The 144,179-nt window shown below is 36.0% G+C and overlaps 2 protein-coding genes across 2 annotated transcripts; both read right to left on the minus strand.

The window, feature by feature from the left end:
- Positions 1 to 34,942: 34,942 nt before the first annotated feature.
- LOC145678784 (angiotensin-converting enzyme-like) lies at positions 34,943 to 110,509 on the minus strand. Its single transcript, XM_081749287.1, has 14 exons — positions 110,226 to 110,509; positions 92,966 to 93,193; positions 90,373 to 90,531; positions 86,971 to 87,064; positions 72,350 to 72,493; positions 71,524 to 71,715; positions 59,177 to 59,274; positions 57,803 to 57,972; positions 56,651 to 56,775; positions 52,993 to 53,239; positions 47,892 to 47,990; positions 42,368 to 42,508; positions 36,590 to 36,756; positions 34,943 to 35,160 (listed from the first exon to the last, which is right to left on the minus strand). Exons 2-14 carry the CDS (start codon positions 93,167 to 93,169, stop codon positions 35,144 to 35,146), a joined length of 1,857 nt encoding a protein of 618 aa, XP_081605413.1. The 5' UTR covers positions 93,170 to 93,193; positions 110,226 to 110,509; the 3' UTR covers positions 34,943 to 35,143.
- Positions 99,183 to 100,133, minus strand: LOC145679587 (E3 SUMO-protein ligase KIAA1586-like). Its single transcript, XM_081750164.1, has one exon. It carries the CDS (start codon positions 100,131 to 100,133, stop codon positions 99,183 to 99,185), a length of 951 nt encoding a protein of 316 aa, XP_081606290.1.
- Positions 110,510 to 144,179: the final 33,670 nt, after the last annotated feature.

A 144,179-nucleotide genomic window follows, 5' to 3' on the forward strand; every position in this document is an offset into this window, starting at 1 on the left:
TAGGAACCAAGAACAACTTTGCTTTGAAGAATCTTTAAGATATATATAATATATATATATTATTTTGGTTCGCACACGTTGAACAGTACAGCAACTAGACGACCGTACATACATCGGGACGAATAGATCAAAAATAACGTTTCTCTTTATGTGAAAAATGTCTTAATCGATTAAAATCTCGAATTTGATTTTGCCCTCCGCGCTAATCTAGTGGCTAGCTCTCATGACTTTGATGTATGTTGTCGGGTTTGACTCGCAGTGGGAGAGCATAGTAATAACCAGTGTGGTAATTATTAAAGGGAGGAAAAGGTGGGAAATTGGCAGGCACCTCTGAACACTTACCCGGAACCTTATTCCCTTTATGCTTTCTATGGTGGAACTTGGTAATGACATCAAGCCTTCAGGTGTAATTACAAAAAGTAAATTTATAAACAAATAAGAAATCATCAGTTTTTCAACTTACTATTAAGGAATCTATATCGAAGTGGAATCTACTCCGAGAAGACAGAGTACAAAGTTTCTGTACAATGAGTATCCGAAACGCTGAAAAGTAACATCTCCTGAACAGTGAACAGATTGAGGTGTATTACGGTCTCTCAAATTTAGTTTTGTGTTTCGTTGAAAATTATTTTACAGCGAACAATGGATATAAGACAGTTTTTTTTTTTTTACGCGCAAAGTAGATCATGAGGAAAAGCCGGGGGGGGGGGGCGGAATCTAGCAAACGTGAAGAAAATCATGACTCGGAATTCTCTAAAAATACGCCAGAAGTTCCATTTAATTCAATGACAGTGATGTTCTCGTACTAAAATTATGCAGCTCGACGTAATTCAAAAACTGGCAAACGAAAGTGGTTAAGTACAGTTGAGGGCAATAGTGGAGAAGTATACATTAGAATAACTGATTTTTCAAGTCTTTTGTGAGAGAAATACTGTGAACTGAGAAGTCATAACCTTTTCCATATTGTACAGGGGTATTTTCCTGCGAATAGAAGTTTCTTTTGGAATGCGTTCAGAAATTAACACTTGCAAGAATACTCTCTTAGTACAAGTATATTTTAGGCACACACTGACTCCTCGAAGTGTTTCAATTTTCACACTGATAATAACCTTCAATATTCCTTTGTTCTCACCCATTTAAACGCCATAGAAGAGCCACAGACTTAAGAAGCAGATTTCATTTTTACTTATTCTTTTTAATTTTAATACCTTTACAACGTACGAGAATCGTTCAAATCAATCCGGACTTTCTAAAAAATAAATAAATAAATAAAAATAAAAAAGAAATAGAAGAATAAACTTCAAGGAGATAAACTACATTAATTTTTTCCATAGGCTATAGCCCTCTGCTACAATTGCAGATTTATTTCAGTTTTTAACTATATTTGGAACGATTCAACATACAAAGATTTAACTTTTGAGCTTAGCATCTCTTACAGCAGCACGACTATACGAAACGTGGACCTACAAATTAAGGTGGGATCCGAACCCCATGAGCTCCTACCGGGAATCGAACCCATGTATTCCACGCAAAAGGTGCGTATGCTAGCCCGATAGCCACGAGAGTTCGTATATAATTACATATTTAAAGATTTGCCAGTAAGTATAACTGAACCATTCTGGAATTGTCTGCTTAATTTTACCATCATTGTGGAAAAGCTAACCTCCGAGGAGTTCTTTTAGGGATCCAAACAGATGGAAATCACTTGGCACTAAATTCGGAATATAAGGGGAATGTAGTAACAGCTCGCAGCCGATTTTCATCAGTGACGGGCGAAAGTGGAAAGCTGTTGCTTGTACTCACTTTTCAGAACAGCAAATGTTCATAAACATAAAGTATTCTGCTTAGTGTGCCCAACGAAAGATAACACAACTTTGTAATTATGCGGTGATTGTCAATGATATTCTCTTCAACACGTTAAACATTTTCAGCAATAACTGTGGTGGGCTAGGATCCGCATTGACCAGGATCCTCAATAACAGATTTACAACCATCCTTTTGAAGCTTTCACAACATTCAAATTTCTTACTGCGGCTGAATCTCTCATGACCATGTTGTGACTAAAGTCTTCTGTTAATTTCAGCTGATTTTATGTCCAACGATACTAAAAACTTCATTGCTAGACTCTAATTCATATACATGTTCACACTGTTATCCGTCATCTAAAATAACGGTCTGTGGATTCACAAGCGAAATAAATACCGCTTACCAGTAGCAGGACACAGTTGCTAGTAATTCGATTTTAAACCTTTACGCGGATTGACATGAACGGTCCTCGTATGGATGAAATAAGGTAGAGGTTTAGCAAGAAATATTATGTACAGTGGCGTATTTACGATTTTGTTTCGGGGGGGCTTTGCTTACTTTATTCCTCGAATTTTGAAAGTTCTGCAAGATATTTAATTTACATTTTAAAATAGTAAATAATATTTCGGGGGGTCTTAAGCCCGGATGCCCCCTTAAATACGCCACTAATTACACACACACAATATATATATATATATATATATATATATAGAGAGAGAGAGAGAGAGAGAGAGAGATTTATGTGTGGGGGGGGAAAGGAACTGATTAATAGTGTACATATCAATAATAAATTACATTTAAAATTGATCACTATAAGCTAAAGGAAGAAAGCCTACTTAATACAGTGAAACCTCCCGTAACAGATACCTTCCAATAGCGAAAATATTCATAATATGGACTCCTGACACAAATATAAATGTTATTATTATGGGAGAGGACCTTCCCTTTCATATATGTATGTATGTATGTATTTCACCCTAACGTGGCACAGGAAAACGCTTTCTGCAATCTGGGGAAAAAATCAACTGATCCAGAAATTACAAGCAAATTCCAACCACAAACTAGTATTCGCAGGATTAATAAGGCAGATGGTTATTGCAGACTTTTCCCCAAGAAATATATATATATCTATATATATCTGAGTGATTAATTTTGTCTACGTTTTACAGAATTTAATTTACTTTCATTTTTAAACACGAATTAAGGGACTTACATAGAGGTATGACTTTGTACTTGTAAATAAAATAATCACACAAGAATTTTCGTAGTACACGCCCAGTGTCGTAACTAGGAGGACAAACGAGGCTTGTGCCCCGGACGCCAGATAAGGAAGGCGCAAAATTCGGCAAATGTTTGGGGAAGTGTTTTGGTTTGGTTAGTCAGGAGGCGTTGAGGTGAGTTCTTGCCCCGGGAGACAACTAGCGTAGTTTCGTTGCCTGTATAACCCAAAGATACTTTTATTTATTTATATATGAAGATTTCCCATCATTCCCAAAGTAATTTGAACATTGACAGCATTCACCACCGGTGCTTGGAATCCTTGATTCGATCCCACCTCACGAAATGTGAAATTTGTTTTGAACAAACACCATATGTGTGGGTTTTCTCGAGGTTCTCCCATTTCCTCTCACTTTCTTCATAACACCATTTCATTCATTTCTCATCACAACCGTCTCCTTTAGCCAAACCGGCATAAACATGGGACGTAAAACTTAAAGATTTCATTTCTTTTTTTTCAAACGAACTTATACTGCATAAATATAAGTATGCACAAAGTCAGTATTTTGATTTGAAGTACTATAATAATAATAATAATAATAATAATAATAATAATAATAATAATAATAATAATAATAATAATAATAATAATAATAATAATAATAATAATAATAATAATGCAGAAATCAGTCTGAGGCATTTTAGTCTCAAAATTTTCTGTTCAGCAGGTCAAATTTGGTATTCCAATTTCTCAAGCAATTCAGTTTCTCTCAAGACTCGTTTCTGCTAATATATATATATAGATATATAGATATATAGATATATAGATAGATATAGATATAGATATATATATATATAGATATAGATATAGATATAGATAGATATATAGATATAAAATCTTAGCAAGGCAAAATTTAAGAACTAACTACAGTAGTTTAACATCCAACTAGTTAAGGTTGACAGGTAATAGATCTAAAATATCACTAGACCACAATGGAAAAAGCGCTAGAAGTTGTTAAATAACTTTGCGACTAGAAACTAAATTTCTCCATCTGACCTGGACTACACACGAAACCATCTGGGACGACCTCAAAACCAGGACTGTCCCAGTGTAGAAGGCCGAGTTCCTTCGCCTTCATCTGCATATCAAAATGCAGATGAGGGGCACATTTACATATCATTATTTAAATATATTAATTTGTGGTAAAATTAATTGCTTTAAAATTAGCGTGCATATTAAATATTGTCTTGTTATTATAAATATAAATGGGTAAACACCGAGCGTAATACGGAAGTATTAATACAATATTGTTGTATAGTGTATTTAATTATGTATTTTACTTCCTTTATAGGCTAATTAACCTTTATTATTGCGTGCATCTCATTTACTGGGACATTGTATTGTATATATTACATATGGAAATGAAGTGAGATAGTTATTAAACTGTTCTACATTCAATTAATTAAAGAAGAAATCAAAGAATATACTATGGATTCATGCATAGTCACTTGAACTTTGGGTACAGAGCTACGTGGACAGAGAATTTTTTTTCTTGGCGACTCTTGGCTGCATCGAGAACTGCATGTGAGGTCCATGACAACTCACACTTGAAGAAATCACTAAATGAGCAAGAGAATATGACTCATTACATATAGGAAGGATCCTGTTCACTTCCTCGTGAAAAGCAATACTGGTTTGGATACATTGCTGACTGACGCTCAACATGCTTTGTTGAAAAAGTTGTAAAAATTTTAGCGTCAACATGATAGATTTTGAATTTGTAAAGGTGCGATTTCTACGCCTTTTAAAAGAATTTCTCGAGTAGCAAGCTCAAAGCGTCATTCCACCCCTCTTCACCAAAGTTCGTTACCCCGTCCGCTAGCGGACCTAAGAAATTTTCCCAGGATGCACAGCAGCTTTGAAAAATTGTATTTTATTTTGATTCATTTTATATGTAAAATATTAATATTAACGTATTACGCTCACTAGTTCTTGGAAAGACCGTTCTAAATTCATGACTATTTTTGTCAACGTGTTTCCCTTCGTTCAAGACATTTGGCTCTTGTATTTTTCAAAATTAATAGTAACATAAGATGTTTTCTTCTCTCTCTCTCTTGCGAACATGGCTACGGGTGTTGGTAGCAGACAGTTTGAAGGGAAGCCAAAGGAAAAGAGACTTCCTTCTAATACCACGAGAGATGACAGTTATGTATAATAATATCAATGTATTCGGTGTATATTTTTCTTTATTTTTGTATATATCATGTGTTTCTATTATGCAAAGTGTTGGTTCTGAGTGAAAATAACTAATGTTTATGTGTATATGCTATGGACTTTTGTTTTGGTCAGAAGCTTTTCATAGTTACCGCCATCAAGCTGAGGGCAGCACCTCTCATAGGTGTCTGGCTAACTATGCAGTCAGAAGCAAGTTTCTGTGGTCTGTTTGCAGGAGACCACCCAGTAGCTGTTGCCTGCGGCATCAAACCCTTTGTGGGAAGATTCCGAGAAGAGCGAGTCCCGCTTTTTCTCGGAATTTCATAGTTTAATAGCCTTGTTCAGTGGCTGAACAGGGGAAGTTGTTTGATAGATCTGGAGGAGTACACCTCGAACGATCGTGTGTGAAGTCTTCAATACTTCTCAAGTACCTGGAAATGTGACCCAGGAAGGTGAGAGAATCGCTCCCCTGGATTCCTGTGTTTTATTATACATGTACCGACATGTATCGGGTACTTATTTGTTCTAGTGAACAGTGCTAATACCTATCTATTTGATTGTGAGTTACTTCAAGTGCATTCGAACAGTGTCAACCTTAAAAATTTGAAAACGACGTTATAATCAGTTACTACGTCTGAACATGATAGTTTACATCATTAACTTAACTATGGCTTTTTCACGATACTTTGATCAGCTGTACTAAGTAGCAGTTATTCTGGCTACACATTTTATTAGCAGTGCAGGGGCACCTGTTAAAAATTCCTAGTATGGAATGTGAATTTTATATTCAAATCTCTATCTGAGAGATTTCTGGCCTGTCACGCTATTACGGCAGTGCCATCCTTGGACTTTGAGAACAAGGAGTCAAGCAGTGGCTTGATTTTTTCTTTATTATGCTGACCTTCCTTACGTCAGCTCCAGCGTGGTTTTGACTATACAGCGAATCAGAATCGTCAGGAACATTTCTTTGTTTTTAGTGGAATGAGAATGTGGACACTTTTCCGTCAACTTTTCCGAATGAACAGTGCAGCAAATATATATATATTGGTCATTTTCTTTTATTTTATTTTCACGTATAAAGTGTGCATTACTATCTTATGTGATATTACCATCCTCCTCTCTGAAAGACAGTCAGAGACAGTGAACTTAAAATAAATGAGGAGCGCATATTAATGTAGTGTATCAGATCAATTAAGAGATCAAACGGATCTTCAGTATAAAATCATTATCATCATTTTTTTTCAGTGGAAAAATTGTGTGAAATTTCAATTAAGAGTGTGTGTGTGGTGCACCATAAATAAATAATAGAAATCCAATATAAGTGTATAGTAAAAATGGAAGTGTTAAGTGTGTCGATTTTCACCAATGGTCTACCAAGACAACAATAAACCTTCATCTATCCAAGGTATTTCTAGAGGTCTGTTTTTCCTGCATGGTGAGTACCTGATGCTAATTCCTATGTTTTGTTTTCAGAAGTGTGAGTCAAGGAAACATTTCTCCTTGTCTTAGTACATCTGACCATCTCCCTGAATGGGGCCCAGGGAGAATTACGCCCAAAGAACTAACATAACACAGTCATGAGTATAGAGAGTAATTAACAGGCTGCTACCTGTTTGTTTTGAAACTAGATTTGTTTTCTCTTTCTCTTTTAACCTATTGTTTATTTTGAAAACTCTCTATAAGTAGCTTCCAGACCATGACTGTAGTTCAAGAATACCCTGAGATCTTTGGTTCATTTATATTCATTTACATATCCTCTACCGACTATTAACCGTAGCAGTGGCGGCTTCTACAGGAGGTATCTTTTATCTCCAAACAGGGAATTATTTATGCTAATGCATTCAATTTGCATTTTATGTAAATTTTGGTATTATTTTGAATATCCCTAGCCACTCCACCTTAATTTTATCATTTTATTTGTGGTGGTGTTTCTCTGGTATGCTAAGTTTCGTCTCTAGCTACCTGCACCTCACACCAGTCTGACAAGAAATAAAGAAATCTTTCAGTTTAATATCCCGAGAGCATGTCCTTTAGGCTAAGAGAGACGAGGATTAAAGCAAGTAAAGGATGATGGAAGAATTGATGGACTGAGAAAGTGGGAGAACCCCCGAGAAAACCCACAGACACAAAGTTTTCCACCACGGCCCCTTACTTGGCCGGGGATCGAATCAGCGACCCCAGGTACCAGAGGTAATCTCTGTACCACTGAGCCACCATGCCACCCCAGGGACGTCTGGCAAACTTATGTAACGGACACCTCTCTTTCGCAGACAAATGGGAGTAATCATGGCCCATTGGTATCCTTTATAGACTGAAATAGTAATGTCGTCATTTCCTCCTCGTTACCATGGTGATCGCCATGTTTTTTTTCTTTTTTTAACAAATGCATGAGTCCAAAGGATACTGTTAAGTCTGCTGTTAATAATGACAGACAGTTAATTAGACAATTGAAAAATATTTTGAAGACAAAGTAAAGTTAGTAAGAAAAGGAACAGATTAAGAATATGGGGTCACTATTTAGAAAATTTACGAGTGAAATCCAGTAATTCATGAAGTAACTTCTAAGGAACCTTTTTCTACAAGGACCACGTCTCTACCTAAAGTGATAAGATAGAAATTCCGTAAGAAATGGCAGCGCCATTACCATGTAATGCATAATGAACAAAAGCAATTATACGCAGTGTAAAAACTCCCGTTTGTAAAAGCAAAGATACAGACTGACGAGCTGTCGGTACAATGAAAATAGAACAAATATACTATTTATATACAAGAAAAAATCACTGTCCAGTTTGAAAATAATGTTGGCGCATTCAGACTTCTTACACCCACGCTTTAAAATATGAATGCATATTTACATGGGATACAAAATAAAGAAACAAACAATCAAAACAAAAAAGGACACTAAGCTTGTAGCCATATTCATGCTGACAATTTTCAATCTGGATCAATTTCTGATCGGTTAAGTTTTAAACACTAATTCTGTAGGTTTACACATATGCAATGTAATGTGTGATACTGATGGTACTAAATAAAGATTTCCCAGAATTATTTAAATTTAATATCCAATAGTAAGGAACAAATACACAAAATCTGCGATATCAGGCGAAACATTTCGGTTTCAACGCTTGTCATATTTTATCACATTATTTACCAAATTGCTTGCTTTTTCTATCTTTTTGTAGTTTCATTCATTGGATTTTTTTTTACATATACATATGTTTCTTTTAATCTAATGTTTGTAATCCAGAAGTTAATACGTCACTGTTTTCGCTTTCTACTTAGGTTCTTAGGCCATGTTGTTTAGAAAATAAAACTGCGATCACCATGGCAACCAGAAAGATGTGACGTCACACTATTTCAGTCTATTCAGAAGTTTCACTGTATGCGAATTCTTTATATACCGAGTTGTATGAAGTCTTCTTCCGTTAACTTAAAGTGATAAAAAAAAGGAAAAAAACACTGACTTTTCTGGTATTTTTAAGTATGGTTTCAGTATATTTTAAAAACAGTGTATTAAGGTGGATCACCACCCGGAAGTCAGTACATATTTTATCTCATTACCTTAACTACTGACCAATCAAACATTACATATTATAAATATTGTACTATAAGATAAAGTTATGTTTCAGTTACAACACAACACTTATTCATTTGGTTGTGTCTTCTGATATCAAAAAAGGTAACAAATAAATGAAAATATTTGATTCGTTTTACAATGAGCACACAAGATGGCACTTGCTGTTAGATCTTATTAGAAGTGCTCGATTTTATGAAATTTTTATTTGAATGTGTAAAGTATTTTAAAGTAACGATCTTATTACGAAATAGATATATTGTTTGATCGTTTTTCGTGTTATGTTTCACATTTTATTTAAATATTAATTTACATTTAAGGAAATAGATTTTGAGAAGAAACTTGCGCAGAACGCCATTATGCGTTGTTGCCAAATTTGTACGTTTAATTCCTGGATTCTAGCGTTGCAGTTCGAGAAGCAGCACTTAGCTGTGAATTGCGGCAAGGGTCGAAAACTAATTTCTCCATTAAATATCCAAGCAAAATTCATGATTACTCTTTTATTATCTATCTGGCACCGTAATCACTCGACACTACCTGGCAACGCCGCACTATTCAAGCAGCGTTTAGCATAGCACCGAGAACACCTAGTGATCCATCTTAAATTTTTCATAATGTTATTTGAATAACTTACAATAACAACAAGAAACTCAACTAGCTATAATTAAACAAAATGCCATTAAAGTACTATTGTATATTTATTATTATTTTTTTAAAAGTATATTTCTACAATCCATGAACTGGTTTTAAAATAAAGACAAATTCCACAGTATTTCTTCTTCTTCTTCTTTGATTGAGCATATCACTAGTAAATCACTCCTGTTAATTGTTACAATTTTCGGTAGATTCTTGCAAGGGACGTCTTCAACCAAGCGAAAGTTCAACTACAATCTAAAACTAAAGAGGACAATTACTTATTAATGATTTTAAAATGACATAGTACTAAGTTACAAGTGTAAAAAATTATTCCGAAACCTTTGAGGCAGCTAAGATAAAATAATGAAACCAGTAGTGCTTATTTTGAATTAGACAGTAATCTTAATCAACTCAAGTGTAATTAAGGTTTAAGATAGTTTCGAATAGAGAAAAAATGAACAATATAGTACCACAAATCTACGGGTGTATGTGCCCTAGCCATAGTGCAAATCAACATTTCAAAATAATTTTAATTTAAAACTTGGCTACGGCGTTAATGATAATAATCCAAAAATTAAACAGGATGTTAACTAAACAGCTATTATTCGGGTTATAATTGGGTAAAAGAAAATTATTTGTGTCATTTACTTTGTAGGTATACTATGCTTAATTCAGGCTTGCCAATCATACGATAATTTACCATGATATACGATAATTTAAGCCTTGAAGCTATATGCGATAATGCCGTTGAGATAATACGTGAATAAACGATAATTTTAGAATGCAAACTTTTTTTTCGCAGTTTTTAAATATACAAATAAATTGTAACATGAGTAAAATAATTATAAAACACACACACACAAACTGAGATTTTTAAGAGTCGCTTCCTTTAAGGTTGGTTTAAAGGGACAAGTTTTGCCGATAGATGGCACTACAGTCTTCGTATCTCTCCCATATATTTTTTTACCTTTCACGAAAATTCACGATTTCTCTTACAAATTTCAACCTAGAGACTTCAAATTTTTAGAAAAGGAACTTCATAATCTATCGAAGGCAATAATCCGTGCCGATTTTTTTTATTTAGAATTTTTTTCATTGTTGAAATTGTTTGATTGTTGAAATGGTTATTTAAATCTTTAACAATGGAACTGTTTCAACAATGAAGAAAATTCTAATTAAAAAATCGGCACGGATTGTTCCCTTTGATAGGTTATGAAGTTCCTTCTCTAAAAATTTGAACTGTCTGGGATGAAATTTGTAAAAGAAATTATAAATTTTCGTGAAAGGTAAAAAAATACATAGGAGAGATACGAAGATCGTAGTGACATCTATCGGCAAAACTTGTCCCTTTACACTAACCTTAAAATAAATCAATAACGATTTGAGAATCGGCAAATGGCAACCCTGCATCTATGCTTTAAATTCAATATAGAAGGGGGTGGGAATATTATTGTTGTTTAGAGTAGTGATGAGCAAATGCAAGACCAAGACCAAGACCGGGGTGGTCTTGGTCTTGGTCTTGGTCTTAGTCTTGCACATCCAGTCTTGGTCTTGGTCTTGCACACCCAGTCTTGGTCTTGGTCTTGGTCTTGCATGCAAGAGTCTTGCAAGTCTTGCATTTAAGAAATCTCAAAATTTTCATAGGTAAATTTTACTATGGATATAAGGGATAATAAACTCTACAATGCACCAGTAGTAACGGAAATACAATGTATGTTTCTAAATGTAATATAATTTAACGTCGTGTAAGTATGATGATAGTGTACAAATAGGAGATGATCTTTCTTTTTTTTTAATGGGTGCTCACGCTTCACTACTTGTAAGATATGCCTAAATCCCAACGTTTCGTAATGTGTTTATATTTTTTTAACAGATCCAACACTACACTGGTTCCCAAACTGGGAAGGCTACCCTTGAGGCGCATGAAAGAAAATCAGACGGCACAGATTATTGAAATACCATGAATTGCAAATTAATTTTTACACTCTAAAGGCGTCAGATTTTTCTTTTCAGCCACGATTAGCTAATCCTTGTATTAAACAAACTTCCAATTAAATATTGAAACTTTGTTTTACTGATCCCAATATGTACTCTATGGGGCACATTACGCAAAAGCGATTAAAAAATTGCAGACTTTCGAAACATGGGCATGGAGAAAAAAGGAGAGAATTAGCTGTGTTGAACGAAAACGAATGAGAAGGTGTTAGAAATATTAGCACTAGGAGCAAAAAAGAATTTTAGATATTGTTTAGAGGAGGAAGAGGAACTGGTTAGGATATTGACTTAGGAGGAACTGTATTATGAGGGACGTGCTAGAGAGTATTGTGGAAGGAAAGAGATGGAGGGAGCGAAGCAGACTAGTTGAAGTAAGGTATTAAAACAGAAAATTGCTACGTCAAGACAAAGAGACTAGCTGAGGACCGCTGAACGTCGAACCTTGTCTCTTGAAACAAATAACCTGCCAATAATGGCAGAATAGCTATGATGATGATATGTTTAGCAATGTTGACCAAAAAAGAGAGAGAGAAAATTAAAATAATAATTACTATAATCAAACCTCTTAATATTTTAGAATAATTTGAGTGAAAACTGAAAACGACTCAACTGTCTATATCTTTTGTGTAAACTCAATTTATATAAATATTGTTTACCTGTATTAGAAATACAAAATAACGGTATCAAACTCCAAGTTATTCGAAGTCTCACTTGTGAATATGGATTACTAGCATTAAGTACCCACTTCGTTGGGTTAAACTAAAATAATAATAATAATAATAATAATAATAATAATAATAATAATAATAATAATAATAATAATAATAATAATAATAATAATAATAATAATAATTTCGTTAGTCAATCACTTTTTTACTATTAGTAAAGCGCTCTCTAATATCGGTCATTTTCGATTATTTTTATGTTTCTCTCTCCTCCCCCTCCCCAAGTTGCGGGGCTGAATTTGGATTTAAACGGCATCAGGTCTTCAATTATGTTTTGAAGTTATTAAATATGAATGTATTCCATGAAGTGGAATTAATAGATAATAGAATATATTTTAGTATAATGTATATATATATATATATATATATATATATATATATATATATATATATATATATATATATATATATATATATATATATATATATATATATTCAGATAGATAGATAGATAGATAGATATAGAGATAGCCATATTTTTGTATTATTAAAATTTAGTATGTTGTACAGTAATGTTTAATATAGTAATGAAACTTTGCAAAGGAAAACTAAAATATGTGTTTATCAGTTGCAATTCAATGTTCAGTCGTAAAATTTTACATGAAGTTATTATTTTGTTTATTTTTTCAATATAATATTGAGTTATATTAATTTTGTATTTCTATTAAAATGTGTAGTTTTATGTAATAAGGCCAGAGTTAAGCACAAACTAAGATGATATTTCGTGAATTATTATCTCAAATTGTATTGATAGAATTAATTAAAAACAGAGAGAAAGAAGTTGTTTAATGTAATTTCGTTTATGTATTATTATATGTTTAATGTTTATTTGCATATACAGGGTGTTTCAGAACAACATCGACAACGTTTGCGAGGTAATTCCTGACACCAAGGTAAGACAAAAACATGAAAAAATGAACGTTTAAGGTCCATACATCCAAAACTATGGTTCCTATCGTAGTCGAGTCAAGACTTCACTTAGGAACTAATGTGTGGACCATCCAAAAATGCATGTTTCAGAATTCTTCGTTACTCTTGTAACAATTTTTATAGAGGGAGTTTAGCTACGGCCATGTAGCTTGAAGCACTCATCAATTACATTTATAAAAATTATTGTGGAAGTACTGCAAGATTCTGAAACAGATATTTGGATAGGGCACATACTAGTTCCTAAATAAAGTCTTTACCCGACTACAGTAGGTCTCATAGTATTGAGGCTATGGACCTTTAAAGTTTATGTTTTCGGCATCCTATAATTCCGAAAAGAAGCATTTGTGCACCCCACGTTGGTCTATATTTTTCTCTTATCTTGGTGTCAGGAATCACCTCCCAAAAGTTGTCGGTGTTCTTTTGAAACACCCTGTATATGTAAAAGAATGCATTGTTTAGCAGTGTTCAAAATAATAATAATACTAATAGTTGAGTTAAGAATACAAGTGCCAAGAAAAAAAGAAACTCAAACTTTTAAATTATATAGCCCATTTGGCGTTTTCCGAATTTGTGCTCTACGTTTCGACTATTCCAGTTATCTTCGTCAAGACTTAACTTTTAGGAACATTGAAGAAGATTGTAATTTATAAATTTCCAGGATTCTAGTGATTCTTTGGAAAGATTCATCGTCCTGTCGGCCACCAATATAAGTGTGCAGCCCCGTCCTACAAAAAATCGCAATGTTTAAATCTCGTTCTTGTTCGGAATGAGGATATATTCTGGCGAACTACAGGATATTCTGTTTTGTATAATCTGTGGCTGGTCTTTTGTGAACATGTGTATTAGTATGAGTAGATCTTCCGGTGCCAAATCATGGCTAAGTAGGGAATGGAATTTCCCAACAAGGAGTGGGTTAAGTTAGAGTGGAAAAGAGAAACTCCTTCGTAAAGAGTAGTGCAACTGAATCTATAAACATCGTGATGTAGCTGCGAAAATTTAATAATTAACCAGCCATTCCCTGTATAGAGATTCTTCTAGTTTAGAACAAAATACATAATTAATAAGCTAGTGATATCTTATTGAAATAATGGATTGATAACCATGCATATCTGAATGTGTCGTTCGCGTTAAAAGTATTTTATTAGGCTAAAAGGACACAATATTCCTTCATTGATGTAACTATAAGTTCCACTGAAATAGAAAAACAAATAGTAAACTGCGCAGTCCAGGACAGTATAACAACAAGTAATCATAAAGTCATAACTTTTAACATAGAAGATACTATTCTTGAAACAAGAAGTGAAAATTATAAAATACAAAAAATAGACTGGAAACTGAAAAAATTTTCATCCACCACAAATTGACGACTACGATGATGTAGAAAAATTAGTAATAGATATAGAAAATAAAACAAAGATCTCTTTAGAGAAATCAATACTTGAAGCCAGATCAAAAAAAAGAAAACAACGACTTTTGGTCTCCAAATCCAGAAAGATTAAAGAAAATAACAAAAGCAAAAAGAAAGAGTTACCAATCCACATTAATTCTCATATTTAAGGGAATAAGATTAGAGAACTATAGGCTAGGAAAACAAAAATACACAGAAGAACTATTAACCGCCAAAAAGAAGAGATAGGAAAATTTTCTTAAAAATAATATAGAACTGGATCCATGGGGCTTCCCAACAAACTAATTATGCAGAAAATTAACAATATAACGCTGACAATACTAAAGAATGAAGATAATTCATTCACAAAAACAAGGGAGGAAACTATACTAAAACTGTCAAGTAAATTCTTCCCAAGAGATAATATAAATGAAGAAACAGATCAACAACAGAAATTAAGGGAAGATTATAATCAAATTATTCCAAAAGAAAATGAAGAACAAATAGACTTAATGACAAATGAAGAGATGGAACACATAATTAAGAAACTGTAATCAGGAAAGGTTCCAGGATTGGACGGAATAAAAAACGAAATTTACAAGAAGAAAAAAGAAATATGGATACCTTACTTAGTTAAACTATGTAACACTCTACTAAGGAAACGGAAGTTTTCGCTCTCTTGGAAGGAATCAAAGTTAATAATTCTAATGAATGGTAAGGATAGAGACCGAACAGATGTGAGTTCCTACAGACCGATATGCCTCCTCCGGAATATTTCAAAAATTTATATAAAAATAATAGCTTCCAGATTAGACAAATTTAGAAACATTGAAGAAGATAATCTGCAATGCGGCTTCAGAAGTGGAAAATCAACTGAGAACGCTCTCAATGTTTTCGTGGAGAAAATTATAGAGTGCAGGAGCGCGAAAAATGTATTAGCCTTGTTCGTAGATATAGAAGAGGCTTTCGACAATCTGTGGATTCCGTCGCTAGTAAGAAGACTAAAAGATCTAAAAATACCAGAATATTTAGTGAATACAATAAGAGATTATTTCCAAAATAGGAATAAAATAATAAAAGAAGAGAACGGAGTTATAATCATTAATACGCAAAAAGGGTGCCCACACGGATCAATTTTAGGCCCATTAATGTGGGATATTGAATTTTAGCCATGTTTGAAAGCATTAAATAAAAATAAATGTATATATCGGGTAATAGCCTTCGCAGATGATCTTGCAGTAATAACCTCAGCAAATACAAGAAGAGAAATCGAAGAGAACTCGAAAGAAATAATAAGGATGTTACAAGATTGGAGTTTACAGTGCAAACTAAAATTATCAAACAAACAACAACAAAAAAAAAATATGATTTTCGGAACAAAATTGGTAAGGGATCCAATTATCAAAATTGGAGAAGAAAAATTAGAATCATTTAATGAATTCAAATACCTTGGCATTCAAATTGATGTTAAATTAAATTTTGGACAACACATAAACTATATTATTAATAGAGGTCATAAGGTTACTAACAAAGTTATAAATATTGCAAGTAACAAATACAAGCTCCCACGAAAAGTAATAAAAATATATCATGCCTCAATTCTAGAGGCAACCATGAACTATGCTGCTAGCGTGTGGGCCCACAGATTGTTAGAAAATAACACGTTAAAACAGAAAGTAGAAAGACTTCAAAGAAATATAATGATCAGATTAAGCGGGGCTTTTGGTACTACTTCCTACAATCCGCTAGCTATACTGATGAGATTAAAACCGATGCATTTATTAGTAATTCAACGGGTGGCAACATACTGGCTCAAGAAATGGGATGAAAATAGAGTAAAGGACTTAATTGGCACAGAAGTGGATAACATACAAGATATAGAAAAAGGAATATTACAAAAGTGGCAAAGAGATTGAAGTAATTCAGAAAAGTCAAGAAAAGCATATAACTTAATCCCAAACATAAGGGAAAGACTTAAATGGCACCACTTTGATCCATCTGCTGACCTTGTCCACTTTCTCACGGGACATGGCCTCTATGGCTAATACCTTCAAAGATTTGGACTAAAAGAAGACGGAAACTGTGATTGCGGCGAATATGGCCCAGCGGAACATTACATAATGTGGTGCCCTCTACTTGAGGAGCGAATAAACGACAGGAATACCATAAGAACAAGAAGAATGGAAGATGTTGTCTCCGATGAAAGAGACTTTAAAGTGCTAAATAAAACAACTACTGATTTTTCCGAACGGAGTAAAAAAAACAATATGAGGAAAGGAATTTAGCAAACAGGAACCAATAAGGAATCAACAGATATGAAAGAGGAAGAAACTAAGTGTGTGAATTGTGTGTTTGTGTCTTTCTTTTCGGACCGGAGGATATCCTGGAACGCTGGTATTCCGCGTGCCCCGGAAGAAAACGCGTGAGTGAATGTGGGCTCGACACATCCCCGGCACAAACCGGAATGGAACTCCGTATGCTTCGGGTCGGAGTGAATTTTGAGTTTTGGTAGCGGGACGTTGTGTTTCATCAATAAACAAATATATAAGATCTCATGGAACTAAATAACTATACGAATCAATACGAAAGATAACGTGACCCTCCGTGACTCAGTTGTGTAGGCGCCATTTTCGATTCCGGTGCGACAGCGGTGGGACACAACTGACCAGGACCCACACTAAGTGCTCCGAGTGGGTCCTGGGTCCCAAGCCATTGCTCGAGGGATCGAGGATGTACAAAACAACCGAGGAACATAAATTAGAAACAAAATGATCATACAAGAGATAAACGAGGGATTAGAGAAAAATACGCGGCAGGGGAATGTAGTGAGTGTAATGAGTGTAATGAAATAGTGTCAAGTTGTGTTTGTCACACAGGAGTGAGATAGTGTGCTAGTGTTCAAACTATAAAAATTCAGTGTGGATAGTGCTTAATAGTGATAAGCGATGTGTGTGATTAGTGTCATAGTTGAAGAATGTGGTAAATTCTCGCACAGGAGAAATTCAAATTACATATACAGGTGAAAACCAAACCACATCATACAAGGAAAAGCTTGAACAAAACGGAACAAAAGAAGAAGAGGAAACAGTACATGGAAAGCTAAGTATAGATCAGGAGCAATGAATGATGAAAATGATAAGACTGACGTCAAGCTCAACTCGAGTCAGAATCAAAATAGATTAGCTAGATTATATAAAGGAAGACTAATCATTTTTAAATAATAATTAGTAGTTAGGATCTTGTTTTTTTCTCAAATTTTGTTTGTTTTCTTGTTCAACGTTGTGGTTTGGTAAATCCAACCTTGTCCTCGTCCTTGTCCTTGTCCCCGTTCCTGAAATAAATATGAATGATGAAATAAAGGTTGAAGAATGATATTGCAACGATGATAGCCCGTTTCGGTTCAAATCTTCAGGTGCCGAAACCGAAGAGGCGCGTCTAAGCAATAATAATAATAAAAAAGGGTCGCTAAGATCAATGGTGACACTTGAAATAGCGACGACTTTCAAATTCAACTACCATTGTATGCAGACGAGGTCACCTGGGGAGGGGGTTACAGAGACATGTAAAAATATTCCAAAATGAATGATATTAGTGTCAAATTCATAGTTCTTGCAGTCGCTGAGATGAGTGGTGATACTCCCACAGGCGTTGACTTCCAAATATAGCCCCCATCAGCTGGGGGCCAGAGTTTTTTTTTTTTAATTCGAACCAGGGGGTCTCATGGGGCGTTTATCGGGATATGTAAAAGTAGTAGAAAATGACAGATTTTTTTTCTTTCGTTGTTCAGTTTGTTTACATAGATATTTAATCTAACCCATGCGAAGAATGAGTATTTCAGCTAGTAGACTATAAAAGAAGTTCCAGAAGCAGTAATCTCGAAAGATTCTCATGTCCTTGTCCCTCCCTGAAATGAAATTCTGACTTATGAAGTCAGATATTTTGTGCTAGCTCCCTCTCTATAGAGCCCTCTGAATGTTTTCATTGCGTTGGTATTTATGAAGAAGTGATGGAGGAATCGAAGTAATTCCATTGTGTAAAACCCTGGAGATAGTGGAAGTGTGACCCACATAGTATTATTAGAGGAAATCTCCGCACTAATAACGCAATTAAATGATTCTATTGTCAGAAGTTCCCAAATTAATTACAGTAATTCAAACGCAAACCTAATTAACACGTATTTCTGGCATAACTAATGGGTGGACTTGTACGTAGCGGTTCCCCTAATCTTATATAGTATGGATATTCAGATATCTGAACTCTGTCCGCCTTATGCAGAGTCATTTTGAGGTATGATTAGCGACATATTAAAGCCCCGACTACTGCAGGAAGCATATGTTAGTCGAACTCTTTAGTATGACACTAATCACAAGTCAGGATGACTCTGGATAGGCCCCTGTATGTCTAAACATTTCGAGGTAAACAACTTTTTCTTTCTATACTTCTATCTTCCCCCACTTCGACATTATGATTTCGCAATCTGTGGATATTTTTGGTAAATGATCGTACAAGGAACACACAAGGAAGTCGTAGAAGAGGCTACATTCAAGGTTGCAGGTTACCATCAGTTCCTGTATCAAATACTATAATAATAATATAGTAATGAAATCTTGAAAGTAATTACAAGGCTGGAAAAAGGAAAATGAAATTTGTATTTTCTAGTTTTATATCCTACGTTGATGAGTTGCAGACTAAATCAGACACAATGTTTTTGAAAGTGAATCATTATGAAAAAAAAATTGTGGAATGAGAATGTAGGAACATATGGAAAAATTACGAACAAGGTTATGCCTATATCGCTGGAGAACATTTCCCACTTTCCAGGCACAACCTGAATTACTACTAAGGGTAAGACGGAACTTTCTTGTTTTTTTTTTTTTTTTTTTTTTTTTAAACATTTTTAACTCTTAATGATCAAATAACAGTAGTGATCTGTGGCGTTAACTACGTTTTATGGACCCCTGCAAGAGAAGACCCAGGGCACCCAACCTTAACAATTTTTTAAAACCATACTTCTCTGCATCTGTGAATCATGAGTTAACTGCATGCACCTGCCATCTACTAGACCTAAAATTCCAAAATGGAAACAACTTTGTTATACAAATCATTTATTCAATAAGCTTCAGAATGGAAGATGGATTTAGTTACTCCTTTGCAGTCAGTTACGTCAGTCTTCATGAAAAGTAGCAGGAATTCATTGTATGGTTTCGTTCTTGCTTTCCTATCAACAAAATCCTTTACTATCTCCCGCACATCCATATTTTCAGCTTCGTCCGCATTTATTGAAAGCAGTGCTAGATTACTTAATCTATTTTGGCCCATTATGCTTCTCACATAGTTTATTAATTCCGTTTATTTTGAGAACGACTTCTCCGCAGAACTGACAGACAGGGAGCATCAAAAACAACAAATACGCGGTAATAAGTTCTGAAAAGCTAGATGCTAGTGACATATTTCACAATTAGGTGAAACACAGAACTCTGAATACTTATCTGTTTCAGATTTCAACTGTTTCACAAAGCAAATTACTTCCATCGGAAACGAAGAACTAATATCACAACTGTAAGTATCTGTGTCTTTCTTAGAATTTCATTATCAGTGAGATTAATTATACTGGCAAGAAACAAAAAGGAAAATTTAGATACTGTATCACACAAAGATGTAAAACGGCAACGTGTGAAATTAGTTAAACTGTGAAATTAGTACGTCAAATAGTTAAATATAGATGTTAATTCTAAAGTTTGGTTCACTCTACTGAGACGACTATCTTTACACAACTCATCAAAATAAAGTTTAACCTTTTCGAATCATTTATATCTAAATGATGTCTGAACATTCTACTTTTCACATAGTTTAATTGCTTCTTCCTTCAGATATAGCAGAAAAAGGGGAGGATGGCAGAACATTGCCTACTAATAGTCTACAAAACTGAAAAGCATGTTGATTCGACCTGTTACAAGGCTAGGGTGAACGGCCCCCTTGGAAGTGTCCCTTCCCCGCGTTGCGAGGTTTCGCACCATAGTAATTATGCCCCTGGTAGTGATAGTAATTATGATGGATACTGACAGTGGCGTAACAATAGTCTTTGGCGCCCGTAGGCAGATCTCTAGTGACGCCTCCCTTAGCCATCGAATGGGCACCATGCATGACCATCTACAACTTGAGCGTACGAGCAGAAACGGTCATAAACCGAAAATTATCAGTGGGACGGTATTGAGAGTTTTTCTTTTTATATCCTTGTGGTATGTCTTTTAAAAGTAAACTGGACAGAGTGTCCTGTTCATTAAAAATATCTCATGTAAAATTCGGACTTTCTTGCAGTGGTAGTGTAAATAAATAGTAATGTATCAACCAGTATTACCAAAAGAATTTCAAATGACTATAACTATATAGTATGTTACGGTACGATTTTACATAATTATAAAATAAATAAATAAAATTTTGTGAAACCGCTTGTAAGCATTTCTTTCTCTATTTTCAGTTTCTTTTTAAATCGACAAATTGTATATAAAACTAGAGATGTTTCTCACTTTTGCTTCTCTAAATTCTTCTATCATATCAGAGATGTCCAATTCATGAGCAAAATTTTCACAGTTAAAGTGTATTATAGCCACCTAGTCCTAGCCTATATTTAACATTTTATTACATTGATATTAGAAAATACGTTCGAAAATTTATTTTTGGGTGCTCACTTGGGCACCCCCTGACGTTGGCGCCCCGGACAGTTACCCAGTTGGCCCGACCATTGGTGCTTGTGCTTGGTTCTGTGTAGCCGCGGTACGTGGCTATAGTACTATGCCTCATAATCATGGCAATACTTAACTCGTTTTAATCCAGATTTTATAGGTCATAGAATTTCTCATTATTGTTGCAGCCTGTTGCGCAGGGGAAGTTTATTTAAAATTAGTAAGCTCAGTATATGTAATATAGGACTGATTCGTATTAATAGAGGAGGATTCATTTCTTAATCATACAGTGATATAACCTCGACTAGTTTACAGTAATGCCAATAATTTGATACGAAAAAGTAATAAACTGGGAGTGAAGTGAGCAGGAATTTTTATTCTTGCCATGTTCAGAAAGGAAGATCGCGAAAACTTGGGGTTCTATTTAGGGCCTATATAATTTACTTTTTTTTAATTAAAATCGTGGGGCGTCCCTTAATATAACGAAACTCCCTGCGCCCGTAGTAATGCCTACCCTGCCTACCCTATTGCTACGCCACTGGATACTAAACATTATTTGCTGCCGATATACTATAATAATAGGAATACGTGATCCCTACAGTATCCGAGCGTCATTATTTGGAATAGTTTCTACTGTAGTTATTTTCTAACCAATAGATGGCAGGACGACTAGACCTTTAATTTAACGTAAATAATTTCAAACGAGAAAAAATAAAATAACATTTTTTTAAAGAAGAATATTAGCCTCAAATGCTTGTATATTCAACCGAAAATGAGTGTATTAAATGTAATATAAACTTGTAACTAATTACATAATTTATTTTGACGTCCACAGCAGTTAAAGTAAAATAAAGTTATATAAGACGGATAACATTTGAATGGCGAAGCCGATATTACCCAAATGTCTATTTGTATTATTTTTAGAGAGGGGTATTAGTTGTAGTTACCTTTGTGATTCCTAATTCTCCTCAAAATGTTAGCAAGAAGTGAAATTGATAGGCCTTATAAGTGCTGGGTCACTGATAGAGAAATGAAAAAAATAAATAAATATAATGTATTAAACACTTCATATTTTTGATAAGCAGTAAATTTATTCCGGCAAAATAAAAACTATTCTCTGCATAAAGATTTGCTCCAAAACAGGCTACGTATTCATCATCAAATATGTCTTTTTATTCATCTAGATATGATTCATCGGTTATTATATGTCTTATTTAATAATATTTTAGTTAACAAAAATTAAACTCTAAGATTTGATAATAATTCTGGGCTATGTACGTACCTGCTAGTGCCAAAACGAAAGGCTTGATTTGTGTGTACCTCAGAATCAGTTTCAACTTAATAGATGGCGTGATAATCACGCAGCGTATATCGTTAGGTTTTTGAAGAAGAAATCTGTTTTTCGCCGATTTTGTGGAAAACTATGCATGGGGAATTATGCTCACCAATATCATTTTGATCAATCAAGGAAACCTACTGATTCTTAAATGTTTCATCTTTCCTTTTTCTTAAATGCTAATAACATTATAAAATATCCAGCATTTACTCTACGATAATTTCATAAATACAAGATTTTCTTTTGCTTTTAAAGGCACCAAACAGTTACAAACAATTGAGCTGAATGAATAAAAGGAAGCAAATGCTTGTGCTGTACTTCAGGGTTTTGAATTAAATGCTGCAGTGTATAAATAAAAATTAATGATTTTGTTAAACCGGAAGGGAAGTCGCAGGGGCGGATCTAGGACGGACTTCTGGCAGGGCGTGGGTTGTAGTACTGCTACTTAGAGCTACTTTTAAGAGCTCCAAACTCTGGGATAGGTTTTATTTACAGTATATGTAAAATAGGAAAGTTTCCTCTTCTGGGAGGGAGGCTGTTGGCCCCGATATCTCCGCTGGATCCGCCCCTGGGAAGCAGTCACTTTCACTTGCAAACATGCACTGCACCCGTGATATAAATAAAACGAAGCAAAATGCTTCCAAAATTCGAAGCTCCGATGTTAGTAACTTCATATATGGGAGTAAGTGAATCTTCGTCACGTTATACGCTATAAAATACGTGTGACCACTGAGGGAAAAGATGACAAGGATGCTAATAGATGGGTTGACGTCTCCTCATACTAACTCGTACAATATCTCTCCTACGGACACAGTGTTATTTCTCCACTTCCTGTTCTGTTTCTGCCAGTCTTCTTTTCTAGTGTGCTATTCACTTTAATTTTCTTTACCACTATTCGGTTGCAATTATATTTCCAAAAGTTTCAACAGAAGTCTTCACAAACGCTTCCATTGTGGCTTTTTGCTTTCTTTCTTTCTTTCTTCGCGTTGGATATTTGTAACTGTGGTTTTTGTAAATACTCTGACCATAGGCCTACTTTGAGTTTTGATGCTAAGAACATTACCACGTCAGTTTCACACCTCTTTGTTACTTGTCAAATTCCTATTTTCTTTCCATGACTATGACTATCGCGTTGGACACTAACTTCAACTGCGCAAGCTGCTTCTTGCAGTGTGTATGCTATGTGCGGAGGCTAAGAAAGGCGGCACTTTTTGTGATTTAGTTTCAAAAAGAAACCGGAAAATTTCTCTTTCAGACTTTCTATGACTTTTCTGCCCCACATTGCCACTCTTCTTTACCTGCAGTCAGGGGCGCCCATCATAGGGCAAGGTGTGGCTCTCGCTCCTCCCTAAGAGGAAATTTTACTTGGGAATATCAAAAACCCAATAGAATTTTAACATTAGTTACTGCATAATTTGAAACTTTATTTGAAACGTTGCTTATACTTGCCCCCTCTTGGAAACCACAACATGGGCGCCCTTGCCTCCAGTGATTCTACAATTAACAAACTGCATTTACATCATCCAGTATTTGTGAGTCCTTTGTTCAGCCCGAGACTGGTAGTCTTCAATAGTTTCGAAGTTGGCATTGCATTTGTTGCCAGCATATGTAAGTTATGCAATCCACTATATTCCAAGTGTCATTTTGGTTGGCTACCTATTCCATCAAGTACCTGGAACTGGCAGGCAATAATCAATCTGGCAGGCAATAAAGAGATAACATAAACGAAAAAACAAATAGAATACCTTTTTTGTTTCCGTGTACAATGTTGCTTACATCTCGCTTTCTGTGTTAAACTTTTCACCCTGAGCCTCGGAGTTCAGTTTATAAAATTTAAACCATAAACGGACAATTTTGGATATGATGTTAGTTTGACATCATTATTTAAATACTCCTTCTTTCTTTACTAATATATCGTGTCACGGTTCTACGAAATAAAGAACTTATGGATACCATGAATTTTATTTACCTTAATAAATGTTATCATGATGAAGTTTTAGTTTATCAGTACAATTTAAATGATAATTTTGTAGAACTGTATCTACATGTCCCGAAAGTTGGCTAGGATAGTTTCAAATAACAGATATTTGATAATGTATACCAGTTGTGCTGGAAATGGCTGGAACTTCAACGTTTGTGCAATGCAAAAACTTTACTATTAAAAGAAGTAATGTCCTGACCAACTTCACATCAAGTTGACTGGGACACTTCCAAAATCAAACATATTCAAAAATATATTTAGAATCATGTGCAGACGCGACATGATTCTAAATAAATCAATGTCCCAAATGCAGACCAGTCTGACCATCTAGCAAAAATATTTCGTACTAACCTATGCAGAAAAAAAAAGTACTAGATCTGGGGAAAAAGTACTAAAATTTTATCTGGTCCTATTTTCACCCTATTTATGACATTTTACGATATCTTATTAGCAGGTTTCCGGCAGCTTCCCATCCCCTGTGGGTGGGGGAGTAACCCCCACATTCTTGAATCTCCAACTTTAATTTTTTTTTACAGTCAAAATTGGATACAAACCATGCAAACCAATATACACTCCCAATTTTGACTTTATACCCATAAACAAAATAGCCTGGTGGAATTTCTGCTTAATTGTCACATTAGAACTCACTGTAAAACCATTGAAGGAACACAAGTATGACAAATATAGAGGATATCGGGAGAAAATAGAGATATAAAATGGACTTATTCAGAGAATCGAGTTCTAATTCCTTAATAGTCTACTGTTTAAACGAATCACGAAATATGTAATATTGTTTACTATGGTCATTTATTAGTTGGAGGCGACCGGACAGTACATACCTATGTTCCACTTCCGCTCTTGTAAATACCACACAAGAAGTTATAATAATAATTATTATGAAAAAAGTAGAATGAAAATCACAAATAATCATTTCATTTGTTTACTTGGGACTTGGCTGCTGTGATTAATATTAAATTTCATTTGTTTTAATTACATTTAGAGTATGCTAGCGCTTAATTTTATTAACGACGAAATTAGGTAGACTAGCGAATGTCTTGGAAACTTGAAGACTTTGGGCTAGAAACCCGTCAATTCCAAAAAGTGCAAGTGTAAAGGAGATAGCTTCATAAGGGTTTCTCGTCATCCGATTTTCTTCAAACTTGGCACCTATATACTAGACCAAAAATAAATCGTCATGTACTTTTGTTTCTTTCGGAAAATAGGTTATGGGGGCAGAGGGCCCCTTTTTTTTTAAAAAAAAGGGTCCCCTTGATTAAAAGAACCAATCGTTTTTGCGAGAAAAGGTTTGCAGGGGCAATGCCCACTTCGAAATGACAAAGGACCCCGTACAATCTTTACGGAAATTGGATGTCAATGGAATTGCCTGTTGTAGATATTGTATTCCTAAGAAAAAGTCTCAATGGGCACAACCAAATCACTTACCGTTTGGCCACTACAGGGTCGCTTTTTTTGGAAACAGAAGGTAACGGTATTCTGGACTTCGGGGGAATTGCTTGAAACTGTGATATGTTGTAGGTATTGTGACCTAGATAGCAAAAATGACTTGCAACAAACTTGCAGCAGATTTGCAATTCAAGTCTGGCAAACTTGCAGCAGACTTGTGATGCAAATCTGCAAGTTTAATGCAAACTTCCTAGTTGACGCTCTTCGCACACTGCAGCACGCCTGCAGTGCAAGTGTATGGTAAGTTTGCAAAGCAAGTTTGTGCAAGGGGTTTACTTGCTCATGAAGTCTACTGCAAGTTTCCACTTGCGCTGCAAGTGCACAGGAAGTCGGCAGCAAGTTAGTGCAGGTTTGACGCTAGACTCTGCAAGCATATCACTTGCACTGCAAGTCTACAGCACGTTTGTAGTAAGTCTTCTGCGAGTATATACTTGCATTGCAAGTCTACAGCAGGTCTTCAGCAAGTGAGTGTAGTAAGTCTTCTGCAGGTATATACTTGCATTGCAAGTCTACTGCAAGTGAGTAAAAGCCAGCATAGCAAGCCTGCAGAAAGTACTTTACTGTATACGAACATACACACAGTCAGTAAGTACGCCAGAAATTTTTACTTGGGGGGGTGTTCAAAATAAAAGGTGGTGTGCTCTCAGAATAGTGATATAATTTTTAAACAAACTCAAACAAGAAAACAGTATATTTTGTTACGAAACTATTGCAATACTACTACTGTTACTACTACTACTACTACTATTACTACTACTACTAATAATAATAATAATAATATCAGCTCGTCGCAGTGGTAGGTTCAATAAAGTAAGTTCACACATTTGGGCATTTATTATTATTATTAAACTAAGTAATACAATGAAACCTCTCAAAACGGACATCGTTGGAACCGACTATTTGTCCGGAAATGAGAGGTGTCCCTAAAAGGAAGGGTTCTCTCTCATAACACCACACCACATATATTTATGGCATGGAAGAATAAGAAAATTTGTCCTCTTATGAAAATGCCCACTATTGAGAGATGCCCGTTAAGAGAGGTTTTACTGTATTAGGAATTAACCTCCACTATTTTACCCAGTAATTACATGTAAATTGATTACATACGAATTATTGTAATTGTTTTGCAAAATTCTGCTATTATTTCAATTTATTCACCCCCAGCAAGTTTTAGTGGGTGATTTTTTCCAAAATATTAATGCTCAAATCACATTCCCATGCTCAAATCACATTCGTTTAGTAATTAATACTATACATAGTTCCAATTTCATTATTTTAATATTCTAATCCTGTTGTTAACGTTAATTGTTGTAATATTATTTGATCTCTTAATCTCCGTTCCAGTCTTGGGAAGTAACGTAACGCAAGTAACGCGTTACTTTTTAAGTAACGTTTCCTAGTAACGCGTTACATTTTCTGCAAAGTAACTGTAACGGTAACGCGTTACAAATTTTAAAGTAACGTACCTAGTTTGCGTTACTTTTTTCGAATTACATTTCGGATGAGTAACTACAATATATGTATAGTTTTTTTTTTTTCGGAAACAAATGTTTCTTTCCTGTAAATGAATTTCTCAGAATGAAACAATCGAGCATGAACTACGTATGTCAGTGACCGACAGTCACCGACACACAGAGAAACAGATAAGTTTGTAGTGCCACTTGCTGTTTTTGGAAATGAGGACAGCCTCAGGGAAATCGCGTGTATTGATTGCAAGCACCCAGAAGATTTTGTCGTGGATTTTGATAGCTACAAATCAATATATTCAGTGAGTGAACTAGGAGTGCAATGATACCGGTAGTCTATTTTACTTTTATTGGTGTTTTTTTTATAAAGATGGAGAACAAAAATATTTTACCTTTCGAATTTTTGAAAGAATACTTTTTTTTTTCTTTTTTTTGAGAGCTGAGGATGATGGTGGACAGAGTTTAAAAGTAAAGTGTTGAAGTGCCCCGGCGGAAAATATTTATCAACATCTAGGCTGCCATAATTAACGATATACAGTAAGGGGTTAATATGAATAAACTGTGTTCTGATGAGCAGGCCTACTTTATTACTAAAAAATAGTTTGCTGATGTTATGTAATATTGGAGTTCTTTGAGATCAGTTTGCTTATCCTAGAGTCCCGTTGATTACAGAGTTTGAAACTAGCTTTAAAAAGCATGTATCGATTTTAAGAGTTACTGGCAAGTTTTGATTCACCCCCAGTTCATGTGTTCTCATTTTATTAGTTGTAGTGTAATGTTTCTCTATATTCTATTCTGTATTTTTAATTTTACATAACAACATTCTTATTATTATATAATTAGTTTAGCAGAATAATAGTAAGCAACCATTTTTTCTAATGCATAGGGATGAGCAAGAGTCAAGCTAAAACTCGACTCGACTCGAATTCAAGTCAAGTCAAAGGTAATATTTTCGAGTCGAGTTCCCAGCCGATTCAGTTTTTCGCGTCAAGTTTCGAGTCCAGTCGAGTTTGATAAATGGCTCATTTGTTTTAACTCGTTTTGAAATCATGGAGTAATTACACTGGAAAGCGAAAGCCATGAGAAATGTAAGCTAAACAGTAATATGGATTATTTTTAGTGTTGCTCACGAGAGGAGCCACTGCTCGCATCTCGTCTCGATAGCGAGACCACAAGAGATTTTTTATAACAAGCTCAGCTCGGCTCGGCTCAACTGAGAAGATGGCTCGAGCCGGCTCGCTTGAAATGAACCATCGGCTCGAGCTGGCTTGGTAGGGATGAGCCATCTGCTCGGTTCGGCTCAACTGAGCCGAGGGCTCCAGCCGAGTCGGTTGGGTGAGCTGTTGGCTCGGCTCACTTCTCGGTTCGGGTCGATAGTGAGCTGTGAGCCGAGCTGCTCGAGTTGTTGACAATTCTAAACCCGTGCCGAGCAGTTTTGAAGATATTTGGCCAGTAGTGCCTTATAACTTTTAACAGTGTTTGGCTCGAGCCCGAATACTCAACCTAGACCCTCAACTCAATTTCAGAAGCTCGTAAACAATGTCCTTGACTCCTAGACATCACGACTACCGAGGTTGGCAATGAACTAGTTTTTTTAGTATTCAAATACAAACCGCCTATCTTTCATGTTTATATACAGTGTTGTTATAATTAATAATAATAATAATAATAATAATAATAATAATAATAATAATAATAATAATAATAATAATAATAATAATAATAATAATAATAATAATAAGTTGTAACAGTAGTAGTGTATATTGTCTGTGTAATATACTTGAAGAATGTACTCGAAACTACACACCGAATTTGGCTCGATTTGACTCGAAGCTCGACCCCAATTCGAGTCGAGTTGGAGGAAATTTTTCGAACCGAGTTCTCGAGTCGAGCTCAAAGATGTCTGTTTCTAGTCGAATCGAGTTTCAAAGAAAACTCGCTCGTTACCATCCCTACGGGTAACGCAGTATGGCATTTTATCAATGTTACATTATATGAAAATGTTCATATATCAAGTAAAAATTTGTCCATGCATTTACATAAAGCGATTCAGAACGTGCAATAATAATAATAATGATAATAATAATAGACTAATAATAATAATAATAATAATAAGAAGAAGAAGAAGAAGAAGAAGAGTGGTAGTAATAGTAGTACGAAAAATTGAAGTAGTACTTTTTTCACATATTTAAAGTTTCGGACCTAAAAGTAACGCGTTAGTAACGCGTTACTTTCGAAGTAAAGTAACAGTTACTTTTTTGGGGCAAGTAACGCGTTACTAACGCGTTACATTTTAGGAGAAAGTAAAGTAACGCGTTACTTTCGAAGTAAAGTAACAGTTACTTTTTTGGGGCAAGTAACGCGTTACTAACGCGTTACAATTTAGGAGAAAGTAAAGTAACTTGTAACGCGTTACATTTTTACAAGTAACTTACCCAACACTGCTCCGTTCCTACCTCTTCCTGGCTACGTTATTCGGTCTGAATATCTTTCATAAGAAAATTATTCATTGATTTAGTTGTTTTCCAGAAATCCAGTTTTTTAATTTACACATATTTTGTTATCTTTCTGTTTTGTCTTCTTTAATATACCCTAATTTTAATAATCCCAGGGCTCATAGTAGTCTCTGGCCTCTCATAAATAATTGAAAAGTGACCAAAAATGGCCAAAAGCACACGAAAAAGTGAAGAAAATCTCATCATGACCTTTTTCCTTTGTCAATTTCTCCATCACCTCTCTCTTTGTTTGCTGTTTTGTTTCTTCTTTACTTCTTCTTTTTAAGCTTCCTCCTTTCTTAGGTTTTCAAAGTATGCTTTGTAGTTACGGTAAGCAGATTTAGCAGATGTAAAAGGCTTCTGAGTAAGAGAAACCAGTTCTGGCCTATTTCCGAATTTCTTCATCCCAGACATTATATTTAACTTCGCATTAAGAGTTCTCAAAAACGTGAAATAATTAAATTCATCACCTACTCTTAAGAAGATCATACAAGAAGCATAACACAAGACGAGCATAATGAACCACATAAACACACACACACAACGTTGAACGGAGCGTTAACTACTACGAGAGAAAACTAAAAGATTATTATGATAGAAGACAGAATAGACACAGAATGGTTTTCAACCCCTCCTTGAGAGCTTAAGCATCCACCAACCGTCCATTGTGCTTTAGAAAGAATAAAAGCTGAAGTGAGAATAAAGCTGACTGTTTCACATGTGGCAGTAAGTACTGAAACTTTCAGAAGAGTAATGAGTAACAAGTTTCTGCCTTTTTCCATTTGTTTTTATATTTTTCTTAGAAAACTGCCAATGTGAAACATAAATCACACGAAAAAGTCACTTTACCTCTCAAGAAAAGTAACTTTTAGTGACAAATTTGAAAAAAAGTAACTTTTAGTGACCAACTTGAAAAAAAGTAAATTTTAGTTTTAAAAAAGTGACTCGCTATGAACCCTGTTCTGCTCAATGAATTTACGTGAATAAAAATATACTTTACAAAAAATTAAGCTAGCGCCAAATACGTTCCTGCATAACACTAGACTCAGTCTAATATATATATATATATATATAATTCTTAATTCGACCGATCTCTTCATTTCTAAAAACGTTTTGACTACACCCTTCTAAGGTCCGTCCGTTGATACACCACTTGCAGAGCAGGCTCGAAACCGGCCACAGAGCTTTTGGGGGGGGCATGTATATGTTAGGAGGGGCCAAGTCATTAAAAAATATCTTACAAATATCTAAATTGTGCATTTTGTATTGAGGTCTGGAGGGGACATGAAAAATTTAGGGAGGGCCAGATCTTCCCTAGCTCCCCTTTGGTTGCGAGCCTGTTGCAGCTGAATCTGGTATAGGCTTATTACTATATTGTCACATTTTTCCTTTTTGAAGAGGAGGTAGGTGAATGACCGCTCAAGACATTGCCAATGTCAGTCATCTGCATCTGTCCATCAATCTCTTTTTTCGGAAACGACCGCGGAGCCCAGACGGGTAGGTATCAGCGGTCTGTTTTGTCAATTGTTTCAATCGAAACACCGCCCGAAACAATGAGGTCATGTGGTTCTCGAAGCCGTACATGAGAACGAGGTCGCTTCGTATTTTGAAATGAAATAAAATAAATAAGAATATTGCCTTCTTTCCTAAACGCTAAAACTTTTTTTTAACTTGATGTAATTAATAACCTATATGATACTGATTGATACAATTGGATTTGGGGAAGTATTCCTTTTTCCATCCAGGGGGGTGTAAACAAATTTGGAGGGGTGTTAGGGGGGTATTGGGGGGTGTAGATTACTCCCTGCACACAGTGTATTTTTCTCAACAACTTTGTCAAACAATACACGTTTAAAATATAAATTATCTCTAAATACTGGATACTTACGTAATTATCTTAATTATCCACTTGTTTTAATGATTCACACTCTTCGCAGCTACTACAAATGGCGCCCTGGCGGGGAGATTTCTAAGATTAGACTTTTGTGCCACCTGTTGGTAGAAACTAGAACTGACACACTTGCTACAAAGTTGCAGCAAGCCTCCGAGGCAAGTAAAATCTAGCAAGTGAAAATCAAATTACATTTGCGGGTAACTCTTTCAAAAAGCCTGCAGCAGGTGTACAGTGCACGGAAAGTCTAGCAAGTTAAAATCAAATATAGTGAAAGACTTGCTGCAAACCAACATGCTATTAGGGGACCCTGACGAAAAGTCTTAATGGGCACATCTACCACTCACTGACCGTTTGGCCACTACAAGGTCACTTCTTTTAAAGCAACCGAAGATAATGATGTTTTGAATTTCGTTGAAAATGACTGAAACTGTGATATGCTGTTAGATATTGTGATCCTGAGGAAAGGTCTTAATGTGCACAACCACTAATCACTGATGATTTGGCCACTACGAGGACACTTTTTTGAAATCAGCCGAACTGAATATAGTGATATTCTGGATTTTGGTCAAAATGACAGAAAACATGATATGTTGTAGATATTGTCATCCTGAGAAAAATTCTCAATGGACACAACCACAAATCACTAATCGTTTGGTGATTACAGGGCTACTTTCTTGAAAATAGCCGGATATATATAAAATCTTAGCAAGGCAAAATTTAAGAACTAACTACAGTAGTTTAACATCCAACTAGTTAAGGTTGCCAGATAGTAGATCTAAAATATCACTAGACCACAATGGAAAAAGCGCTAGAAGTTGTTAAATAACTTTGCGTCTAGAAACTAAATTTCTCCATCTGACCTGGACTACACACGAAACCAGCTGGGACGATCTCAAAACCAGGACTGTCCCAGTCTGAGAAGAAATAAATGAAATGTTTCAGTTTAATATCCCGAGAGTGTGTCCTTTAGGCTAAGAGAGATGATGATTAAAGCAAGTAAAGGATGATGGAAGAATTGGTGGACTGAGAAAGTGGAAGTACCCCCGAGAAAACCCACAGACACAATGTTTTCCACCACAAACTTACTTGGCCGGGGATCGAATCAGCGACCCCAGGTACCAGAGATAAGTTCTGTACCACTGAGCCACCATGCCACCCCACGGACGTCTGGCAAACTTATGTAACGGACACCTTTCTTTCGCAGACAAATGGGCGTAATCATGTCCCATTGGTATCCCTTATAGACTGAAATAATAATGTCATTTCCTCCTCGTTACCATGGTGATCGCCATGTTTTTTTTTTTTTTTTTTTTTTAACAAATGCATGAGTCCAAAGGAATACTGTTAAGTCTGCTGTTAATAATGACAGTTAATTAGACAATTGAAAAATATTTTGAAGACAAAGTAAAGTTAGTAAGAAAAGGAACAGATTGAGAATATGGGGTCACTATTTAGAAAATTTACGAGTGAAATCCAGTAATTCATGAAGTAACATCTAAGGAACCTTTTTCTACAAGGACCACATCTCTACATAAAGTGATAAGATAGAAATTTCATAAGAAATGGCAGCGCCATTACCATGTAATGCATAATGAACAAAAGCAATTATACGCAGTGTAAAAACTCCGGTTTGTAAAAGCAAAGATACAGACTGACGAGCTGTCGGCACAATGAAACTAGAACAAATATACTATTTATCTACAAGGAAAAATCACTGTCCAGTTTGAATATAATGTTAATAATGTTGGCGCATTCAGATTTCTTACGCCCACGCTTTAAAATATGAGTGCATAGTTACATTGGATACAAACTAAAGACAAACAAACAAAACAAAAAAGGACAGTAAGCTTGTAGCCATATGCGTCCTGAGAATTTTCAATCTGGACCAATTTCTGATCGGTTAAGTTTTAAACACTAATTCTGTAGGTCTACACATATGCAATGTAATATGTGATACTGATGGTACTAAATAAAGATTTCCCAGAATTATTTAAATTTAATATCCAATAATAAGGAACAAATACACAAAATCTGCGATTACCAAATTGCTTGCTTTTCCTATCTTTTTGTAGTTTCATTCATTGGATTTTTTTTACATATACATATGTTTCTTTTAATCTAATATTTGTAATCCAGAAGTTAATACGTCACTGTTTTCGCTTTGTACTTAGGTTCTTAGGCCATGTTGTTTAGAAAATAAAACTGCGATCACCATGGCAACCAGAAAGATGTGACGTCACACTAATTCAGTCTATTCAGAAGTTTCACTGTATGCGAATTCTTGTATACAGAGTTGTATGAAGTCTTCTTCCGTTAACTTAAAGTGATAAAAAAAAAGAAAAAAAACACTGAGTTTTCTGGTATTTTTAAGTATGGTTTCAGTATATTTTAAAAACAATGTATTAAGGTGGATCACCACCCGGAAGTCAGTACATATTTTATCTTATTACCTTAACTACTGACCAATCAAACATTACATATTATAAATATTGTACTATAAGATAAAGTTATGTTTCAGTTACAACACAAGACACTTATTCATTTGGTTGTGTCTTCTGATATCAAAAAAGGTAACAAATAAAAGAAAATATTTTATTCGTTTAAAATGAGCACACAAGATGGCACTTGCTGTTAGATCTTATTAGAAGTGCTCGATTTTATGAAATTTTTATTTGAATGTGTAAAGTATTTTAAAGTAACGATCTTATTACGAAATAGATATATTGTTTGATCGTTTTTCGTGTTATGTTTCACATTTTATTTAAATATTAATTTACATTTAAGGAAATAGATTTTGAGAAGAAACTTGCGCAGAACGCCATTATGCGTTGTTGCCAAATTTGTACGTTTAATTCCTGGATTCTAGCGTTGCAGTTCGAGAAGCAGAACTTAGCTGTGAATTGCGGCAAGGGTCAAAAACTAATTTCTCCAATAAATATCCAAGCAAAATTCATGATTACTCCCTTTATTATCTGGCACCGTAATCACTCAACACTACCTGGCAACGCCGCACTATTCAAGCAGCGTTTAGCATAGCACCGAGAACACATAGTGATCCATCTTAAATTTTTCATAATGTAATTTGAATAACTTACAATAACAAGAAACTCAACTAACTATAATTAAACAAAATGCCATTAAAGTACTATTGTATATTTATTATTATTATTTTAAAAGTATATTTCTACAATCCATGAACTGGTTTTAAAATAAAGACAAATTCCACAGTATTTCTTCTTCTTCTTCTTTGATTGAGTATATCACTAGTAAATCACTCCTGTTGATTGTTACAATTTTCGGTAGATTCTTGCAAGGGACGTCTTCAACCAAGCGAAAGTTCAACTACAATCTAAAACTAAAGAGGATAATTACTTATTAATGATTTTGAAATGACATAGTACTAAGTTACAAGTGTAAAAAATTATTCCGAAACCTTTGAGGCAGCTAAGATAAAATAATGAAACCAGTAGTGCTTATTTTGAATTAGACAGCAATCTTAATTAACTCAAGTGTAATTAAGTTTTAAGATATTTTCGAATAGAGAAAAAATTTACAATATAGTACCACAAATCTACGTGTGTATGTGCCATAGCCATAGTGCAAATCAACATTTCAAAATAATTTTAATTTAAAACTTGGCTACGGCGTTAATGACAACAATTTAAAAATTAAACAGGATGTTAACTAAGCATTTATTATTCAGGTTATAATTGGTTAAAAGAAAATGATTTGTGTCATTTACTTTGTAGGTATACTATACTTAATTCAGGCTTGCCAATCATACGATAATTTACCGTGATATACGATAATTTAAGCCTTAATGCTATATGCGATAATGCCGTTGAGATAGTAGGTGAATAAACGATAATTTTAGAATGCAAACTTTTTTCGCAGTTTTTGAATATACAAATAAATTGTAACATGAGTAAAATAATTATAAAAATACACACACACACACACAAACTGAGATTTTTAAGAGTCACTTCCTTTAAGGTTGGTTTAAAGGGACAAGTTTTGCCGATAGATGGCAGTACAGTCTTCGTATCTCTCCCATATATTTTTTTACCTTTCACGAAAATTCACGATTTCTCTTACAAATTTCAACCTAGAGACTTCAAATTTTTAGAAAAGGAACTTCATAATCTATCGAAGGCAATAATCCGTGCCGATTTTTTTATTTAGAATTTTGTTCATTGTTGAAATTGCTTGATTGTTGAAATGGTTATTTAAATCTTTAACAATGGAACTGTTTCAACGATAAAGAAAATTCTAATTTAAAAAATCGGCACGGATTGTTCCCTTTGATAGGTTATGAAGTTCCTTCTCTAAAAATTTGAACTCTCTAGGTTGAAATTTGTAAAAGAAATTATAAATTTTCGCGAAAGGTAAAAAAAATACATGGGAGAGATACGAAGATTGTAGTGGCATCTATCGGCAAAACTTGTCCCTTTACACTAACCTTAAAATAAATCAATAACGATTTGATAATTGGCAAATGGCAACCCTGCATCTATGCTTTAAATTCAATTTAGAAGGGGGTGGGAATATTACTGTTGTTCAAAGTAGTATTAATAAGGATAAAAAATGAAGACAGTGACGCCGATTTGGAATTCGAAATTGAAGATTACTAGATAAGTCTATTCCCTCCTCCAGCAAGATTATTATGATACAAAAAATTAAACATTTACCATACTAATGTACAAGCACCTGAAATTATATAAACTTAGAAGCTTGGAACCCCCTTTGACGAACTTCTGCATACGCCAGTAGTGAGTGATACATACCATTTTCCCATCCAATGTATTCTCCATGTTTTTCGTTGTCTTCTGTTAACCATTTCTCCAGAGGACGGAAGTATTCTCTGAAAGCACTAGCGTCCATCTTTCGTTGATATGTAATTACTTCCATGGCATCAGGCCATGGTTTTGATTGTCCCATTTGCAGCATACGGCTAAAAATAAGTAACAAAGAAATAATAATATATTTACGAAAATATATAACTTTAGTCTTGAATATATGTTACAATATAGAAACAAAAATTATTTTCTACATCTTCTAATAATTCTCTGCGTATACTTGTCCTTCAAGAATAGGAAGAAGTTCATGGACTTTATATGCATATAAATTGGAAAACCTCTCTGCAATGTTGTCAAAGCGAGACCATAAAATGTGATGAATGAAGATCACAATCGTGCGCATTTGGTCTATGGAGATCTACATTAGTCTATAGACTCTTTGGGTTAAAAAATTTTGCATGGAGGTCGATATGATTGCTCATGACCACTCTATTTGCTTCACTTTAAGCAGTCATCTGACAGTAACCATCTACAAATAATATACAGAAACTAGTAGTGCTCACAGATATCTTTCCGGTTACAGTGATGAACTTACCATAATACGAGGCTTGGCAGAAAAAATAAATATACAAACAAATTTGCATTAGGCGGGGAAATGTGTACCGAAGTTGGCAGCACTGACAGTATCCTTGATCCTTACAACGAGCACGAGATTGAACCTGATTCGCCCAGCGTTACCAACATGTACGATAATTTTCGAATCATACGATAATTTTGACTCTCATACGGTGTACGATAGCTGATCTAGGGCTACAATAATAGAAAAAATATACGATCATTTAGTGAAACCTGGTAATATACAAATTAATAATTATGTAGATGTTTAAAAAGTGAAAGAGTGGTTGTTCATTAAGTGGAAGAAAGGATTTGAATTTTGGAACCCATGTACCAAATTTATTCGAAAGATTGCAAGGACAACCTCTCAAAAACGTTATCAATGCAATCAAAGGAAAATCAATAATCAGCAGTTAGATTTTTTTTTTTTTTACCTTTCGAGTCCCAAAATCATGAAAGCAATTCAGAATTGTGCTTTATTGTTTTTATGGACATCAAAGTCCTATCTACAAATGTATGTTGTGTCTAAGTTCTTGGTTGGTTTATTTGAGTTTAACGTCCCTTTATAACAGCGAGGCTATATGAAACGTGAGCTACCGTTTGAAGTAGGAGCTGAACCATTACTAAAGTTTGCATTTCAAGGAAATGCTCCTACCTAGAAAATACCTCAGGACCACGCACGTTAGCAACTCAGCTAACTACTAGCTACTAACAGAACTACTAGCTGTTTGAAGTAGATGAATTTCCACAATTGAAAAAGAATCGAACTCTGATTATTAATGTAAGGGCATAGTAATAATCGATATCGCGACTGGGGAAAAGAAGTCGAGGCAAACAATAATTTTGAAGTGATATGTACGATAATTTGTACTGACTAGGTTGGCAATGCTGGAGTTGTCAGTGCTAAGCCTTGTGCAAAAAGGAGTACGCGTTAGAAATGGCAGCAGCAAAGCCGAATCCTGCTAGGTGTGAAGAGCACAGCGTGATCAGGGTTTTGCAGACACAAGGGACCGTCCATCTAGAAATGATGTCTTTGTACGGGAACGTAATGAATCGTCAATATGTTCCCGTACATGAAAAAAACATGTAGGTGTAAAAAAAAACTTTGACAACGATTGTGAGGTTAGAGAAGAAGTGACAACGTGGTATCAGATGCAGGTGCTGGGTTTTACAATTCTTGAATATAAAAACTTATTCCATGTTTGAAGAAATGTTTAGACAATGGTGGAACTTACGTGGAGAAATATTCTCTTGTATCAATGTACAGAGTGACCCAAAAGTACGTATACAGATCATCATCAATCAAGTATGACATTTTAATTTATTAAGATAATGAATTTATATGCTTTGGTTTGTTACGAGCTTAAGGTATAAATAAAATAAATTAGGAAGAGTTAAGGAAGAACTAAGTCAATACCTATGTGGATAACAAAAAGTAAATGATATAAAATGGCATGACCGATCAGTACGGGACTGTATACCTACTTTTGGGCCACTCTGTATACCAGTATACCTTTCTTTGCGTACAATACATTTTTTGTATATCTTATTTTTCATTTATATCTTCACTTTTCTCACAATCCTCGTAAAATATCAAATTAAGATATTTGTGCGATATCATTAACCTCTTGCGATACAGCGGCCATTTTCCTATGTGCGTGCTGTAATTCCAGATTTTCATTTACTGTTAAAAGACCTTTATATAAGGCATAGTTTATTGTATAAAGTTCAATGAATATCATTTTGTGTGTATGTGAATATCGAGCACGGGCTCGCGCACTCACTCACACATCCACACACACAAAATATTACCATTTTGGTTGAAAAAGAGAAAGCTTTATGTTCGGAAAGGATTTTATGCTGCTTCAGGTTGGCAACACTGACTGGAGATCAAAGACAAAGCTTTTTCTGTTTTCTTTTTTGCCGATCTCGAAATACGACCTCGAATTTGGTACTTATTTATCGTCAAAACAAACACGTGTGTGTCGTAATTGAATTCTCCCTTGGCCCTGCCATCTACTGAAAAAAAAAAACTTTTTTTCTTTTCTGTCAGTAAGGTCTCTTGACACAAGTTTTCCTTCTTATCTGCCTCTATCACCTAAGAAGAAACAGTAGAACTAACTTGTGTTTTGCATCTACTAAAAAAAATCACCACCTTCAGGATTAATACGATCCTTAAAGTGTACGTGTCACTGATATTTTGCAACAGAGTATTTTATGATACCCACCTGGATGTCACTGGAACGCAAGGGGTTAATGCATAAAAACATAACATTCTGCAACAAATTATTTAAGCATGTGAAAAATGTTAATAAAATACTTCTAAAATCATATGTAAAGTATTCCTTGAAAGTTTCTTTTAAGAACAGTTCATATCAACTGACTATAAAACTGTTCCTTGTAGTAAATCCTAATTTTAACAGACTTTAAATGTTATATTGTTGTAATTTACTGTAAGGTAGTAATGTGACTTAACAGAACTCAAGGTTTTTGTATATATATATATATATATATATATATATATATATATATATATATATAATATACTATGTGATCAAAAGTATCAGGACACTTGGCTGAAAATGACTTACAACTTCGTGGCGCCCTTCATCGGTACAGCTGGAATTCGGTACAGCTGGTGTTGGCCCACCCTTAGCCTTAATACAGCTTCCACTCTCGCAGGCATACTTTCAATCAGGCGCTGGAAGGTTTCTTGGGGAACGGCAGCCCATTCTTCACGGAGTGTTGAACTGAGGAGAGGTATCGATGTAGGTCTGTGAGGCCTGGCACGAAGTCGGCGTTCTAAAACATACCAAAGGTGTTCTATAGGATTCAAGTCAGGACTCTGTGCAGGCCAGTCCATTACAGGCATGTTATGATCGTGTAACCACTCCGCCACAGGCCGTGCAGTATGAACAAGTACTCGATCGTGTTGAAAGGTGCAATCGCATATTCCCGAATTGCTCTTCAACAGCGGGAAGCAAGAAGGTGCTTAAAACATCAATGTAGGAATGCGCTGTGAGAGTGCCACAGAAAACAACAAGGGCTGCAAGCCCCCTCCAAGAAAACACGACCACACCATAACACCACCACCTCCGAATTTTACTGTTGGGTGTACACACGCTGACAGATGACGTTCACCGGGCATTCGCCATACCCACACCCTGCCATCGGATAGCCACATTGTGTACCGTGATTCGTCACTTCACACAACGTTTTTCCACTGTTCAATCGTCCAAAGTTTACGCTCCTTGCATCAAGCGAGGTGTCGTTTGGCATTTACCTGTGTGATGTGTGGCTTATGAGCAGCCGCTCAACCATGAAATCCAAGTTTTCTCACCTCACGGCTAACTGTCATAGTACTTGGAGTGGATCCTGATGCAGTTTGGGATTCTGTGTGACGGTCTGGATAGCAGTAGCGTAGCGTGGTATTCCGAAATGGGGATGCCAAAGTTAGTCACTTGTGCGATACAATACTGCTGCAATCAGCAATACGAGGGGAAATATATGATACCGAGGAAATATGGAATTATAAAAAAAATTACGGGGCCAGGCCACCCTAATTGGTGGCCTAGTGGGGCATACAGAAGCAAATGCGTGGATTACGTTAGAAGCTAACAAGCAATTGTCTCAGCTCCTTCTTGCCACTACCGTTATGACGAGAAAACTTGCCCCATTGTTGAAAATAATTATTGTTTTCAGTATAGTTAGTTCCCTTCATTTCTTTTTCGTGGGAAGCTTCTTTCTCTTTCTTCACATACCATCCCTCAATCTCTTTATATATATATATATATATATATATATATATATATATATATATATATATATATATATATATATATATATATATATATATATATATATATATATAATGTAGCCCCTAGAAATTTGTCATCTTGGGTCCGGAACTCAGACGGAACTCAGTGTATACGTATATCATTTGAAGATGTAGAAAGCACTTAAAACAACTCAGGGGGCCTGTTTCTGTGTGTCCATTTTGCTGTCAGATATTCAGATTCGAAGGGTCCAAGCAATCTTTGCGAGGAGCGGGGAGTGCTGGCTCTCTTGGCCTACCAGATCGGTGACCGTGATTCTACATAATGCTTTATATCTATGCTTGTGTATGAGCTCCCTTAGAGTTTCTTGCTACGCCACTGGGCATACTATGTATTTGTGATGAAGATTAAAAGTTTGCATTTAATTACGATTACAATTACGATGCATTTAATTAGGACTAAAGCATCTACTATTATTTACTATTATTTACATAACCGACGTGCTTCAAAAAGGCATTGAACTAGCCATTTCTGTTTTGTTCTATTTCCTTGCAGTTCGCACTCGTACGTTCTGTATAGCTTAGTTCAAAATAGATAGAGTTGGAGATACTTAAGAATACGCCAGCTTATATCTGAAGCAAAATGTAGAGTTGCGAGGGGTGAAGAGGAGTGAGAAAGCAAGTAGTTGAGCATGCGCATTCAACAGAAAGCAGACGAAAACCCCTATGCTTGTAGTAGGCCTGGATGCCCAAGGAACATAGCATACAAGAGGAAAGAATGAATGTGCATTTGATTGACGCGCATGCGTAGGTTCCAATTGTCAAAGTAAAGCGAGAGGGCGCATTCAGAAGATTGCAGTGGAAATATTTGTGATAATTACAAGCAAACAATTTATATATAATGAAATACGTACTTTTTTAACAGGGAATGCCGGGCGTACTGGCGTTCCCTTATGCTACGCCGCTGCTGGATAGATGTCTGCCTATTACACTTTACAACCCTCTTCAACTGCCGTCGGTCTCTGTCAGTCAACAAACGAGGTCGGCCTGTACGCTTTTGTGCTGTTGTACGTGTCCCTTCACGTTTCCACTTCACTATCACATCCGACACAGTGGACCTAGGGATGTTTAGGAGTGTGGAAATCTCGCGTACAGACTTCTCACACAAGTGACACCCAATCACCTGACCACGTTCGAAGTCCGTGAGTTGCGCGGAGCGCCCCATTCTGCTTTCTCATGGTCTAATGACTACTGAGGTCGCTGATAGTGAGTACCTGGCACTAGGTGGCAGCACAATGCATTTAATATGAAAACGTATGTTTTTGGGGTGTCCGGATACTTTTGATCACATAGTGTATATATATCAGCTCGGTTACCTCAAAACTTCTCCCGCTTCAGCACTTCTGTAGATATCACATTTATGAAGTGGTTTGTCCACATCCCCAGGAGCAAACTCTCCAGCAATTTTACACAATGCCCGATGGAACTGGAATTGTATCACAGCACTCACATAGTATCTGAAAGAAAAGTCGACATATTATGACTTTAAAAGACAAGCCTCTACCCCTTCCCATGAGTATTTTATCTCAACACACTAGCAAATGAAATATATATAATATTAATATTTCTCGTTTCTAAAGGGAATAAATTAAAAAAAATAGTTTTACATAGTTTTAAAAATTACAATTGCTAACAACAACAAAAGAAAACTAAGAATTAATTACAATTGCTAATAATAACAAACACCACAAAATTAATGAAAATTTGATATATTTAAATTGATGTTAAATGTACTGCTTGTAAAGAAAAAGTATAGCTATATTCTGAGCATTTTACAACAGTTGTAAGTTTAGGTATATCAAGGTGAAATCTTTTGACAATCCGCCAAATTTTTGGCATAGGCTACAGATGTGTATTCGATAATGTTTAACACATTTCCTTTTCATACGAGTTATTGCAACATCTTTAATTCCATGTTATTTACGAATACTTATGTTCTCAAGGTACTTATTTCATGAATATTCGGTTGGTGGGATTAGAGATTAGCTCCCTTTCAGCATCGAGACCATATGAGACGTTGACCTACATGTTAAACAGAAATTTGAACCACACAAGCTCTCGCCGAGATTCGAATCCAAGTATTCGGCACTGAAGAATGCATGATTATTTGTTGTTAATTTTTATATTTTATATGTTTATATGATTAACAATTGTACATTGTATACAAATCTACATTGGAATGTTTATTTTATATATATAACTGAGCTTAATGCCTGAACTCAGACATTCTTAAATTTATAAATTTAGCTTACTAATTATTTAAATGATTAATTAGTTTGATGTATTAGGTTACTGTGGATAATTGTAACTTGACTGGACCGCTCAAGATTGTAACAATTTTAACAAGTTATTAGACATTTCGAATTATGAATTATTTGTTCAAAGTTGTTGTCGAATGGGAATTTAACTGTTAATATTTTATTAGTTATTGTTCATAATTACTCCCTTACTGAACGAAAATATCTAAAATATGTCTCTTAATATTATGTTCTAAATATACAACAATTACGAAGCACATTGTAAATGGCGTTTATCAAAGAGTTGATTGTAGAAACAGTATCTAAAATGTCCTTAATTTATATTTTTGCTTGTGTAGCATATATATTTATTTGAACGCATATTTGATAACAACATAATTATATGTAGTTTACATTATGCAGGTTGTCACTCATTGAAACTTTCTGTAAACAATTATAAATTACCTATGAATATCACTACCAGTCACGTTTATATTTAATGTAGATATGTAATGTCTAATAGGAACTAACTAGTAGCTGTGTTTATAGTAAGCTATAAGATTCCGTAATTATAGTCAACTGTAGAACTACATAGTATTTTTTTTGTTTTGATTAAAGCATATAATAATTCTAATGCGGCTATAATTGCTCTTCGAAAAATGTGGAGAATACATATCAATTTCATAATTATCTATATAGTTTGGTTACTCAAAAATACAGTACAAGCGTACGCGTAAGTAATTCATAACGTATTGGTTTAATTTCTGGTTGTATGATCATTTATAATTGCTTACTACCAGGGCCGGCCTTAGGTAGTGCGGGGCCCGATTGGAGAACATTTTGCGGGGCCCCAGGTTTACAACTAACTTGAACCAAGGTTTACAGAAGCAATATATATATATATATATATATATATATATATATATATATATATATATATATATATATATATATATATTGCGCTCTTGCTGCTGGTCTAATGCTTAGCGCGTGCGCTTGTGATATACATAGTCTCGAGCCCGATCTCGATTTCCGGTAGGATAGAATACAAAATTTTATTTCATAATCACTCTTTTTCATAAATCATCTGTGTCCTAAGAGCAAATCCTGGGACGTCAAATAAAAAAAAAATCAGTTTCATTTCATTTCAAAAGCTTAATAGAGATTTTGCAGTCAGAATGGATGACAGTCAAAATGTGAGCTTAAATAGTGTGTCAAAGTTAATAGACTAAATCAAACGTCCTGAAGACGAAAATGCAGTGTTTTTTTTTTTTTCGTATCACCCTCAGATTTTCTGCTATGATCATGATTAACTGCTGACAGGAATAAATGCAATTTGAAATATAAAATAAAAGGTGTTTATGAAGATAAATTCTAAGTTTTAATGAAAGAAATACATGTATGTGATACTAAAATTGCAAAAACATCAAACTTACGTGTATATCGTTATTACGTATTCATTTACAGGGTGTTCCGGGAAAACCCGACAAACTTCGTAAGAATGACCAATTCCAGTAGTTATTTTTAATTAGCTCCCTCTCCGTAATTAAGCGTTTCCAATCAAAGCAACAGAGAAACATTTTTCTTGTATTGAGATCCTGAACACATATGATAAGTTTATCAGTTTATTAACGGAACGCACTGCATGTTTACTTATTAGCTTAATTAAGAAAAATGATTAACGGTAAAGAGTTACGAAACATTTTCCCGTTTCTATGTTGTGGAGTCCTCTTTCAGGAGGAACTAACCGTAATCTCTCATCATGGACAGGTCCCACTTTCCTTTATAACGTGTTCATTGTTTATAGGAGGTAATTTTTCAGAGAAATAACTCCAATGGAAATGCAGACAGTGAATAAATTTTAAAATACATATTTTACCCTTTTGCCTCGCAATATTTCAAGAAAGTTTTGTACCAGTATTTCATAGTTTTCTTCCCTTACAAGTAAGGAAACCTATCGATGTCAACATCTAATTTCTTGACTAAACTTGGCAGAGAAGTGTGGAATATCAAGAAACGAGCATAAGCAAAATTTAAAATGCTTCCGTCCATAAAGACGGCCGCAGTGGCCAAAAACCTGATTGATCAGAATAATCCATAACAATATGTTTCAAGTTTGAAAATGTCATTTTATTTATAAAACGGGTAAAGCAATGAAAAAGAAAAACACATTAACTGACACCGTCAGGAAGTAGACATCTATTTGAGGGTATGCTTATTATGGCCGCCATCTTGAAATCTGCCATCTTTTATCTCGCTTTACTTTTTTTAAAAAAATAGGAAGTGGGCCACGTAATATATCAAATTGGGCTAGAATTTTACGAGAAATGCAATAGTGAAGTCTATGCTTCCATAAGTTTATATTTGTAAGAAATTCGTTGGTTCAAAACTTTCTTAACAACTGCATCGTTTTGAAAATAATTCAAGTCAGGAAAACTTAATGCACAGTAGTGAGGACATCGTAGGTACTACTTATGAAAGGCATAATCGGCTTGAAATGGTTATTGACTGCAGACAAAGTGGAATGGTGATGAGACGATCACAAATCTTAAGGAACTGATAGAAGAAGGATGACATATTTTCCATTGGATTATTCGAGTTGGAAGACAAACCTTCATAAGCAGCCACCTCTTCAGTACGCGCCAGTATACATTCGGTCTTCCTGAAATGATAAAAAAAAAAAAAAAAATCAACGGAATTTTTTTCAGGAAAGGGCAACGTATACTCTCTGGTTTTGATTTGATTTGATTTTGAGTTTCACGTCCCGTTCACCAGCGAGGCTATAAGAGACGTGGACCTACCGATTAACGTGGAATCCGAAACACATGAGCTCCCGCCGGGAATCGAACCCGGGTCTCCCACGCCAAACGCGGGTACTCTAATCGCTTATATCCTCTGGTTTTGTATTTTTAATATAGCTATAATAAGAGAAAGGATACTCAAAGAAGTCGCACTAAGGCTGATTTATTTGATACCATCTCGGTATTCACGGTAGTATCACATGACATAATTAGTAAGAACGCCAGGAACTTGAACTGAGTGGAGTGTTCAAAATAAAAAAAAAGAAGGTGTGCATCCAGAATAACGATATACAGTTTTATACAAACTCAAAGAAAACAATATTTTTACTCCCAGGGATGTGTGTAAGGAAATTTGGGGAAGTGTTAGTGGTGTACAGAATACTCCCTGGATATAATATCTATTTTTACAACAGAAGTTGTAAACTAAAAAAAATAAACTACTGCCGTATTAAATTCAGGAAATATTTGCCTGTGCCCTGAAATTTAATACAAAATATTCATTTACTTGTTAGGAGGAGGCCATACCCTCCCTTGTGGAGTCCATGGATGCAATATGATGTGTGTACTTGACAACCGAGAATAGCAGAACCATCTTAACGGTACCATAGCCACTTGGTCGGGGCAACGCAAGCATTGATAGTCCCACGAACAGAATGGCATGTATTAATTACATGTATTAGAAGCAAATTTAGTAATAGCAGGGCGCGGTCACACAGTAATTAAAAGCGCCCTGGTCATAGCGATCACAACTCACTTGTTTGCTCTGAGACCTAATATGCTGTTAAAACAGCATCGGAGAATAGATGACTGAAGAGTAGTGTAGACGGCACTAGCGCGGGGCCCCCTTATGCGCGGGGCCCGATTGGGAGCAATCGGTCCAATCGGCTTAAGGCCGGCCCTGCTTACTACATATTATATTTTCGTTGATTGTGGTTGTGTACATATATTTTTTTGTTTTACTATTTGTGTTTTACTTCTAATTATTTTGTATTTGTGTTGTTGTTTTTTATCCATGAACTAGATACTTAAATTTGTTGGCTATTGTACCTTCATGCATTCTGTTACCCTGAATATCTTTGCGAATTCCTACAGTTCTATTCCTAGACATAGCCATTGAAATACTCAAATAATAAGAGTTTCTATTCTACTGAACTTTCTCTTCTAAATACTGAATTTAGAGTGAAAGTGAACCGCAATTGGAATATGGATACAAGGATATTTTAACTGCTATTATATACGTCCAAAGTATTAATTACTTACCCGGTATATTGTAATACATCAAATTAAGGAGAAACGATAATATTGTAAATATTTAAAATTTGTAAATTCATATAAACAATTCAAGGGGGGTTTGGATACAAAATACCAACTATCTGAATTAAATCAATGTTATTTCCAAAATCTAATCCTGTTTCTTCAGAGAAGCTCAATACTTATTTTTGTTTAATTGAGACAGATGGAATTTTGTACTGAAGCCAGCCTTGAATTGTTTACATGGATTTACAAATTTTTAATATTTACAATAATATAGTTTTTTTAATGGTATACTACAATACGGTAATTTATTACATGGAATATGAATAATGATAATAACAAATAACCTTTATTTGGCATCAACATTATTATTATTATTTTGAGATTACATTATATTAGAGGCTCATCAATAGTGTGGCTATTCATACTTATTATTTATTAAATTCTATTTCACACTAGTGTATTACAAACAACATCGAGAAGTGTATATAAAACTATAGAATATTAGTATTTGTATTAAATTCTATATATTGAAGTATACTCCTTACCTTATATAGGGTACTCCAGCAGCAACATGATACTTTGCACCTGGATCAAAGTCCTCTTCCGACCTTGGCACAGGCGGAACAATACCTTGGTAATATTCTCTGAAAAATAAAGCTCATTACCTCCACTGATAACAAAACATTGCTGCACGACTTGCAAGACTGTACTATTCATAAAAATAAATATTTTACATGTTACGTTTAGATCTTCCAACCAAGATCCTCATCAGACAAACACTCCTGTCTGTATGTCTGTTTTGTCCTGGGTATATGTCTGATGAGGATCTTCATTATGTCCTCAGAGAGTGTATGTCTGATGAGAATTTTGGTTAGAAAATCGAAACGTAACATGTAAAGGATTTATTTTTTTAATAGTACAGTCTTGTTCAGCAGTTGAGTATTTTATTTCTATTACCTCCACATACTCTATATACGATACAGTGAAATAATAGGATAAGATAACTATACCAAAAATGTTACTATTATATGAATCGATTATCGCAGAACGGACCTGAGTCCATTTTTTAAATGGCTTTAGTTTATGGACACTTTCCAATTCTCTAGTGGTATATACAACTTTCTGTATACAAAGGACTGGAGTCGGAGATTTAACAACACGATAAACGAAGTGTTGAATTATAGGTTGCGTGCAAAAAGCTGATCATTGAAGAAATTTAAATAGTTTTTTCTTTAATATCTCAAAATTATACAAAATACATTCAGATACTTTCTGCAATCATCGATTAATGTGTATTTATATTTATTTCTTCACTGTTACATAGTTAATATTTTTATTATAAATAAATTCCAATGTTAATCCTCTGAACTCGGAATTTTAAAAATTACATTGGTAACATTTTCAGTATATGATACTTTGTAAAAAAAAAAAAAAATAAAAATAACGTTGAAGATTCGGGCTATGTAGAGTTGCGCACTTTTGAAAATAGAAATACCGCACACCCTCCTGGAGAACGTATACTCTTAAGTTTGTGACGTCACCGCTCGTCAAAAATGTGAACAATCGGAAAATGGTTAGTTCACAAAAATTGAGCAATTTGGAGTTTGAATTTAATAACTTTAGTTACTTTTGATTTATTTATTGAACTCACTTATTCCAGTTTTGGTTGAGTCGCCACATATAATTTTGGTAGCCTACCGTCAATAATATATCGCATTTAAAACTAAAAAGCAAATATAATTCGCAATATAATTATACCGCTTGAAAAATAAATATTACCGGCTTTGCTGCGGATAGTAATGTCTCATAATGCCTACATACTTCTACTGGTTCTGAATACATTATTTAATTAGGAGATGTAGCTGAGGATGAAACAGTGCTAGCTACTCTATTTTGTTGATCTTTAGCAGTTTTGATAAATTCAGTAAATTTTCCTACCTTCAACTCTTCGGCAAATTCCGCGCACGACAAGTCAATATGAAAGAAAATTGTAAGCTCTGCTTTAACCATGTTCATCGACAAACAATTCTCTTAGTCATTTCAAAATAATCTGAATAGAACAGAGAGTAGGACTAATAAGAAGAAAAATTACCGGACATTTAACGTCCTGTTTTGAGGACGTACTGGACACCGGACAAGGAGGTCAAAAACCAACTGTCCGGTAAAATGTTGGACAGTTTGGCAACCCCAGAAATAAGTTTACATATGTAAATCAATAATGGCATAATACAATGAATATTACAGACATTTTAATGTAAATGTTTCGAATTTTATTATTAGTTGGCTTCATATTTCACGTCATTTGTTAACGCATACGTACAGGAAAGTAAAGCATAACAAAATGACTATTCCCATACAGCATTACTTCCTGCTGCTACACCACGTACAATTATTGACGTGCAATATATGGAAAAAACAAATTGTCTCCAACTATTTTGTGCTGGAAAAAGTGCAGAAAACAACAGCACAATATATTATTTGTTACGTAATCTTTTTATATTTATTACCTATTACCAAAACTTAATGTATGTTACGTTTATAGGTATAGCATTTAAGATATATGCCTTAGTAATACTGTTTTTCGCGTGTACGATACGAAACATTGAGTTATGTTGATAAGAAACATTTTACGCTTAGGTATCAAGCGAAGATATGTAAATACAATCATTGAAGATATAATTTTCTTCATGTATTAATAAAGCAAAAGTGACCAAAGCACGGAATATATTAATAACATTTGTGTAAAAGTTTCAAAAATGTAACATTGCCTTCATCGGACACGTTATAGAAGACCAATCCAAGAACATCAACTTAAATACAAACATAAGTTGTTATTCTTGGATTGATCTTCCATAACGTGTTTGACGAAGGTAATATTATGCTGCCGAAACTGCTAAAGCTATAATGAACAATTTATAATTTCTCTTATTGCAGTGCTACAGAAGCAACTTTATCAGTTTGCCCTAAACATATTGATCTTATTTTGAAATTTTCTGATAATAAATAATAATGTACAAATGTAAAGTTAAAAAGTAAGAAATAACACATTCAAGTTAGAATTTCAGAACGAAAAAATATTATAATTTTATTTTTCAGTTTCAAAATGTTTGTTATGCTTAAGTTTCCTTTATTTTATTTTCATTTACGTATAAGAGATAAAGATGTTCTGATTTTTTATTTTCATATGCAGTATACAGGGTGGCCCATTTTAATCTTTCCACGGAAGTATTTCGAAAACGGTTGAACATAAATGAACCAAACAAAAGCTTAAAGAGGAAATGAGATGAGGCACATCGAATGGTGTTATCGCGGTGCCCCACAGGGCCTCCCTTCATGGAGACCCAGGGCCCAACTTTGAAATCTTAAATGGAAGCATGGGTCGAGTGATACCTTCGATAGACCTTCAAATACTAAAAACCGTTGTGGCAAAATATTTTTCATATCGATTACCGTGTTCAAAATGGCCGCCAAGACATGATGCAAGTATCAGATAAAACCACCAGACCACTAACATAAAAATGGTTGGAGATATGTGAACAGAACAAAAAGTGAAACGAGAAAATGACATGGGGCAAGTCGATTATGTCGCGGGGACCCCACAAGGCCGCCTTGCATGGGAGATCAGGGCCCAACTTCAAAATTGTCAATGGAAACATGGGTCAAGTGATATCTCGTTCGATAGTTCTTTAAAAACTAAAAAGCGTTGTGGCAAAAGATTTTTCATATCGATCGCAGTATTCAAAATGGCCGCCAAGAAATTGTGTTTGTGCCAGATAAAACGTCCAGTACCACTAATATGAAAACGGTTGAACATAAATTCACCGAACAAAAACTCAAATAGGAAATTTCATGAAGCACATCGAATGGTATTGTCGCGGTGCTCCATGGTCGCCCTTCATGGGTCCTAGGGCCCAACTTCAAAATTATAAATGGAAACGTGGGGCGATCTTTAACAACTAAAGAGCGCTGTAGCAAAATATTGTTCATATGGGTCACCGTTTTCAAAATGACCACCAAGACATTGTACCTGTATCAGATAAAATGTCCAGTGCCCACAGAATAAAAACGGTTAAAGATAAATGAACAGTATAAAAATTCGAATAGGTAATCACAGAGGATATTTATCATTCCACGGCTCGAGAATGTTGCAACAGAGGAAAAGATGATTAGAGTAAGAGTGTCATAATGCAAAGGAGAAAATCTAATTCCTAGAATGTTATCGCTCCAACCTCCCTCCGTAAGTGGGTGAAACTTGAAGGAACGGTGAAATTTCAAATGAGAACCTTAGGTTTTGCAAATTGAATTTACGGAACAAAATTATCTGAAATGAGCCTTTAAAAGAGATAGATGTCTCTGTAAGTTGGGCCCTGGACCCTCATAAAAGGCGGCCCTGGGGGTCACCGACAAAATCATTCAATTTGTCCCATGCCATTTTCCTTTTTCACTTTTTGTTCTGTTCATGTATCTTCAACCGTTTTCATATTAGTGGTACTGGACGTTTTATCTGATACAAGCATCGTGTAAAATAAACACACTGCTGAACACGACTGCACTTATTTAATATAAAAACACATTTACTCGTGACGTTTCGATCTTCTAGCCAAGATCCTCATCAGACGTACACTCAAATGTGTTTTTATATTAAATAAGTGCAGTCTTGTTCAGCAGTGTGTTTATTTTTCTGATTTTATTCGCAAGATGTATTACTATGATTGTGTGTAAGCACCGTGTCTTGGCGGCCATTTTAAAAACGGTGACCCATATGAAAAATATTTTGCCACAACGCTATATTTTGGTTCATTTATGTTCAACCGTTTTCGAGATACTCGAGATACTTCCGTGGAAAGATTAAAATGGGCCACCATGTATATACGAGTATTTCTGGGGTTCATTAACACATTTCAACCGTAGATTTGATTCATCATTTCTATAACATTTATGTAGTATTTATATATTACGATGCTACATGTTATGAAACAGCATACTTATTTTCAAATATAAAATGCAATAACACGCCACATTACAGTATAGTGTACATTGTTAGAATCAGTAAAAGTACGAATAGTTTCTATTAAGACGTGTTATTTCAAATATTATTGTGTACTGTGTCCAGTAAAAGTGCTTTCCCAACAGAAATATTCCTTTTGGTAATAGCGTTGGAATAAATTGATCAACTTGAATACAGTTTTCGGTAATACAATATAAAACAAATTATATTCTGTCTGCATCAAGAAAATTGTATTAAAATTGATTCAATGATTCTCAAACTATTTACATGAGAAATTATAGGTAAAGATACGCAGTGTGTTCCCACGTACCCGTTAGGTTATACGCCTCTGCTATATTCACGGTGCCATAGAATCTTTTCGATGTTCACTCACTACTGTAAGGCCGGTGAATATCTTATGTATGCTGTAAACACCGATTGGTTTGCTTTGGCTAAGATATGGGTATTTGCTGGACATCAGATATGCCATGTTTTAGCAAGAAACTTAATAACAATGTAGAACAAAGTTATGAGAAAAATTGTGTTAAAATTCCTTTGCGAAGAACACTTGCTAAGATTTTTGTTTGAAATGCTCTTATTTATGGAACTCCATGAAACCGACCCAATTCTAGTAATAAAAGATACGAATCGAAATATACCTTAGCTTCCAATATTCACAGTTACACGTCTCTTCAGAGATTTTCCCCTCGAACATTCCCCATCGCCAGTTATCCAATGACAGCGCAAATGACATGATGGGTAGCTGACGAAGAGAAATTTTAAGTAGATGATTGATTTGAGCTCTTTCCGTTACATTCACTTCTGGATCGAGCAGACCCAAAATCTTCAAATGTTTTGGTGTTGATGCAGACAATGCCAGTACATCACCTACGGCTTCGTGAAATCCTGGGAAATACAATATGAAATAGTTACTCAACAAGAAATTCTAAGAAGTTGTTTTCTCAGAGCTTATTATATACAAAAAGAAAATATGAAATATAAGAATCGGCTACTATTACTGGTAGCTTACTAGTCACATTCACTAATCTCTTCGATTTGACATATAATAATTGCCCTCTTCGATATTCTTTATCAACTGCATGCTTCGTCTTTCCCTTCCTCTTTTAGCTTCTACCAAACCCTTATCACATGACTAATAAGACTTTTTTTTTTATAACGACTTCTTCTTAATTGCTACCAATTTCTTACTGATTCCTTGTTCTACTCTACTAATTTTCTTGATTCAGTTGAGTTGAGTTGAGTTTGAGTTCAATGTCCCTTTCAGCAGCGAGGCTATATGAGACGTGGACCTACTGATTAACGGGAAATTTGAACCACATTAGCTCCCTCCGGGAATTGAACCTTTTTCTCTTACGCCAAAGGTACGTACACTAACTGCTTACCTATGAAAGAGCTCATTCTTCTTTTCTTTCTACACCAGCGTTGCCAACATGTACGATAATTATCGAATCATACGGTAATTTTGACACTTCTACGATGTACGATAGCTGTTGTACGACAACAGGAAAGTGTACGATAATTTAACAATAATTGGTAAGAAGCAAAGATAATCCTGGAGATATTTGAAATTCGAAAGAAATTTCATTCATACGTGAAAAAGAATATCAATTTTGCAACATAATGAGTGAATAATATGTGACAGGATTACTCAAAACATTACAAGAACGACCAACGTCTCGAGAAGACAAATAATGCTGGAAAATTAAAGTTAATTTAATTACTTTTTCATTACACTGTTAGCTACATTTAACATTTATCGCAGTTTAGAATCATAAAATCAAATCACTTGTTTACTCATGTTTATTCTTACTAGGTAATTGGTTAATCGGATAACTGCAATTAAAAACACCGATACTGTATGAGATAAAACATACTGTAAAATTGATCCAAACTAGTACTAGTATTTGTACTGCAGTCACGTGATCTCACCTGTAATCAAACCCGAAACTAGAACCATATACACAGCAAACTCAGCAAATTCAGAATGGGTAATTACTAGCTACTTAACGTAGATAAGGTTTCACAAGTAAATATATGAAATGTTGAAGAAAATATATTTTTTTGATAGACTGGTAAAGAATTAATCCTCAATCCTATTTCCTATTCAAATTGTTAAATATAGTTTTAGCTGTAAACGTTAATGTTTATTATTATTAGTAATAATAATAATAATAATAATAATAATAATAATAATAATAATAATAATAATAATAATAATAATAATAATAATAATAATAATAATAATAATAAAGCCTGATATTGAGACTGGAAACAAAAGATACGATAATTTTACAATAAAAACGACAATTTTAAGTGCTAGTCACGATAATATCTTCTGATCTGGTTGGCAACGCTGTTCTACACTTTCATCGGTTTCGCATATTTCGTATTCACTCTGTAGTCCATACATTTCAACTTCAAACATAGAACTAGTATATTAATTTATAAGGGAGCAAATCGTGTGTTAGCAATGTTACTAAAGAGATAATAGTTTATTTTAAGAAGGGGTATACGAAAAAATTCATAAATTAAGAAAAAAGCAAAAAGTATTCGCATAGCTAAAGCATTAATTTTGAAAGTTATCTTAAATATAAACTTCAATATCGTGCTGACTTTTCATATTTTTTCAAATATTACATATGTACATATAATATCGAAGACTAATGTTACAGCTTTTCTGTTCAGTTTTCTAATATTTACATTAGTATGTACTTAAATTATGTCTATTATTGAATAGTTCATCGTTAAAGAATATTATATAATTATAGTTAGTATCACGACATATTACTTGACAATGGAAAATATCTTGGCATCTATATTCAATTCTGTTTGAATTTACATAAGTAATTACATGTAGAATAGTACATATTTGACCCTCTTCCATTTAAAGAAAATTCTGGTTGAAATATGTAATGCCACCTCAAGTCCATCGTGTAAAGAATATATACATTCAACCTGGCTCCGGCATAATTAGATGAATTCTGTTTTTTTTTTTTTTTTTTTTTTCAATTCTTTCTATATTTCGCCCAACATTGGTGGTTACTGTCAAGTGAGGAAATATACATTTGACGTTATTATATTTCTTGCATGAAATATAAAATTTAAAAAGATAATAATTTAGATGTACGTGAGTTTGTATACAGGGTGTTTCAAAACAACACCGACAATGTTTGGGAGGTGATTCCTGACTCCAAGATATGACAAATGTATAGACCAACCTGGGTGCACAAATGCTTCCTTTCGGAGTTATAGGCTACCGAAAACATCAAAAATTGGACTTTAAAAGCCCATAGCTCCAAAACTATGAGACCTACTGTAGTCGGGTCAAGACTTCATTTAAGAACTAGTATATTCCTTATCCAAATACCCAAGTTTCGGAATCCTGCGGTACTTCCGCAACAGTTTTTATAGAGGTAGACTACTTCCAATTAAATGTCCGTAGCCAAACTTCCTCTATAAAAATTGTTCTGGAAGTACCTCAGGATTGTGAAACATGGATTTTTAGATAGGGCACATATTAGTTTTTAGGTAAAGTCTTGACTCGACTACGGTAGCTCTCAAAGTTTTGGAGCTATGGACCTTTAAAGTTCATTTTTCCATGTTATCAGCAGCCCATAACTCCGAAAGGAAGCACGTGTGCACCAAAGTTAATCTATACTTTTAGTTTTATCTTGGTGTCAGGAATCACCTCCCAAACGTTGTCGGTATTGTTTTGAAACACCCTATATAACTTTCAATATATTGAATTTGAGGATTAGCTCAATTCCAATTTCGTTTAGGATGAGAGTCAAATTGTATTATCTATTTATTCATATATAGTAACGAATTAAATAAGTGTTTTACATTTTCATTTAACTTTATAACAGATGAGAAATCACCTGTATATTACAGGAGTGCGTTTTTAAAAGTTAAAACCCAACCTAATCAGTAAACTGAATGAAAAGTAATATTATGTAACTTGATTTTTTTTAAAACATATAATTACTTATCATGTCTGCAATCGTTATACGAAATTATTGTTATTCATGAATTGCAAAGCATTCTATTTGTTTGCTGTATACTTTGTCAAACAACGATAGACAACATCTGAAGGGTGTATATCCTTACCTTATATGTATTAAACAAAATAATATATACAATGAATTGAGTACACTAATAGTGTTATAATTATTTAAGGCCCAGTCTAAATACATCCTTAAGCGATCCGACCATATTTTTCCCTTCAGCAAACTTTTAAAACTATTTTATTTAAATCAGAATACTGTAAGTATAATAAATAAGAGAAGTTCTATTTACCTGGATTAGCACCTCCTCGGAATACTAAGGGTAGCTTCCTGTACTGAAGGAAATATTCAATGTGTCCCATCTCATGATGAGCTGTTATCAAGTCTTGCATTACGGGTCTTGTACACTGCTTGATTCTGAAAAAGCAAAAGATGTTTAAGTGCATATGGTTTTATTCTTAGTGCAAAAACTACTGTCAATCTATTTAATTTTATTGAATTACAGTGTTCACTAATTTTTATATTGAATTAAGAATTAAGTGAAAGATATCAACGTTATAATACACAGAAAATTTACTGTAAGATACTGAAGTGATAAATTGTGGCAGTAGTCCTGAACATTCCCTGCGAGTGGACACATTACTGTTATTAAAGGGCCCTGTGGTCCTAGTCATTTTGAGAAATAACGGTGTTATGCATCAATTGACCAAACGCCAACTCATGGTCTGAGATATTGAAGGAAACACAAACATGTTACAAGTTCTTGACACGTGGTCGAATAGCTTTTCCTGAACGTTTAAGCCAATAGTAGGGTTTCAAACATTTTTTTACATTATTTACATTGTCTCCTACTCACTAATTTAAAAATCTCGAAAATCGAAGAATGGCGTTTAATCAATTGATGCATAATACAGTCAAATTTAAAGATAAGTCAAATCAATTTCAAATTCTCTAAAAGAGGAAGTGCAGAAATTTTATAGAGAAAGTAATGAATGAATTATTTTATATGAATCTAAAAGTTGCCAAGTGATACAAAAGAGTGAACGTGATATAATTATAAACATGATTTGAATCGTCTGATAGGAAAAACTATATGTTGTATTTTATTTAATATTAAATCTCAATTGGTTTTATTACAGAATTAGTGGATAGTTAAATGTATGACACTGATGGATGTAGTAATCTTGCCCCCAAAGTATTTGCAAATTGCTAATTCTTATTCTAATATATGTATATGAAGATTTCTTGCGGTTTATACCTCAAAACACGATTGCATATCATATAAAGGAATAAGGAAAAGAATGCCATCGTAAAATTAAATAGATCTTTCAAGAATTGGAATTAGCATCCTCATCTGAAATGTCATTGTATTGTATTCTATATTATACACTATCTTTTCATAATAACAAGTATATAATTAAACAACTTTGTTTATGTAACTTACCTGACATCATCTTCAATTACGAAGTCCCACGCTGATGCATGGCAAACGACTTCTCTATCTTTGGGCTTTTCAAACATCGAGTAATGCCAAAACTCTGGTGTCATTGGTTTCAGATTCATACTAGTGAAGAAATCTTCAGATACTTTGTACACTTTCAGAGCTGTATAATTCTACAAAATGTAGTGTAAAGAAATTACTTAATATATATCATATTTTATAATTCATTGTTACTTTATAGTATACTTTCTTACTACAAATTTACGAAATAATAAATAATGCATTTAACGTAAAGCTCAAATGTTTATGAACTATGAATAAAATCGCCAGATTCATGTTCGAAAAAAATGTTCAAAACAACTCACTCCAAAAATAAACTATCCTTCCCGAATTTTTCCCAGACAAATGACAAATATCACAACGCAGGGTTGTTAATGAAATATTTATTTGTGAAATTTAGAGAAATAGACATTCAAAAATAACTTTTGCTTCATGTGTAAATGCCATGAAACGTATAAATACGTTAAAATCACGAATTCGATTTCTTTTTTCATGATCAAAATACTTTTTAAACGTCCCTTGAAAGTGAAAAAAGTAAAAAAAGAAACTTTCCACATGTACAAGCAAAAGTCATTTATTCTATAACATATGTATAGCTTTGTATAAGTGATAATGTTGTGGAACTAACATATATTATATCATACTTAAAAAAAAAAAAAAAAAAAAAAAAAAAACTACCTGAGTTTATGAGTTCTAACTTTTAGTTTATATTTCAAAGCACATAGCTGCAACATTCGACGCAGCACTGAATGTGGATGACGTCATAAATTTTAGAAACTATTACAATCTGTGGATAAAAGGAAAGTATGATTATGCTCCCCAAATTTCAGTGGCGGCTCTTGAAGGAAGTGATATCGGAAATAATTAGAATTATATCATTTGAAACTAAGGGAAGAAAAGTTGTCTCATGTAGTATTTCTTGTATACAGGAATTGGAACATCAGATGAGTTTTCTTCCCTTAGTTGGTAGAGATGAAAGCTTCATTTTTACTCTCAACAGTGACCTCTCTCAAGAGCCGCCACAGTCGAAATGATAATTATAGAGAAGAGTTGAAGGAATTTTCATTCAGCAGTAGACTTCGAAATTTGATGATAATAATTTTAAAATATAAACAACAGATCCCAAGATGAACTTACACAAACACATAAGCGAGCACAAAAAATCATTGCCTGGAAGATAATTGTCTCCATAATTTCAGATTAGAATTTAATTAAATCCATTTAAAACGAATTTTATGAAGTAATTCCTATTGTCAGTTTCGAATATATATTAATTTACTTTGCTTTGACATAAATTTAGACAAAATATTATTTTACCTGTTCTTTCATCGCTGGTGTTACATCAATGGAAGGTTCTTCTGGATATGGGTTCAAAATGGGTAGAAGGTTGGTCCATGATTCAGAGTCTGGATAAGCTGTTAAGTAAAACAAATTATATTAGTGGCTTAATAAGTTATCAGCTTATCAAATGGATTAAGGACTTTGCGTTTCAACATCACAGGAATAGAATTTGTTCAATTAAACTGTTATTATGTTTCTTCATGCAGGCCTTCTCAAAGTGCATTTACCGACCAGGCTTTTGAACTAACACACTTCCGTATTCAACGTCAATTTTCGATGCGAACTTGTTTCATGACGGAATCATTGCTACTATGGAAATGAAATGAAGTATTTCCTTTTAACGTCCCATGATTATGCTCTTTAAGCTAACGGAAACGGATGCTTAAGGCCAGAGTCGGATTTAGGTTTAGTGGGGCCCTAAGCTGTTGAAGGTAATGGGACCCTTTACGTGTCCAGGTGAACGTAGGCACCCTATATACAGAAATGGATAAACTAATGATATTTTAGGAAGCAGGTTAGCAGAAGGGGCACCATTACTTCCATCATAGTAGCCAACACAACAGGAAGCACTGTTGCTACGTCCTACGTTTATGTAAATTTTATTGTATTGATTGATTTTCTTATACGTTGGAAATGGATATCCAGTTTTCTTCAGGTTTTCGAGGCCCCCAAGACAGTGGGGCCCTAAGCTATAGCTTGTTTAGCATATACGTAAATCCGGCATTGCTTAAGGCAAATGAATGATGATGGAATAATTGATGGAATGAGTGTGGAAGGAAATGGAAATGTCCCGAGAAAACTCACGGACACGATATTATTCACCACAAAGTTACTTGGTCGGGGATCGAATCTGGAACCCCCTATTTAAGAGTTAAGCGCTCTACCACTCAGCCACTGTATCCCCCACTCGTATTATATTAGGTAACGAATTCATATTACGAATTACAGCCAGTGGCGGCGATTGGACGTTAAAAGTGGAGGGGCAAGGCATGATTTGAATATTTGTATATCAGTGTTAGTTTACCTGGTTGATGCTAACACTTTGTTTGTCGAAAGGTTGTATAACTAATAGGATACTATATTTTTAGTTAAAATACTGTATATTCTATTTCATATTTTATTAAGGAGATTATAAATCCTTATCAGAATATTTAATAACAAACTTACAAAACAAATAAATAGAAAGGATAATACATGGTTAACCTAAAAGAAATAGACAAGTTATACTATGTATATATATATATATATATTTTTTTTTTTTTGAGCAAAAAGATTTTACCGGTGGTACATGCATACATACTTGAAGTTTTGTGGCTGACAGTTTTTCTTTTGTTTCAATGACGGGTGTGTGACGTAAGCGGCCCTGCCCTCGAACTTGACATTGACGTGGCTTGGAGGAATATGGCGAGTCAAGTTGAGAAGGCTGTGTTCCGGAATATGCCAAGACAAATTCAGTTACTGTAGTGCAACGTCTTTTTAGGACAAAGTATGGGAAAGAACCACCCACACGACAGTCCATTTATGACTGGGTGCATACATTTGAAGAAACAGGTTGTCTGTGTAAGAAGAAATCCACGGGAAGACCTCCAGTGTCAAATGAAATAGTTGAGCGCGTTCGTGCGAGCTACGCTCGTAGCCCGAAGAAATCAACGACACGTGCAGAAAAAGAACTTGATATCCCTCAAAAGACTGTCTGGAACATTCTATGCAAACATCTCAAGTTCTATCCATATCGACTGCAATTACTGCAAAGTCTCAATGAAAGTGACAAACAGCAACGTTCAGTTTTGCGTGTTCATATAAAATCTTTGTGAAGAAAAAGATGACCTCATTCAGCTGTTTACATTTGAGGACGAATCAACCTTTCACACTAGTGATGTCGTAAACAGAGAAGAATAGGGACTCAGAAAGGTTAACGTGTTTTGTGCTGTATCGCCCAAAAAGGTGTACGGACCGTCCTTTTTCAAGAAGAAACTGTTACTGGAAGAACGTACCTTGACATGTTGCAACTTTGGTTGATGCCACAACTTGAAGAAGATAGTGACAATTTCATATTTGTGCAGGATGGAATCCCACCTCATTGGCATTCCGATGTAAGGGTTATCTTGACGAAGTTCTTCCTAGGCGGTGGATTGGCCGTTCAACTGATGAGAACATGGCTATGACTCAATGGCCACCATGAAGTCCAGACTTCATACCGTGTGATTACTTTCTGTGGGGTTTCAGAAAAGATAATGTGTATGTTCCCTCCTCTCCCTCAGTCTGACGGAACTGAAAGAACGAATCAGAGATGCTGTTGCATTGGTGGACAGTCAGACTTTGATGCCTGTTTGGGAAGAATTGGACTACAGATAGATGTTTCCCGTGTAACCAAAGGATCACACATAGAACATCTGTAGTTGTATCACAACCACTTCCAGATGTACTCTACAACTCATGTAAGTTACGTCACCATGTAATTAAAACTCTTCATTTGAGGACCACTAAATTTGTCTATTTCTTTTAGGCTAACCCTGTATTACTCAGTAATGAATAATGAGGCTTGTTTTGCGAAAGTTACATAGAAACTTTAATGAATTAGGGATTAATGAACAACTTATATTTTTAATTCCACACAAGGTATTAAATGTATGTTATTACTCTAGAAAGACAGTAAGCTTCCCGAAACATTTTCGTTGCCATTAGGTGCAGTTTTCACTTTCTTGGAATACATCTAAACTCAACAATACTTAGAATCAATCCACACTCCAGTTATACAAAATAATCCTGAAACCTAGAATTATGTTGAATTCAGTAAATTTAATTGTATATATCCTCGTACACCCCTAAACACACCAGTTCATTCGTATATTACACTGTAAAACAATGAAAAAGGTAGTAATTCTTTCTTATTGCTCTGTTTTTAATCAATATTCCTTGCTATTAGAAAAAAGAAAATACATTTTAGTCAATTTTTATGCAATTAAAGAATAACTTGAGAAAGTTTTTTTTTTTTTTTTTTTTTTTTTTTTTTTTTTTTTTTTTTTTTTTTAGTGTTATCTCGATTAGTTTCAAAGCGTCTGACTAACAATGTAAGAAGAAATGAAGTACGCTGGAATCATTGTGCTCGAATACGTTAGATTTTGGACCATTTTCAGTGGCAATTAAAACGCAATTCCTGTAGCTTTCTTAACACAACAGGAAGAGAACTAACCAATACGTACTCACGCAACGGCAAATATATGGCATCATTCTTTTCTATGAACCAGTAATATATATGCAATAACTTTACATTTCCAAATGAAACTATATACATCAATGGGTCACTTCAAAAAAGTGGGGGGGGGCAACTGCTCCCCCTTTGCCCCCCCTAATCGCCGCCCATGATTACAGCATTATGTGATTTTTCTTTTATGAAGCTGTTTAGTGTCTTTTTGTATCGTCCGTTCCATTAAAGATTTAATAAATAAAAAGATAAAGTCTACGATAAGTTTATCTAAGCAGCAATTGGGAATATAATGTATGACAGAAAATTTAATGAATAGCAAAACTAATATCTTAAATGGCCTACTTCTCTAATCTTAAATGAAACTAGAACTGAACATCTATTACGAACTTTGGTTACACTACGTAATAGGAAAAACCTGTATCTCTAAAATCAGTTTCCTTTTCACGAAATCCGGCTACACTGTCAAGATAATGCTTCCCTTATTATAAATCTAATGTAGATTTTTTGAAACGCATGATGAATGAAGTCTGGCCAAGTCAATAGAATTCGCAGTCTTTCATATCCAATACTTACGTTCGTGGTACTTGTTGAGATAGGGCTTTGAATCGGAATCAATGATCTTTCTTTTTGCACTCTTATTGTCTCTCTAGGAATATATAAATTATTTTAAGATGCCTTAAGGCTATGTCCAACACTCATAGAATACAAAGTTTAAAGTAAAACACATGTCCAATATGGCTACCCATGTGACAGGACACGAAACGAGACAGAACTCTTTCATTGCTAACAAACGCAAGATGTTTGTTTGCAAATGGAGACATCACTTTCTCATTCCCACATCACCTTTCCGAGACGAGACAGTCTCAATTCTTGTTTCGTAGACAACCCTAATGTCTAGTGTTTCTTTAGGACAAATACTGCAGCAATCATTACAAATTTTCTCATCGTTTTATGAAGGGAATGATACGCCCTATTCAAGACAGGGCAGTGTAGACCATGGGTAGGGCTGAGCGATGTCCGTATTCGGATATCGTAAATTGATACCGACAAAATATCGAAATATCATCGAAATCTCCAAAAATGTCAACAATATTGAAATATCGATCACTAATTTTTTCGAGTTCGATATCTGAAAAATATTGATCTATCGACGTATCGAAATATTGCACAGCTCTAGCTATAGGTAGTGTGAAGCTGTGAGGTCTCCACTTTCCCAAGACCACAGCAGATACAAAAGGTGATGTGATCACCATCACAGTGCGGCCATCTTCACCCTCCAGGTTTCTCCAGGTCCCACTTAACAGAGACTAAGAGAGCTTAGTTTATCATGTTAGAATAATAAAATAAATTGTTGGTAAGATGATATACTACCAACAATGCTCTTGTTATGTGTTGGCTTTCACTAAATTTGTTAGTGCATTGATTGATAGTTTACCTACTTTACTTAGAAATACGCACAGGCGGGTTTTAAGGTGCAGGATGTTCCCATCAGATTATATGGGTGACACAATTTTTCATTGAAAGTGATACACACTAGAGAATGGTAAGTTTTGGGAGAGAGAGTCAAGGAGAAAGAATGGTGAATTTAGAAGGGAAAGGTAAATTTAGGGAATAAAGGTAAATTTGGGAGACAGAGTAGTAAATTTGAGAGTGAGAAAGGTAAATTTGGAGAGGAGAAAGATAAATTTGGGGGAAGAAAGGTTATTTTGGGAAGGAGATTGATAAATTTGGGGTGAAGAATGATAACTTTGACGGATTGCGCTCAAGTCTTTGGTAGAGGGGATGAGAACCTCTACATACACCCTTTTCTTCTGTATAATTCTATATATTGTAATACCATATATAAGTCTACGCTTTGTTGTGCAGTAGATGCATATATCAGTCATTTTTTTAACTGGCTGATACACAACATCAGAGTACACTTTTGCTTGTGTTTGGAGAAGGCAGACGAAGGACTAGTAAGAGCCAAGAACAGAAAGAATTTTAGCGGTTACAAGAATTTAAAAAGTATTGGGAATGTAGGAATGATAATGAATCTATGAGTGTTGTACCTAAAAGACTATAAACTCGAACATCGGAGTTCTTGTTCATTTGTAAATACTGCTTCGGCAACGTGCAAGTTGCTCTGGCTGCTTGTTATGTTTAGTACTGAGAAGGAGAATGACGTCCCAGAGCCTATTATATTTCTGCTAAGCGTAACTTATTACTATAAAGGTAACCAAGGAAGCCCTGTTGTTTTCTCTGGAGGTCTGTGTTCAATTGGCCCTCACAGCGTGAGGTGAATGCAAATGCAGATAAGGCGAAGGTCAGTTGTTGGTGTGGGTATATCGACATACTATTTGGTTGTGGCAGTTCAGTTACACCGTGAACTTTCGTAAAGACAGAGTGAACATGGCGTTATAAGAGTGTGTATGCTGTACGAGTTCAAAGTGGGGTCAAACGCTGCTGCAGCGGAGCGGAAGATATGCCAGGCCTTTGGTGAGGGTGTCGTGACTACGCAGACAGTGCAGCGGTGGTTTAAGAAATTTAAGGACGGTGACGGAACACTAGAAGACGCACGACGTGCCAGAAGACCAACACATGTGCAAAATGAAGATTTTCAGGCAGCAATTGAGGCAAACAGTGGCCAGACATGTGAGGAACTGGGACTAAAATTCAGAGTGAGTGGAGAAAGCATTCAGCAGCACCTCCATCAACTTGGGAAGCACTACAAGTTGGGTCGATGGATCCCACATGATTTGACTCCGGGCCAGAAGGCAACGCGAGCAGACACTTGTGTCTCTTTGCCGTCTTGTCTGAGGAAGAAGCCATTTCTGGACAAGATGTTGGCATGTGGTGATAAGTGGGTCCTGTACGAAGCTTCACGGCGCCGTTATGATTTCCATAAACCAGTTCCAAAATAGTCGGAACCAGCACTGCACCACAAGAAGGTCCTCCTGTATGTTTCGTGGACTGCTCGCGGCATCGTGCATCGGGAACTGCTACCACCTGGTCAGAACACCAATACAACTATGTACTGTAAGCAGTTAAACGGCATATAAGAAAACTCAAAACTATTGTAAGGATCCCCACGTAGCAGTACCATGCAAAAGCCATGCGTACTAATACTGGCGCAAATCCCGGGGGAACGAGGGGGACATGTCCCCCAATCTTGGACCTGGGGGGACTGTCCCCCCAATAATCAGACTTAAAAAGTGCTTTTTGGGATAAGTGTGATGATTTGTGTTCGACTGCCACAAAGGAATTAAGATGAAACTGAATTATCTTGACTTTTCCAATTTTTTAAAAAGAATCGATATTCTGTAGTATTTCAGGCTGAACTTCGTGATGTAGTGCGTTTAGTAGTCTCATCAATATGTATTAATACCACTTCCGCTACTTGGGCACAAATTGCAATAAATGCCAGAAGAGGATATGCTCCACTCCTCATGCTGGAAAGTTGTCTCAACTGTAGGTACGGCACAAATTCCGGGTAAATGAGGAGACATGCCCCCCCCCCCAACATTGGAACTGGAGGCTTTCCCAGTAATCCAATTTGGAAAGTGCTTTTTGTAGATAAGTGTGATCATTTGTGCCCGATTGCCACAAAGGAAAGTGAGATGAAATTTGTTTCTCTTGGCTTTTCCATTTTTAATGAAAATGAAGGCGTTCGACTGTGCGCGAGGTAACCTGATATGAAATCTTATCTCTTCCTCTCCCCTAGGCCCTAGCACACAAAGAGTATACAGACTATCCAAAGTCAGTAGAACCCATTTTTTCAGTAAATGCACATTTAATCTATTTGTTGTATCAAACTAGGCATCTACTCATGCTTCATAAGCTAACTAACTTTATAGCCTATGGAACCCGGAGGTTAAATGCCACGTTCACAAAAATTCTCCACTGACTTCTATCCTTAGCCAACTGAATCCAGTTTCTACTTTGTATTTCTATTTTTGCGAGATCCATCTTAATATTTTCTTCCCATCTGCGCCTAGGTGTTCCTAATGGTCGTTTTCCGACTGGTCTTACCACTAACACTTTGAAAGCGTTCCTACTTTCTTGCCATCCTGACTGTATGTCCTGCCCACCTAAGCCTCCTAGACTTGATGACTCTAATAATGTTTGGTAAGCCGTATAATTTACGTAGTTCCTCGTTATGAAGTTTCCACCATTCCCGTTCCTCTTAGGTCCGAATATTCGTCTCACGATCTTGTTCTCAAATACTTTCAGCCTATGTTCTTCCCTCAGAGTAAGCGATCATGTTTCCAAACTATACAGAACAACAGGAATGATTATCGTTTTATATATTTTAAGCTTCAAATTCCTCGACAGAATTCGCAATGACAAGAGATTTTGAACTGAATAATAACACGAATTCCCTGTTTTTAGTCGATATTTAATTTCTTCGTGAATACGATTTTCGTCTGTTAATATTGATCCTAGATATTTGAAACATCAATTTTATCAAAAGTATTACTTAATATTTTAACGCATCCATAATTTGCCGTGTTACGGTCCCGACGCACTTCCCTCGTATTTAGTTTTCTCTGTATTTACTTCTAAACCCTTGTCCATGCAAGCGTTTAATAAGATGTCTGCATTTCTTTCTATTGTTCTCCTATCATCCCCTATTAAATTTACATCATCAGCGAACGCCATATTTTGGTGAACACCGTTCAGCTCTAGGTCCTGGTTGCTATCTTTGATTTTCCTTAAAGCGTATTCCAGAACAAAGTTGAATAAAAATAGCGACAACGCATCTCCTTGTTTCAGGCCATTCTCAACGTGAAAGCTCGTGGCCAAAAATTTTCCTACTCGGACTTTACTTTGGGATTCATCTAAACATGCCTTAATCGATCTAATTAGCTTTTTCGGTATTCCAAATTCTACAAGAACGTTATACAATGTTTCTCTCTTAACCGAGCCGTACGCCTTTCTAAAATCAATTATGATGAGCTGGGCTACTTTATTCCCACTTCTTTTTGAGTATTTGGCGAATGGTAAATATTTGGTCGATATTTGATCGATTTAGTCTAATCCACACTGATAATCTCCAATAATTTCATCTGCGTATGGGGTCAATCTTGCTAATAGAATGTTTGAAAGGATTTTATAGGATGTTGACAGAAGAGAGATGCCTCGATAATTATTACAGTCAGTTTTATCGCCTTTCTTGTGGATTGGAACAATGATTGATTCTTTCCACTCTTGTGGCAATTCTTCCTTGTTGTAGATTAGGAGAATGAGTTTGTATATCTTGATCCACAATTTTTCGCCTCCAGCTAAAATTAACTCAGCCGGAATTTCGTTTACATTCGGAGATTTGTGTTTCTTTAATTTCTTTATAGCGATTTCTACTTCTATTCGGTTGGGTTCTGGAATATACGGTTCTGAGGTATGTATCTCCTTTCTCCACGTACATAAGTTTTTGGCTGCGTTTTAAGCAAATCGTCAAAAAATCTTTTCATCTATTTAAAATGCTATATGTATCAGTGAGAACTGTTCCATCAGCTTTCTTTAATATAAGCACGAGGTTGATAGCCTTTCTTAAATTCGTTGATCCCTTCTTACATGTTCCAAATGTTTTTTACTATTATCTTTAAGTTCCTAAATTTTAGCTTTCAAAAAATTTGTTTGTTCTAAAAGTTTTGGAAGTTTCCCGCCTGATGTCTACTAAATTTTGTGTAGTTATTTTATTCGGATTTTGTAGCCAACGTAATTTTGCCCATTTTCTCTTCTCTGGTCTGGTTTGTTCCTACGTATTTCCGTGTGTCCCAATTTTTCTTTTGAGCGATGATGTTTCGTAAGCAAAGAAAAGAATTAAATTGCTGGAATATTTTTCACCGTAATCTTAAGGTTACACCTGTTAACAAAAGAGTATATGACATGCGTCAGATTTCCGTAACGATTCCTGTAATGTTATTGAGATTATCATCATTTTGCTCAAAGAGTATTGTTGCGTCATACATAATTGATATTCTTTCTTCATAGTTTTGGGGAAGTTATTATTTATATTATTATAAAACAATTTTAACGTGGATCTTTGTGGATACCTAATTAGAAAAATACCAATTATAAATATGCATGTATTCAGATTTCAGAATGTGTTCACGGTAGTGGTTTATAATACTGATATGTACTACTACTTCATCTACATCGCCTAATATATAATATATCATATTCTACAACAGTTGGTCAGATTAATTTACCGTAATATGAGTTTCATCTCTCTTCTCTAGAATAAGCCTCAAATCTGCTCACCTCCCTATGTTGAAGACAACCAATGGCGTATTTAGGATTTTGTTTCGAGGGACTATGTCCAACACAAGGAAGGAAGTGGGCAATTGCCCACCTGAGTTCGCGAATTAAATATATTTTAATTTATGCATAAATTGAAGTTATAATTGCAAGAATTGCAGACCAATAAATCCTATATATGATATGATACAAAAATTAAGGAGTGAATCTAACCCTTTATTCTATTCATACAAGAAAAAGGAAGCATCCTCTTGGCCTTTTTAATTTCCCGGGCTAATTATTCCCCCGTTTTGATTTTCTTTAATTCAAATATTTCCTTCTTGTAAAAATAACTAAACTATTATATAATTCTTCCTTTGTTATAATAGCTAAAGTCGGTTGTGTTGATATCCGCGCAAGTTGGTGTGAAACATCAGTTTTGCTTATCAACTCCTCTTAGTTTTGGTGTTACTGATGACGGCCGGCTTTAAACACAGCTGACAACGGTCGATAAAGTATGATAGGCGAAATTAAAGAAAGTAACGTCAAGAAAGAGAAACAGAAAAGTAGAAAGGACGAAAGAAAGAACAAAAGAAGACAGTTCTTATATGGAATGAAATTTGACAAATACAGTATTATTCTGAACAAAGAGCATGAGAAAATGGAAAGTCAATGACATTCTTAGAAATGGTAGAAAGGATTATTGTATACGTGGAATGCGAAAAACTAACAAATTTATCTCAGGGGGAGCTTCAGCCTGATAGCCTCCTAAATACGCCACTGAAGACAGTTCTGCTCTCCTGATTCTTCACAGCATTGTTTTACAACTTCGTAAATATTTTGAACATCGCTTATATATATATATATATATATATATATATATATATATATATATATATATATATATATATATATATATATATATATATATATATATAATATGGGAATGGTCTTACCCGTCCCCCCCAATGTTGAAGACAGATTTGCGCCAATGCGTACTACACGTGTTAATAATAAACAAACAAACAGACGACATCCCGAAGAGGAATCGCCCACTATCGCCAATAGTCGGAAGGACGAGGATCACCGAAGGAATCCGACAATATAGGATAAAAGGGAGCTGCACGCCTCGATCAACATCAATCTACCCAGTTTGATCGAATCACCTAAAACCCCTCTCACGATGCTCGGTCACCGAGAGGTACCCATCCTTAAGCCCACGACGCTTGGTTATCGGGTTCCTTTCCTCTTTCTCACGACGCCTGGTCACTGAGAGAAAGACACCTAATCTAGACCCTTCTCACGATGCTTGGTCACCGAGAGAACCTCACCTGCAAAACCCACGACGCTTGGTCACCGGGTTCCTATCTTAATCTTACCCAAGTAGATATTAGAAGAATAATTTTTATAATTTGTGTATATAAGAAGACTTTTATAGTAAAAAGGTGAAGGGAAAGTCCAAACCCCGAGTACATTTAATTGCTCTACCCTTATAAACTGAAAGAATTTTACACTATGGAGCCAGCACTTCTGAATCGCAAATCGGTCTTCCTGTTACAGGACAATGCTAAGTCTTACGTGGCTAGGATGACTCGGGACACCATTCTACATTTGGATGGGAATCACTATTGCATCCGCCATACTCCCCGAACATTGCACCGTCCGATTATCACCTGTTCCATTTCTTGGACAATCACCTTAGAGGACGCCAGTTCATATCCCGAGTAGAGGTGCAAAATGCACTTGATACCTTCTTCGCTTCATTTCCCACCAACACCTTCAGAATGTTGGCATAAGGTTGTCGATGCTTATGGGGACTATTTTTGATCTTCCAGGTACGTCTTAGGTAACATATCGATTTTCGAAGGTGGTGGGTGAAAAAGCGACAGTACTTTCTTGGTTACCTTTATAGTCCGGGCCCTAAGGATAGTTTCGCTCCCAAGTTCGCTGAAGCAAAATGAGGTTGACTCATATGAATCCCATCAATATATATCCTAATTACTATTAACGCAATGCAGACTTATTTGTTGCTAAGAATGGTGATTTGCACGCAGAAATAACACATAGAATGCAATAAGGATGGCAGAATTGGAAGAAAGTATGTGTGACAAGAATATCATGGTGAAGCATAAAGGAATGATTTACAGAACAGTTAACAACGATATACAAAGAATAAATGACCATAAACAAACCAGACCACAGGAGGAAAGGTTGAATGTTACACTGAAAATTATAATGCTGCGCTAGATGTGTTGGATAACAAGACATAGAGTGAAGAATGAGAGAGTAACGGAAATAACCAAGGTTGTAGAGTTACCGAAGAAGATCCAAGGAAGAAGACTGCAGTGGCATGACCATTTAATGACAAGGACAAATAACTTTTGAGTTCAGAAGAGTGGTGACCAATGAAAGTGAATGGAAAGACCAAGAAAGAAATGGGTGACTTTAGGGAGAAGTTAATAATGACTTTAGGCAAGGGTAAAAGTGTGGGGGAACGCGAGGGGATGTCGTCCCTCCACTTCCACAAAAATATGCATGGCATCACTCTACTTCCTAAAATATTACAATGGGCAACGATAGACAAGAGAGACGGTGTGACGTCATGCGTCCCCCCTACCTTTTCAGATTCACTTTTACCCCTGACTTGAGGAAGAAAGATCTTACAAAGGAATACAACTGAAACAGGGTTTATAGAGAAGACTCACCAGAAACGTCGACCGCACGTAAGTGGGAAAAGATGGAGGAAAAGAAGATAATGCTTACCTCTGTATTGTGAAAATCATCTTGTAAACATCTATAATAATGTGTGCAACAAGGCGTAAATAATGGAAGCTATTTTTACGTTGAGAATCACTTCTTTTCCTACGTTGAAAGTCAAGTTTAGTCAATACCTTACCTAGTAAATGAGCAGGTATGGGTCCCTTTTCCGACACGTGCTCCTTTCCATATTGTTCTCTTAACTTCCTCCGGACATAAGCATGTAGTTGCAAGTAAAGTGGACGAATTTCATCCCACAGTTGCCTGACGTCTTCTCTGAAGTTAGGGTCTTCGTAATCCTCTAACCAATATTCAGCAGCATTGGTGAAGTCTGAAACAAACATGCCATTCAGACGCATGTTTATATTTGCACTCATAATATATTTAATGTATTTATATACCCTTAATATTTACAAAAAAATAAAACTGGTTAAAAATATTTTAACAAACTGCGCTATTGAGTAATATGAAACTAAAATTATATATAAATTAGGCAAAAAATAATACATCACAAAAAGAGATCTAAGCGTCTAAGAGACTGAAGTAATAAGGTTGAAATAATGTGAGTTTTGTTAGCATTCTTCATCAAATAGTCACTGTATAAAGCATGGATGCATACAATACCTTAAATGCATTTCTTCAAGTTATTTTAAATGTTTTTCCAGGTTAAAAATACGTGCTTGCTTTACATGAACATTCAAGAAATCACACTGTCGATAATAAATTCCTTATTCACACATGAAATCTACTAAATTGATTGATAACGATTTTCTTTACCTCCACTTCCTCTTCCTACTCCCCTTCTTCTTCTTCTTCTTCTTCTTCTTCTTCTTATTATTATTATTATTATTATTATTATTATTATTATTATTATTATTATTATTATTATTATTTCTCACTGTATTTCTCTGACACAAATATTCATTAATAAGACAATTATTTGTATTTACTAATGAGATACTTACTGTTGAGTCTGGCTGCCTCGTTCTGTAACTGTACATATTCCATATAAAGTTTCCTCATTCTTTTACTGGCAGCATCTCTGAAAGCTACCCAAGTATGTTTCAATTCTTCAGGATCTCGACTCTTCTCAAAAACCTCTTTGATTTCTGAAATATAGGGAAGGATATAAGAACTTGCTTCAGAGACTACTGAAAGAGTTATACACAAGTGGGGAGACCACAGTGGGTCCATGGTAGAGCACTTAGCTCTAATACGTAGGATCTATGGTTCGATCCCCGACCAAGTAAGTTTGTGGTGGACAACATCGGGGTCTGTGGGTTTTCTCTCACATTCTCATCCCACCAATTTTTTCATCATCATTCACTTGCCTTCATCATCTGTCTCCTTTAGCCTAAAAAGCATATGCGTGGGACGTTAAACTGAAAGATTTTATTTCATTTAAAGCTAGACCGTGTTTACGTAAATTTTAGATTCAGTCGGTGAGTTGATGGTTATGCAACAGTTTATGTTCAATATTATTCCAATGTTTACATCACAATACTTAACACCAGTAACAAAGAATATTAGACCAACACAATCATTGGATTAATTTTGGAAAGCCAGATATTTTGAGCATTCAATGCACGACGGAACCAAGTCCAGCTTTTGACATATTTCATCTTAAAGATCTCTATCTAAAACTTCTTTCAGAACTTAAAAGATTCATGTCCCAGATGTTATAAATATCTCTTACAATGTTGAAAAAAATTTACATGTACAGGCATGTCCAAAAATGATTGTCGCATATCTATAACTATCTTGTTGTGGGAATATAATGTGATAATGATTTTGCAGGGTACTTTTAATTAGTGTTGCCACGAGACGAGACGAGACGAGACGAGACGAGACTTCAGGCTGTCTCGTCCCGTCTCGTGCAAAGCATGTCTCGTCTCGTGTCTCGTCTCGAAAAAGTGTGCTTGTCCCGTCTCGTGTCTCGTCTCGAGAGGTTCTGTCCCGTCTCGTCTCGTCTCGTTTTGTCTCGTAAAAAATATAGCAGCATACCATGGGAATGAAAGTAAAATGTAGCAGGCTGCACCATGCTAATCAAGTAACAACTAAGTTACAAGTATTACCCAGAACACAAGGCCAGAAATGTCACGGTAACTACACCGTGAAGCCTTCACCTCTGATGTATGTGGTAGTCGGTTCGATCTTGGTTAGTGCCATGTGAGCTTTGTGGTGGACAAACATCGAATGTGTGTGGGGGCCGCGGTAGGTCAGTGGTAGAGTGTTCACCTCTGGTGCTTGGGGTCTCGGGTTCGATCCCAGCCCCCGCCAAGTGAACTTTGTGGTGAACAAACACCGTGTGCGTGGGTTTTCTCGGAGTTCTCCCGTTTCCTCCCACTTTCTTCATTCCACCATTTCATTCATTACTCATCATCACCGTCTTACACTTTAGCCTAACCGGCATAAATGTGGGACGTAAAACTCAAAGATTTCATTTCATTTTTCGAATGTGTGTGTTTTCTCGAAGTTGTCTAGTATCCTACCACTTTCTTCATTCCATTAATTTTACCATCATCATCCATTCGGGGTAGGCCAAAGTTGCCTAAAGGTCTTAAAAATAAATTCAAATAAGCTCACAAGGCAAGGACAAATAGTTTGCAAGATAATATGTAAAGGTGTCACCATTCACGACACTATCGTATACTATCAGCCCACATGCTTTATAGTGTCTGTATATATATATATATATATATATATATATATATATATATATATATATATATATATATAGAGAGAGAGAGAGAGAGAGAGAGAGAGAGAGAGAGAGAGATGGAAAGATATATAGATAAATAGAGAGACAGATATGTGTGTACACTTTGATTTCATATATTCCAGCCTTTAGGTTTCCATACCAATCCAAAAACTACTTTCCATTTTAGCATGTTTAGATTTGTTGCAATTATCTTTTTTAAAAAAAAGCTCGGAACCAAATAATTTTATTGAGTAATGAAAAGTATTTGATTGAAATTTTATATGTTACTGCACAGTAAGCTCTACTTAAAGTGCCATAGTACTGGGAGCTGAATGACACATCGGACCAAAGAATGCTTGGGTCCAGTCTTCACCTCCATGGTACAAATCTGTTCCCATAACCGCGGGGTGTGTGTCACTATATGGTGGTTGCCCTGTTTGTGTAACAACCTCATGACAGTACATCCAGATTAGTTAGTGGTCTAAAAAAAAAGTTGATTTTTGGGTGGCCATTTTGGATTAAAGTTTCTTATATTGTCGTGATCTATTCGCAATCATACAACGTACATCTTCATACCAAGACGAGCGGTCTGCGGCGATAGACCATCGGCTTGAAGGTCCCGGGTTGAGTCCCGGAAGGGTCATGTGTATGGATTTTAACAGCATTTGTTTTTTGGTATTGTGTCAGGGGGTGAAATCGTACGGGATAAAAGGATTACAGTCTGAAAAAATTGGAGAGAATATCCTCCCCAGGATACTTTCATGGAGTAAGGAATTAGTAAAAATATAGGATATACATTTTATAGGAGGTTTAAAATTATGGTTTGGATATCCTATTTCTTTTCTGTTAATTATGTTCTTCAATGTTCGAATTTTGATCATTCTCATGATATTTTCTGCTTTCAACGGAGTTCTATGAATATTATACCAAATGTTCTTTACACTCTGTAAGAAACCATTTCTGAAGATAATTTAGGTCCTAATGAATATTATTCACTAGGAAAGGGAAGTATTCTCCTCCTCTCAACATGGAAGCAGGGGGCAATTTCGAACTCTGGTCAGATCAAACATTTCCGCGTAACAAAACGAAGGTCCCCCTGTAAAACCTCTTCACTTAAAGTGTTATTGTTAGTATCATAAATTTGCTGAAAGCAAACAATTTGAAGGGTTCGTCGATAATATCTGCTTTCTTTGTCCTTCGCCCGCCTTCCAAACGAAGAGGTAAATTTTACAACATGACTGCTGTATAATAAGCGAGCGATTGGTAAAATGGTAAAAGTGTGTTTTTATGTGTATGTGTGTGTGTCAAAGAGAGAGAGAGAGAGAGAGAGAGAAGACAAAATTTTAGTTGCAAGATGACATACTTCAATTGCCGTTTTCGGTTAATTTCGGTTCATATAGCAAAAAAAAAAATACCGCCACCAGAGAATAAAGACAAGTGTAGTTTGTTCTGTTCTCTTCCATCTCAGCCAGAACTTTCAACTACAGCGTGTAATGAGTGTAGACCTTATCCAGTTTTCAAATTGAATAGATGTTGGTGGTAGTTCGGTTTCTTGACCTTGTAAAAATCTTCTCTGTCTTTGATTTTGTTTGTCATCATTCCAGCCAGAAATGAAAAAAATGAGAATTCCTCAGTTTACAGCAAGGAGAATTGGTGACAAGACATTAAGGATGATATTCTTGGAAGCTCATGTATCACGATTGTTTCATTCAATAGACAAGAGGACACTTTTCTATGAAGAGGCTTTTCAACATGTTTTCTCACAAAGGGGATTTTCCTTTTGCAATCTATATGACCACTGGCAATTTCAATCTTGGCCATTCCCGCCAGCGTTTTCATTTTCGAGACACGAGACGAGACGAGACATTTCACGAGACGTCCCTTCTCGTCTCGTGTCTCGTCTCGTTTTCGAGACGGGACAAGTAATCTGTCTCATCTCGTGTCTCGTCTAAAAGGGTTCCATCTCGTGTCGTGGCAACACTACTTTTAATACTGTTACTATGTGTATAATCGGGAAATGTATATTTGTGGTGAATTTCATAGGAAAAGAATTATAAATACGAAAATTAGAATGAGTAAAACAAAATGTTGCTAAATGGACAAGAGGTGCTAAATACAAGCATTCTTTATATGCGAACTCCAGTTCGTTTGAAAGAACAAACTATATGTGCACTTTCGTTCTAATCGACTGTAGGTTGACTGTATGGCATTTCGTGCTCGCAAGCCGATAGATGGTACCATTATCTTCTTGAGTTGATTTGAAGTTTAACGCCCTTTCAGCAGCGAGGCTATATGAGATGGAGCCTACTGACTAACGTGCAATCAGAACCCCATGAGCTCCCGGCGGGAATCGAACCCGGGTCTCCCACGCCAAAGGCGCGTACGCTAACCGCCGCTTAGCCACGAAGGAGCCCACCACTGTCTTCTCTTTGAGCTCTCAGGTTTCAGAGTTGTCACTCCAGTGCGTTTTGAATTATTACCAGGGGGAACGCGGGGCACGTCATCCCCTACTTCCAGAAAATATCTGTGGCGTTCCCCACTTTCTAAAAGAATTACAATTAGCAAAGATAGGCATGGAGGACGATGTGACGTCATGCATCCCTCAACATTTTCAAATCCACTTTTATCCCCTGATTATTACAAAATAAACATGGTTGCGCCACTATCAGTTTGCACACAGAATAGTATAACAAAGCAATGTTTTCCCACGGCGTGCAGGATGCAGAAAGTGAAGACCATATTTGAACTTTTCCATTCACTTGTAAACGTTTCACAGAGGTAAAATATTTCTTCCATATTTGTACTGAAAATCTTTTATGGGTTTCAGCTCCCGGTACAACTTCAGGCTACAAAGAACGGATTATGGACTGCTATTCTTCTGTGGTGATAACGCATAGTGGCGCAGCCATGTTTATTTCACAACCTAAAGGGAGCTGAAGTGTCTGATGAAGGTAATAATATATTATCGAAACTGCAAAACAGATTACTAAAGTAATAAATGTTTCCTTTCTTCAGATTTTTTTTATTTATTTAAGTTATGCGTAGTCCCAAAAATAGAATGAACAGCATACAGATAAAAATTGAGATATGAAAAAAAATGAGAGTGCTTTCCTACTAAAGATTTCATTGAAAGGCGAAATGAAATCTTTCAGTTTAACGTCCGAAGATTAGGGTAGAAGGGGGGAATTAGGAGGTATGTTTTTTTAACCTTTTTTCCCCTTACAAGTTATAGCTGTTTTTCTAGTTTTTAAGAACTGATTATATGTTACAGGTTCTTCTGCACTAAAGTCACATTGCCACGTTAAATGAATCTTGCAGCTGTCATAAAAAAAAAACCTTGCAACCCGATCTTTCTATTTACTCTTTACATCTTACAACTTCTTGAAAGCAAGAAAGGTTTCTCCACACATGCAGCACTGCACTCTAGTGGACAAACAGTGAACCTCCTCATTAAGAACGTGTATTTTGGCGCACTTGCCCTCCCAGTCTAAAAGAATTCGTTGTTTCGGAAGGGGCGAAACTGTTTTTTCTTTTATGTCAGCGGGAGGGCGATAGCAGATAGCAAGCAAGACGTCCCAGAAAGTTGCGCATCGTTCAACTGCTTGCAAGATGAAAAAAAAAAAATGTTTTCTGACCCTTTCAAGACTATGTGTACACGGTGAAATATGGTAGGGTTTCAAGTTCTTTTTTTTCTTTATGACAGCTACATGTTCTTTTAATGTGACAACCTCCTTTTACTGTGATAGTGGTAAGCTTTCGGTATCTTTACTTTTGACGCTGCAACCTTTTCTAGTTGTTGGTTTGATTCCCACCCAGTTAGGGGTAATTGGGCGCAAAATGATTAAAACCATGTGACAATTACAATCACATACTCAATTAATTGTTCATATATTCAAATTAAAACATATTTATATATAAATCCAATTTATTTTAAAAGTCAAGGAAAATTTTATTTTGTTTCATTTCGCAGCCAAGCGAACCTCTTTCATTTGTCCCAGGTAAAGAAGTTTCTCTGCTTTTCAAAAAAAAAAAAAAAAAAAAGACGGCAACCGCACTAATAGCCCTTTGGGGATCCTATGGTACATTTTGTACCATACGCGTTTTTCATGGTACATTGCGTTATTTCTCTTCTATTTGAGCTTTTTCGACCGTTTTTTTCAAGTCCAGAGGCCTTGTAGAAGACATTACGTATTGTTTCAAACCTTCCTGCGTCCAGACATAGGAGGTGATGACGTCATAAGTCAAAAATTTATTTTCTCATTTCCTAAGCCTATATTCAATATTTTTTGCGGGCTTATTTTTTCACGTAGAAGATTGAAATCTTGCACAAACATTCAGACCACCGAGTAGTATTTACCAGATTTTTTGTTCCGATGTCAGTGCTAAAACAAGGGGGAACCAGAGGGGCAAAGGGGTGAAAAAGGGATTTTTTTGCCCCCAAAATCCCGTTTTTCGTCATTTTCCCGCCTCACATACATGATGGGGACACGTGAGTCATACCGTCTGAAAGGCAGTTCCATTCTGAAGAGAATGACGGTCGAATCATTATCCTAGGGTAATTAGGGACGTCTCAGGGATTTTTTTGAAAAATATACTTCTATATAGGGAAAAATGGCACATGGTGGGTATATTTTTTTGGTGGGCTTACTTTTGCACCTAGAAGATTGAAATTGTGCGCAAACATTCACCCCACCTAGTAGTATTTATCAGATTTTTTCAGATCTCTGCATTAAAACAGGGGGGCTCCAGAGGGGGAAAAATTGAAAAAAGGGATTTTTAGACAAAAAATCCCGTTTTTCATGATTTTCCCGCCTCACATACATGATGGAGACACGTGAGTCATACCGTCTGAAAGGCTGTTCCATTCTCAAGAGAATGACGGTCGAATTAGTATTCTAAGATAATTAGGGACGTCTCAGTGAATTTTTTTTCAAAATATACTTCTGTATAGGGTAACATGGGGAATTTTCTGAATTTTTTTGCCGGGCTTATTTTTGCACCTAGAAAATTGAAATTGTGCACAAACATTTATTTCACCGAGTAGTATTTAACAGATTTTTTTTTTCAGATTTCTGCGTTAAAACAGGGGGGTCCAGAGGTGCTAAAAGTTGAAAAAGGGAAATTTAGACCCAAAAAATCCCTTTTTCGGGAATTTCCCGCCTTAGATACATGATGGAGACATGTGAATGGTACCGCCTGAAAGGCAGTTCTATTCAGAAGAGAATATGGGCGACACATGACCCTAGGGTAATTAGGGATGTCTCAGGAATTTTTTCCCTATGATCATAGTGTTTTGTGGTAATTTGGGGCATTGTGGGAATTTTTGATAAAATTTCTCCTGCCCTTACTATTCAAGATAGAAACTTGAAATTTGGCACACACGTTCAGTATACCAAGTACTATTTATCACATTTTTTTTAGATGGCTACGTTCACACAAGGGGGTCCAGGGGGGGCAAAGTTCGAGAAAAAAAATTTCCTTCCGAAATTTTCACTTTGACATTTTTCCCACTTCTGGTATATGGTATGAGCATGCAAGTGGTACCATTTGAAAGCCAGCTCTATTCTGAAGAGAGTGAAGTATGAACCATGATCCTAGGATAAATAGTGACGATGCAGTAGGTGCTTGACTGAAAGTCTAAAAAATAGCCCAAAAAGCCGGGATCCGGAAAGGGATAGAGCACCCACATTTCCACCTCGCAAGTTAACGGTAATGGAATTACTATTGTTACTCCAGCTACACTGTCGCACTACCTAAGTACCTCGATATCGGAAATATCACGTCACAGACACACAGGAACCAATTTTTTTTTATCTATAATCTTCGCAAGTGCTTATGAAACTCTTTAACACCACGTACTAACCCAAAAGAGACACTAGGAACCCAAGCCAAGCTATCAACCGATTTTTGGGAAATGGTGTCACGAACTTCAAGCGGCGAATCAGAATCCGAAATTCAAAATTCACAAAGAGAAGAATGAAGCGTCTATTTTTTTTTTAGAAAAAGCTGGGAGAACGCCTACACACGGAAGAGGGTTACTCTAAATCGACTCTTCATCGCGCAAACATCACTAACACGCGACTCATAAGGATACATCAACTCATATATATATATATATATATATATATATATATATATATATATATATATATATATATATATATATATATATATATATATATATATATATATATATATTTAAGTGTTTAACCTCGCAATAATGGCAAGCTAAAGACCCTTTTAGCAGCCAGCTACTCAAACCACGCGTTATCCACAGCAACATAGTCATTACAAGATTATTTATGTAAATATTTAAAACGTGAACATAGTGATATTCTTATCATCTTACGGTGACGCTACGTATATTGTGATTTGAAGTAAGTGAGTCTGTGATCGATCTATATACGTTGATTTCCTGCATTCAGTGAAAAGAGCATTAGGAAAAGTAGTGCGATGGTGGCGGATATACAAACTGTGCTAGTTTGTTGAAATTTACGTGCAGATGGATAAACAGTTGATAAGTGACGCATCATTGCATTCCAACAACATGGAGATGGAGAAGGACAGAGACACGAGTTCGAGGCCCGGTACTCGAGACAGATGCCCTGTCACAGGAAGACCCAGACGCTCCAGACAAACGAGGACTTCTTCTCCGGGAGTTGAATCCAGAAGACAGCGGGGGACGCTACCGCGGGATCTGAGAAGGGACATTAGGAACCATTGTGATGGTCAGTTAAGTACAGTGCAGTTTTCTTCTGAAGTGTGGAAATATAAGCGGAAAGACTTATTAAGGTAGGACAAAGTATTCTGTTATTTTCTTTATTGAGGAAGGACAGAGGCCAATATTTCCGTGATTCGTGATCTCCATACTCACATTTTCCTAGCATCCATTGTTTATCCATACGGAACTATCCGTAAACATTAAAACATTTTTTATTTTTTTTTTATTTTTTAAAAAAGAAGTAAACAAATAGCCTAATGCCTTGGTTGCATTTCCAAAATTAATTCACTGATATAGGAACTATTAATTTCATTCTTGAATAAGTACCATGAATTTTTCATTATTTTACTAGTGAAATTCGTATACCTTGATTTGATCTTCAATCATGCATTTATTTGTAATTGTCATGTGTCAATATTTAGATCCTTGAAGCCGTCATTATAATCATTTATATGCAATCCAATATTTATTTATATCAAGTATGGATTATTTCTCTTTTAAACATAAATCGCGTTTAAGATGTGTGCATATAATGTAATTTCTGTCTTGAGTAAACCATGATTTATCGTCAAAGTCTAATTGTTCAAATTTTAACATTTGTATAGGTTGTGTTAGGGAAATATGTGTCAGAGCGGTAAACAGGCTTAATACCATTTTATTGTAACTTGTCAATTTTTATTATAGTCATTCTTAAAAGAAACAATTGATATAAAGCTTCCAAAGTCGTGCTATGTTGAGTAAGTTTCAGACAAATAATTGTAAATATTCTTATCCCGTAATATCGTAAGAGTCTCATAAATAAGGTAAACAACTTAAGATACTCGCGTAAATCCCTTCGGAGGTACCTATCTGAGCAACGAACGCAGATGGGGTCCATAGCTATGGAGAAACGTTTATTCGCAAAAGAAGGAATCAGTGAGAAAATCAAAAAGAGTCGACAATATAATTATTTTGATCAATTGGCCAAAATATAATAATAGTAGTACTATATATATTTCTGTGTAGTGTATTTGAATATGAAATATTTGTGTAGTTAGTGTTGTGTAACGATTTTTATTTTGAATTGCTTTATTTTCCAATTGATATAGTATGTGTACAAAGTTATGTCTTGTTTATGCAAATCTTTTAACATTGAAAATTCACTAGAGTTCATTAGAAACAGTGCACTAAATTTTCTCAAAAGCATACTATCGCTTCTAAACTATTTCTCCAGTAAGTCTTGCAAGCAACCTAAGCCATTAATTCTTTCATTCCGCAATCCGATTATTAAACTTATTTCCATTTCTTTTCTTGCTAAAAAGAGGTAATAACTGTGGGTGAATTACTTAATAGTCGTTTATGTCTATTGTGCTGCCAAAATGTCTTGAGCCGTGGCAAAAATGCGAACTAACCCTCACACCCTCACACACCCACGCGTTGAGCCAATAAGGGTTCAGCTGTTGCTAAGCGAGAGAAAGCGAGTGGATTTCCTTCAGCCGATAGCAGCGCTTGCAACAGAAGACTAGGGATCAAGTCAATGTAGCATATCTTTAGGGGGAAAACAATCAATCATTTTGTTAATTAATATTCAGTTTAATAGAAACTTTTGTTTGTATAACTACGTCATGGTAATTATAAAGTTTAGAATATTATCAGTTTAGTTGAGCAGAAATAGATTGTTGCTAAATTTTACAGCCAAGATTGAATAACTTGAATATTACGTTGTACAGTGAAGAATGTGTTAAGAAAAATCATATTATTTGGTCAAAACAGTCAAAAGTCTGATTCATTTTCAGTAAAGTCAATTAATTCATTTTTTCTGTAATCCAAATTAACTTTCTTGTTGATTTTTGTAGATATAACCTTATTTATCGTTAAATTTATTAAAAGTCTATTTGACGTTAGAACCAAAGCATTTATGTGGTTATCATTTCAAAGATATGCATATTTCTTTAACCGGTATTAGCATACCTAGAAGTTACTTCAATTTACCCTGAACTGAAAAAGTTGAAGCACGGTTATATTGACGATCAGAAATTTTTATCTAAATTAACTCATTTTTTTAACTTTAAATTAAACTTTCCTTGTTTGTTGCTTTTAAACTATTTTTGCTATCTCCACACTCTTCGGTGACAGAGTGATAGTCAGTGTAGCCAACTGAACAAGCCATTAGCGAAAAATCTTTCTTTCAGCTTTGCAGCTTGTGAGATTTTTGCTCCGCATGTTTAAATCACTTAACTATTAACTACGCACCTGTTTTCCTAGCGCCTTGGAGACACCGTTATGGGAGGATCGATTAGACTTAGGTCATCTTTCGTTGTGCATATCATCTTTTTTAAAAAGTTCAAAACCATCTTAGCAAAACTGTATTTTTACCTTGGAGAACTGAAGTTCGAGCCCCGTGGAGTCAACTTCAATTCTCCAAACTCTCATTCATTTTTTTTATTGGTGTAATAGGCAGATGAGTTACCGCTCATCAATACCATTCACTTTTTAAGTACAAGGTCAGATATTCATTTTTCTGATGCATATTAGGCTTATCCGTGAGTGCCTTAATTATTCATTCTAGTTCTGATTAAATATGCAAGTTAGAGATAAGGAGTCGAATTCCGAAAACAATACGTTTCATATTCCTCGTCGCCCGAATACGTAAGCTCTGCTTATTCGTAATATCACGCAGTAATTCTATTTGGCAGCCCGAGCAGAAACTTTCCTTACATTGTTAGTAATTTTCAATCGTTGCAAAACTTAGCGCCCGAGACAAGAACATTATCATTACAAAACTTGGCTTCCAATACAGGGACCCCAGCGTTACAACCATTGCCGGTGTACATAAACCCGTGAGGGTGATTAGGTGTAAATAAAGAAAACTTAAGCTTTCATTTGATGTATATAACTTGTATTTCACTTAAAAGCTAATAGTTTTATGCGGCCTAGAAACAAATTATACCTTTGTTTACGTAAAATAAGGAGTAACTTATTTCTAAATCTAAAAGATATTTGAATGCCTTTTCAAGCCCTCCAGTTATTGTTTATAACATAATGTATTCTCCTGTAAAATTAATCCAAAATGTATCACATACGTAATATATATATATATATATATATATATATATATATATATATATATATATATATATATATAAGCGGTCAAAACTTTGGCCGAAAATGTTTTTTTAAAAAAAAACAAAAACAAAAACAAAAAAACAAGAAAAACAAGCACTGACATTCAAACAAAATGGAAGAAGGTAATAAGATTAACGCTAAATAACTAGGCCTATAAACTATTACAATAGAACAGGTGTTGAAACTCTGGATTGATAAACAGGTCCTATTTACAGCCTCAGCACTACTAGCACACGAAACTGCCACTGGTGGGTTAAGTTTGGGTTAACTTATTTCTAAATCGCAAAGATATTTGAATGCCTTTTCAAGCCTTCCAGTTATTGTTTATAGCATAGTACAGCGTTTCCCAACCGGTGAGTCGCGAATGAACCACTGGTGTACCGCGAGGAAATCGAAACAAAATTATTAATTCTATAGCAACCAAATTGCAAGACATAGGGAAAAAATGTATATTTTTGTATTTCAAATTACTATGAATTTCTACCATGGAAAAATTACTGCAATTGTAATATATTATTCTACATCTATTACTGTGTAGCAGACAGTATTTCGGCTCTTACACATTTCCACGGTTAGCTGCTATGTTACGCTTCAATTGAGAGTCATACTAACACCGAGAAATGGAAGCACTTGTACGGTACGCGTCAAATGAATGTTCGTAGAACACTCATTCGCACGTGAATGACAGAACAGCACTTTGTTCAACAGGTGTGTTTTGACTTCGACGCATCGCAAGCTGTGTGATTGCAATAATATGCACCGGTTTTGGTTAAAACAGCAAAGTTAAAAGTACAAGACATTTGTTTGTTCGTTCGTTATTTAGTGATCTTCGTTCTTAGTGAAAGACTGGATACAGTTTTCGAAAAAGAAAGCGTATTTTTAAAAAAATCTGAGTCCTATATTTCATTGCAATTGCTTTCTATTTTAAAATTAGAATAAAAATAAATAAGCATAATCAAATAGCATAGGGGAAAACCAGTGATCGAGCTTTCATCTCTGTGAGGAGATCAGTAATCACAGAAAAAAAATACCAAGGTATTTTATATTTGCAAATAGTAATAATAATATCTATGAGTGTGCCGCGAGAATTCAAGTTACACCCGTAGTATGCCGCAAGTTGAAAAAGGTTGGGAAATGCTGGCATAGTATATTGTCCTGTGAACGTAATCTAAAATGTATCATATCCGATAAAGACTGTTAAGCGGTTAAAACTTTGGCCGAAAACGTAAAAATAAAATTTTAAAAAATCAACAACAAGAGAACAGCCGTTATTCAAGCAAACATATGAGAAGGTAATAAGACTAACACTAAATAACTATTAACTATTACAATAGAACATGTATTGGAACTCTGGATTGATAAAAGGTCCTATTTACAGCATCAGCACTATTGGCATATGCAACGACCACTGGAGGCCTAAGTTGAATAAACTAGCTTAATAAGACCAATGCACTATGAAACAAAAGTGTACACCACAAAAGACAAAGATAGCATAGCATTTAAACGAGTTCTAACAAAAAAAAAAAAAAATGTTCACTTAAAGCATCCTACCCATTTACCTTCACATCATACGTCCAATTACCCCCTGGGGGTAATTGGGAGATACAAATTTTTACAAAATTTTAACTGCCTTACAGTGAGGATTCAAGATTTCTGCTCTTCACGGCACCATCCTTATGATGTTGTTAAGCAGCAGTAAAAAATCTGGCTCAAAACATTAACAGATGCGCGATTTATTGTGACTCAAACCAAAACACACACAAACCTGAAACTCGGTTTCAAATATGACATTTCTCAATCAAATCAGTTTTTTTTTGTTTGTTTGTTTGTTTTTTGGTCATTATAACACCGTCTCAAAATTCATCAAAGCTTTTTTTCTGATCAACATCTACCCATCCAACATCTGGGTGTACTTAAATTCCATAAAAAATATACTGAAATGCAAAATATACATTTTTAAAAAGTTTTCCGCCCAATTCCCACCACCACCCAATTCCCCCATTCTACCCTATGCTCTTTAGGCTAAGAGAGACGATAAGTAAGGCAAATGAATGATGGAATGAAAACGTGGGAGGAAACCTTATATCCCGAGATAACCCACGAACACGATGATGTCCACCACATACTTACTTGGCCGGGAATCGAACTAAGAAACCCACGCACCAGATGTGAACTACCCTACCCATGAGCCAAGAGATTGAAAAACGAGTACATAATTGAAAATGTGAAATTTTGTACCTAATTAAAAATTTAAATGTGTGAAAATGAAAAACTAATTTGATGTTAAAATTGGCGTCCTCTCATTTTCTAGAATTCTTAAGATTTAATCTTAAATACGCCTGAGTAAGACTATGATACATTGCCGAAACTCGGGCACAAAGTTAATAACACATTTTTTTCTGTAGTTAGATTTTAATTATTATAAGTATAAACATATATTAGCAGATTTTCTGTAAAGATATCTAATCTATCAAGGCACAGAACAAATAGCTATTGTGCTACCAAAATATCTTGAGCCGTGGCAAAAATGCGAACTAAAGCTCACACACCCACGCGTTGAGGCAATAAGGGTTCAGCTGTTGCTAAGCAAGAGAAAGCGAGTGGAATTCCTTCAACCGATAGCAGCGCTTGCAACGGAAGACTAGGGATCAAGGCAATGTGGTATATTTATAATAAGTTATTAAAATAAAACAAATATACAGAAACTGTGTGAGAGAGAGAGAGAGAGATGAAACACGGCATAAAAGATACCTCAAATCTGCGTGGTTGCTTGTGGGCAACGTTTCATATATCAATTATTGTAAACAATTTTAAAATTATTTTTAGTTTTATTTTATATATTTAGAAAAACAAAAACAAAAAAAGTTATTAATGTAAGAACAATGACAATAGATAAAATAATGAATATACACATTATAGAATCTAAATTTTCCCGAAATAGTTCATTTTCAAAATGTGGGAAAAGCATGAGAGATAAAATATGTGAGATATAAAGAGATAAAAATATGAGAGATATCCACTTAAACAAGATGGATTTTACTGTATAATAAAAGCCATACCTGGTTCCAGCGCAAGATCACATGCTGTGGAATTGTAGGCACAAATCTTCGTAGTGCTATAAATAGTCTGCATCTCACTAACGATTGCTTCTAGCTGCAATGAATTTATAAGGATAGTAAGTTCTCAGAAAATATAAAAGTGCATTTTTTTAGTGAAACGTCTGTGGTCGATTTAACAGTAAATCAATGAAGATTATAATGCATTAGAAAATATTAGTAAAAAATCTGTAAACAATAAACATTGTAACTCCTTAATAATAATAATAATAATAATAATAATAATAATAATAATAATAATAATAATAATAATAATAATAATAATAATAATAATAAATTATTTGACTAAGTCTCGTTGTGATTGTTTCGTCTCATGTCCATTATAACACAATGTGTCTTATAGTGGAAATACAGAACGAGTCAAAAGTCTTGGGATACCCTTTTGTTTTGAAACCTGTGAGAAAAACGTGAAATATGCTATTGATAAATGGTAGTAGTGGGGGCCATAACTTGTAGGATAGGACTGCCTGGTGACCACGGCCACCATCTTGAATACAAGTTCGAAATTTCAAGTTGAAAGATGGATATGTTGCATATCAAGTAAAACTGACAAAAACTCAGAAATCCGAAAGTGTAGTTGCTTCTTTTATATCTTGTATGGGTTTTCACATTATGAACACTGAAATTTTTGAAAAAATTCATTGTTATTGACGGAATCTCATTGCAAGTGATTTAAGATGCCACTGACAAAGGAACAAAAGATTGGTCTTGCATCTAGATTCCTGGTCTTGGTCTTGCATACAAGACTTGCACAAGCTGCAAGACCAAGACTCTTGCGCTCATCACTAATTGATTCGAGTAAGAAACATAGCCCTGCGAAGGTAATTTCGTGGTGTGCATATGAAACATCCGCATCGTGGTCCATTTTTCCTCGACACTGTTTGAGCAGCGCAAAGTAGTATCTGTCTCTCATGCAGAAACGCACATCATCCCTTCCCTCTGAACCCAAAGGACTTCACTCTTTCTTATTGACTTCATTCCACGATGGGGGTGACCTCTCCCCGTTATGGCATTGGTTTGAGTCAACGACTCGATGCATGACTGTCAGAGAAGTGACCCAAATCACCAACACCATTTGATGGCAATATGTAAGTCCATCTGAACTAGATGATGTATGCTGAGAAACTCCGCGATATAAGGCACCAACACAAACGCGTCCAGCACGCTCTTGACCTTATTTCGCTGGACATTCTCTTATGTGTGCAGTTGGAGTGAACACGGCGACTAAGGTTGTGCATTAGAAGGGATGGTCACTAGAAACAAAATGTGTTGTAGAGTGGCGTTGATATGTGTTTTTCAAACTTCCAGTGCTCGTAACTTGCAAGTGATATGTAAAAAGCAATTACATTTTTAGATTCTTTACCTTATACTAGTGTTACTTGATGTGTGACATACACTTTTCTTATCTGAAATTTCGAACTTGCACAAGGTGGCAGCGATAGTCGCCAAGTACCCTACAAGTTGTCACTCCTCCTCTATTACCAACTCTAAGATTCCAAGGTAAGAGGGCGTCCAAAGATTTTTGACCCACCTTGTATCACAATTAAAAGAGATAAAAACAACCATAGAAAATTGCTTTTAGTTTTTGACAACTTTATAAGTTTACAGAACGCCTTCTAATTGGGTCTAAATAGAATAATGAGTAAAAGAAAGAAACACAATCTTTCCTTCAAGAAAATCATGCCAAAGTTGATTCCAGTTTTGGAGTATGTCAATCAACTTCTGAAAATTCTTAGAATTGAATTGAAATGAATGTGAATGCACTTTCTTTTATTTCATCACAAAATAACTTGCCGATGAAGAGCAGAGTTGGAGATAATCTTGCGAAGCTACCTAGGATATTGGAAGCTTTATATTAAAAATGTGCTTCTTCTACTACAAAACTGGCAGAATAGCAAATATATTTTATGGAATTTCCAGAGTTTGTAACCACCTGCTTCACCAGCTAACGTCATTAACATCATTTCATCTCTACAAGAGATGATGAATACAATATATGATTTTGTTGAAAACTGGTCGTTTGGAAGAGAGTAAAGCACTCTATTTTGACAAAAAGAGATGATGCAGCTGTCAGAGAAAGAAGTAGTCGGCATAAAGGAAGATCTAATGCATTGTTTTAATGGGAATGTAATTCCATTCTAGTAAAACTCGTTCCTGATGAGAGGTAGTAGGCTTAAATAGGTGGTCGTCCAAAAAACTTTAATTGTATATGTGGATCCTGCAGTGGATGAGTTCTTGAAAAATAACTTATTTTTAGTGCAACGAAATTTTCACTGTAACGAATTAATTTCGGAGGTCCCCAAAATTTCGTTACACTGGTATTTTACTGTACTTTATTTTAATTCTAAAAGTTGTTCTTTTATATTTGTTATTTTGTATTATTATCAATTTTAATGCAATCTTACAATATGAATTATGATGTGGAAAGCTAAAATTTTAAAATAAAAATATTAATTTTTCGTACAGTAACCGTTTGAATTGTTGACAGCGGCACGAAGTGAATAGCGTTGGGAATACTGTAATAACTATACAATCTTCGGCCTTGCTCCGAAAAAAAAAAAAAAATAGTTTCATTAGACTATAAGTGACCGACAACTCATGAAGTCTGGGCTGTAGCTATACACCAATCATAGAACTGTTTTTCTTTAAATGTGATGCATCGGAAGAATTCGGGACGATTCGTGAACCTGCCTTCCGCACGAACGAACACACACTTGAGAAAAAGTGAAACAAGCAGAAGTGCAAAATGTTTCTAAACTTAAAAGACATGGAAAACGAGCGAAAAAAAAAAAAATTAAAGAACGATATCACGAACACTAACATTTATTAGAATTCAACAGTAACAACAATAATAGCATAAACGACAATAATAATAGCAACAAAACAAAACTTAGCGGCAATCCAGCAACATTGCACTCAGTGGCGTATTTACGATTTTCTTTCGGGGGGGAGCTTTGCTAACTTTCGGGGAGGGCTTTGCCTGAAAATGTGAAAATTCTGCAAGATATTTCATATACTTTACTATAGTAAGTAAGATTTCGGGGGGGGGGCTTAAGCCCGGAAGCCCCCCCCCCAATACGCCACTGATTGTACTCTAAGAAGATGTTCTCCGTATAGCGTGAGAAATGACACTAGCAAAATTTCATGGATGCGGGTTGACGACCAGGACATATCTTCTCGTTCTGTTGGGTGGTAAAATCAGTAAATCTAGGTCAAACTTCACGACTCATGGTGATCATTTTAGCTGACAGCAAGGAACTAAGGAGTAAAAGCAACTAGAATAGAATGAGACTAGAATAACAATAATCACCAAAAATGCTAGATTTATGTGTTAATTTATCTTACCCTTTGATATTTATCCTCACATAAAGCGGAAGTGCCAAGGACTGACAATATTTTAAATTGTCGTTTCAGGTACTCATCTTCAAATGATTTCCAATTAAACTGGATTACTTTTTCCCAACGCTCCTTCTCAAATTTCGAGTATTCTTTAGATACTTGTAACTGGAAAATAAAATAAAAAGTACATTTTTGTTTATTGTACTTAAAAATTAATTATCAGCAAGTTGTAAGATGTAATAAACACACTTTACAGGCCGTAAATTAAATTCCTTCCAGGACATTGAATTCATGCCTAAATCTCCAACCAATGAACATGATAAGGTAAGTAATAAACAAGTAAACAGTAAAACAAGACTGATTACACTAATCTTAGAGTTTATCTCTTTTAAATTGTTAGTGTGTTCAGCCATTCGTTACATAACAATTATTTACTATAACATGACTCCCTTTTAATAACACTATAACAGTGGGGATGTTGATGTATGCAGTACGTTTGTTGTTACAACCAATGATGATTTTTGGTGGTAGCTAGTTAGGGATCCCACGTGTGGTCTAAAAAAAAATTAAATTAAAAATCCCCTCGGAGCCATATTTTTTATACATGCTCAATGTCGGATTCAGCACTACTTTCAGCACCTGTATAATCAAATGACGTTCCGAGAGGGGGGAGATCTGAAATCACGCCTTAATACAGGTTCCCTGAAATTTTCTCGTTGTTTTAAACGACGAAATTTCCATACTACTGTGTTCTAAATATACCAATGCCACACTTTTAAGTGTCGTATTTTTTTAAAAAAACGAAATTATAGACTTCCGTTTACGATGTTCTTGTTTCAGGCCTTTAGCTAAGGGGTGGCTGGTGGGAGGTTCACTCACCTGCGACCAACATCAATCCCTCAGAAATTTTCAAATAAAAAATCTTTAAGTTTTACGTCCCACGGTTAGGCTAAAGGAGACGGTGATTATGAGAAATGAATGAAATGGTGGAATGAAGAAAATCGGAGGAAACGGGAGAACCCCGAGAAAACCAACGAGCACGGTGTTTGTCCACCACAAAGTCCACGCGGTGCGAGCTGGGATCGAACCAGGAATCCCAAGCACCAGAGGTGAACGCTCTACCACTGAGCCACCGCGGCCCCTGACTTTATAATGAATAAGGTTTGCTAACGATATGATGCGCAAGAGATAGCCGAAATTCTACCAAAATATTTTTTTTTCCTGAATATATTTTCCACCCTTGCCTTAGCTCCAGTTCAGACAGCTACAGTAAAGACACCTCGAAAAATATTACATGTTCTAGGCTACACATTTGCCAAGTTTCATTCAAAATAAAGTTAGCAAATTATGAAAATAAAGAAATATTTTCGAGCGATAAATGTAAAATTTTGACTTTTAAAGGTTAAAACAGTAAATGAATAAATTGAAATGGGTTAAGAAGATGCTGCTCGTAAACTAATCATTTTAGATTCATGGCTCGTACATAATTGCATTTACAATGAATCAGGTTTCGAACTATAGGCTTACCATATGCATGTAATATAAACCCATAAATTTAGGAGAAATTGGAACCACAAAGTTCCTGAAATTTTCACTACATTCGGGTGTCCCCAGTGAGGTCTCAGGTTCACAAACTTGCACGAAAAGTACCTCGAAAGGTATTACGTGTTCCAGGCTACGTATTTTCAAGGTTAATTGAAATATGATTATTACATATTGAGATTTAAAGAACGTATTTTCAAACAATATAATGAGCGTACATAAAATTTGGAAAACGAGTATACATCCAGCATCGTTTGTAGTTCCATCGACATGCTATTAATGATTATTTCAAAGGATTTTTCTTGGGGGAGGTGGATATCCATAGATATACTTGGAATGAAATGCAGTACTACGAATATACTGGGAGGAACTTTGAGAACAATAGAGATATGGCCCCAGGAGAGGATTTCGTAGCTACGAGCGTAGAATTTCCCCCAAAGCCACCTTCTGAAATCTATATTACACGCTATTACATGCATCCAAAGTATGTCCCCTATGAAGACTTAGTAAGGAATTTTAATTTTCAAACATTAGAAAAAAGGAGATGTGTTTTTGATTTGTTGTTCTTACATAAATTATTAAATGGTAAAATTAGTTGTCCAGAATTAGTTTCAGAAGTATTATTACGTGTCCCAACAGGTAAGACTAGAATAGCAAACGCTGGAACATTCTGTTGTAAAAAAGCAAGAACAAAAATATTACGTAAGTCTCCTCTGTGGAGAATGTGTGCTTCATATAATGAAATGATTAGACTTCATGTAATAGATGTGTTTAGTATGTCAGAGAACAAGTTCAAAAGAATTATCATGCAATAACTTATGTATAATTAGATAACGTATATTTGTGTATGTATATAATGTATGTATAATAGTGTATGTTAAATAATTCTGTATACAACACTATAACTGGGCATTAAGCCTGTTGTGTTGTCCTTATGATATAAATAAATAAATAAATAAATATTATAAAGCTGTCCTTACCCGCCTCTCAAATGCCATTATTTAATACACAATATAGCGTAAATACGGAATCTATTAGCTACAACAAACATCATTACCTTTTTCTGTTTATTCTCCTCTGTTATGTTCGTGGCATAGTCCCACTCAGCTAGGACCGCCTCATAGTATTTCCGTAAAGACTTCGGCTCCAACTCTGCCAAGAATTTTCTGGCCTCCTTCTCTTCTTGAAGGTCAGCTAAGATGCTGATCAGTACCCACATTATAAGGAAACATTTCAGAATCCATTTTGTTGTCCAATCCATTGTTCAACTTTCTTCTCCAATAGACTAAAACAGAAATATTAACAGTTAAAATTGAAATATCAGTTTAAATATTATTATTATTATTATTATTATTATTATTATTATTATTATTATTATTATTATTAGTAGTAGTAGTAGTAGTAGTAGTAGTAGTAGTAGTAGTTGTAGTAGTAGTAGTAGTAGTAGTAGTAGTAGTAGTAGTAGTAGTAGTGATACTAGCACTAGAAGGTGATACTATGTAGTATGCTTTCCTTTGTTACACGTAGTGCTAGATTCAGTATTGGTGTAACCATAGGCCCATATTTTTCTGTGGTAATCCAGCATATTGTGGCAAGTAATTTAAAAGGTCGAGATCTCTGGTCTAGAAAACCAAAAATAATGGCGTACGAAGCTGATACAATGGGAGCATACCCTACATAATTGAAGCTATGAAAGAATATCCAGAGTAAAAATCAAACCTACAGGCTATACATCAAGGTATCACATGGGTCACCCTTAAGACTTCTTTCATTTTCTTTATTTAAAAATGATCTCCCGCAGAAAATCGTACATTCAAACTAGGATAATAGGATAATTGCTTGCTGCAGTGAGACCAGAATATAGTAAATACATGGTGTAAAAATAGAGCTAATAATTGTATACGACTGGTACAATAAGATTGTGTGTGTGGTTGTACACAAGACGACGGCGACAGAGCACTTCCAACAGAAACAGGCACACTTTTCAAGACGAGAAGAGACAGAGCACTTCCAACAGAAACAGGCACACTTTTCAAGACGAGAAGTGACAGAGTACTTCCAACAGAAACAGGCACACTTTTTAAGACGAGAAGAGACAGAGCACTTCCAACAGAAACAGGCACACTTTTCAAGACGAGAAGAGACAGAGCACTTCCAACAGAAACAGGTATACTTTTCAAGACGAGAAATGCAGAGCATTTCCAACAGAAACAAGCACACTTTTCAAGACGAGAAGAGACAGAGCACTTCCAACAGAAACAGGTATACTTTTCAAGACGAGAAGAGACAGAGCATTTCCAACAGAAACAGGCACACTTTTCAAGACGAGAAGAGACAGAGCACTTCCAACAGAAACAGGTATACTTTTCAAGACGAGAAGAGACAGAGCACTTCCAACAGAAACAGGCACACTTTTCAAGACGAGAAGAGCAGACAGGGCACTTCCAACAGAAACAAGTACACTTTTCAAGATGAGATACCAATTTCAAGAAACATTTTTAGACGCGAGACAGCCTGAACTCTTGTTTCAAAGTGAATAGTAATCATAGGATTAGTAAAATTAATAATAGTAATAATTGTAGTAGTGTTAGTAATAGTTGTTGGTAGGTTGAGACAAACAAGTAGTAGTCTTACGTGTACACAATGTGAAGGTGTATGAGGCGTGTAAATTTTTCAACTAGTATTGTATCTGAAAATGGTAGTCCATTCTACCACTTCCGATTTTGGCAGAGAGATTAGGGTGAGGATGGAATATATTCTGGGGACGCTAAATTGATTACAGAAAAAGCTTCTCCGTATCCATTAGAGATTTTACTCTATAGTTATCAGCACTAAAGCTGAAAGTGGTTGATTTCTGTACTTCCGGTCTGAATACAGGTCAAGAGAGATTAGATGTTACTTACTCTTAGAACACTACATTTCTAACATGCTAAGATGCCACAGTTCACATCCTCAGGACATGTTTGGCCATATACTAAGTAAACAATGCAAGAGGATGCATAAGGCGACTCTTAAGAAGGATCTCTCCTTTAGCCTAACCGGCATAACCGTGGGACGTAAAACTCACTCACTCTTAAGAAGGATGTTAGTGTTCTACATCACAACTCCTTTTCCGGCATCACCTTATCAGCTGATTTGTCTTATATACATAATCCTACACTATATGCAGTGGTATCATATATATACTTCTATTTTCATATTTATATTGTCAATGTTAATAGCAGCAACACAAAATATCAATATCAATATTGAAATACTTGTATGTTTTTTGTAGTTTCAATCAAATCAAAAGGTCAGATATCGGAGATAAGGGCCGTCTTACGCATCCTTTTGCATTGTTTGCTTAATATGTGGATAAGCCTATCTTGAGGATGTGAACTGTGGCACCTTTTACGTACTGCGAGCAGCGACGGTTTTAGCGGGTAGGCCGGGTAGGCACGGGTCTACCCAAAAATTTTGAAAAATATATAAACACTAAAAGATACAATAAAGAGTAAATATATTTTCAATTTTTTATATTAATGGTAGATAATTATTTCATAAACAGCATCAACCACTACTGTAAAAGTAATTTCCTATTGTCATTAATCAATCAAATCTGCATATGTATCCATACGTGAGGGAGCGAGCGTACCCAAAATTAAAATCCTAAAGCCGCCACTGACTGCGAGCCTTAACATGTTGGAGGTGAACTACTGGAAAAATTAATAAAATTTTGTTATGAAATGACTTGATACTAGACCGAAGTAAGTTTGTTTTATCTTCGTTTCAGCTACAATATCAAACGGCTTTCTTGCAACTGAGTCAATCAATTTTCCATTTCTCTACAGGTAGTTTCTTTCTTTTTTTTATCGCATTCATTCTTACTGAAATAGATGTGAATAACACTGTTAATAACAAAACTGTATCTAGTAATTTTTCCGAGAAGAAAAAGTAGAATAACATCTAAAATTCATGATAAAACTAAAAGAAATAGTTATTCTTCTTACAGAATCTGTTACAATTAACTAACGAAAAATTCTCTTGATGAAATCCCTCCATGGGCAGAATTCCTCGCCTCGAAAGGTTAGGCAGAACGGGAATTCCCTTTCTGCCTAAAAATAAGATCATTTAAAATATTTTCTGCAAAGTGCTGGAGGACGTTTAGGCAGAACAGGAAGACATCATTAAAAATCTTACTATTTTGGTTTTTAAAAGATTTTGAATTCTTGTTTTTAAGTGCCAATAGAATAAAACAACTTACTTTCGACAAGGTAAATTATCAAGCAAAGCACGCAACGCAAGATTGAATGGAAATCAACCTTTACACGGCTGTGATGGTTACAACAACGTTTGATCAATCGATTTCCAACGATTTCATCTCGATGTCGCACCAAGCATGAGAAAGTCGACGCTAATTGGCATTGGCTGAGGAAGAAAACCCAATTCAATCACCCAATTCAATTCAAGACATTAATGCAAGATTGCACCCTCCCTAAGTTCAAAATTCTGGATAAATCACTGCATCCATATATTGGCGGCACCGTTTGCAGCGGTGCCAAGAACATCAGTACTGCACCGAGGAGAAGTAAGGCCGGGTTCTTTATGAGAGAAAATTCAGTCAGAATACTGATCCTGTACGTAGATCCATCTGGTAAGAGATTAAAACACATAATGAACCAGGAACACTATTTTGTGGTCTAGATGTTTGTGAGTAGGGAGACATAATGTTTCATGTGCATACAGACCTCGGTACACTCACCGATCATCGTCTTATGACATTGAACTCTATCCCCCATATGCGTCTTCTCAGAGGTGCAATCGCTCCGTGCTTCATCTTTCTGGATGATAAAGCACAACTACATCTTGGAGCGAGAGAGTATTTGGCGAATGAACTCACCTACCTGCTCCCTCGACTTGAATTCCATCGAGCACATGTGGGATGCTACAGGAAGACATGTTGTAGCTCTTCCAGATGCACCAAGGACTACTAGCATTTATCAATTTCTCTGTTCGGAGGAATGGAATTCTATACAACAACTCATTATCTAGCTTGTAAGCAGTATGGGAGCATGTTGCAGAACACATCCTGTCCGCCGTGATCACACACCTTTGTAAGGCTGTATTATTTAAATACTTGTTGTGTAACGTTAAGAGGGCCATCATGAGCAGGGTTCGATTTGTTAATTTACCAGTGGGGGGATGGGTGGATCACATTGTGTAGTACATTTGCATACACATTAGGGGCAGTGGGGCTTCAAAGTTGTGAGATGGCCAAAAATATTTCCTGGAGCCTCCTCTAATCAGAGTAATATTTTATGTTCAAATTCAAACTCTAACTAACTAACTCTATGACCTATGGAACCCGGAGGTTCAATGCCGCGTTCACAAAAGCTCTCCACTCACTTCTATCCTTAGCTAACTGTATTCAGTTTCTACTTTGTATTCCAATCTCTGCGGCGCCTAGGTCTTCCTAATGGTCGTTTTCCGATTGGTCTTCCAGTCACGACTTTGAAAGCGTTTCTACTTTCTTCCATTCTAGCTGCATGACCCGCCCACCTAAGCCTCCTAGACTTGACGACCCTAACAATGTTGGGTAAACCATATAACTTATGTAGTTCCTCGTTATGAAGTTTCCGCCATTCCCCATTCCCGTTCCTCTTGGGTCCAAATATTCGTCTCAGGATCTTGTTCTCAAATACTTTCAGTCTATGTTCTTCCCTCAGAGTAAGTGACCATGTTTCACAACCATACAGAACAACAGGCATGATTATCGTTTTGTATATTTTAAGCTTCAAATTCCCCGACAGAATTCGCGACGACAAGAGATTTTTAACCGAATAATAACACGAATTCCCTGCTTTTAGTCGACATTTAATTTCTTCGTGAATATGATTTTCCTCTGTTAATATTGATCCTACATATTTGAAACTATCCACTTTATCAAAAGTAGGCTATTATTTCATATTTTAACGCATTCATAATTTGCTGTATTCCGGTCCCGACGCACTTTCATGTATTTAGTTTTCTCTGCATTTTTTTCTAAACCCATGTCCCTGCAAGCGTTTAATAAGATCTCTGCATTTATCTCTATTGTTCTCCTATCATTTCCTATTAAATTTACATCATCGGCAAATGCCATAACCTGGTGAATACCGTTCAACTCTAGGCCCTGGTTGCAATCTTTGATTTTCCTTATAGCGTATTCCAGAACAAAGTTAAATAATAATGGCGACAACGCATCTGCTTGTTTCAGGCCATTTTCGACGTGAAAGCTCGTGGACAAACATTTTCCTATCCGGACTTTACTTTGGGATTCATTTAAACATATCTTAATTAATCTAATTAGCTTTCTCGGTATTCCAAGTACTGTAAGAACGTTGTATAATGTTTCTCTCCTAACCGAGTCATACGCCTTTCTAAAATCAACGAATAGTTGATGTACCGGGGTATTGTATTCCCACTTTTTTCGAGTATTTGGCGAATGGTAAATATTTGGTCGATAGTTGATCGATTTCGTCTAAATCCGCACTGATAATCTCCAATAATTTCATCTGCGTATGGGGTCAATCTTGCTAATAGAAAAATATTTGAAAGGATATTATAGGATGTTGACAGAAGAGAAATGCCTCGATAATTATTACAGTCAGTTTTGTCGCCTTTCTTGTGAATTGGAACAATTATTCTTTCCACTCTTTTGGCAATTTTTCCTTGTTGTAGGTGAGGAGAATGAGTTTGTGTATCTTGTTCCGCAATTTTTCGCCTCCAGCTAAAATTAACTCAACCGGAATTTCATCTACACTCAGAGATTTATGTTTCTTTAATTTCTTTATAGCATATTCTACTTCTATTCGGTTGGGTTCTGGAATATACTGTTCTGCGGTGTGTATCTCCTTTTCCCCAAGCACACTACAAATTCAAACTCTAGCTAAACCAAACTAACGAAACAATAACTGAAAATGTAGTAAAGATAGAGTAATACAAAAAGTACGTACATACAATAAATTAAAGTCTTTTCTTAAAGGCAAGATGCATGTGAACATTCTTCGACATTTCTTGCTTTCTCGGTAGGATTGTCTGTAGCACTGTAAAGCTTCAATTTTATCCACATTGTTGCATATTTTTCGGCATTAAAGAAACGCAAAGGTGGACCATTTATAGATACAAAAAGGAGCTTGCTAAGTGTTACAATCTGCATACGATTCTTCAGATCATTCAATGTTTGATTTATATCACTAAACTCACGTTCACATTCTGCAGTTGATATCGGTAGGCCTATTAGTTCCACAGCTTTCTTAAGTTTCTGAACACATATAAGAAGGCATATAAGAAGGATTGTTCTTGTACAAACGAAATTCTTTCACTACGAAGGAAACACCATTCACTGACTGTTTCAACAATTTGGATAATCGAGTAATGGTATCGTCTACGAAGAACACTAGTTCATTTTGATCAACAGGCCAAGAAGCAGGCTTTAACACTGAAACATCACCGAAAAAGTATTTATTTGGAAAACGGGAGTTTATGTTGTCTAAAAGGGATTGAAGAAATTTCAATCGGAAAGTGTCACATTTTGTTTTATCACTAGCAGTGGGCTTAGTGATGGACACTCCTTTGAATGTGTTTCTTTGCTCTAATTCATTAAGAGCATTTCTTGATCTCGGGGGATCAACAGTCTTTAACGCGCAAATTGTTTGATATACCAAATCGATTTCTCGTTTGGCTTCAACTGCAGATGCACTTCTGTTCTGCAAATAGAGCAAAAGACCTTTCAAAATTTCAAGAACATCATAGATTAATATAAATTCCCTGATGAATAACCAGCTGGTTAGCTTCTTTACTAAACCCTGGAATTTCGATCTCTCACGCGCCGGACGGGATGTATCTTTACTACATTTAGTCAAAAGACTGCACAATGCAATGTAACTTTCCCACAGTGACCGCACAGAATTGAATGAAGATGCAATCCAATGTACTCCAAACACACGACTCAATTTCAGAATATTTGTTGATAGTTCGTCTGATAATTGTTTAAGTAGGCCTAGTCCCTGGTTTCTTGAGCTATGAGAAAACACTGAATATAAAGCATCCATAAATGCTTGCATATGATACACATCAGAGACAGATTTAATCACATCTTGAACTGTAAGCTGAAGTTTATGATTCATACAGAGAACCACAATTAAGTCGTTGTTTAACAGTTCACGTAATCTTGTTGCTACTCCACTGTAACAACTCTGCATCATTGCCGCTCTATCTGTTGCTAAGCCAACAAGGTGATTCTTCAGAACGTATGCAATGGTTAGATAAAGTCTCTAACAAGCTTCCTAATATAGCTTCTACTGTAGTGTTGTCAAGTTCTACAATTTCAATAAAAAATAATTACTCGCAACACCTTCAAAAACTACATGAAAATAAATTATCATACAAGATTTATTAGATGTTGTACTTTCATCAATTAAAATACTAAAATTTTCTCCTGACTCCACAATAAACAGAGCAAGATTTTTTTTCATTTCCTCGATAATAAACATTATCAAGGCATGATCGGAGTATGACATATTTCCCACGGAAACCCCATTTAATCTCTGAAGTTCAACCAAAGAAGAATGTGTCAAGAAAGACAGATTTTCTTTAGCAATCATATATGCAGTACGCATGAGTGCTGCTGTTGTTCTAATTTTCTTCATTTTGGAGTTGCTTTAGACTCGTGCTTTTTTTTTTTTTTTTTTTGTATGGATTCCTCAATGTGCTGTTTCTTCCGATTATCCATTATTTCCATGCACTTGAGGTGGGACTTGCATCTTCCATGATCACCAATTTTGTCATTAAGTTTCTTGAGATTAGTTGCAGAAGCACCAACCAACCAAAATTGCTGATTCACAAGCAATAACATTTATATATATATTGAAAAGCCAATCAGAAGGATTTACACAAAATCACGCCCAAATTTACATCTAAAATGAGCGACAGAATGAATATCACTTCTATCTTGTATCAACGAGTGACAAAATAACGCTAACAAGCAACATCTTTCTACCTTAATAAGATACAATAAAAACGTGAAATTTTGTAACTAAAAGCTCTAAGATTATTAGCTTTTTTCTGTAAAATGAAGCGTATGCACAATAATGATCTTTGAACTTGAGATTTGGTGCTGCGATTAGTTCCGATATTATATGTACTGATTTTTATTGAATTTTTTTCTAAATTAATATATTTGATAGTTTCTTACAAACAGTTAAAATTATATGAAGATCAAATATAGAATGAGTAATTATCTAAAAAATAACAATAAAATAAAAACAAATAAATAATAAATTAAAAAAATATTACCCTTTGCTATACGTTGCAATTTTGTAATTCATGAAGTGAAGAGAGAAAAAACGGAGAATAGCTGTACGCGTGTCACTCGTGCTGAATGCTCTGGACTTAATGCTTTGATCATTCTATCGCTAACTCTCACCCGTATCTCTAATTAATTAATGCATGAATAATACATATATTTTCAATTTAATATAATATACCTTAAATATACCAATCGGTGTTATGATGTTTCTCACTAGAAACACGTCAATTTTTTTATCATACAATTTAATCAGAATAACAAATAGTAGAAAAATCAATTTAGCTTGCTACAGCTAGTTGTTTTATGCCTCATTTTTCTTACGAATAGATGTGTATTTAATTTTTTAGAGATATTCTTGTCTTGATATTAGTTTATGAACATTGTATATTCAGTCTCGACCAAGAAGTAAGTAGCTCCATTCAATTTTTTCATTAACTGGATTTGTTTATCGACCCTTTCCAAATGTTTTTGAGGAGTAACTCTTCAATTTACTTATGATTGGTATCTATTTTCCTTCAAATTTTTCGCGTTGTAGTTGATTTAAGCGTAGTGACAATCTTTCGTCTTAAAATAGTAAGACACCCAAAAAGCTATAACTCTTGAAAGTTCATCAGTGAATACTCGTTGACCTGCAACGATAATTACTTACTATTGTTCTGAAATGGATCACACGACCATAAATAGTGAATATGGTAATGTTGTGATACAAGTTTAGACGGTCTGTATTGGAATAAGACAAACTTAGTAAGACAATATCTTCATTATTGAAATCAATGCTTCTGAATTAACGAAATCTTAACATTTCATTAATAATTGAACATCTCTCTCTATTTTTTTATACTAATGCTATAGGAAAAACAACTAACAAAAACGTCCCTCAAGAATTCTACACAAAGCAAGAATGCTAACAAACCCAAAACAATCTATTAAATCCACTGTACTATTAAAAGTGTATCAGTTACGCACAAGGGAGTGGTTGCTGACTTACATTGAGTTCCTCGGTATCCTACGGGTGACGTCAGCATTTTCGATTCATCAAAAACAAACGCCTATAGAAGCTGAACGAGATGGCCTATCAAGATTTTTTTTAAAAAATACGTGTATCTATCTATAAACTCATTGTCCATACGTACGCGTTCCATACTATCTACATTAAGAGATCAATTTCACTGCATACGGAACAAATAACTAATTAATTTCGTTTTGTTTATTGCCAACCACGGTCTGCTCTTCTTTCAGTTATTAAAACGAGATAATTCAACACAACCACCGACATTGCACTACTCTTGTTTCCCGACTCTGTAAAAACGATACTATTAGCATCACATTTAGCACGTTTTTCTGCTGGTGGGACTTCTATATCGGTATTCACTTCATCAGAAATGTTTACCTTAAGCGATGAACTGCCTTCATTTGCTGTCTATTTGGTGGTCTCAGTTACTGTTGTTTAGTGCTGGGAGCATAAAATGACAATATAATTCGTTGTTTCTCCATTATGACGGCTGTACGTAAATGGTACTACAGACATGCACTTTAATGTTTAAGATTAGTTACATGAACATAAATGTTCAAAAATAATACACACGCATAGGTTTATGATTTCATTATATCTATCTATCTATCTATCTATCTATCTATCTATCTATCTATATATATATATATATATATATATATATATATATATATATATATATAAGAAACTACCAGAATAGTGATCGATATAAGTAAGTATTTGGTTTACACCGGTGTAAAATGCACTCCGCGCAAGAACGAACGCACAGCTATTGTACACAGATGACGAGATGAACCCTAGCAGAAGTAGTGTGACGTAGGTATGGGCTCGCCCACTTTTCGCACGGGGGTTTTCAAATGATACCACGGAATAGCACGCATACAACTTTACCCGGAGTAGCAGACGACATCTAAGTATAGACCACACCTCAAAAACCGAAAATGGACTTTACCGTGTCGTTGACCTTTCCCCGCTCCCCTGTTTTAGGGTTCTTCTCGTCATCTGTCAGCTGTACCATCAACTCAACACGAGAGAACACTAGAAGGCTCATCCACATCTAATTTGCTGCGATCAACTCTAAAGTCCTGGCCCTGCCTATTTCTTTTCTTTTTCTTTAAAGCCAAATGGAACTCTTCCATTGTTCGAAAATCCAAATTAACCGAAGTGGTGTATTGTTGTCAATTTAATTTCGGCCCCTATTTGGCTACGACCGATAGAGGAAAGCATCTATCTTTTTCTATGCCCAACGAGCAAAAAAACTTGATGTCCCAAACGGATCTGTTACGGCGACAGCCGATGGCATTGACCACGCAAGCGTGAATGTATAGTAACTTGAATTTTCTCTATACTTGTAATTTTCCCCATTGCCTTTTATTCCTCCTCAATAACCATTCTATTCTAGTGATAGTGTAGGTTTCCAGTGTTCTTCTGAAATCAAATTTTCCAGTTCTGTTCCTTTATTAAAAAAGACTACTGTAGATGACAACACAGACTTGTATTTATTCTTGCCTTTGGTTGGGGAGGCTGTAGAATCCAATATTTCAAACATATGTTGACTGCAAGAGCACTAAACATTTCTTCCTTCTGTAATGTGATGCACGGGGAAAGAGGGAAAACTCTGGTCCACTTGTGTTTTTGCTAGTACCTCAACTGTTTCTTTTCTTGTCGGCGGAAGAAGAAACGCATTATTGGTATATTGATGTCCGGTGCTCCGAGTTTCAATGGTAAGCTTAAATATCAAATCTTCCCCTTCATCTTTGCTGACAAAGAGGAAGGGGACCTTGCAAATATACTACAGACCTTGAAACATCACGCATCTTTGGTTTTGTTTTCTTGTAAGATTCGTTTAAAACTCCCCAAAATGGCATTTTTATGCTAGTAGCTAGCACAAACAAATACAGCCTCATGTACGAGAAAGAAGAAAAAGGAAGTGAGACAGATGAGCTTCATCCAAACTTAGAAAACAGAATTCTCTAAGAGTGCGATTTTATTAAATATTTTCCATGATAAAGAGGGGAAACCTGTTATAGAGAGGGGAAAACCACAACTATGTATAGAGAGGGGAAAACCACAATCTCTGGTTGGGACGACATTAGCTAAACCGGATACCTGGATGATTTTTTCGGAGGGGGAAATTCCAGGCATCCCCCCTACAAATCGAACACTGATCATGAGTAACAATGCCTTCAGTGTAAGCTTCCCATGATAAAGAGGGGAAACCTATTATAGAGAGGGGAAAACCACAACTATGTATAGAGAGGGGAAAACCACAATCTCTGGTTGGGACGACATTAGCTAAACCGGATACCTGGATGATTTTTTCGGAGGGGGAAATTCCAGGCATCCCCCCTACAAATCGAACACTGATCATGAGTAACAATGCCTTCAGTGTAAGCTATTGTCGCTGTATAAAAGTCCCATTTTTGTTCTTCTAATAACGTGCTTCTTACTATTGTTTCCTGTGTCATATTGTAGCTCTAATTTCCATGTATAGTTCAAGTTGCGGTGATCTGTGCCACTTGAGAGTGATAAATCATGTGAAAGTTACTTTCACCCTTAAGTTTTGCTAAAAGGAATCATGGTTGGTAAACTAAACTCCTTCAGATTGGCCGGAGAAATATTCTATTCTGTCTGTGGGCACAGGATTGCGAAGTATCATATGATTTCTTTTAGGACTTTTAACACAACTTATAGCCCCATGATGGCCACTCCGATTACCGCCATTTTAGGGCTTATCATTCACATCTATCAGCTTATGTATCATTGGTACGGTAAAGAGGGTTCTTTACGGTAACGGAACCAATGGGAGTACTGGGTTGCACTTCTGGAATCGGAACATATTCCTCTCCTTCCCAAAAGAAAACTATTCTTTGGCCGCGGAAAACAAGGAAAACAAGGCCGCGGAAAAATCGGTTTTGACTCTGGAACCGAAATTGATTTTTCTGAGAAAATTGGTTCTGACTCCGAAAACGAAATTGATTTTTCTTGGAAACTCCATATTGTTTCTGAAATCGAAACTTATTTTTCTGAAATTATTATTCTAATATGTTCTACTTCTAGAAGCGAAATTGATTTTCCTGACAAAATCGGTACTGACTGTGGAACTGAAATTGATTTTTCTGAGAAAATCGGTTCTGGTTTCTGGATATAGAAACGAAAATATTTTCTCTGAGAAAATTGGTTCTGTTCTAGTGCCAAAACTGATGTTCCTGAGAAAATTGGTCCTGGTTCTGGAACCTAAATTGACTTTTTCTGACAAAATTAGTACTGGAACTGAAACCGATATTGAAATGGAAGAGAAATTACATTTAAAAAAAGAAAAAAAAAAAAAAAACAGAAATAGGTTTCGTAACAAAGCCACTGTAGATGGTTCCCTCGAGTTTTCATTTCACAATTGCTCAGCATTGTTTGCAGCTTGTAACAATCTTGAACTAACGATCTTTGCAAATTTGGACTTCAACATATGTCTCGGTTCTCTTCTTGAAACAGAACTTATAAGAACAGAACCAATAGGTTCGAAATGTATTTAAGAGTCTTCATCCCGACGAAATTAAAATACCGCTAATTTTACAGTAATTATGCGATATCTCCAAATAGATAAAAGATAATTGAAATATGGAACAAGAGCGCCCTAGACAATATTATTTTGCGTGAAGTACCGTTATCAAAAGTCACCTCGTGGCTTTCCGTTTTTAGCTGTTAGAAACGCGAAAATAAATGCCGATTTTCAAAATGGCTCGAAATCGAAAGCAGATAAGTGAGTCGTGATAATGGTTTCTCATGTAAAATAATATTGTTTAGGGCGCTCTTGATCCACATTTCGATTATCTTTTATATGTTTGAAGATATCACATAATTACTGTAAAATTAGCGGTATTTTAATTTCGCCGGGATGAAAACTCTTAACCTTCTTCCCGGAGCATTCCAAATTACGGTTTTCTTGTTCTGTCCAGATATATTTCGGTTGTCTTCCCCAACCACATCCAATTAAAACATTTATTTAATATCCGGGACCAGACCCCAAAACATATTTGTTTCAGTTACTATTACAAAGTCAAACAGTAAAAATTTCACTAATTTAATTTGTGCAGTATTCTAAAGTTACATTACTTCTTAAAGTTAAACTTCGAAATGAAAATGAAATGAAATCTTTCAGTTTAACGTCCCATAATTCAGTTTAACACCCTTTAGGCTGAGGGAGACGGCTTTAAGCCAAGTGAATGATGATGGAAGAATTGGTTGAATGAGGAAGTGGAAGGAAACGAGATACCGGAGAAAATCCATTTACACAATGCTGTCCACCACAAACTTATTTGACTGGTAATCGAACCAGGGACCCTATGTACCAAAGGTAAGCGCTCTACCACTGAGCTACCGTGCCCCTCACAAGTAACTTTGAGTAGTCAACTACAGTATTCCTGTTCTAAAGATGCCTATGTACAATATTATCACGATTCATTCATTTATTGACTTATTCATTCATCAATTCATTCACAATTATATTCAATTGTTATTTTAAATTACTGAAGAAAACATACTTTACTCAGGACAGTAAAGAGGATCACGTGTATGGGATATGGGCAGAAACCGTTAAGGCCGGCGTTATCCGTTAATATGTTAACGGATTGACTCAATTAATGAACTCTGCCAACGTAGTCATTCTAGGTGTTCATTGCCGAAACCACAATTCAAAAATTTTATTTCGTTCAAGAGTTAACGGTGAAGTAACGGACAGCGTTACCTGTTATGTTTAACGGATTGAGTTCATTAACGAACTCAACGACCAAGATAATCGCTGTAATTATCTACTGAAAAAAGAATTCAAATTTAGTTTCCGTTAAAGAGTTAAAGTGGAGTAACGGTCGGCGTTACTCGTTAAGTTGTTACTCCATTGACTCCATTAACGTTCGGACATACAATTCGAATATAGAAAAACATACAATTCTTAAACCTGAGTCTTCACGTATTGTCATGGAATAGTGCTATATATACATTAATTAAAAAAAAAAGACTAGTTGGCCAAACAATTTCTTCCGCCTCACATTATTAAAAAGGATTCTGCAACTCTTCAGAAAAAATAGTGGGAACTTTTTTCTCTTTCTGGAGTGTTGACATCCAGTTTCGTGTCTTTGTTAATGAACCAATATTAGAAATAAATAATACTGACAAAATCAACAATAAATAATAATAAATGAGCAATAAATTACATGTACTGGCGTTACACAAGTGTTCGCATAGCACTATTTACACCACCGTGGGCTGGAGTGAGTTTTCAATTAATTATTGCAACTAAATACGCGACTGGAAAAGTCAATCAAGGTACACATACACGATCACTTCAATTAAATAGGTTTAAGATCTTTAACACAGCGAATTTAAGATCAGGCGCGCTTTCTCTCAGAAAAGAGTGTAAATGGTCCGAAGGTTAACGAATTCTGTCAAGATAAATGCTCTAGCTATATATTGCAAGGAATAGAATTCTGAAATTTACTTTCGTTCAAGAGTTGTCGTGTGGAGTAATTGACTGGCGTAAGCCATCATTATTCATTAAGATATTAGCTAAATGACTCCATAAACTCTTGCAAGATAATTGGTATAATTATCTATTGCAAGAAACAGAATTCGAAACTTAAAGGCTTCTGTGGTGGAATAACGGACGGACGCACTAACGTTATTGAAAGTCCCTCTTGCGTGATTCTAATAAAAATAAACTCTGATAAAAATAGCAGAGGATCACACGTGAGATGAATAACCACCGTTACCCGTTAAGATATTAACGGATCAATTCCAATAACGAACTCGGTAGAGATGATTGCTTTAGTCCGTTACATGTTAAGCATATGAGTTATAGATAGCCACCGTTAAAGTTTGCCATTGTCCGTTAATATATGTTAATGGATTGACCTTTTCGGCCGAAATAACCGCTCTAGACTGGTATCCTACGCGTGGGAGGATCCTGGGAAGTGGCATATTTAGGCTTTTGTATCGAGGGGACTATGTACAACAACACGTCAACCAAACAATCAAGTGAGAAGCCGCCACTGATTTGTAGCGTATTATGATATTACCATCATATTTTTTTCCTTTTGGGTGCCGACAAATTTTAATGCAGTTCATTTTCCTTCCTACTAAACTAACAAATTTATTTCTGGGGCTTGAGCCCAATAGCAATGCAAACTTTTCAGTAAATTTACAATTCAAGGGTATTTTTACAAATTTTAATAATTTGTCCTCATATTGAAATTTGATTCCCCAAGAGTTTTGAACTCCTCCCGAAATAAATTCCTGCGTCATGTCGGACGCAAGCTATCTATTGCAAAAAAAAAAAAAAAAAAAAAAAAAAAAAAAAAAAAAAATCGCCATCGTCAAAATCGCTTTTATCCGTTAAGATATTAACAGATTGACTCCACTAACGAAATCGGCTAACATAACTGCTCTAATTATATGTTGCGAAAAACAATTTTAAAAATAGTTACATGTATGGATAATGAGCTATAAATAGCCACCGTTAAAGTCATGGTTATCCGTTAATCCGTTAACTGATTGACTCCATTAACGAACTTGGCTGAGATAATTGCTTTAGCTATCTATTGAAAAAAAATTAAAAAATCTCATCCGTTCAAGAGTTATGGTGCAAAATAACGGACGGATGAGCGTTCAACAACGCAGTCTTGTAAATCTCACTGCGTGATCCTAATAATCTCTGATAAAGACAGTACAGAGGATACCAAGAAATATTTCCACGTATGTGATGTGGATAGCCACCATTGAAGTCCAGAGTACCTGATTCAACCCTAGCTCGTGCCAAGTTCGCTTTGTACTGAACAAACAGCGTATGCGTGGGTTTTCTGGTCGTTCTCCCGTTTCCTCACACTTTTTTTTTTTCATTCCTCTAGTTCATCTCTTAGCATCGGTGCACAATCCTGGAATATTAAACTAGAAATTTCCATATTTTTCTTCCTTTAATTTGCAGCAATATATATATATATACAGCCGCTAGAGCTGTTATAGCTATATCGTTAGCGTATAAGCCTTTAGCGCGGGTAGACTTGCCAACCATGCGATAACTTATCGTGATATACGATAATTTAAGCCTCAACGATATATAGGAAAATGCCCTTTCGATAATAGGTGAATATACGATAATTTTAGAATGCACACTTTTTTTTTCAGTTTCTGAATGTGCAAACAAATTGTTGTGTACTACTTAATTATGAAACACACACACACTGCAGTTTTTAACAGTAATTCTCGCTAAAATTAATCAATAACGATTTGGGAATTGGCAAATGACAACCCTGCATCCGTTGTTTAAATTCAATTACGTTTACGACGGGGTGGAAATATTGTTGTTATTCAGAGTAATGTGAATAAGGACAAAAATTTGGCAAGGACAGTGACACCGATTTGGAGTTTGAAATTGAAGATTACTAGATAAGTCTATTATGTATTATTACAATTATTAGTAGTACCATAGTAGTTTCGACAATTACCGTATGCATAACGAATATACGGTAACAATTTGTAATATGTGATAATTTTAAAGACGAAAATCGAAAATTTTGTTCTCTGAGGTTGGCAACTATGAGCGCGGGTGACCCGGTGGGAACTTATGTAGTTCGGTTCACACATTATGCTGCTGGTCCATGTCTCATATAGCCTCGCAGTTGAAGAAATCGCAGAACTCCAATCTAACCAAACAATCAAGTGAGAAGGCGCCACTGATTTGGAGTGCATTACGATATTAACATAAATAAACAATGAGAGAGTGCAATGAGTTTGTTGAAGGACATTTAAACATTCTAAGAACCTTGAGTTTGCCGTGAAAAAAGTTTAAGCTTTCGATAAAAGGAAAACTAATATTACTAAACTTTGCATATATCATAAATTAAATAGCATAACTATTATCACGCGATTGGTCTCTTTTGCAACAAATTTGGTAGCGTATAAAATTGATTATATAGTACTTGCACATACCTTGGTAACTGTCTTCTGCTGTGTCTTGTGAAGCAATGGGCTTTGTTTAAGATGTGTTGGTTCTTGAAATATCACTGTGAGAAGGGCGTTAACTTCCTTACAAGATCACGAAGTTGTCTATCCACTTTATTCTTTTTATAAAGCTTTAATCATGTATTCATCTTCTTGTTTTCTTTTAATTTTATTTCAAGCAAGCAGAAGCCAAGACAGTGTAGTTTTATTATGTTGTCATTTGGATGGAAGAAGACAGCCCATTCCGCCCACCTCCGCTAACATTTGACAATTGGTCATGGCGGTCACTAACCTACCTACTAGCGATCAGTATCATCATGATTCTCCCGTTATAACATCCGTATTTATTGTTCATTTTGTCAGTATTATCTATTTTTAGTGTTAGTTCATTAACAAAGACACGAAACTGGATGTCAACGCTCCAGTAAGGTTAAAAAAAAAAAGTTGTCAGTATTTTTCCTCAAGAGTTGCAGAATCCTTTAAAAAAAAATGTGAGGCGGAAGAAATTAAGTTTGGCCAACTAGTTTTCTAAATAATATATTATATAGTACTATTCCATATACTTGAAGACTCAACTTGGAGAATTGTATGTTTTTCTGATGCTATAATATTCTTAAAATGTAGCAGTAGATTATAGCTATAGCACACGCACCACATACAAATTGTAATATTTCTTTACAAAATGTTTCCAAAGCCACATTTGCAAAATGCATGAACATCTATCACGAATGCACACAACACACACACACACACACACACACATATATATATATATATATATATATATATATATATATATGTGTGTGTGTGTGTGTGTGTGTGTGTATGTATATGTATGTATGCATGTATAGGGTATTTCAAAACAACACCTGCAACGTTTGGAAGGTGATTCTTGACACTAAGATAAGACAAAAAGTATAGACCAACCTGGGTGCACAAATGCTTCCTTTCGGAATAATAGGCGCCGAAAACATATGAAAATACACTTTAAAGTCTATTGCTCCAATACTATGGGATCTACCGTAGTCGGGCCAAGACTTTATTTAAGAACTAGTATGTGCCCTATACAAATATCCATGCTTCAGAATCTTGCGGTACTTTTGCAACAAATTTTATTGAGGGGGTTTGGCTACGGGCATATAACTTGAAGTACTCACCAACTACCTCTATAAAGTTGTTGCGGGAGTACCACAGACCCTGAAACTTGGATATTTGGATAGAGCACATACTAGTTCCTAAGTGAAGTCTTGACCCGACTACCGTAGGTCCCATAATAATGGAGCTTTGGACTTTAAAGTTCATTTTTTCATGGTTTCGGCAGCCTATAACTCCGAAAGGAAGCATTTGCGCACCAGTTTGGTCTATACTTTTTGTCTTATCTTGGTGTCAGGAATCACCTCCCCAACGTTGTTAGTGTTGTTTTGAAACAGTATGTATATATATTATCTTTCACTTACAACGATATTATATATCTATGCAATAAATTACTTTCATTTTCGTATCTTGATTTTGGGCAACGGTGCGTAAAAGTACACAATCTATTGAATAGAAGAAGAAGAAGAAAAGAGATAATCTGTTGTTGATTCTAAATAAAAAGAAACAAGATTTAATCGTAGTAGCTGAACATCTATGTTGATTTTATATGTATAAACCAGGGGTGTAGCCAGCAGGTTTGTGTAGGGGGGCCCGTCGTTTTTGAGGGGGGGCCAGCTACAATGTACAAAGCCAAAAAATGCATTTCTGCTAGTCTGCAAAACTAAAAACACTATTTTAGCTTCTTCTTCTTCTTCTTCTTCTTCTTCTTATTATTATTATTATTATTATTATTATTATTATTATTATTATTATTATTATTATTATTATTATTATTATTATTATTATTATTATTATCCATAAATTATATTCAAGATAGTTTTTATTATGCTTAATCCAGAACTACTGCCCGGGACCAAACGCTATACTTTTGTGCATAACTATAAAGGTAACCAAGAAAGTTCTGTCCCTTTTCGTGGAGGTCTGTGTTCGATTGGACCTCACATCGTGAGTTGAATGCGAGTGGAGATAAGGCGAAAGTCAGTTGTTGTTGTAGGTATATCCAACATACTACCTGGTTGTGGCAATTCAGACACACCGTGAACTTGCATAAAGACAGAGGGAATATGGGACTTCCACAGAGCGCCATAGGAGCATGTATGCTGAACGAGTTCAAATGGAGGTCAAACACCACTGTAGCGGGACAGAAGATATGCCAGGCCTTTGGTGAGGGTGTCGTGATGACGCAGACATTGCAGCGATGGTTTGACAAGTTTAAGGACGATGACGAAACACCCAAAAACACCACGTGCCAGAAGACCAACGCATGTACAAAGAGGAACTGGGACTACAATTCAGTGTGTGGAGGAACCATTCGGCAGCACATCCATCAACTTGTGAAGCACTACAAGTTGGGTCGATGGGTCTCTCATATTTTGACTCCGGGTCAGAAGGCAACGCGGCAGTCGCCTGTGTTTATTTACTGTTTCGGAGCCATTTCTGGACAGGGCGTTAACATGTGATAAAAAGTGTGTCCTATACGAAGCTCCACGGCATCGTCATCATTGGTTAGTGTCCCATGAACCGATTTCAAAACAACCGAAACCAGCACTGTACCAGAAGAAGGTCCTTCTGTGTGTTTGGTGCATCGTGCATCGGGAACTGCTACCAGCTGGTCAGAGTATCAATGCAACTGTGTAATGTCAGCAGTTGACTGTGCTCAACAAAAACTCAAAACTCTGGAGCCATCACTTCTGAATTGCAAATGGGTCCTCGTTTACGGGACAACGCTAAGCCCCACGTGGCTAGGATGGCTCAGGACACCATTTTTCGCCTTGGATGGGAAACAATATTGCAACCACTATATTCCCAGCGTATTGCACCGTCCGATTATCATCTGTTCCATTCTTTGGACAATCACATTAGAGGACGCCATTTCAAATCCCTAGTAAAAGTCCAAAATGCACCTCATACTTTCTTCGTTTCACGGCCCACCACGTTCTACCGCGATGGATTCCATGGCCTTCCATAACGTTTTCAGAAGGTCGTCGATGCTGATGGGGACTATTTTTCATCTTCCAGGTTAGGTGACATATCGATGTTCGAAGGCGGTGGGTGAAAAAGCAACAACACGTTTCTTGGTTACCTTTATATTTAAATTTCAGACATTGTATACAGAACCTATCTACACAAGATTGATTTTCTTTGAAATTTCACTTAATTTCTTTACGGTTTCCTGACAAATATACTTATTTATTATTCGTGACTAAAAAAACATAATTATTTTATTACACTGACGAGGAAACGGTCTTAAGTGTAAACAACCGATTTGGCTGGGGTCCGGATATGGGTTACGGGAGACCAAAGTAGCAGACACGTATTTTGGCGTTTGGGCCCATACGCAGAAATTTCCAAAATTCGGGACCCCAAAGTGGCTCTACATGCTATAACTAGGAAGCGAATGACGTTACTTGTACACAACCGATTTGGCTGTGGTCCAGATATGTGTTTCGGAAGACCAAAGTAGGAGACACGTATTTTGGCGTTTGGGCCCATACATGAAATTTCCAAAATACGAGGCCCCAAAGTGGCCCTACATGCTATAACTAGGAAGCGAATGACGTTACTTGTACACAACCGATTTGGCTGGGGTCCGGATATGTGTTACGGAAGACCAAAGTAGGAGACACGTATTTTGGCTTTTCGGCCCATACGCAGAAATTTCCGAAATACGGGACCCCAAAGTGGCCCTACATGTTATAACTAGGAAGCAAATGACGTTACTTGTACACAACCGATTTGGCTGGGGTCTGGATGTGTGTTACGGGAGACCAAGGTAGGAGACACGTAATTTGGCGTTTGGGCCCATATGCAGAAATTTCCGAAATACGGGGCCCCAAAGTGGCCCTACATGCCATAACTAGGAAGCGAATGACGTTACTGGTACAGAATGTTGCCTTGGGTTGGAATGTTATAATATATCCAAAAGTATGAGACTTGTGTTTGTTGTTAGGTCCCACAAAAAGAAATGTCGAATGTACAGGGTCCGATATTGCTAGATTTTCAATAAGGCCATGAAGTTGGCATATGTGGTACCCATGCAATTCTCAACAGATGTTCAGCTGGCACGAGCCGTCGAGGGGGATCTGCTGACCACGAGGGTGTCAACGGAGCGAAAGAATGTTTGCGTTTTTCGCTTGTATTTCTAACTTCATGGCCTTATTGAAAATCTAGCAATATCGGACCCTGTACATTCGACATTCCTTTTTGTGGGACCTAACAAGAAACACAAGTGCCATACCTTTGGATATATTATAACATATTCCAACCCAAGCCAACATTCTGTACCAGTAACGTCATTCGCTTCCTAGTTATGGAATGTAGGGCCGCTTTGCGGCCCCGTATTTCGGAAATTTCTGCGTATGGGCCCAAACGCCAAAATGCGTGTCTCCTACTTTGGTCTCCCGTAACACATATCCCGACCCCAGCCAAATCGGTTGTTTACATTTAAGACCGTTTCCTCGTGAGTAAAAATAAATGAGAGAGCGAATGAAACCCAAATTGAATAAAAGCATTGTTTCTCACCAAATTTTCCATCCTCTATGTCTTTTAAAACACTTGTTAAAGCATATAAAAGTACACTGTACTTACAAATCAGTTTAGTACTTTGTTTTATGGCCGTATTTGTAGTACCTTGTTAAAACGTTTGTCTTCAAACTGTCAAATATAAATCGCAGTAAATTGTGTAATCTGCTGTCACAAAAAGTATCCTATTCTTCGATCGGTATAAGGAAGAGATACTATACTATTTTTCGATCGGTATGGAAAAACAATATTTCTCCATACTATTTTACCATAAATTATTAATTGTCAATAAACTTTGTTACTTTTAAATGAATGAAGCGAGATAATTTTACTATGATGTTTTAAAAGCTGGTCATTTGGGGGGGCCAGGAAACCATTTGGGGGGGCCCGGCCCCGATGTTCCCCCCCTTGGCTACACCCCTGGTATAAACTGTACTACTAGTTACCATAACAGCAGATAGTTGTTTATCTAAAGATTGCTATGACAACCATAAGGAGAAATTATTATTATTAATGGAGTTGTAAAAAGAATAATAAAAAGGTAATGTTGTTACAAGGCGACGTATTTGACTTCATGTAATTTGATCGTGTTAATATATTTAAAAATTATACGAACTGTGGGCTAAATGTAACGTGTAAAATATAAGGATAATAAGTTATAATCGTTACATTTTAGAAGGTGGTTCCTCTATATATATATATGTTACACACTGACATCCAAAGAATTTATGAATCGTATTTCAATTACAAAACTGTATTCTACTGCATTCTCTAGTGCAAGTTATACTTGGTTTACTTCAAGTCCATTTGAGTTTGTGGTGCATGCAGTCCTTGGTTCGATCCCAGCTCGCGCCAAATGAGCTTTGTGGTGGACGAACTCCGTGTCCGTGGGTTTTTTCAGGGTTCTCCCGTTTCCTCTCACTTTCTTTATTCCACCATTTCATTCATTTCTCATCATCACCATCTCATTTAGCCTAGTCAGCATATTCGTGGGACGTAAAACTTAAAGATTTCATTTCATTTCATTTCCAAAATCTGCTTCAGAATTCTTTTGCAGATTGTATTGGAGGATGTTCTCAGAAGCCTGTGGCAGGTCGCCCTTTGATATCAAGAGTACTCATTGTTACCAATTTCATTTTCATAGAAATAACCAAATAATAATTCAGAAATCACTAAATTTTTATATTATCGCACGCAGAGTCAGATTTAGATTTGATGAGGCCCTATTGGGGCCCTTTATATTAGGAATGCAATGGATGTACCCGATTGCAATGAAATGAGCTGAGCGAGCTTAAACTACGTAATCATTCCTGGCCATTATGCAATAATAAATGCCATTTTTAATTGTTGACAAAAAAATCGCGTGAAAACTTTTTCCCCATGTTAAGTCTATGCAAGCGTTTTTCGGTGATTATTCCTCGATGGTACATCGGATTTTTGATTTCGACCTATGTTGTCACTCAGCACGACATACTCTATCAGCGTGCTAAGTTTGGTTGAGATCGGCCAAACGGTCTAGGAGGAAGCGTTTTTCGGTGATTATTCCTCGATGGTACATCGGATTTTTGATTTCGACCTATGTTGTCACTCAGCACGACATACTCTATCAGCGTGCTAAGTTTGGTTGAGATCGGCCAAACGGTCTAGGAGGAGTTCGCGGACAACCAAACGGCTAACCCGAGTATAAGACCTTCGCTTCGCTCAGCTCAATAACCAGTTATCCATTGTCAATGACAAATTGTCTGCACTGAAGTGTGGACCTACATACTTCATGTTGCCATGCAACCAGTTGATGAAGAACTTAGGCACCCTATGTGCAGAAATGGGAAAACTAGTGATATTTTTGGGAGTGTGCTAGGAGAGGCACCATTTCTTACACCAGACACGTAGCCAGGATTTCGTGAAGGGGGGGGGGGGGTCCGTGACATGAAATACTGTGGTCATCACACCAGGAGCTCGATCATTCTAAACTATTTTACTGAAACATATTGGTTCGTTTAGCCAGGATTTCGTAATGGCGGGGGGTGGGGGAATTCTGAAAGCCCAGGAGCTTGATCAATCTAAACTACTTTACTATCAACATATATTGCTTTGTTAGGACAATAAAATGAGGATATGTTGGCAAGTATTTTAATAAAAAACTATGAAGAAATCTAGAGTAAAATAATAGGGTCTAATAATACAAAAACGTATTGAAGATTTTACAATATTTTACGTTCTCCCTCAGTTTATTCAAATATAACAATTTTCCTTTCATTATGACCCCAATTATTATAAAAAGTACATATTCACTATTATAAAAACTACATACTCAATAATGTCTTGTAAACTATTTTGCAATATCTCTGTTCCTTTCTTTGTTGAATCAAATGCTAACAGAACATTCCACGCAAAAAATTTTGTTTTTATTATTCCACCAACTACTGTCGGTTCCAAATGACAGATTAAAGGAGCAGTAGAAAATTTTTCTTGAAATAACATGTTTGATACTGCTAGGATGCGATGACGAAAAATTATGATAAAAAATGTCCACACTGTTACACAACGACACTATGCTTTCGGAAGCTTGAAATCTCCCTGAATAGTAGCATAAATTCTGAGAATTCCGTAACTTTTCTAGAAATTTCAAATTCCCTGACTCTTCCAGGATATCTCGCTTAGCTCGCCACCATGTATTGCAAATAATATAAATTTCCTCATAAGAAAGAGTAACCAAAGGCTTCCTTTAGTTTTTTTTATTATTATTTTTCACGTTGATTCTTCATTTTCTCATTTTATTTTGTTCAATCCTTATTTTTTTTTCATTTCTGGTCTCGAAAGGGGGTCCGGACCCCCTGGACCCTCCCCTTGGCTACGTGCCTGCTTACACTATAGGAACAAACACAACACAAAATAGTGTTCATGTATTTTCTGTAAGTTTTATAACTTGCTTTTACTTTATAGTTTGGAAATGTACATCAACATTTATCTGTAAATTTTGGGCGTCCCCAAGAGAGTGGGACTCTAAGCTATAGCTTGTTTAGTTTATACGTAAATCCGCCACTGATCGCACGCCGTACTAAAGTTTATCCTTGTCAGCAAAGAGTGTTTCAGAAACATGCTAAAGTCACATTTTTAAAAATCAAATTTCATTTAATTTAATCTCCAGAAAAGTTATAATTATTTTATCACTGTCGGGAACTTCAACTTGAAAAAATTAATTTAATGAAAACAAAAACTTTTGAAAAATATATCTTTTTCATTGATCTCTCAAGATTCGGTCCTCCTGCTATTTGGCGGAGCTGTTCTTCCTTCGAGACAACCTGGCTGCAGTAGTAAATTCATGAACTGATGTAAAACATATGGGGCCTTATGCAGTATCATTTTGAAGTATGATTAGCATCATACTAAAGGCCTGGCTACTGCAGGAAACATATGTTAGTCGAACTCTTTAGTATGGCACTAATCACGCGTCAGAACGACTTTGTATAATACCAATGATGTTTGGCACTAAAGGCGGATTTTCATGCCCGCGTTAGAACGGAAGCATCACATGTAGCGTATTCACCGTAAATTATTTTCGTTTTCATACATCCGTGCGTGTATTGCGCCAAATTACTACTCCCTAGCTAATGCGCATGCGTAAAATAGAAAGTTTGCGACTTCCGCCATGTTAGTCAGTGAATACAATAGTGTACGCGCGCTACTTCCGTCAGAATTGAACAAATTTCTACTCTGACGCGAGTGTAGCGCGCCATCTCCGATGCGTGATTTCATTGGCTGTTTAGCACAATCGCTCGCAACTCACGGAGGTAAAGGACACATGAAAATCCGCCTTAAGAATGTTTCGTTGGGGTTTTCTATAAGTTTGAATTCATCTGTGTAAAGTGTGGAGAGTGTAAGGTCAAAAAATTAGCTTACCTGCGAAATCATTGATGTTTTAAAACTGCCATTGAAAGAAGTTAATACTATCAATGAAAAGAAAAAAGACACAAACATCATTTTATTACTTTCCAGATAAGCAAGCTTTTTTGCATTTTCAAGCTTATTTCACTTCAGCCTATCATAATGCAGGAAGATACAGAATTCCTATTTATGAACAGTATATAGTGATAATGAACCAGGTCTTGGTCTTCACTTGTTTTGGGTTATCGAGGCAAGTATGTACTATTGTTTTGCCATTAAAAATGTCAATTTTTTCACAAAATGATTTAATTCTTCTTTATTTTACATCTGAAAATGTGTATTGAGGGATCACAGTACATCTAGGAATCAATACGTACCGAGTGTACATGCAGCAGTAGTAGAATCTTTGTTATTATGTATTAACCTTATTAGAACACACTCACTACACCCAATAGGCCTACTTACTTCTCCCTTAGTCCTGGAGATATTCTCACTTTTTTCGGTAATTAATAACAGAATGACTATATAGAATGACTATGACTGTATTTAAAAGAAAAGTGATTTCAACGTTTTCCCCTGGTAGGTTTCCCATATCTCCGAGATTAGCCCGGAAAGTCCGAGTTTCAAGCCTGCATCCGGAAATTTGTCTGGTATTAACTAATGTCCAGGTTTTTTTTGGGTTAGTCAATGGAAAGCCTCGAAACGCTGTTTGGTCAAGCAGCTGGCTTGCGAAGCTATTTTGTGTTGACATTTATGAAAAAATCAGTGGGAAGCTGTTCTTCGGAAAAATACTTTCCTTCGGAAAATAAATTTTTAATTAGAAAATAATTTAGAAGATAATTAAAGCAATTGTAATGAATATATTTTAAATAAAGAAAATTAGAAAACACATTTTTAGAATTTAAGGTTAGCCTTTATTAGCTTTTTCTCCAAAGACTAACCCCATTCCTAAACATGTCTGGAATTGGTGCCTAGAAATTATGGTAAGCCTATCCCGAGGAACTTGGAATACGAGGAGGTTCAAAGTAGTATTGCAAAAATACAGGTAACTCACGGAGTTCGATCAAAAATTGCTTCGCGGGAATATTCCTCTTAGTCCACCCCCTGAAATCATCACTGATTTCATTACATTTATTTTACCGAAAGCTGAGAGGGCGGAAGGGTTGCGCCCAAAGCTCTACTACGTCTGATTGCGGCAACGTGTGAACTAGTGATCATTGAGAGAGAGAGAAAACATGACAGAAGATAACACATTTTGCTACAAAATTTTAGCAACACCGTACATGATCCATGTGAAGAAGCCAGGCAGTATACAGGGTATCTCAAAATTCATAGGGTAACTTTGTTATTATCAGAGTTACAACAAAATGTAAGAGGGGAAACGTCTCCAAATATGTTTTCAACCTAAAGTGAAGTTTTTTTTTTTTTTTTTTAAATCAAACGAGCCGTTTGGACTGTACACTCTTTATGCGGTCAATGTTAAATGAAAATGCAACATTGCCATTTACCTGAACCCATTACATAAGAGAATGAAGTTACTGTCTCTTTTACGCTAATATGTCGATGGCCAGCCCTAATCTTAAACAGTAACTTCATTCACTAGGATCCAGGTAAATAGCAATGTTGCATTTTCATTTAACATTGGGTGCATAAAGAGTGTACAGTCCAAACGGATCGTCCTATTTAAAAAAAGAAGAAGAAGAAAAAGAAAGAATTCCTTCACTTCCTTCACTTTAGATTGAAAACATCATATTTGGAGATGGTTTTTCCTCTTACATTTTGTTATAATCCTGATAATAACAGTGTTCCTATGTCAGGGAACTTTTGAAACACCTTGTATAGTACGAAAATAGCTAATTACCCTATTTGTACGTTAAAGACGTATGTCTGGCAACACTGATACAATAGGTAGTCTGCAATAACAAATAGCTAGAGTCTTTCTGACGCGTGATTAGTACCATAGTAACGAGTTCGACTAACATGTTTCCTGCAGTAGTCATGCCTTTAGTATGACACTAATCATACGTCAAAACGTCTCTGCATAAGGCCCCTAGAATCGAAGAAGAAATGAAACTTTCTGTGTGTGTCTCGAAAAGCAATCTCTGTACTCTTTCCTCCCCTCCACCCAGAATAACTTTTTAATAAAAGTTGTTTGACTAGTTTGGGTGTAAAAAAGACACAATTAGAACTCAGAATTATTCAATTCATCGGACCCAAAGGATTGAATCCTCGTTTAAGGAAATCGAATTTGAATTGGAAAACTCGAAATCATACATCCGGAGAAGTGAATCCCTTTTTCGAATAGATTACAAGAAAGGAATAAAAAGCGAAACTGCCCACTATTGTTACATTTTAAATATCATCTAGCAAATTTTGAAGCAAAAATGCACTTTGCTTCTTCAAAAAGCGAGAGAAAATTAACTAAAATTTCAAACCGAGCACCAAGCAGCTGGTTTTTGGTGTACTTTATTGACATTCATTAAATAACAGCGAGTGCTTAAAACTTCTAGATTGGTATTTAGAAACAAACAAACAAAAACTAATTTTTAGTCATAGTGTTCCATTAACACTTTCTTTTTAAATGTAAATTTAAAATCATTATTTTAATATTTGTACATACTTAAGAAACTTTTTAACAAAATAAGTTCCTTCAAATGTGCTGCCATCTAGTATATCTGTTTGGAATTCAAATAACCAAATTAGTGGGGTATCAGTGTTTCTTAATTTGTAGTCTACCGGCCCCCGGAAATCCACGAGAAAGTAAAAGGCGGTCAACGGAGTATTTTATTTTTATAAAACTTTATCTTATAATTTTGCTTACGTCCTAAACGATCAAACAGTGTTAAAGCACTTAGCACTTGCTGGCTACAAAAAGAACATCGACGCTTGGACGCCATATGATCTGACTCAAAAACATTTACTCGATCGGATTTCTCTCTGCGAATCTCTACTGAACTCGAGCCATTTCTGAAGCCGTTGATCGCCTCACGGACAGCCTACGACAATAAGGGACGAAAAAGATCGACGCTAGGAGCAGGAGCGGATTAAGGGCGGAGCCAATGGAGCCCAGGCTCCGGGGCCCCGAGGCTCAGAGGGCGCCCCAAAATCCCTCCCTTTAATACTAAAATATAGCAATCTCAGGGTGCGAAATCCCGGGGGGGACGGGAGGGATTTCCCCACCACCAAAAATTTTATACTTGCGTTTCCCCCCCCCCCAAAATATGTTAGGGGGGACACCTTAATATGAAAATATAAGTAGGTCTATAATGAAAATTTTCAAACAAACAATAAACTTGAATGCATGCCTGTTTTTCAAAAACGTAGTTTAGTTGTAAAGGTATCAGGTGTTTAACTTTGTCGGCTGTTTCGTTGTGGTGAGACAGAGACCTTTATTCTCTAGCGTACCAGTTGCGTGCAAAATTGGTAAAATTTCTTAAACAGTTGACGAATCTACAAACAGGTTTGCGGATAAGCACTTGCTTTTATATGTAACATATGTGGACGAAGAAAATAACCATTGTTGTTGTTTTTATCAGTGTCTGTAGAAAATGCCGATGCAAAATTCCTTGAAGAGAAAATTGTTCAAGCGTTTTCCGAAGATGGCATATTTTTAATCTTAAAGAAAAGCTTGTTAGATTTGGTTCGGACGGGGATGTAGTGTTTACTGGGAGAAACAAGGTGTTGCTGCCCAAATTAGAAGAAATGTCGACCAGTGCCTAATTAGCGTACGCTACATAGCACATCGAATGGATCTTGTATCTGAAAGAGTTTTTGATGTGAATTCTGTTCACAACTTTGAATATTTGTTAGGCGAACTTTATACAGCTGCAAAACTTAAAAGTATTGCGACAGTCACAGATGCCGCAGGACTGCTAAAAATCAAAAGATTTTTCACATACGTTGGATTTCAAATGAGGAGCATGTATTATTTGCAGTCTTTACTTATTTTTCTTGTATAATGCAATTCCTACTTTTGGAGTATGAAAATGCTGACCATTTCAACAGAGATAGTTTTAAACTGAGTGATATTTACAAAAAAAAAAAAAAAAAAAAAAAAAAATCTGTTGGAGAAAAAGAACATTCTATTGCTCGGTTTTCTTCTGGATATTGCGTCCATTCTGTTTAATATTAGTAAAACTATGCAAAAGGAACCAGTTTCGTACAATGAAATAGAGCAAGAATTGAATCTTTAATCCAAGCTCTGAGAGAAATGCGTATGAAAGATGATGTCTACCAAAGTCTTTGTATCAGTGCACTGCAGACAAGCGTCTGATACAGGGAGTGATGATAGTGAGTTTGATCAAATAAGGGGGCAGGTAATCCAGGGTTTAGTAGAAGAAGTGGAAAGGTTTCCTTCTAATGATGTCCTAAAGTGCTTTTCAGTGTTTGAAAATAAAGATCGTAATAACATGAGTGGTTTATACGGTAACGTAGACGTATATAAAGAAGCTCAATTGTTTGGTTAAATCCTGATACTGCAGTGTTAGAATGGCTTGGTTTGATTTAGTTTAACGTCCCACGGTTATGCCTGCTAGGCTAAAGGAGACGCGGACCACTTTGGTCGTTCAACTGTACACCACCGGGAATCGAACCAGGGACCACGTTAACCGAAGTCAAGCGTGCTAGCCACTAGACCAAACGGGGGTTCTACAGTGTCAGAATGGAGAGAGTACAAGTCAAGTTCTAAGTCCGTAAATGATTTTCTAGTTCTTAAAGACTTAACGCGGAAAGTTCGTTCTGTGCCATTATCAACTGCTGCCTGTGAACGTGGATTCAGTGTTGTTCATATTAAAAGTTTCGAAAGAAACCGTATGTTGGCGAGTACGTTCAATCTTTATTAACAAATAAATTCAGTGGATCTCCTTTAAAATTATGGGATGCTGTTCCTGCTGCTCATACGTGGGTGTCTTCTGGCCATCACATGTTAACTCTCGTTACACACGGAAAGAAAGTGAAGTTTAATCTTAAGAGTCTTCATCCCGGCGAAATTAAAATACCGCTAATTTTACAGTAATTATGTGATATCTTCAAATAGATAAAAGATAATTGAAATATGGAACAAGAGCGCCCTAGACAATACTATTTTGCGTGAGGTACCGTTATCACAAGTCACCTAGCGGCTTTCCGTTTTCAGCTGTTTAGAAACGCGAAAATAAGTGCCGATTTTCAAAATGGCTCGAAATCGAAAGCAGATAAGTGAGTCGTAATAGCGGTTTTTCATGTAAAATAATATTGTCTAGGGCGCTTTTGTTCCACATTTCGATTATATATTATCTATTTGAAGATATCCCATAATTACTGTAAAATTAGCGGTATTTTAATTTCGCCGGGATGAAGACTCTTATTTTTTTTCTCTAAGGTAAGATACGTTATTGCAAACTATATTTTAGGTCTATAAATACAATAACACAATCATTCATTACTCGTATTATTGTGGCTCTCTCCGCTGGTCTACTTGCTAGCATTCGCGCACCATCTTTGGTGCACGGGGTCCCGGGTTCGATTCTCGGTGGAAGCGCCTTACAAAAATTTGAACGATTACCGTAGTTCGGATTCCACCTTAAACTGTAAGTCCACATCTCATAGCTTCGCTGCTGAAAAGAGACACTAAATTTAAATAAGCAAATCAATCGTATTCTTGTATTTGTGCTTTCATTTTCTAAGGTTTAACGTCCTACGAATATTCAGTAAAACTTTGGATGACGGTCATGATGAGATTGATAATAATGGTGGATTAAGATAGTGGAAGGAGGCGGGAGGACCCCGAGAAAACCCACACACAATTATTTGTATACCACAAGCAGAATTTGGCGCGAGCTAGGATCCAGCCAGGATTTTACGCACCTGAGGTGAGCGCTCAACCACTGAGGCAACACGGCTTTTTGTTGTCTATCAAGTATTTGTATTGAAATCATATCTGTTATTTATAATAATATATTCTTGCTAATAATACAATATAAATACATAGTATTATTTAGACTTACATAAGTGACCGGATATCTGAGCGACCAAACTGAAATACTAAATACTTAGCAAAGAAACGGGAATTTCATAAATAATAAAAACTATGCTCTGACTCTACTGCTCATGGGGATCTGTGGCTGGCCAGGTGAAGCGCTTCAAGTTAGTAGTTTTAATGTTTGGTTAGGACATCGGTTCTCAGGGACTATTATTTCTGACTTATAGATCTCTACCGCATTTTCGTGAATGCAGTCTTCAATATGATGGTAAACACAAGGGTACTGTGGTCCCACGGGACTCTAACCCTGTACCATACGCACCGAAGTGTATATTAAATGCAGTAGATATGTTATCAATTTTGGTTAAATGAATAAATAACATTAAAGTATTTTTAAATAATAATGTCGACTAGTTTGAACATTAATTATTATTATTATTATTATTATTATTATTATTATTATTATTATTATTATTATTATTATTATTATTATTATTATTATTACTAGTAATAATAATAATAATAATAATAATAATAATAATAATAATAATAATAATAATAATAATAATAATAATAATAATAATAATCCATTAAAATTTCAACTTTTTGGAGGCTCCACGAAGCATTAGTGTGGATCGCTGAACTTCTTCCCCCCCACCATTTTCAAATGATTTCGCACCCTGAGCAATCTACATATTATATTATAGGATTCAGACCAATGCAAATTCTTTTCCCCGCCCGCTACGCTCGCGGTATCGCTAGAGTTGTCTTCTTCCACAGCTCTTCACGATACTTATTTTGTGAGGGCTATTTTGGGTCTGTATTACAAACCAAATTATTAGCTTGTGAAATTCCTTTGAAATATCTCTGTCATTACTTAGAGCAAATCTAAGAACTTTCCCAAATCTCCTTAACAATAAAACGTTCTTATTCAAATCAATTTGGCTCTCTGAGATATAGCATAGCTGAGCTCTCGGCGTTTCGATAAGCCTATGAGCCTGTGAAAAGAAAATTTATGCGCTGGAATTATTCGTAACATAGGGCCCCTTTGAAATAGTCGGCTCCAGGGCCCCACAAGCCTTAATCCGCCCCTGGCTAGGAGAAGCTCCACGGTATATGGCAAAGTCTACTCTGACGCCCAGGAAGGTTTTATACTATGCATTTGGTAAGATTTAACGGGCAGCGTGCAAAGCAAGCTACTGCCGCTGTGTACAGAGCGCGAGAGATAGCATGAGCTATGAGAAGCCGGAGGTAGGAAGAACGCTATTCGCTGCGAGGGTGACAGTGGAGAGAGGAGGAAGATTTTTTGGTAGTGTTTCTAACCTATGCTGATATTACCCTCCAACATAAGTGAAAACAACACAGAACTAACACAAAGAACCACACTTCACTGAATACAAGAACACTGTGTCCGGTTTGGCTTCTTCATGTGTCTCTCAAGACGCCCCCATCTGTGTCATAAATAACTACCCCGGGAGGGAGGGTACTAATAAGACCACTTTGTTTTACCAGCGAAAATGACAAACTTCCTTTTATGAGGAGGGGGGGTTTGGCAGGTCTGTAGCCACGATTTCCCTAAGGCGAGGACATGAGTCGTGGTCCCCAGAATGAATGAATTGCAAATATAGGTTATGTTATGTGATGTAAGTTTTACTTACTTTAGCTTACTCATTTAAAAAATAAATTTAAAAAAACAATGAACGAGTAAGGAAACCTTTTTTGCACCGAGTGCATTTTTACATCTTATTAAATAAATAGGCTAATTTATTGTTCAGATTTTTCTAAATGAAGATTAGAAAAGGAAGGCTGCAGATTGATTCAAAGTGTCTCTGTCATCCCTTCCCAGAAATACTTCAAATCGCCAAATTCTAGTTCACTGTTGTGGCAGTTAGTAACACTATTAGGATTGCCCGTTCCTTTCAAGTGTCTTAGTTGCGGATTTCAAGGTCATAGCTCATGCTATCCCTCGCGTACAGTAGAACGATAAACTGGGATCTTGACAATTAGGAAAAGTATTCCTATAGTGGCCGCGACGACACGTGAAGCCTAGATTCTATACGAATCATAGAACTACTTTATCTCACATGTGATGCATCGAAAAAATTCGGTACAATTCGTGGAGCTCCCTACCGAACGCACAGTTGAGGAGACGTGAAAGAGCAGAAGTGCACCAACTATGTTGTCGAACTTAGAAGACACGGTAAACGATCGGCAAAAAACAGCATTTAAAGAACAATAACACGAACACTAACAATTATTCGACTTAAACGATAACAATAATGACAGCAAAAATATAAAGGAACAACAATAATAATAGCAACAAAACGAAACTTAGCGGCTATCCGACAACACTGTACCCTTGGGAGATGTTCTCCGTAAAGCACGAGAGGTGACACAGGCAAAATTTCATGTATGAGCATTTACGACTGGGACACACTCTTGCGTTCTATTAGGTAGCGAAATTGATAAATCGAAGTCAAGCTTCACAAGTCCTCGCGATCACTTTAGAAATTCGAAAGAAACGTGCGGAACTGGTCAACAGAAAAGGTGCTATAAAGTGCCGCAGAGGAGTGATGCGTGCGTTTCTTAAAAGACATTCCACAAAACTTTCGGCAAGGAAACCAGAAGCAACTAGCCTAAGTCGGGCTACCAGCTTTAACCGCCATAATGTTGAATGCTTTTTCATTAACATCAAATACGTTCAAAGTAGATTTGGTCCCATTCCTCCCGAGAAGATTTGGAACTTGGATGAAATTGGGCTCAGCAATGTCCAGGGACAGTCCAAAATACGTAGTTGCCCCTAAGAGTATCAAGCAGGTCAATTGTGCGACATCACGAGAAAGGAGTAACCTGGTCACTCTGATCACGGCCGTCAACGCTGTTAAAAATTCAATTCCACCAATGTTAATTTTCCCCCGAGTATACTTCAAGGACAGGATGTTATTTGACAGTCCCCGGGGAAGTATTGGAGCCGCCAGTGTATCGGGATGGTCCAATGAAGAAACCTTTCAGAAGTTTTCTTGATCAATTTTCTTACCTTCGTCAAGTGTTCAAAGAAAAATAGTATTTTGTTAATTTTAGACAATCATGAAACTCATCTTTCTCCAGAATGTTTAGATAAAGCTTCAGCTGCTAGCGTGGTGATGGTAACATTTCCACCACACACTGCTCATAAGTTACAACCTTTAAATATTTCTGCTTATGGGCCACTAAAGACTTTTTTACAATCAGGCTGTTGAGGAGTGGACGTATAGCAATAAAGGGAAAACATTTAATACATACACAATTGCAGAGGCGTTCGGAATAACATTTCCTAGGATATTTATACCAATCAACATATTATCCTGTTTCCTTAAGTCAGGGATATATCCACTAGACATGGGCGTTTTCAGCGACAACGATTTCCTGACTTGATACGTTACAGATCAAGTTACAGAAACGCAGCCATCAGATGAAGTTACAGCTGGTCTGGAGAATGAGAGCGAGAACAAAATTATGCACAAAGCTTTCAGTTCGAAACATTTGGATGAACCACCTGCTGGGACATTAAATGCACAAAACTACAATTTTGAATCGGGCACACCTGTGGCCAACAAGAGAAAAAAACTTAGGAAAACTGTCACCTCAGAAGAAATCCAGCCGTTCCCAAAGGCCCCAGAAAGAAAAGTCAATGAAGCAAGAAAGAGGAGAAAGACTATGATAGCGACCGACACACCCGAAAAACAGGCTATAAAGAAGCAAAAACAGAAGAAACGTGTGAAGAAAAGAGCAAAATATGAAAAAATCAAAACTTTATCAAAGTGGTCAGAAATTTAGGGGATATTTTCAAAACGAAGTCTGGCAAACTTAGCAAGAAGGGCTCTAGTCATAAGACACACCATAGTACGGAAGGAATGATGAAGAGAAGAAAAGCACTGGAGACACAATCATCATCATCACCATCATCTGAGAGTGAAGATGAATCTGTACTTTTTTGTGTGTCTACAGGTAATAAAGATAGTGCAGAGGCAGAATGCATATATTGTTGCAGTTCGAAAGATGCTGACTGTAGTGGAGAAAAGTGTTGCAGATGCATTAAGTGTGGACGGTGGATTCACTATTTATGTGCTGGGGTAGCAGGTCGTGAGTGGGAAACTTGTATTTGTGACTTTTGTATACACGACTCCAAAAGTGCATTACCACCTGGAATTCTCCCTTTCCTGCAATAGCAGACAACCCAAAAATCTCAGCGGTTGGGTTGGTTGCGAATTCGAAAGGCGTTGGACCAAACCTCAATTTTGTTACAAATATATCAGTGTGGCAAACTGCAAATAAGACAATAAAATAAATTGTTAAGACTTACCATTTTATTATCGTGATGGCAATGGATGACATAAAAGTTACAAAATCATCTTACCTAAGCAGTTCAAACAAGGTGAATGGTAACAAACAGACATAAGAGGGAAGCAGTTTCTTTCATTTTTCCAAAAGAAAATCTCGTAAAAAAAAGAAAAAGGTTACATAATGTAAAGGTTTAATATAAAAGCCTAACGGCACAAAAACAAACATCCACACGACACGGAAAGAGAGACAAACACAGAATAAGGAACACCAGTGGCTTAGCTGACTATCGGGCCTTTCATGCAAGATAAAGAGATGGGGCCGTAGTTGTAAATCTAATTTTTATAAGAATATTATTATAATTATTATTATTAAAAATCGTCTACTTTCCCAATCTCTGACCTACCTAAGAGCATGTCTGCATATAGCGGTCATGTGTGTGCCTTTTGTCAATCAGCGACCCTAAAGGTCAAAAGGGATGCAAATCTCTGAGAGAGAGGAACAAAAAACTTTCTTATGATAAATTCTACGAGAAAGTTCGAAGAATTACTTTTGACGGGTGCTTTCTTGTTTTCGGGGACAGAAAATTGTATCGGCTAAGAAATTACAGTATATAATATTGCAAATTTGCAAGTGCATTTATTTACAATGCAATTTGAAGTAATAATGAAATTGAAGACTTTGGGGCAAACGACCTGTGAAGTCCAAAAAGTAAAGTATAAAGGAGATAGCTTCACAAGGATTTCTCTTCATCCGATTTTCTTCAAACTTGGCACATATATACTAGACCGAAAATAAATGCACACTTTTTTTTTGTTTCTTTCGGAGAACAGGTTAAAGGAGGCAAATGGTCCCTTTGTCCGTGTAACGTGGGTTCCTGTCACCACGGCATGGCGCGTCCTCAGGTTGCGGATCGAGGAGAAGGCCTCTAGATATAGAGGTTAGCTGCGAATATACTGAATAAGCAGTCGCGGACAGACGACTAGGAGTGGTCCTCCAGCTTGGGGGTTTGGGTAAGGCTAACACCCTCATCCTGTAAAAAAAGGTACTTGTTCAGAAACATTCACAAAAGCCTCGGACAAGGACTGATAACTTGGCACGACATCAGCAAAAGAAAATGGACATGAGATTTGGAACATGGAATATTAGAAGTCTTTATAGGGCAGGCGCGTTAAAATCTGTAACGAGTGAGTTAGAGAAATACAGGATGGACGTAGTAGGAGTTCAGGAAGTTAGGTGGGAAGGAAATGGATCTGAGAATTCCGGAAATTTTACGTTCTTTTACGGGGAAGGAAATAAAAATCACCAGTTAGGAACAGGGTTTTTCGTTCACAAACGAATATTACCAGCAATTAAACGGGTTGAATTTGTTACTGACAGACTTTCTTTTATTACTCTTAAGGGACGGTGGTGTGATATTATTGTTTTAAATGTACATGCTCCAACTGAAGATAAGGGTGACGATATAAAAGATAGTTTTTATGAAGAAGTGGAACGGATATTTGACCAACTCCCGCGATACCATATGAAGATTCTATTAGGGGATTTCAATGCGAAGGTAGGACGAGAGGATATTTTCAAACCGATTATAGGGAACGAAAGTTTGCATAAGGAAAGTAATGACAACGGTGTTAGACTCGTGAACTTTGCAACATCCAAAAACCTAATCGTGAAGAGTACAAAATTCCCACATCGCGACGTTCATAAATACACTTGGACATCACCAGACGGAAAAACACATAATCAAATTGATCACGTTTTAGTAGATAGAAGAAGACAATCTAGCATAATTGACGTCCGGTCGTTTAGAGGGGCTGATTGTGACACTGATCACTACCTGGTAGTAGCGATAATACGGGAGAGATTATCGTTGAATAAAGGTAATATTCAATGTCCGAAAACGGAGAGATTTAATTTAAAGAAATTAGAAGAGAGCCAGGTAAGAGAGGAATACCAGATTGAAGTTTCGAATAGATTCGCGGTTTTAGAAGACTCGGAGTGCACTAGTGTTGAGGATACTTGGACTGAAATTAGAGATAGCATTAAAAGTTCAGCAATAGAAAAATTGGGACACGCGGAAATACGTAGGAACAAACCATGGTTCGACCAAGAATGCATTAAACTAGCAGAGAAGAGAAAACAGGCAAAATTACGGTGGCTACAAAATCCGAATGAAACAACTACACAAAATTTCGCAGATACCAGGCGGGAAACTTCCAAAACTTTTAGAACAAAGAAACGGGATTTTTTGAAAGCTAAAATTAAGGAACTTGAAGATAATAGTAAAAATAAAAATATTCGGGACATGTATAAGGGGATCAGCGAATTTAAGAAAGGCTATCAACCTCGTGCTTATATATTAAAGAAATCTGACGGAACAGTTCTCACCGATACGGATAGCCTCTTAAATAGATGGAAAGATTTCTTTGACGATTTGCTGAACACACAGCCAAAAACTAATGTGCGTGGAGAAAAGGAGATACACACCGCAGAACCGTATATTCCAGAACCCAATCGAATAGAAGTGGAAGCCGCTATAAAGAAATTGAAGAAACACAAATCTCCGGGTGTAGATGAAATTCCGGCTGAGTTAATTTTAGCTGGAGGCGAAAAATTGTGGAACAAGATACACAAACTCATTCTCCTTATCTGGAACAAGGAAGAATTGCCACAAGAGTGGAAAGAATCAATCATTGTTCCAATTCACAAGAAAGGCGACAAAACTGACTGTAATAATTATCGAGGCATTTCTCTTCTGTCAACATCCTATAAAATCCTTTCAAATATTCTGTTAGCAAGATTGACCCCATACGCAGATGAAATTATTGGAGATTATCAGTGCGGATTTAGACGAAATCGATCAACTATCGACCAAATATTTACCATTCGCCAAATACTCGAAAAGAAGTGGGAATACAATACCCCGGTACATCAACTATTTATTGATTTTAGAAAGGCTTACGACTCGGTTAGGAGAGAAACATTATACAACGTTCTTACAGAACTTGGAATACCGAGAAAGCTAATTAGATTAATTAAGATATGTTTAAGTGAATCCCAAAGTAAAGTCCGGGTAGGAAAATTTTTGTCCACGAGCTTCCACGTCGAAAATGGCCTGAAACAAGGAGATGCGTTGTCGCCATTATTATTTAACTTTGTGCTGGAATACGCCATAAGGAAAATCAAAGATAGCAACCAGGGCCTAGAGTTGAACGGCATTCACCAGGTTATGGCATATGCTGATGATGTAAATTTAATAGGGGATGATAGGAGAACAGTAGAAATAAATGCAGAGATCTTATTAAACGCTTGCAGGGACATGGGTTTAGAAGTAAATGCAGAGAAAACTAAATACATGGAAGTGCGTCGGGACCGTAATACGGCAAATTGTGGAGGCGTTAAAATATTAAATAATACTTTTGATAAAGTGGATACTTTCAAATATTTAGGATCAATATTAACAGACGAAAATCATATTCACGAAGAAATTAAATGTCGACTAAAAGCAGGGAATTCGTGTTACTATTCGGTTCAAAATCTCTTGTCGTCGCGAATTCTGTCGAGGAATTTGAAGCTTAAAATATATAAAACGATAATCATGCCTGTTGTTCTGTATGGTTGTGAAACATGGTCGCTTACTCTGAGGGAAGAACATGGACTGAAAGTATTTGAGAACAGGATCCTGAGAAGAATATTCGGACCCAAGAGGAACGAGAATGGGGAATGGCGGAAGCTTCATAACGAGGAACTACATAGTTTATACGGTTTACCCAACATTGTTAGGGTCGTTAAGTCTAGGAGGCTTAGGTGGGCAGGTCATGTAGCTAGAATGGAAGAAAGTAGAAACGCTTTCAAAGTCTTGACTGGTAGACCCATAGGAAAACGACCATTAGGAAGACCTAGGCGCAGATGGGAGGACAATATTAAGATGGATCTCGCAGAGATAGGAATACAAAGTAGAAACTGGATGCAATTAGCTAAGGATAGAAGTCAGTGGAGAGCTTTTGTGAACGCGGCACTGAACCTCCGGGTTCCATAGGCCATAGAGTTAGTTAGTTAATGGTCCCTTTGTGAAAAAAGGGTACCTTTGATTTAAAAGGACAAGATTAAAGAAACGAAACTCTGCCGATGTAAAGATGACTTCAAAGTACAAAATACGTTTTTTGAAGTTTTTCAGAGAGAGGTTTTGCAGAGGCAATGCTCCTTCGAAATGAGAAAGGACCCCTCACAATCTTTATGGAAATTGGATTTCGGTGGAATTGCTTGAAACTGTGTTATATTGTAGATATGATGTTCCTGAGAAAAAGTCTCAATGGGCACAACCAAAAATCGTTGACCGTTTGGCCACCACGAGGCCACTTTTTTTTAAAAAAAAAAAAGTCGAAGAAACGACATTCGAGATTTTGGACAAAATGACTAAAACCGTGATGTTGTAGATATTGTGATTCAGAAAAAGTATTAATGACAATAACCACCAATCACTGATATTTGGCCACTACAGGGCCACTTTTTTGAAAACAGCAAAACATAGTGATATTCTGGGTTTCAATGAAAATCAGTGAAACTGTGATGTGTTGTAGATGTTGTGATCCTGAGAAAAAGTCTCAATAAGTACAACCACCAATCACTGGTCGTTTGGTAACTACAGAGCCACATTTTTGCAAACAGCAGAACTTAACGTTATTTTGGATTTCATTGGAATTGCATGAAACCGTGATGTGTTGTAGCTATAATGATTCTGAAATAAGGTCTTAATGGGCACAACCACTAATCACTGACCGTTTGGCCACTACGAGGCCAATGTTTTGAAATTAACCCATGATGGTGATATTTTTGATTTCGGTAAAAATGACTAAAACTGTGAAATGTTGTAGATATTGTGATTCTGAGAAAAGGTCTTAATGGGCACAAAAAATTATCAATGACCGTTTGACCACAACGACAACACTTTCTTGAAAGTAACCGAAGATAGCCATGTTCTGGATTTCGATAAATTGACTGAAACTGTGATATGTTGTAGATTCTGAAAAAAGTCTTATTGGGCACAAACACTAATCAATGACTGTTTGGCCATAACGAGGCCACTTTCTTGAAAGTAACCGAAAATATTGATGGCCTGGATTTCGGTAAAGTGACTGAAACTGTGATATGTTGTAGACATTGTGATTATGACAAAAAGCCTTAATGGACACAGCCAATAATCACTGGCCGTTTGGACACTACAAGGCCACTTTTTTGAAAGTAAGCGAAAATGGTGATGTTCTGGATTTAGGTAAAAATGACTGAACCTGTGATATGTTGTAGATATTGTGATTCTGAGAAAATGTCCTAATGGGCACAACCAATAATTACTGACCGTTTGGCCACTACAGGACCACTTTTTTGAAAGTAACGGAACATGGTGATGTTCTAGATTTCGGTAAAAATAACTGAAACTGTGATATATTGTAGATGTGGTGATTCCGAGAAAAGGTCTTAACAGGCACAACCATTAATCACTGACCTTTGGCCACAACCAGGCCACTTTCTTGAAAGTAACCGAAGATGGTGATGTTCTGGATTTCGGTAAAAATGACTGAAACTGCGATATGTTGTAGCCATTGCGATTCTGAGAAAAAGTTTTAATGGGCACAGCCAATAATCACTGGCCGTTTGGACACTACGAGGCCACTTTTTTGAAAGTAACGGAACATGGTGATGTTCTGGATTTCGATAGAAATGACTGAAACTGTGATATGTTGTAGATCTTGTGATTCTTAGAAAAGGGCACAAGCATAATCACTGACCGTTTGGCTACTACAGGGCCACTTTTTGGAAAGTAATCGAAAATGTTGATGTTCTGGATTTCGGTAAAAATGACAAACTGTGATATGTTGTAGATATTGTGATTCCGAGAAAAGGTCTCGATGGGCACACCCACTAATCACTGACCGTTTGGCCACTACAGTGCCACTTTCTTGAAAGTAACCGAAAATGTTGATGTTCTGGATTTCTGTAAAAATGACTGAAACTGTGATATGTTGTAGATTGCTAATTCTAAAAAAAGGTATTAATAGGCACAGCCACTTTCTTGAAAGAACCGAAAATATTGATGGCCTGGATTTCGGTAAAAATGACTGAAACTGTGATGTCTTGTACATATTGTGATTCTGAGAAAAAGTCTTAATGGGCACAGTGAATAATCACTGGCCGTTTGGACAACATGAGGCCACTTTTTTGAAAGTAACGGAACATGGTGATGTTCTGGATTTCAGTAAAAATGACTGAAACTGCGATATGTTGTAGCCATTGTGATTCTGAGAAAAAGTCTTAATGGGCACAGCGAATAATCACTGGCCGTTTGGACACTACGAGGCCACTTTTTTGAAAGTAACGGAACATGGTGATGTTCTGGATTTCGGTAAAAATGACTGAAACTGTGATATGTTGTAGATATTGTGATTCTGAGAAAATGTCGTAATGGGCACAACCAATAATTACTGACCGTTTGGCCACTTTCTTGAAAGTAACCGAAAATATTGATGTTCTGGATTTAGGTAAAAATAACTGAAACTGTGATATGTTGTATATATTGTGATTCTGAGAAGGACTTAATAGGCACAACCACTAATCACTGACCGAATCGCCACTACAGGGCCACTTTTTGGAAAGTAATCGAAAATGTTGATGTTCTGGATTTCGGTTAAAGAAATGACTGAAACTGTGATATGTTGTAGATCTTGTGATTCTAAGAAAAGGATTTAATAGGCACAACCACTAATCACTGACCGTTTCGCCACTACATGGCCATTTTTTGGAAAGTAGCGGAAAATGGTGATGTTCTGGATTTCTTTAAAAAATGACTGAAACTGTGATATGTTGTAGATCTTGTGATTCCGAGAAAAGGTCTCAATGGACACACCCACTAATCACTGACCGTTTGGCCACTACAGGGCCACTTTCTGGAAAGTAACCGAAATGTTGATGTTCTGGATTTCGGTAAAAATGACTGAAACTGTGATATGTTGTAGATATTGTGATTCAGAGGAAGGACTTAATAGGCACAACCACTAATCTTCGACCGTTTGGGCCCAACCAGGCCATTGAAAGTAACCGAAGATGATGATATTCTGAATTTCGGTCAAAAAGACTGAAACTGTGATATGTTGTAGATATTGTGATTCTGAGAAAGGACTTAATGGGCACAACCACTAACCACTGACCGTTTGGCCACTACCAGGCCAGTTTTTGAAAGTAACCGAAAATGGTGATGTTGTGGATTTCGGTAAAAATGACTGAAACTGTGATATGTTGTAGATATAATGATTCTGAGAAAAGGTCTTAATAGGCACATCCACTAATCAGTGACCGTTTCCTCACTACGAAACATCTTTTTTTTTCATGCAGCCGAGTCGAAGATAGCGATCTTCTAGTTTTCGGGCAAATTGTGTCTCTCTCTCACGATCATAGTATCTACAACATATCACGGTTTCAAGCAATTCCACCGAAATCCAAAATAACGTTACCTTCTGGTTTTTGCAAAAATGTGGCCCTGTAGTTGCCAAACGGTCAGTGATTTTTTGTTGTGCTCATTGAGACTTCTTCTCAGAAACACCATATCTACAACATACCACGGTTTTAAGTAGTTCCACCTAAATCAAATTTCCGTCAGGATTGTGCGGGTTCTTTGGTATTTCGAAGGGGCATTGACTCGCAAAAACGACGAAACCCATATTTTCTACTTTGAAGTCATCTGTGCATCGGCAGAGTTTCGTTTCTTTAATGTGGTCCTTTTAATCAAGGGGATCCCGTTTTGAAAAGAGACCCTTTGCCCCCTTAACCTATTTTCCGAAAGAAACAAAAATTACCTGTCGATTTATTTTCGGTCAAGTATATATGTGCCAAGTACGAAAGAAATCGGATGAAGAGAAACCTTTGTGAAGATATCTCCTTTACACTTTAAATTTTTAGAATTGACGGTTTTTTGCATCAAAGTCTTCAATTGTCATTAGAAGTCATTATCGTAAAAATTAAGTTCTATTTCTTCATCCATTGCTAATCTTATGGGCTCCCTGTACCTCGCCTCTCCGAAGATCGATATCAAGAATTCAAGATTATGATATATTGATGTCGATATATTTAAGATATCGAACGTTGATATGTGCTAATATCGATATCGACGATATCGATATATCGACAAATCGTACAGGCCTAGATCCGAGAAATTATGCTTGATATATGCCAGAATCAACAATCAAAATCTAATTATGTTCTTTCATTTCCGTACTCAAGGTTGAAGTGGAAGAGGATGAACCTGGACAAGCATTTTAAGGCCAAAAAATTGTTATAATAAAGCTAGTTACACTTCCCCCTTCATAGAAAGCTATTAATAGAAAACCATTACTGTAATTTACCTTTTACTTCTGTTTCTGATTTTCATCGCAAATCAGCGACAGTACAAGTAGTTTACATAGTTTAGCAATATACTCTATATTTTTCAGAACTAAGCAAACCGGAAGATGAAACTCTTGTGATATTAAAGTGGAATGTTCTACAAAATATACATAATTCATTGTCTTTATTTCTATCAGTACTTTTGCCACAGACTCAGAGCTACAAGACTAATAGAACTAGAAATGAAAGATTTCATTCCTTCTTTTCTCTCAGACTAAAAGACTTCTGCATTTTGCTGAGAATGTCATTCTTTTAAATATAAGCTCCCTATCTCGGGATAATTGTGGCTACTGGGGTTTCAAGGTAATCGGTACCCAAAAGTGTAAGGTTTGTCGACTCTCAAATCTCAACAGTTTGTTAAAAGAGATTTCACATTTCATGTTGTTATTTCTTCATTACAAAAACACTTCTGGTTGATTCTATTCATGGTGAATTATTGAACTTATACACAGCAAACAAAAGTGTGACAGCTAACACCGTGCAGCTTGACCATCCAATATATCCCTTCTTATCCCATAATCGTGTCTGGTAAAAAGACCACCCCTCTCTCTTCTCGTTTCCTTTCTCCCGTATTAAAATCAACAACAACATGAGCACAATTCTAATTTCAAAATGTACATGTATTAGTATCAATAAAGTGAAAGAATAAAAATGAGACGAAACGAGTTTCATAATTAATGTAGGGAGAACTTAAACACTTCTCAATGAAAAATTGAAACGAATAGATATCTGTTAGAGGTTCAGAAGTGAGACAGAGAGAGAAAAGGAGACAGAAGAAGAGAAAGAAAAGTGACCACAGATAAAAATATTTTTTCAGAACTATTGGAATATATAGATAATGCTTGAAAGATTCATTAAGTAACTTTCAAAATGAATAGTAAACCTGGTGGTCAAATTAAATACTCAATTTCCAGTGACACTGTAGAGTTCCGAGGTACATCTGGGATCATGCCAAAAGTTTAACACACACCCTTTCTTTCAGCGTGGTTCGGTTACAAATTCGGTAGTGTTCATTAAACGTACTGATCCGAAATACATTATAATTAACCTAGTAGGACTGTTCCTTGAACAATCACCCTAGAGGACGCCAGTTCAAATCTTTAATAGAGGTGCAAAATGCACTTGATACCTTCTTCCCTTCACGGCCCACCAAGTTCTACCGCGAAGGAATCCATGGCGTTCCAGAACGTTGACAGAATTTCGTCGATGCTGATGGGGACTATTTTAGATCTTCCAGGTACACCCAGGAACTTTAAAATCTGGAAGTTGGATGTGTAAGAAATGATAACTTTTTCCTGTAGCAGCATAGTTTCACTGTATGTCTGATAGTTGGGCAACCAATATGACAGCAAATACATGCCCGAAAACATAACATGCCAGGGAAAAGTATTGCTATCTGAGAGCATTAATTAGAGAAACAACCACGAGATAAATCTGCAGAAATTCCATTCACGTTAAGTTCTAAGAGAGAGGAATTAATGCAAAGAAAATGAAAATAATAATATGCATCATACAGAGACCGAAAAAGTATAGAAAGCTAAACAAAATGAGGAAAGAAGGAAAGAGGGAAAGGAAAGAACAAAAGACATGGGAATAAATTAAATTTTAACACCTAAGGATAAATAGTCTGCGCCTTTCCCCCCTGCCCCTGCATCTGTCTTGGTTTTTCTCACTTCATAGGATAAATCTATTTCAGGATCAAACGGGTACATTATTTATGTTTAATTCCTTGAAAAGGATGTAACTCAGACTAGGGTGAGACTCGAACACAGAATCCTTAGAACAACAGTCACACACGCTACCCACTTATCTATACAGGCTATATCAACTGCGTTTATATATCATCTATTACACGCTCTGTTAACGAACGTGTTAAATCAGCCATTGTCGGTGAGTTACACTTCTAGTCTGAATTTTATTTACGGCCTTTAGCCATCTACGGCAACAGGCCCCTTGTTTTCATTAAAAACATTTGTTCTCTAGATTAAAATGAAGAATGAATTAATCTATACTCTTAGGAGGTTACTGGTGCACCAACACACACACACACACACACACACACACACATACACGGATATATATCGGATTGATTGAGGATTAAAAGAGTTATTTCGTAAATTTAAGAAACGGGTTTGAAGGAGGTCGTCGCTACAGTAATGACATCTCGTAGCGTTGTTACGTAACACACGCAATATAAATAAAGCTTCAAAACCAAAAGATACAAGTTCTGCCGTGGGTAAGTCGGTAAGATGTCTGCTTCTTGAGTGGAGCAACCAGAGTTCAAATTTTCTTCTGGTTCACTTTGATTTTTTTTTCAAAACACATTTCTCTATTTTGTAATTGTTATTAATAATTGCTTTATTGTATTTTTTGTAGATTAACTTAAATTAGTGGAGGTTAGGTAAGGTCAGGAAGGTTCAGATAAATATATGGCTGCTTTTTCCGTGCGTGCAGTCCAGAGATGGAGTGAGTCAGTGGGTCAATTGGATTAAGATTTTTAAGTGGGTTGTGGGTCAGCAGGATATGACTCACTGCGACACACAACCCACCGTGACCCACTCTGACCCAACAATCCATTCTGACCCACGCTGACCCACCGAATTACTCTGACTCACCAACCCATTCTGTTCAGTGCATTGTAGACAGCTTCTTCTGAGCACTGGTGAATTTGTCTACGTTTACTTTCAAGGCCTTCTTTTATCTTCTTTTTTTCATTTGTTTCTATTGAAAAAAGAACTTCAGGCACTCTTGCAGAACTTCAAGAAATTGATCATATTTGCAATTGTAATAATAGCAATAGGACTTACTTCTTGACTTTTCAGACACAGCCTAAGAGTTTCTAGAGGAGCTAACTACTGGAATTTTTTTTGAATCACCTATAATGTATGAATTATTATATAAAAAATTGAATATAACTATGTATGTGCGATCATCATGATCAAATTGCAAAGTCAACTGAAATGACATTTTTCATATACATAGTTAGGTCCTAATCTCAATATCATTTTTTAAAACTCCCTTTTGTTTGGGGGGGGCATTTTCTATATATAGGATTGATTTCTAAAAATAATCGAAAACGATCGATATTAGTTGACTGCTTTATATTGATACTAGGCAGTCCTTGATATGAACCACCTTGACTGCCATGATATAAATTTAACTTCAACTGCTTCTTCAATGTTCTTCTTTATAGTTTTTAGTTTCTATGGCTAGGGTCGAGGGTGAAAAAAATATGCTGTTTACAATGCAGTGAGTAGAGTGGGTCATGGTGGGTGATGGGTCGCAGTGGGTTACGGTGGGTGGTGGGTCACAGTGGGTCACATGCTGTTGACCCACGTTCCACTCAGAAAACGACCCACTTGACCCACCGACCCACTGACTCACTCCAACTCTAGTTAACGCTTCGGCGTTTGGAGTAAACAAGTTCTGCCAGGGGAACTTTTTTCTTTCAAAATATATTTTACTATGTTCATATTTATTATTATTATTAATTACTTTCTTGCATTTTTTCCTACATTATCTTAGATTAGTGACCGCGGTTTAGGATAGATTATGTAAAGTCAAATACGGTTATGTATGTTTACACTTTCGTTTCCTTCTTTCAAAATACATTCCTATCTGTTCACGTAGTCCAAACGTAGGCATACACCTCTGTATTGATCAACTATAACATTCTAGTTTATGAGTTTATTTGCTTCGGCTCTTCTGAGCTTAAGATGTAAGTAAAAACATAGTAAGAACAAATAATAAAGAAACTAACTCTACCTGATGGATAAAAATAATAAATTATATAAAATGCAATGAGCTGATCAGTACGGTACTGTATACGTACTTTTGGGCCACCCTCTAAATTATTAATAATTTATTTCTTGCATTTAATAATAACTAGTTGAAAATAACCACTTTTCGCATGGGTCAGATAAAATATCTATGTAAACAAACTGAACGACGAAACGAAAATATATCGGTAATTTTCTACTACTTTTACATATCCCGGGAAACGCCCCTTGAGACCTCCTGGTTCGAAATTTAAAAAGAACGCCTCTGGTTCCCAAGCGATGGGAGCTGTATTTAGAAGTCAACGCCTCTGGAAGAATCACCATTCATTTTAGCGACCGTGAAAACTAAGGATTTGACACTAATATAGGTCATTTTGGATTATTTTTACGTGTTTTGGTACATCTCCCCCCCCCCTCCGGTGACCCCGGCCCGCACGCAATTCTAGCTGATTTTGAAAGTCATCGCTAATGGAAGTGTCACCATTGATCTCAGTGACCGTGAAAACTATGAATTCGACACAAATATCGGCCATTTTCTAATATTATTACATGTCTCGGTAAACGTCCCCCTCCCCTGAGACCCATGGTTCGAATTTAAAAAAAAAAAATAAATAAAAACCGCTTGGTCCTGGTCTGGGGCCTGGACAAAAGTATCCGTTATTAAAATTTAGTAACTTTTTGTCAACTCGTCTGATCTCCAGGCCGCACACAGACAGACACACAAGCACAGATAGAACAAACAGCGTTCTTTCGCATAGAATGTTGTTGCTTCCACCCAGCCTAAGTGCCGAAGGGCTTCTTTTATACGTAAACACGTCTATTGAATCTGCCTCTTCTATCGAAGTAATGGGTCGCGTGTAGTCCTAGTATTAGCTATTTTGTTGTTATTGACCTTGAAGAACTAACAAATGGTTTCTCATGAAGTCACAAGTCGCTTTGTTCCGTGAAGTTGATATAGAGTAGAAATGACCTATGCATTACTCACCCGTTGTGAAATAGAAAAATTATGTTGATTTTATTTGAACACCCACAAATCTGTTATAGCAAGGGGGCTTTCCACAACTACTTCCAATCTAGATTAAATTTCACGGCTAACTTTTTGAATCATACACAAGAGTATCATTGATATGTTAGTGTTAATAATATTTATGGAACCAAAGAGAGGTTTTAAACTTCCAAACTGTGCTGTGCATAAAAGTCGGAAATCTTATAGAGTGGTTTCATCCGTGTGTCTGTTGACAGATACCAAAGCAGAGACAGAAAGTGATATAGAGAAATGGTTTTCTGCTATTGATTCTTCATCCAATGAATAGAATAGGTTCCATCTCATCCGTTAACTCTATATTGAACCCAGAAGTGGTTCAAATTAGCAATTTCCGGTTCTAACGTTTAACCCATAGATGAAAACGGTAACATACATGAAAACGGTTTTTTTTTGTAAAGGATTGCGCGTGTATAGGCAACATATCATGGCCATTCACAGTCTCAACTAAAATTGAAAATGGTTTAAATTTATTATTACTTCCGGTTTCAACAACAGTTTCAACTTTTACCGTCATAGTATAAAACGGTAACATAGCGAGCACTGATTTTTTAAAAACGAGTTACCATCTAGAGACAATATCATGGGTACACAAAATATTCTACCGAAATTATAAATGGTTGAAATTTACTATTACTTCCAGTTTTAATTTCCAATTTCCGCCTAATAGAAATAGTAAATGCTTCAAGATGTGGTCTTTTGCAAATAATTCAGTATCCAAAGAATATATTTTATTTCCTCCGTTAACCTTCTACTCAAACCGGAATTGCTTCAAATTAGCCATTTCCGATTTCAACATTTGTCGATATATAAAGAAAATGATAACGGATAGTGAGAAGTGGTTTCTGCAAACGATTTAGAGTAGGGATGGTATCGAGACGAGACGAGACGAGACTTTGTACAGTCTCGTCTTGGTTTGATAAGTAGCGGTCTCGGTCTCGATCTCGTCTCGAGTCAAAAATCGCCGTCTCGGTCTCGGTCTCGTCTCGGTCAACAGATGCTTGTCTCGATCTCGGTCTCGGTCTCGAAGGCCAAGTCTCGGTCTCGTCTCGGGTCTCGTCTCGAAAGTCTCGAAATAAGTAGTATGAATTAAAATTATGAACGTATTATTATCGTACAGTCTGTCGTTTCCGCTTCTTACTTTTTGCCATCATTTTTGACTTAGAATTATGGTATGATGTACCTAGTGCTAATGCTTTCCATGCGTGTGTTCCAGGTTCAATCATCACTGGGTATAACATACCTGGGATAAAATCCTAATAGTAACTCATATTTCACTTTCAGCAATAGACTTTGTCTCAAATAGCCTCAGTACTGCCTATACAATTAAGCTCTATTAAATTAACTGCAGTACTATACAGTAGTTTATATCCTTCCTCTGAATCAGAATAATTCAATACCTCTTAACGGATAACACAACACACAACAGAACGAATGTATTTAATCGCGCCGAAATTGAAATTTTACAATTTCTTAGTTATTATCAAAAACATTCTGCTTTGATTGTCATTTTAAAAACAGAATATAACGTTCATTATCTTAACAAATAGAGTAAATTATTACTACTACTACCATATATTTTGTTTCAAATTGATCAAATGATTTATTACCGTTTCACATCTCAGTGTTTAATTGATATTTTAAAACAGGCATTTCGTTAACCTTATGGTGGGAGCTACGGCACTCATTTTGCTATCTGTGGTCTCGGGTTAGATCACCAAACAAGTTAGATTCAAAGTCCGATGTTTCGTATAGTTCGCGTCTCACTTTAAGTACATTCTCTTTCTTATACAAGTTCGTAAGATCGTAATGTATTACTTAAGCATATATCCAGTGCTGTAACATAGATTAAGCTTACTCCTGAGCTCGCAGCGGTGCATGTGATCTTTATTCGAGAAAACTAATCG

This window comes from Thermobia domestica, chromosome 2, assembly GCF_964235325.1.
Source record: "Thermobia domestica chromosome 2, izTheDome1.hap1.1, whole genome shotgun sequence".
Lineage (NCBI taxonomy): Eukaryota > Metazoa > Arthropoda > Insecta > Zygentoma > Lepismatidae > Thermobia > Thermobia domestica.

Bases quoted from the DNA above. Each gene is read 5' to 3' on its own strand.
- LOC145679587 (XM_081750164.1), bottom strand. From the start codon at position 100,133: ATGATGCAGAGTTGTTACAGTGGAGTAGCAACAAGATTACGTGAACTG.
- LOC145678784 (XM_081749287.1), bottom strand. From the start codon at position 93,169: ATGGATTGGACAACAAAATGGATTCTGAAATGTTTCCTTATAATGTGG. The intron at 57,973-59,176 runs GTAAAATAATAT...TACATTTTGTAG, and splicing joins CACCAGCGATGAAAGAACAG to AATTATACAGCTCTGAAAGT. The intron at 53,240-56,650 runs GTAAATAGAACT...TGTATTTCCCAG, and splicing joins CCGAGGAGGTGCTAATCCAG to GATTTCACGAAGCCGTAGGT.